The sequence below is a fragment of the Amblyomma mixtum genome, chromosome 2, assembly GCF_055824585.1.
Source record: "Amblyomma mixtum isolate Tamu chromosome 2, ASM5582458v1, whole genome shotgun sequence".
Classification (NCBI taxonomy): domain Eukaryota; kingdom Metazoa; phylum Arthropoda; class Arachnida; order Ixodida; family Ixodidae; genus Amblyomma; species Amblyomma mixtum.
This window is the reverse complement of record NC_143013.1, coordinates 193,291,453-193,435,561: the sequence shown is the minus strand read 5'-3', so window position 1 is coordinate 193,435,561 and position 144,109 is coordinate 193,291,453. Positions and strand designations below refer to the sequence as shown.

Below are 144,109 nucleotides of genomic sequence, written 5' to 3'. Positions count from 1 at the left end.
CAGCCATTTTAAATGAAGCTCCCCTTTGCCGCTACCGCCAGGTGCGAAATTCGCGCAGTTATTCAATTTTTGAACGCAAAAGGCGTTCAACCAATCGAAATTTATCGCCCGTTGACGGAAGTGTACGGAGGGTCGTGCATGGATGTCAAAAACGTCCGCAAGTAGTGTAGGGAGTTCGCGGCTGGTCGCACTGGAATTCACGACGAAGGAAGAAGCGGGAGACTTAATTTCTGATGAGACAGTCGCGAAGGCCGAAGAAATGATGCGGCAAGATCGGAGGATCACACTCGACGAACTCTGCATTTTGGTCCCTGGCGTTTATAGAAGCATTATTCATGGAATTTTGACAGCAAAGTTGAAATATCGGAAGGTGTGCGCAAGAAGGGTTCCGCGAATATTCACAGACGACCATCAACGGCAACACCTTGACTCCTCCCGCGAATTTCTTCGGCGTTATGGAGATAAAAAGGCGACCTTTTCGGATTCCGTTTTCACGGGTGACGAAACCTGGACATTCCACTTCACACCTTAGACCGAACAAGAATCACGTGAGTGGCGGTACTCCTCTTCCCCCATGCCGCGAAAATTCAACCGCACGCAGTCTGCCGGCAATGTCATGGCAATGTGTTTTGGGATCGTAACTTGGTATTGTTGGTATACTTCATGGCTCCTGGCACCAAAGTAAACGGAGACAGATATTGTGAGGCCCTTAAGAAACTCAGACGGGCGATTCGAAATCGCAGAAGGGGAATGCTGAGCAAGGGCGTGAATCTTCTCCACGAAAACGCTCCCCCCCCCCCCACGTTGCCTGCCAAACCGTCGCTCTCCTGCAACAGTCTGGCTGGGACGCCATCAGCCTCCCACCCTACAGTCCGGACTTGGCATCAAGTGACTACCACTGGTTTCCAAAGCTAAAAGAACATCTCGCTGGAAGGCGCTTCACCAATGGTGACGAAGTGAAAGATGCGGTCAAACGCTTCCTCAACGGCATGGCGGCGAGCTGGTATGATATGGGCATACAAAAACTGGCCCAGCGTCTACAAAAATGCATAGACTGCAACGGAGATTATGCGAAAAAGTAGAAGAGTGGTCTGCCTTTTAAGTGATTTGTAAATTACTTCAAATAACTATTTCTTTCGATATATAAAAGAACTGCAGGCCTTACTTTTGGGATGACCCTCGTATATACTTTTCTCTTAAGGGTTATTGGTAAGCTGCCATTCATGACCTGAGAGAAACTGCCATATGCGTTCATCCCCATTCTTACTCTTCGACTTTTTTCCCATTCGTGATCCGGATCAGCAGCGGTCATTGCCTGCTATAAGCAGGCCTATTCTCTTACCACATCCAGCACCTCGCAATCTGCAGATTCTGCGAAAAGCTTCTAAAAAAGCTTCTAAGAACAGGTTTGATTGGACTGAGCATTTCCTAAGCTATTTGTAAACTCGGCTATGGTACAATTACGGCAGGTTGTTTGCTAGCCGGAAATATTACCAAAAAATTTATGGCGTCTGTTGCCTACGGTGATGATGAGGGAAATCCATCTCTGCTCGGCTTCCGTCATCATGCAGTTCTTGAAGGTGAGCTGGTGATATATATATATGGGTAGCATCATCCACTGCGGCCACCATTGCTGTATGGTTTGGTTTGGTTTATTCGGGTTTAAAGCGACTGAGGCTATGACGGACGCCGTAGTCAAGGGCTCCGGAAACTTCGGCCACCTGGGGCTCTTTAACGTGCACTGACAAATCAGAGCGCACGGGCCTCTAGAATTTCGTCTCCATCGAAATTCAGCCACTGCGGCGGGGATCGAACCCGTGTTGTTCGGGTAAGCAGCCGAGCGCCGTAACTACTGAACCACCGCGGCGGGGGACCATTGCTGTATGGTAAAATGGCTGGCTACGTCCGCATGTATGTAGTCTGCATCCCCTGCACTATGGTTTTGATCGCTTTGCGTAGGGCTGCCCTCCTGGATTATGGGTGTTATAACACACCGAAATACCGACCAGAATGCAGGCATACATAGCTCCTAGGAAACGCGGCTCAAGGTGCTCATCCTTTGAGCGAGAAATACACGTGGCATATAACTGTTGATGCATACTTAATGAAGTATTATTCCTCCTAAATTGTTATTTCACTTACGCCTACTATCTGCAAGCTTTATGAACACAATCTAGCAGCTCGCTTGTCGTGGTGGCTGGAACCGAATGATGGTTATCAATAATCTCGAATTGGGTTCCGCCCTGACATTGGAACAGAAGACGGTCTGGCTGTTGGCTGTGTTGGCTGCGGGCGTTCTAAACCATTCTCCCCATAGTCATCTTGTTCGTACGGTGATCGCTACTGATATCACAAAGGCATATGACAACGTCCTACACTGTTCTATTCTTGGTACCCTTCAAGATCTCGGTCTCCCGCATCGCTTTCTACTTTCAGTTCACTCATTTTTAACAAACAGAACCTTCAGTGTACGTGTCCATGGGAAGCCTTTTGGTCACTTTACCTCCAACCGCGGTGTACCCCAGGGCTCCGTCCTCACCCCCACATTATTTAATGTAACTTTTATACCTCTTGTCCGAGCCCTAGAGAAAATTCCTTCTGTACGCGTCCTTGCGTATGTCGATGACATAACCTTGTGGTCTTGACATCCAGATGCGTCTGTGCAGCAGTCGGCGCTCCAGCAAGCGCTGGATGCCTTAACATCACGACTACCCCCTTTGGGTCTGACCCTCTCGTGTAATAAATCTTGTTTCATTCGCATCGGAAACAGAAGTGGCTTACGGAAAGCAGCACCGTTTACCTTCACGGTAGATAATTCTCCAATTCATCAAGTAGAAAGTGTGCGTGTTCTAGGTCTTCTACTTCATACATCTGGGACTAGGACTCCGTGGCTAAACGCGACCCGTAAATCTGCTCACGCTACTCTCGGTCTGATTCGACGCATAGCTATGCGCTTTGGCGGAGCGCGTTTTGATACGGCCGTCAGCGTCAGCTCGTGCGCTCCATCCTTCATCCGCGGATAGTGTACCAGGCGCCATTTCATCGCCTCACCCGCCGACAGTGGGACTCCCTTGAATCAATCAATCAATCGGGAGGCTATGCGCGTCATAACTTATCTTCCTTGTATCACACCCATACCCATTCTGCAAGAGTACGCTCAACTTAATACATTGAGAGAACTTATCGACCAGCGTGAGGCAAACAGAGCGCGCAAGATGACGTTTCAGCTTCATCGTTTACAGACTCTTCCTCCATGGTCATACTGTCAACTCACAGACAATCGCCCCTCTGCTTCGACGCCGATATCAGCCGCCCATCTTCCTTCAGGGTGCATAATATACACCGAAGCATCACACACACCACAGCAGGGAGTTACTGCAGTTTACAGTCCCTCCCATCCTCATCTTAACTACCACGCTACATACAGCGCGGGTACTTGCTCCCCCCTTGCCTTGGAGCTTCAGGCGATACACAATGCCATTGCTTCTCTTCCACTCGCACCCATTTTCGATATTGTTCACATTTACACCGACTCCCTTGCCGCCCTTAAGCAGCTTAAGGCTGTCCGGCGCACATTCCAAGTTACACAATCCATTCACCAACTTTGCACAAAATACCCCTGTCCTGTGCGTATACATTGGATTCGCGGGCATGCCCAGGGTCCGCATATAATTCATGTGGATGCAATGACACACCTTGACACATCCGATATCCCGCCACCTTCCCCTCTTCCCTCAGATCCGTTCCTGTCCCATGTTTCCGAGAAACAGGCTTTGCGTCACAGAACACGCGCTCTAATTCCTCCGCGTTCGAACCCTCTCCCCCGGAGTCTCACTCGGGAAGAGGAGGTATCTGTGCGTCGGATTCGGGCAGGAGCGGCTCTGACTCCTTCTGTGCGTCATCGGTGGCGTGACAAACGTTACGAAGTGACTGACATGTGTCCCCATTGTGGTGCTGCGCCCGACCAGTGTGACGAAAAACACTTGCTGTGGACTTGCCCGGCTACAGCTTCCGTGAGACGACGCTTCCTAAGAACGGTTGGCCTGCGATGGGACGTTGCAGACGACTATCGCAAGTGGACTCAAGATAATCGCTTTATCGCGAACTTTTGCCGCTTTTTAAGCGAGGCTTGTTTGCAGTCCTTTCTATAACTTTTTTTCCCTTTTTCATTATGCCTAATGGAAAACAACTCGAATAAAAAATATATATATATACTAACTTATTGTAAATTTACAACAGCAGTAAGCAAAAGTCCGGAGTGCACGCCCGACTCCGTAATGACCGCGGACCCATCACCCGGAAGGCTGATGGTAACGGCCGTTCCCTCATATAATCTGTAGAAGTACCAGGTTTGGACCTCGGCTGTACATGTCGCGTGGTGTGGTTTACAGGTCGTGGCGCGTTGTTCTAACGGAAAGCCTATAGGGCGAAGTCGAGGCGCACCCATTCGAAACAAAGCAGAAATGATTTAATGATAACATAGCCCTACCTGGCTTTAGCCTTAACCGGCTTTATGGTGCCACTAAGCTATTGAAAGTTGCGCTAAGGTGGCGCTAAGGTGGTATCGCAGTAAGGTCGGCGTGTTGTGGGGCCCATGTAATGTACGTTGCACAACCTCAGGTTTGATTCTTCATCATTATAAACCTGCCGATGCCCACGGCAGGGCAATTGCCTCTCCCATGTCTCTTTAATTAACCCTGTCCTTTGCCACCTGCAGCTGCCGTATCCCCGCAAACCTCTTAATCTCATCCGCACACCTTAATTTCGGTGCTCACTTTTACGCTTGGCTTCTACTGGAATCCACTTCGTTACCCTCAAGGACCAGCGGTTTTCTTTCCTTCGCATTACATCTCCTGCCAGAGCCCATTTATTTCTTTTCATTTCGATTCGGATGTCATTAACTCGCGTTCGTTCGCTCACTCACTCTGCCTGCTTTCGGGGCTCTTAACATTACACCTATCATTTTTCTTTCCATAGGTCGCTGCGTTGTCCTTATCTTCAGCTGTACGATTTCGTTAGCCTCTGCGATCGTGCGCCATAGGTGAGTACCGGTAAGATACAGCTGTTGCATACTTTTCCCTTCAGGGATATTGGTAAGCTACCATTCATGACCTGAGAGAAACTGCCATATGCGTTCATCCCCATTCTTACTCTTCGACTTTTTTCCCCTTCGTGATCCGGATCAGCAGCGGTCATTGCCTGCCATAAGCAGGCCTATTCTCTTACCACATCCAGCACCTCGCAATCTGCAGATTCTGCGAAAAGCTTCTAAAAAAGCTTCTAAGAACAGGTTTGATTGGACTGAGCATTTCCTAAGCTATTTGTAAACTCGGCTATGGTACAATTACGGCAGGTTGTTTGCTGGCTGGAAATATTACCAAACAAGCTATGCCGTCTGTTGCCTTCGGTGATGATGAGGGAAATCGATCTCTGCTCGGCTTCCGTCATCATGCAGTTCTTGAAGGTGAGCTCGTAATATATATATATGGGTAGCATCATCCACTGCGGCCACCATTGCTGTATGGTTTGGTTTGGTTTATTCGGGTTTAAAGCGACTGAGGCTATGACGGACGCCGTAGTCAAGGGCTCCGGAAACATCGGCCACCTGGGGCTCTTTAACGTGCACTGACAAATCAGAGCGCACGGGCCTCTAGAATTTCGTCTCCATCGAAATTCAGCCACTGCGGCGGGGATCGAACCCGTGTTGTTCGGGTAAGCAGCCGAGCGCCGTAACTACTGAACCACCGCGGCGGGGGACCATTGCTGTATGGTAAAATGGCTGGCTACGTCCGCATGTATGTAGTCTGCATCCCCTGCACTATGGTTTTGATCGCTTTGCGTAGGGCTGCCCTCCTGGATTATGGGTGTTATAACACACCGAAATACCGACCAGAATGCAGGCATACATAGCTCCTAGGAAACGCGGCTCAAGGTGCTCATCCTTTGAGCGAGAAATACACGTGGCATATAACTGTTGATGCATACTTAATGAAGTATTATTCCTCCTAAATTGTTATTTCACTTACGCCTACTATCTGCAAGCTTTATGAACACAATCTAGCAGCTCGCTTGTCGTGGTGGCTGGAACCGAATGATGGTTATCAATAATCTCGAATTGGGTTCCGCCCTGACATTGGAACAGAAGACGGTCTGGCTGTTGGCTGTGTTGGCTGCGGGCGTTCTAAACCATTCTCCCCATAGTCATCTTGTTCGTACGGTGATCGCTACTGATATCACAAAGGCATATGACAACGTCCTACACTGTTCTATTCTTGGTACCCTTCAAGATCTCGGTCTCCCGCATCGCTTTCTACTTTCAGTTCACTCATTTTTAACAAACAGAACCTTCAGTGTACGTGTCCATGGGAAGCCTTTTGGTCACTTTACCTCCAACCGCGGTGTACCCCAGGGCTCCGTCCTCACCCCCACATTATTTAATGTAACTTTTATACCTCTTGTCCGAGCCCTAGAGAAAATTCCTTCTGTACGCGTCCTTGCGTATGTCGATGACATAACCTTGTGGTCTTGACATCCAGATGCGTCTGTGCAGCAGTCGGCGCTCCAGCAAGCGCTGGATGCCTTAACATCACGACTACCCCCTTTGGGTCTGACCCTCTCGTGTAATAAATCTTGTTTCATTCGCATCGGAAACAGAAGTGGCTTACGGAAAGCAGCACCGTTTACCTTCACGGTAGATAATTCTCCAATTCATCAAGTAGAAAGTGTGCGTGTTCTAGGTCTTCTACTTCATACATCTGGGACTAGGACTCCGTGGCTAAACGCGACCCGTAAATCTGCTCACGCTACTCTCGGTCTGATTCGACGCATAGCTATGCGCTTTGGCGGAGCGCGTTTTGATACGGCCGTCAGCGTCAGCTCGTGCGCTCCATCCTTCATCCGCGGATAGTGTACCAGGCGCCATTTCATCGCCTCACCCGCCGACAGTGGGACTCCCTTGAATCAATCAATCAATCGGGAGGCTATGCGCGTCATAACTTATCTTCCTTGTATCACACCCATACCCATTCTGCAAGAGTACGCTCAACTTAATACATTGAGAGAACTTATCGACCAGCGTGAGGCAAACAGAGCGCGCAAGATGACGTTTCAGCTTCATCGTTTACAGACTCTTCCTCCATGGTCATACTGTCAACTCACAGACAATCGCCCCTCTGCTTCGACGCCGATATCAGCCGCCCATCTTCCTTCAGGGTGCATAATATACACCGAAGCATCACACACACCACAGCAGGGAGTTACTGCAGTTTACAGTCCCTCCCATCCTCATCTTAACTACCACGCTACATACAGCGCGGGTACTTGCTCCCCCCTTGCCTTGGAGCTTCAGGCGATACACAATGCCATTGCTTCTCTTCCACTCGCACCCATTTTCGATATTGTTCACATTTACACCGACTCCCTTGCCGCCCTTAAGCAGCTTAAGGCTGTCCGGCGCACATTCCAAGTTACACAATCCATTCACCAACTTTGCACAAAATACCCCTGTCCTGTGCGTATACATTGGATTCGCGGGCATGCCCAGGGTCCGCATATAATTCATGTGGATGCAATGACACACCTTGACACATCCGATATCCCGCCACCTTCCCCTCTTCCCTCAGATCCGTTCCTGTCCCATGTTTCCGAGAAACAGGCTTTGCGTCACAGAACACGCGCTCTAATTCCTCCGCGTTCGAACCCTCTCCCCCGGAGTCTCACTCGGGAAGAGGAGGTATCTGTGCGTCGGATTCGGGCAGGAGCGGCTCTGACTCCTTCTGTGCGTCATCGGTGGCGTGACAAACGTTACGAAGTGACTGACATGTGTCCCCATTGTGGTGCTGCGCCCGACCAGTGTGACGAAAAACACTTGCTGTGGACTTGCCCGGCTACAGCTTCCGTGAGACGACGCTTCCTAAGAACGGTTGGCCTGCGATGGGACGTTGCAGACGACTATCGCAAGTGGACTCAAGATAATCGCTTTATCGCGAACTTTTGCCGCTTTTTAAGCGAGGCTTGTTTGCAGTCCTTTCTATAACTTTTTTTCCCTTTTTCATTATGCCTAATGGAAAACAACTCGAATAAAAAATATATATATATACTAACTTATTGTAAATTTACAACAGCAGTAAGCAAAAGTCCGGAGTGCACGCCCGACTCCGTAATGACCGCGGACCCATCACCCGGAAGGCTGATGGTAACGGCCGTTCCCTCATATAATCTGTAGAAGTACCAGGTTTGGACCTCGGCTGTACATGTCGCGTGGTGTGGTTTACAGGTCGTGGCGCGTTGTTCTAACGGAAAGCCTATAGGGCGAAGTCGAGGCGCACCCATTCGAAACAAAGCAGAAATGATTTAATGATAACATAGCCCTACCTGGCTTTAGCCTTAACCGGCTTTATGGTGCCACTAAGCTATTGAAAGTTGCGCTAAGGTGGCGCTAAGGTGGTATCGCAGTAAGGTCGGCGTGTTGTGGGGCCCATGTAATGTACGTTGCACAACCTCAGGTTTGATTCTTCATCATTATAAACCTGCCGATGCCCACGGCAGGGCAATTGCCTCTCCCATGTCTCTTTAATTAACCCTGTCCTTTGCCACCTGCAGCTGCCGTATCCCCGCAAACCTCTTAATCTCATCCGCACACCTTAATTTCGGTGCTCACTTTTACGCTTGGCTTCTACTGGAATCCACTTCGTTACCCTCAAGGACCAGCGGTTTTCTTTCCTTCGCATTACATCTCCTGCCAGAGCCCATTTATTTCTTTTCATTTCGATTCGGATGTCATTAACTCGCGTTCGTTCGCTCACTCACTCTGCCTGCTTTCGGGGCTCTTAACATTACACCTATCATTTTTCTTTCCATAGGTCGCTGCGTTGTCCTTATCTTCAGCTGTACGATTTCGTTAGCCTCTGCGATCGTGCGCCATAGGTGAGTACCGGTAAGATACAGCTGTTGCATACTTTTCCCTTCAGGGATATTGGTAAGCTACCATTCATGACCTGAGAGAAACTGCCATATGCGTTCATCCCCATTCTTACTCTTCGACTTTTTTCCCCTTCGTGATCCGGATCAGCAGCGGTCATTGCCTGCCATAAGCAGGCCTATTCTCTTACCACATCCAGCACCTCGCAATCTGCAGATTCTGCGAAAAGCTTCTAAAAAAGCTTCTAAGAACAGGTTTGATTGGACTGAGCATTTCCTAAGCTATTTGTAAACTCGGCTATGGTACAATTACGGCAGGTTGTTTGCTGGCTGGAAATATTACCAAACAAGCTATGCCGTCTGTTGCCTTCGGTGATGATGAGGGAAATCGATCTCTGCTCGGCTTCCGTCATCATGCAGTTCTTGAAGGTGAGCTCGTAATATATATATATGGGTAGCATCATCCACTGCGGCCACCATTGCTGTATGGTTTGGTTTGGTTTATTCGGGTTTAAAGCGACTGAGGCTATGACGGACGCCGTAGTCAAGGGCTCCGGAAACATCGGCCACCTGGGGCTCTTTAACGTGCACTGACAACGCAGAGCGCACGGGCCTCTAGAATTTCGCCTCCATCGAAATTCAGCCGCCGCGGCGGGGATCGAACCCGTGTCGTTCGGGTAAGCAGCCGAGCGCCGTAACTACTGAGCCACCGCGGCGGGGGACCATTGCTGTATGGTAAAATGGCTGGGTACGTCCGCATGTATGTAGTCTGCATCGCCTGCACTATGGTTTTGATCGCTTTGCGTCGGGCTGCCCTCCTGCCTTATGGGTGTTATAGCACAGCCAAAACACCGACCAGAATGCAGGCATACATAGCTCCTAAGGAACACGGTTCAAGGTGCTCATCCTTTGAACGAGAAATACACGTGGTGTATAACTGTTGATGCATACTTAATGAAGTATTATTCCTCCTAAATTGTTGTATATTATTATTCTTTAGTAATTATTTTTAATGCTCTATCTTCATTTATACTAACTTATTACAAATCTACAAGAGCAGTAAGCAAAAGTCCGGAGTGCATGCCCGACTCCCTGATGACCGTGGACCCATCGCCTGGAAGGCTGATAGTAACGGCCGTTTCCTCATCTAATCTGTAGAAGTACCAGGTTTGGACCTCAGCTATCCATGTCGCGTTGTGTGGTTTAGAGGTCGTGGCGCGTTGGTCTAGCGAAAGCCTGTAGGGCGAAGTCGAGGCGCACCCATTCCAAACAAAGCACAAATGATTTATTCATAACATAAAATGGTAAAATGGCTGGGTACGTCCGCATGTATGTAGTCTGCATCGCCTGCACTAAGATGTGTCCCATCTTAGTTCTTGCCGCAATTGCGCACCGCGACTTGACGAGACAGTGATACTGGGAAAAAGCAAAAATGAACAAGCGCGGCTGGCTTTGGAAGCTTTCCACATAAAGGAAAACGCTGTAGACTGTAGCAGTGACACGTCCGTGGCTCTGTACGTTTCCGAAATCAACTTTTTGCGTTCGCGTCTGCGTCAACAGCCCTTGACATGACTATTGTGGTTAAAGATTGCTTTTGAGCATGCGTGGCCAGGTGTATGAGTAATCGTTCCAAGGAAGAAATAAACAGTTGTTAGTGCGCTTATGTGTGTCTCTGTGTCTTTCTTCGTGGTTCGTCCTTTGATTGCGCATCCTATACCTTCACAATATTCATAACATAGCCCTACCCGGCTTTAGCCCTACCCGGCTTTATGGTGCCACTTAGCTATTGAAAGTTACGCTAAGGTGGTGACTCACGCATGAGGAATACACTCTTGCGGCGTATGTTGCATCCGCCCCTCACTATATGCCGCGCTGGCGATCTCGTCGCGAACGTCATCATTGTTCCTAGCGCGAATACATGCGCTGCAGCGCAAATAATGCATTTCCAATTACTCCTGACTAATGCTGTCAGAGGACACTATATCTCTGGGTCTTCCTAATCTCATCCGTCCACCTCTCTGCCTACCTTCCTGTTGAGCTCGCCTTCTGGAATTCACCCGTTCGCCCAAAGAGACCTATAAGCCTGTCTACATGACCTGCATTATGTGGCTGTCTGTTCACATTTCCTGTTCGTAATATGCGCTAGGTAGGTAGGAAAGACTTTTATTGCTCTAGAAAGGTGCTAGTAGCAGACGAGAAAGAAGAGGTCCATCTTCCTTCTTCTCACAGGGTCGGTGCCCCTATTCCAAGGCACCGCTGAGCTGCGCTGCTCGTTGGGCATGCTGGATGAGACCTTGTTGGCAACCCAGATCGCCTCTGGAGAGCCGGCTCTCCCACTGTTCTGCACTCGGGTCTTTGCGAAAGCTGTCGTTTTTACTTCATTCCCACGTGATGTGGTACAACGATGGTTTGCTGCCACACCACGGGCAAGTGTCCCGATATTGCGTCGGGTAAATCTTGCTAAGGATATGCAGGTTTGGGAATGTTCCTGTCTGCAATCTTCGCCAATACACTGCCTCTAGTTGATAATATGCCTTAGATATCACTAACTTTCGATCGCTGCCTCACTGACTGTAATTTCTTCCTATATCAGTACTCGTTACCTATCATTACTGTTTTGCACAGCTTGCTACGTTGTGCTCAAGTTCATACCAAATTTCTTGTTACCTTCCAAGCTTCAATACCAGACGCGAGTGCCGGCGTACGTGGCTGTGCAATAGTTTGTAGAAAGAGGCTTTAATGAACACTAGAGCTATTGCTTCTGTACGATGCGTTTGTTTATTCCATCACGCTTCGCGAACGGTTTTTCAAAGCTCGATCTGTCTCGTGTAAACCTTTTGACAAGACAGGAAAATGCGCTGTAGACCCTACTAGGGGCTGACTTTGACAGGCCTTGGAACGGTGAAACGCTGTAGAAAACCTACGCAAAACAATGATGGTAAAGCACGTTTCTCAGGCTAGAGCCGCTTGCTCTGAAAACTACTTCTCTTTTTGAAACCGAGCTTAAAACATTACACTGCTTTACAGAAGTGGTCAAGCTCCGCATTTATTATTGCTCGCGGTCTGTGAATGTAATACATGGCACGCCTGAATATGAACGCAAGTGAACGCAATGCTCTGAAGTGTAAATAATTAACGGTATCAAAGGTCAAAAGCACTCCCTTAATGCCACGGAAAGAAAAGGAAGATATCCTATAACTTTCATCAGAAGCCCTCGCAGCGTTCATTGCGTCCTCCACTGGCTGAGGAAGCATTGTCATTAATACTGCAACGAGTGGCCTTTGTATTGAAGATGCCGTGACGACTATTTCCCGTGTGGCTGAAAAATTCTGCTCTCTGCTTTATTCTGCACATTACCCTTAAAGGGATACTGAACCGAAGTTTTGGAGTTGCTCTTTTACATGTTAACAAGAGCTTGACTGCTAAAATTGGAAAATGCGGCAAGATTTTCGGCGAAAAAAGGCGGATAGCGCGTTTTTTTTTCGCGATTTATTGCCGTATCGTTGCACCTAGCGCCCGCCTGTGGAAGCTGCGAATAGACGGCATAGCACCCTCGCGGCCACTGCTCCCGCAGGAACACGATTGCCATCCCTACTCGCGGTTTTTCCAGTTTTGCGTTTGTGTGTCTCCTGCTCATAGCGTACACTGATGTGGCAAGATGTTAATCGCTGCTGTCTACATACCATACCCGTATGTACGCTTACCTGCGCTAAATGCAGCTATTTTTTTTGCGAATCTTACGCCATTTCTAACACTCTCTTTTAAAAAGATGCGCCACGATGTTTGGACTAGTGGTGCCATTTGGTGGTTAGGAGGGGAACCACTGGTGTCAAGAAACCAACGCCCCTCGTAAGCCTAAAGGGGGCAGAATTGTCACTTTAAATAAATAATAAAGCCAATTTATGACTCGTACGTTTTCTTATGGGCGACAGGAGACGACACGAAAGACCGGTGGCCCATTTATGGCTATTGAACGCGCTGCAGAAGACAATAAGAACGACGAATCCAGTCCGAAGCGAGGCGTCACGCATCGAAGGGCGCCGCCATATTTGTCGCCGTGGGAATGCAACTGCGTTCTCGCGGCCGATGAGAATCGGCGCAATTTTTTCCGGCGGTAGAAATCTCTCCTTGACCGATCGGGCTTTACGCTGGATATTTGGGCCGAATCTCTGCCGCGGTGGCGGATTTCGCTCGCTCTTGCCGTGGAATGTCCAAGTGTGAACGCGCCCTTATCGCTTGGTCTACCCAAACTGCAGTGCGACATCGCGCTTCAAGTGACGCGAGCGGTTGCGTGTCGGACGAGGGTATCATGACGTCACGCTCTTCACCTCGCGCGGGCCGGGAGGGCTTGGCGCGCGCTCATAAAACATCGAAAACCGAACCATCCGCTGAAAAATATTCGAAGTGACGACTAGATTTCAGTGTAATCACATTCCGAGAATCTATTTTCAGCATTTTTGTTGAATTTTAAGATTTCGCTTCAGTTTCCCTTCAAAGAAGACAGGCTGTGGTAAAAGTGCATTTCTAATGTTTTGTATGAAGTCTACTACAAATACGTTTACGGGGACGGCCCATTTGTTAGATTTGTAGTATACTTTGGACGAATGATGTTCATGTTTACGAAAGTACTTTAGATACAGTGACAAGATGCTAAAACGACATAACATATTTTTTCCTGCATTCGAAACGTGCTCGAAGCATGCTTTAAAGGGTCGCTAAAAAGTTTGTTCGAGATTGCCTATAATACGCTTGCATTATGTAGAGTATAGGCCACCGAGTGTTCATGCCGCGTACCGGACATGAAAAGCGAAGCAGTAATTTACAATATAATTTTAACAATTTGCGCTTCCGCGCGTCCCGGCGACCTGCAGTGCCGAGCTTCCGCCCGAATCTGCGCGCACCGTGTCATGCCGCGCTCTTTACGACACCAACGAACGGCTTCCATTGGTTCGTCGTGATGCCTTTTTTGACGTCACGCAGCTGCCATACCCGCGGCCTGCTCCTTCCGTGCCTGTCAGCAGCCGGCGGAGGGACCGAGCGGGTGGAGCCGGCGGATTCGGCGACACGTCAGCGTGCAAAAAGTGACGAGAAGAGAAAGGCGCGAAGACGCGTAAATTCAAATTTTTACGGAAAATAACTCAGATTCCGCAAAACGTTTAAGAAAATTCTGGCTTGAGGATATTTGTGAAGCGGCGTCCTTTAATATTGCCACGTATCATTGTAGTGTTTGTTCGTTCACGCTCAAGGCTGCAGGAAAGGGTTGTTATCTCTTTTGTTCGTGACGCGAGAAGCGACCAGACTAATCTCGATTGATCGCAGCCATGAAAGGCTGCATCTAGCTTTTTCCAGATTACTGTAGATGATCTTGTCCTGCTATCTGGAAGTTTCCTTGCCGGCTTTAAATTGAGCGATGCCGCGAGCAGCGGACATTCGTAGTTCGACGACCGAAGAGCATGTTTGTTGCTTACGCCGCCGCCGAGTGATTTAGTTCTGACATGCTCAGTGCTGCGTTACTGCGCATGTGCTTGAATGATCAGAGAATTAAGTTCATCTGTTTTGTTGTATTTTCTATGCTATGACAGATAAAATAAACTTCTCTTTCTACGCCGCCGCCGAGTGATTCAGTTCTTTTGAGGGCGCAAGTCAGCCCAAATAAAGAGCTTCGTTTCCAAGACTGGCTGGTGTCTTCCGGACCACTGGACTGCCGTCACTACAATGTGAAATCTGGTGGAGGTGCTGGGTAGCCTTCCAGGTACCGGACAACCCCTGCAAGTCGTGATGCCAGCCCTTTGAGTTATTCACCGGAGGAACTGACTCCAGTCTACCACGCAGCCTCTGGAGCCTCCAGCCATGACTTACGCCGCAGCAGTGCGCCGTCCTGCACCTCGACGACGGGACCCAAGCCCCTATCGCCCTTAGCCGGCTGCGGTGAAGCGCCGCCTTTTCGCCCCAACTCGCCCGTCCTACGAGCGTCGCACACGGCCGGGGAAATGCGACGAGTGGAGAACACCCGACCAGTGCCGCCCGCTATGCTTCCACTGCGGCGAAGCCGGTCACATTCTCCGGTACTGCCCATACAGGAGAATGGGCATCCGAGGGTTCTCTTACGGCGCCCCACGACCCCGACCCGGCCAGCGACCAGCCGAAACGGAAGAATTTTTGCGTCGGGAAGAAAGCTCATCGCCGAGCCGCCTGAGCGCAAGAACTAAGGTCCTCCATCGACGAAAACACAAGACTATGCCTCAACTACGACGAGAACTACGACGAGAATTACGACGACCCTACGACGACGACCCTACGACGACAACTACGACGACAACTACGACGACAACTACGACGACAACTACGACGACGACGACGACGACAACTACGACGACAACTACGACGACGACGACAACTACGACGACGAAAACTACGATGACACCGACGACGACGACACGGCCAGACTTGAAGCTTTTACCGCTGCCCTTACACCTTACTAGGAACGCTAAAGGACTCTAAGTTCTTGAAGCATTCTCCGTGTTTATTTTCATTTCAAAGCATCGAGACGATGCTTCTTTGGAAGGGGGGTAATGCCAGTATCATTGTAGTGTTTGTTCGTTCACGCTCAAGGCTGCAGGAAAGGGTTGTTATCTCTTTTGTTCGTGACGCGAGAAACGACCAGACTAATCTCGATTGATCGCAGCCATGAAAGGCTGCATCTAGCTTTTTCCAGATTACTGTAGATGATCTTGTCCTGCTATCTGGAAGTTACCTTGCCGGCTTTAAATTGAGCGATGCCGCGAGCAGCGGACATTCGTAGTTCGACGACCGAAGAGCATGTTTGTTGCTTACGCCGCCGCCGAGTGATTTAGTTCTTTTGCGGGCGCAAGTCAGCCCAAATAAAGAGCTTCGTTTCCAAGACTGGCTGGTGTCTTCCGGACCACTGGACTGCCGTCACTACAACGTGACAGTATCCTAGGCGTACCGCAACTTTATTAGGAGCCCCTTCAGAGCCCCTTAACTAAGGTATTTTTCACAAATTTATAGAATATATTGAAATTCCTGAGCATGACATTTCAGGAATCTACTTTCGGAATAAATTTTACTGCTTCACATTTCACTTCCCTTTTTAAGGCGGAAGCCTTTAATGTCTCATCGTTGTAAGCAGCAGTTGTCGACAGAAAATGTCACGCTTTTCAATTGGTGGAAACGGTCGTGACGTCACAGTGTGGGAATTTCAAACGGGGCCAATTATACTTTGGCTAGTAACCATGAACCAATTGAAGGAATCGTATAGTGATGCTCCAAGTAAGTGGAACTGAGCTTAGTTAATTGCTTAATTGCCCAATTAGCCTAATTAGTTTTACTAGTCAGGCCATATAAATAAATAACACCGATTACGAAATTGGTCGAGCTCAGGAATCGAACCCCGGTCTTCGGCGTGAGAGACGAGCATGCTATCCACTCCGCCATGCCAGCTCGATGGTTTGGAATGAACAAAGGCGCGTCTAGTGAATACGGTGTCTTCACTCACTCTCATCCTCCTCCATTCCCTTCCGGCGAGGTTTAGGTGTCCACCGACAAATGAGAGACAGATACATTTCCTTTCCTCAAAAACCAATTTACCGACGAGCGAGGCGTAGAACCGAATGGGCGATGGCGTTCTATGGACTCCTTCGCAGCGTTGCAAGACGCTGTCGCGTTCCACTCTTAGAGGCGAAGCTTACCATCTTAACCACACATCAGTGACCACACTTTAGGTCAAAAAAGTGCTCCCCTGAATTTTGTGAGACAGTTACTGCGTAATTTCCTTTCCTGAAATACAATTTTCATTTTCTTCATTACGGGCCATCTTTGTCTATCTTCTTTCACTCCCACTTCCTCCCTTCCTCTACGGTGCGGTTCAGGTGTCCACCGAGATGACAGAGAATTACTGCGCCATTTCCTTTCCTCAAAAAGCGTTGCGTTCAAAGGGCAAGGCATCCGCCGAAACGGGTGGTGGGGTTCCGTGGACTCCCTGGCAGCGCTACAACGCGCTGTCGCGTTCCACTCCTAAAGGCGAAGCTTAAGCGTCATTAATTAGCAGTTAATGAGTATTCAGGCATTAATCAGTAATTAACCATTAATTAGTGATTTGTCATCACTTAGTAATTAGTACTCAATTATATATGACGCCACCAGTGCCACAGAAACAGCGAAGGTGATGCGGAAAACGCTTCCGCCTCTACCCACTTTAGACAGTCAAAGTGCCCCCTGATTTTTTCCAGGCTACCACGATGTGATGATCATTTTACAAATTCCTATCTTCGTTTATCGCTTTCGTTTATCGATAAGATATCCACCCTTTGTATCGTCTTCTATGCACGGTCTCATGCTTTACAAATACTCTCTCTCACACACACATATACATACGAGCATGCATACATACATACATACATACATACATACATACATACATACATACATACATACATACATACATACATACATACATACATACATACATACATACATACATACATACATACATACATGCATACATACATGCATACATGCATACATACATACATACATACATACATACATACATACATACATACATACATACATACATACATACATACATACATACATACATACATACATACATACATGCATACATGCATACATACATACATACATACATACATACATACATACATACATACATACATACATACATACATACATACATACATACATACATACATACATACATACATACATACATACATACATACATACATACATACATACATACATACATACATACATACATACATACGTACGTACGTACGTACGTACGTACGTACATACATACATACATACACACGAATGCACGGACACCTGCTGTGGCACAAGCTGGCACAGCTGCGCACATAGGGCTGCACAAATTGTTAGCGCGCTCTATAGTATGCGCGTTCGAGAAACAAGGGCGCCGTGAGAAATTGCGCTCACGAAATAGAAGCCCGCTTGTGAACGCATTTGCTCCGAAACAATAACATTCATCTGCGGTAAATTTTTTGTGAGCTTTCTTCGCTACTAAACTTGAACACATTTACCCCTTAGTTATGATATCGCTGTAGCAGTTTAATCACCGTTCCGTTGTAATAATCGGAGCGTCTCTTTTTTGGACAGCGGTCCAAATGTTCTTGTATGCATCTCAGAGAACTAATAGAGTTACGTTTAGTAGATGGCCCGGACGTTTTTCCACAAAGGGAAATCGCTGTACACAACAGTTGCAAACCTATGATAGCTAATTCATGTGTATTTCTGGATGTAACATCAGCTGAGCCGCCGGCAAGTAGGAAATCAGTTCAATTACAGATACCCGAGGAGAAAAATTCATGAATGGCTACGCGACAGCAAGAGTAGACAAGGCAACAACGAACATCTGGTTAAGCTTTCCGCTGCTGACTTTCAGGAGTGGCTTCAATAAGCACCAAACATTGTGTCTGTGTGCTGCCTTTCGCGAGGACGTTTTAATCTTAGAGCGTTAGTGGCCATCGTTAGCGGCAGGATTTTTTTCGCTCCGGAAGCACACGTGGAATGCATGACAAGCGTAAGCGAGTTGCGGAAACAATGCGCGCGCTGTATTTTGCGTTGAGTGCTCCTAGAAATTTTGGAACGCCTGCATATTCCAGCGGTGGTCCCAGGTTCGAACCCCGGACCAGGACGAATTTTTCTTTAACTACGAAGTTTGTGAGAAAGCTGTATAGCTTTCCTTTGTAGCCATATGGCTGCGCTTGGGTGTTTGCCAATGAGTAATTACTCCCTTATTATATATTCCAAACGATTTTGCGGAAACTACGCTGTGCAGTTATTTTCTAACGTAGCCACCCACAAACATATGCAAGTTCCCAGTGGTTCAATCACCCCTATAGGCCATTTCTTTATTGAAGACAGCCATAGCTCAAATAGCTGAAATAACGCTGTGGAATTCTCTAGCTAGATTGGATTGTGCAGTGCCGATTGCAATGGCTGGTTTGACCGCGCCTATAAAGGTATCGCGGCAAACAGGCTGAAATATGACGCAGAGAAATGTATTTGTGTAAAGCAAGAATATTAGGCCATATAAAAGCGAAGCAAATTTTCTTGTCTTCAAAGGTTTTTGAACAGTTACCGGAAACAAAAGTCTAATTTCATTTGTTTGTTTGTTTGTTTATGGGGTTTAACGTCCCAAAGCGACTAAGGCTATGAGAGACGCCGTAGTGGAGGGCTCCGGAAATTTCGACCACCTGGGGTTCTTTAACGTGCACTGACCTCGCACAGTACACGGGCCTCGAATTTCTCCTGCAAAGAAATTCAGCCGCCGCGGCCGGGATCGAACCCGCGTCTTTCGGGCCAGCAGCCGAGCACCATAGCCACTGAGCCACCGCGGCGGCTAATTTCATTTCACTTTGTAGCGCTGTTTAAAACTGAAATTCTCACTTACTGGTACGGCAGTCAAAAAGAGAGCGGAGGGGATTTCTAAAATAGACTGTTGTACGTACAGGCGCGGCCATAAGTAAACGGAGCACGCTATTGCGCTCGAAGTGCAATCATGCTTTCTCTATTGGTAATGAAGAAGCGTTGTTTGTCAACAAGAAAGCCCACCAACCTCCCCTACCAGCATGCGCGTACCACTGCTGGAAATTTCAGTCAGGTGATGCGTGAAAAATATTCGAAGACAGTTGCGTGCTCCGTTTACTTTTGTCCGCGCCTGTACCTGCACGCGAAAAGAACTGAATGGTTTGGTTTATGGGGTTTAACGTCCCAAAGCGACTAAGGCTATGAGAGACGCCGTAGTGGAGGGCTCCGGAAATTTCGACCACCTGGGGTTCTTTAACGTGCACTGACATCGCACAGTACACGGGCCTCTAGAATTTCTCCTCCAAAGAAATTCTAGCCGCCGCGGCCGGGATCGAACCCGCGTCTTTCGGGACAGCAGCCGAGCACCATAACCGCTGTGCCACCGCGGCGGCGAAAAAGAACTGAATGACTCTGTGGCCGTGTAGCAGCAAACCTGCTCGGCGGTCATCGAACAGCCTGGCTGAAGTTTTTGGCCGCACTCAATTTAAAGCTGGCAAGGAAGCATTCAGCTCAGTGACCATAAAAAAAATCTAGAAGCTGTTGCGCGCGGCCCCGAACAATCAAGATAAGTCTGGTAGCGTCTCGCGTCACAAACAAAATGAGACAGCAGTATGCCGGCGGCATTGAGCGTGGACGATGAAGCAGTACTATGATGCTCGCCAGTATGATGGCAGAAGCTTTTTTCAAACGCTGTGTATGAAAAATGCGTCTATAAATGTAGGTTTGTTTCAGCGCACAAAGTTCTTGGATTGATTACTTTTACGAGACGAATGAAATGGCAAAGCTTCCTTTGAGTAAAAAATCTAATATAGGGAACTCACAATAGATCCTTCGTAATAAAATAATTCGTGATTTTCTCATAGCGCGTAATAGGTCTATATACAGCGTCATGAAGGTTGAGAGTTAATGCACTCTTTTCTTCCTGTAAGCGCTGAGGCTTCACACTTTCTCACTTTGCCCCAAGATAGCACGCGCTACCTAAAGGACGCAATAAAGAAAATCTTGAAGTGTAAAAACAGGCTGCCTCCAATTACTAAGTTTTTAATTGCAAATTTGCAATCTTAATAAGGGCGAAGTTTTGCGGATAAATCGAGTGGTGCACAATAGGAGGCAAATGCAGAAAACTGTCATTGTCCTCAAGCTGGAGGGCGGTCACGAACATGCGGACGATCTCACTTTCACAGTACCGTAAATGAGAGGCGACTGCCAGTGACAGATCACATCGCGCTGACGACGAATACAGCGAATGCAAATTTTTTTATCCGAAGAACACTTGTGGGCCCTTACGCCATCTCCAGACGCCGACCAACGGAAAGAATACAGAAGAGCTGTCTTTTAGGAACACTAAGGACAAAGCACTCAAGTATAGCTTCCAGTGAAAATTGATTCCGTGCCTTTTTATAGAGATGTTGACATTTTCCCTACAAGTAAATGCTTGGTTTGGTTTGGTTTATTGGGGGTATAGCCTCCCGAAGCAACTCAGGCTATGAGGGACGGCGTAGTGAAGGGCTCCGGAAATTTCGACCACCTGGAGTTCTTTAACGTGCACTGACAACGCACAGTACACGGGCCTCTAGAATTTCGCCTTCATCGAAATTCAGCCGCCGCGGCCGGGATCTAACCCGCGTCTTTCGGGTCAGCAGCCGAGCGCCGTAACCACTGAGCCACCGCGGCGGGGCACAAGTAAATGCAGATTTATCGCCAGAACATCTTGATCTAAAAAAGCGGTAGTGTTTTAACGCAGTTCCACCGAGTAGGCGTGCGAAAGCACATGTTTAGCGTTGTTGGCACATGGTATTGCTTTGCTGGCACGTCTGGCGGCGAAATGACTCAGGCTAAGCTATGATCGAGGTTAAATTTTTCTGACCTGTCCACGCCGAAGATGCAAATTGATAAAGACGACGACGTGCAATGCACAGCGCGAGATTGCTACAGTTTACCGCGAGGCGTGGTCGGCTGCTGCGATAGCACAGTGCTCTCGTTCAGTGGCCAGCAAGGGTGGCTAGTCGCGCCGCCGCGTATTCGAAACCAAGGCGCGGCAATATTTACTTTATTTGTGCGCCCTCAAGCTAACGAATGCCAGAATATTCTTGCTTGGGTTTGACCCACTGAGTTTGTGATTCCGCACTGAACAATCAAGACAGCCGGTTTAAGTTTGTTACATCCTCACTGAAAGAAGCGATTTGCTGCCATTTCGAAGTGAATGGTGCTTTAACATCGATTCTCTTGCCCTAGTGTAGCGCGCAGGTACTTTAAGGTAGCTTAAGCCCAGCGCGCATTTTGTTTGCAAAATCAGCGGGTGATGGAGACACAGTGTATTTTGTTTTTGGGCGTATTCTCTGGCAAAAATACTCTCTTTTCATTTAGAGTGGTTTCTTTGTCAGTAGAATTTTATAATTCGTTGTTTCAGGTGAACTTGAAATCGTCCTCAGATTACCTTCAACGCTCTCACCTGTCGAAGAAAGTGGCGCTGTGTACGCGCAACTAGAGTACCACACGGCAGGTTTGCTAAACCGCAATGAAAATCCGCACGTGGAGTTAAACAGCTTGAAGGATTTGGTATGATTTAGTTTAACATGAAACGAGACAGACATTTATCGCATATGAGATCTTTGCAGCAACTACCATGCGGAATTTGTAGACGATGGCTTCAAAATTGCATTGAAAATGGAATTCCTACATTGCAAGATAACTAGCAGTGGGTAGATTTTGCAGGAGCCTTAGGCTGTCAGAGAGCGATCTATAACTGTTACCTGATAATATTCTCGAGCCAAAGTTGTTGCTCAATATTTCGAATCCATCTGATAAAATAGTTCACACTGAAGGGATATAATAGCATTTTCTGTGTTTCAAGTTTTAATTAATGCCTATTATAGTATATAAAATTTACAGGTGTCCAGGGTGCAGGTTGGACCTTGCTGGAGACAATTTATGAAGGTTTTCAGGGAAGTGCATTTTGTTTATACACGCAGTGGGCCAGAAAGGGCATATAACTGGCCCAGCGTATTGCTCCTGCTAAGTGAGGAGGACTACGCTATCCAGTAAGCATTGCGTCCTGCATGGTGGGCATCATTGTAAAGCTGCGGTTAAGTGAAGAGCACGCATGAGTGCACAGACACAAAGACAGAGAAGGGTGCAGGCTATACAAGCGCTCTGCACGGTCGCTGTGCTGTTTTCGTCTGCAATAAGGCTATATATAAGAAAATTCTGAAGCAGTAGACTTGACTGGTAGGTGGAATAATGTTAAGACGACAATTAGAAAAAATTGCGCTATTTCAGTTAACGCACACAGTGATGAGCGAGTTGGTGTTGCATTGCAGATCACGTGTCAGCGCACACGAAAAAAGACAAGGAGGAACGCAGACAAGACAAGCGCTCGAGGAGCTGTCATGTATAATATGCTTTAGCGGAAACCTTCCTCTTAACAGCTGGCTAATAAAAATTTCTTCCAGAGGAACGGAACAATGGACAACTTTAGAAATACGCCACCTGTGGCCATGTGATTTACGTAAGCCTCAACAAAGCTGCGCATGGAGCTGCAGTTAGCATTGATTGTGGTAGGCAATACATTTTTTGCTGTTGCTTCTTTGTATAGAAGTAAGAAAAGAAAATATAGTAGGTTAGTGATTTTTTCCCAGGTTCGCACTTAAAATACCTACCTAAAAATAAGATGCGAAAGGTGGGCTCTAGCTCCCGCTAACAAACACTTCAGAAGCTGTGCTATCTGAGCAATACATCATGTCCTAAAAGACAGAAATCTTTTGAAGTTCAGGCCACTTACAAAACACCAGCAGTCAGTGATTGCGGAAACCTAGAAGCCCCAGCAGCTTAAGAACACCATTCTTCATCCGATAAATATAAAAGTTAAAGAAGCTTGCTGAAACTGTACTTTGGAAAATGTTAAGACCTAGATCCTTCTTGCTTGAAGTAATCCAACACATATGCATTACAAATGCAAGATTATTTATTCACGCATCGAAGGCACCGTTTGAGAGGTTTTCCCGAGAATTTCAGATGGAATAGGAAGAGATGCCTTGGTAGTTCAGAGAAATTAATTAGATATTTCCTTGAATATCCGACTCCACCTCGAGCAATGAATGAATGAAAAAAAAATAGCGAGGACACTTTGGCTACTACAGTTTTGAGAGGAGAAAGCCCAGGACACTATGCCACGGCGACTTCCGGTAGAGGTGACGTCACACCGTTCTCGTGGCTATATCGATACCCAAATTTTACATCTTTCGGGAACTTTAAGTGTTAATTACGCTTAATTACACATTTCTCTATGAAATTTGACACAAATCTCATGTTTGTCCGACCATTCTGTGACAGTTTTCACTATGCCGTGACGACATCCGGTGGATGTCACGCCACACCATTCCAGTGGCTATATCGGCGTCTGCTCTATTGATACACAATTTTGTCATTTTTGCCTATAATAAATAACTAAATAATCTGCAGTCATCAAACTTGGCTTCTAGGTTCATTTTTTCCTCTGTCTGACGCAACCATTGGTTTTCTTCTACCTTTTTTAGTTCCCGAGTTAAAGGCATGTGAGTTCCTTTGCTAACGGACGACAGTATGATCCATTAAAGGCTTTCGCCTTAAAAATTGCCGAAGATTACTTTACTTCCTCATGCGAAATTTGAGCGTAGGTCATCAGCTGTTTCAGCTTTTTGATAAATTGAAGCAAAGAATTCGATCAAGGCATGTATGTATAATTACGTAATACTTGTAATATTTCACTCATATTCCTTCTTCACGAAACACTCCACTAAGAGTTCCTGACTGTCCTGAAGGAAGCTTTGTGGTCGGAAAAATAGATGGATATATATGCTCGACTTGCTGTTTCAGTTGACGTACCAGAAACCAGTTGATGTTGCCTGTAAAAGCAGTTAAGCCCATCCATGTTGAGAAACAAGAGGAAATTCATAGTCGGGAAGCTAGTGTTTGTGAGCGGAAGACACCTGAGTTGAGCTGAAGCCGTGTGCGCCGCGAATCGTTTTAATGCTGTGGCTACACCCACGCGTTCTCTAATAGATTACGTTGGTGTAGTATGCTTTGACTGAAACTTCCCTCTTTAAAACTGCGTCATCAAAATGTCATCCAGAGGGACGGGACAAAGGACAACCTTGGAAATAGGCCAGCTGTGGCCATGTGATATACGCCGGCCTCAAAGCTGCTGCGCATGGAGCTGGAGTTCGCATGGGCTGTGGCAGGCAAAGCATTTCTGTCTGTTACTTCTTTGTCTAGAAGTAAGAAGAGAAAAGCTAGTAGGGTCGTGATTTTTTCCATGTTTGCCTTTAGAATACGTATCTAAGAAAATAAGATGCGAAAGTTGCCGTCTGGCTCCTGTTAACAAACATTTCGGAAGCTGTGCTACCAGAGCATTACATCATGTCGAGAACGACAGAAGTCCTTCAAGTTCACCCAGATACAGAACACCGCCAATCACTTACTCCTAAAGACTAGATACCCCATAAGCATACTCACACTATTCTTCGTCTGATAGATATAAAAGTTAAAGTAGCTTGGTGAAATTTCAGTTTTAACAGTGTTAAAACTAGATCCCTCTTGCTTGTCATACAACACATGTGCATTCCTGTCGCTTTGGGACGTTAAACCCCATAAACAAAACCAAACCTAATGTCAGAATACTGATACGCGCATGGAAGACAGCGTTTGAGAAGTTTTCCCCTGCATTTCTCATGCAATAAGAAGAGATACCTGGGAAGTTCTGAAAAAAATGTTATATATTGCCCTGAATATGCGACTGCACATCGAAGAATGAATAAATAAACAACAATTATTCTGAATGCAGGCCTTGTGGAGCTTAGAAGTGATAGCCTATACTTCAGGGATCATGCAGCTGTTGCGGCGATATAGTTCCAGTTGACTAGTCTATGATGACGTTCTAGCTGATTTCCTGACAGAGCTGCCCCGCACTGCTCCGTTGTGGTGTCTAGTTTGTGAGGAACTGTAATTATGTGTTCGCGACCCCATGTTAAGTGACCAAAAATGAAATGATGGTGGATCGCCGCACCAAGGAAGGCGTCCTGGTGTCCTCTTGAAGCAATACAGGAACCGTTGACCAGCATACGTCGTCTTCTAGATGATGGCTAGACCAAGCCCCTTCCCACTCCGTTGTGGTGTCTGGTATCTGAGGGACCGTCGTTATGTGGTGGCGGCCCCATGTTATGCGATAAAAGAATTATCGATCCCCGCACAAGGGACGTACAGGTACAGAGCAGCTGATTTAAGTTTAAAATATAGAGCTTTGCAAATCTGTTTGTTTGGAACTGTCTGCAGTGGACAGACTGCTCCCTGCTAAGTTTTGGAGAAGGTGTTGAGTAGCATTTGCAGTCCGAAGCTCCTATATAGCACCTTACTTCTGCAAGGCCGTGGTGAATTCCCATTCGCGCCATTTATTCGATTGGTAGTTGGCGAGATATGGCGTCGGCCACTTTGTTGCCAGTCAGGCCGGCGTGTATTGGTCCGATGCGTTGTAAGGTGCACCTCTTCAGGCTCGATTTGGCTCAGTATGGCCTGCGTTATATTTGGACGTGTGCTGCCGGTGTAATTACTGCAGGCAATTTGTTAGTACAAAATATTCCTAAACGATCTATGCCGTCTGTTGCTTTCTGCGTTTTTGAGAGCAACCGTTGTCTCCTCGGCTTCCGTCAAGACGCAGTTCTGAAAAGTGGCGCTGGTGATATCTAGATAGCTAAAACCAACCATGAGGTTGCAATTGCTTTACGGTAGGGATATTTCCCTACGCCCACATATGTGTACTCTGCAATATTGCAAGTTGTCCATTGCTCTGCTCTACTGACTGTCTCGTTAACATCCTGATTACGTTGATACTGTATAGATTTGTGTATAACTCTTCGGCTACTTTAACTATCTTATCCATATTGCTGATGACATTGTTGTCTTCCCGCCTTAGCGCGTACATTTGATTTTTGGCTATGTCAAGTTTTATATTCACAGCTTTTAGACTACCTGCGAAAACATGCTCGATTTTCACCGTAATGAAATTTCTTAACTCGGCTACGTTGAGCTTATTTATTAGTTTCGATATCTGTGCCACTTGTATTCTGTCTGTAAGGTTAAAGACTTTGATGTTTTGGCGTTTCTACAAAACAAATAAGTTACGCAGCGAAGTTATTCTTCTTTCGCAAGTGCCGTCCTATCAGACGATGTAATGGGAGATTTATTTTTTCCGAAGTACGTCCCAAAGACTTAGTGTTGCTGTTTTCATGACAGAAATTATACCTTCCTTCGCCCCACTGTTCATGAGGTTATCTTTTGCACACAGAAGTAGGCTGTGTTCACCATAAATTTTCTTCCGAGGATATCACTTAGCTTGAAGTGGCCATGTATTGCACACAGCCACACTGGAGCATTGCGCCTTGCATATTGCGGGAGGTGGTGGTGGTTCATAAACATGGCCGATGCATATCCTAAGGCTTGAATCACTGAAGCCTGTATGAACAACCTATGTGCAATCCGCTAGGTTCTAGGTCAACTGGAAAACAAGGACAAACCGTTTAAAATGGAGCGTGTGCATCATACACGGCCGCGCATATCGCGCCAACCATTTGGGGCGGCGTTGTGCGAAGAATAGATTATTCGTGTTATACAGGTGATCTTGAAAGAGCAAATTAGAGAACACAGTGAGGGGAGGCGTATACTCTGCAATAAATTCAAATTCACTTTATTGTCATCAAAATTAACAGAGAGGACTCAAACAAAACTTGAGGCAGGTTCACTGAATTGGGTTCAAGCCACCCTTGTCTGGCATGCAGCGACGACAGAATTACATTTTAACAATATATACAATTACAGTTTACAGAACAACTCAAGACATATAAATTGTGCAGGAAGAACCAAGAAAAATACGTTACATATTGTCATTTTTCCAGTTATTCAACTCTAGTACGCTATGAAAGTAAAAAAAAGTGTAGCTATACGACTTCAAACAGATACACACCTACATCTTCATCATTTTTAGCTGGTAAAACGTTCGTATCTTTCAACAAAAGCCGCAATATACACCTTGTTGCTGCTTCTTAAGGATTTCAAATCATTACAAACTCTGATAAGCTCGCTAATTTTAAGTAAAAAAACCCAAGGCAGTAGATTTGACGAACTCTGCTGTCGAAACCTTCATGTTAATTTCGACTAACTCGGGTTCATGCCGAGAGTCGGTGTGAATGGACTTCCGCAACAGCTTCTCCCCGTTTTTTCGATTATTATCCGCATTTTTCTGCAATACAGGAATCGCATCTATCCCTCTGAGATGCGAAACAAGGAAGACTAGCTAAACAGACAAAGTCCTAGTTGTAGCATTCAGCGAAAGTCATAAGATGCCTTCATCTCCTCTCCATTTTTCTTGTCTTCTTTCTCTACTTCAATCTCTAGAATTTCGCCTTCAAGAAATTCAGCCGCCGCGGCCGGGATCGAACCCGCGTCTTTCGGGCCAGCAGCCGAGCGCCGTAACCACTGAGCCACCGCAGCGGGGTGCGACCAATAGGTCTAGAGCGGGTGCAAAGTCTAATGGACTACAGAATAAGGGGTCCGATCATGGATTTTAGTCCCAGTTAAAAAGTTATCGTCATTATCATCATCATCTATTTCTTCTCTTCTTTTTGCTCTTCTCCTCCTTTTATCCGCTCTTCTCTCTCGGCCGCGCGCGGTGGCTCAGTGGTTATGGTGCTCGGCTGCTGACCTGAAAGACGCGGGTTCGATCCCGGCCGCGGCGGTTGAATTTTTTTGGAGGGGAAATTCTAGAGGCCCGTGTACTGTGCGATGTCAGTGCACGTTAAAAAACCCCAGGTGGTCTAAATTTCCGGAGCCCTTCACTACGGCGTCTCTCATAGCCTTAGTCGCTTTGGGAGGTTAAACCCCATGAACCAACCAACCAACCAAGCTCTTCTCTCTCGCGTCTGCTGCCTTCTTCCTTATTGCCTATCTTAGCTTGGCTTGCGTATTTCTAGGACCACCATAAAAAACTCTAACGCGCTTCAGTTACACCAGAATTCAGGGTGGAATCCAAGTAAAATCTCGCGACGTAAAATAGGCTACGATTACTTTAGGCGCTCTGATATTGGTCCATCGTGCTAACCGTTCTCATAAAATAAGGGCACATTCCTCTTAACCGCAGCTAATCAAAATTATCTGGAACCCTCCACTACAGCGTCCCTCATAGTCCGAGTAGTTTGGGCTGTTAAACCCATAAACCATAAACCCTTCCTCATTTGCATATATTTGGTTACGCAGGTACACCCATGTAGATAGCCCCATCAGATCGTTTACGCAGCTTGGAAACTACAGAAGGACGAATATTCCATGTTTTCGCCTAGCTTTTTCCTCGACTAAACGCGGACGACTTTAGTTAAGGCACCGATGCAAGAGTAACGGCCGCATTGAACACGGCCCCCTAGGCGACATGAGCAGCGCCGAGTAGCGCAAGCACCACTATGAACCTGAACTGTTGAGAACAATATGCGTCTCGTGCGCCCTAAAATAGGTCTTTTTGGCCTACGTCACCTTTTGTTGCGGTGGCGATGTCATCGGTGTCGACGTACTGACGTTGATACGCGCTGTAACCGTTACCAGCCCTCTTCTGTTTTCGCGCTTGTTCACGCCTTAGGTTACGGCACGTTTCCAGTGGCTCTTCCAAATTCCATGTTAGTTATTCCCTTTGCTTGCAGACCGGCTGCGGAGTCTCAGAGGCTAGCGCGTTGTGAGGAGTGCGAAGAAACTTGTAGGGTCAAAACCGGTTGCGGCTGTAGCATTTCGATGGAGCCCGAAGGTTCTGCTGATTTTGAAGCGATATATTCACTAGGCCACATAAAGCCAAGGTCACCGTGCCATCAATTATGATCTTGAAGGGAAATAAAATGAGAAAAGAAATGCTCCCCGTCAGGGAACCGAACCCCCCATATCCCGCTGGACAGGCACCTATATTATCGACCACTATATTATCGTGAACGGCTACGATGTCGACTAAAACCCGGAATATTCATCACGGCACATTGTGTGCTTAGTTTCTTGACCACTTTTACGTATTTTGATGCGATAGCTTCACTAGGCCATGTAAAGCCAAGGTCGCCATGCTTTCAGTTTCATATTTCAGTTTTACTGTCTTACTAGGTTTAACTGGAGCTAAACCACCAGCAATACTTTAAAACCCAGTCATTCGAAATTAACAAGGAGTCTTCAACGGCAGTGGGCCTCAAGTCTACTCCCTTGGATTCTTTACATAACTAAAATTAGCTTTCACATCCACGTTTCAAGCGATTGAATATCGTAAGAACTTCGTTATTGGGACTCTTTTTGAAAAGCATCTAACTTTCCCTGGCTCCAAGTGGTCAAAATGTAGGCCTGCATACGTATAATGTCGGGGAGATTCTAAGTTTTGAGACGTTTATAATTCCTGAAGTAACACGTAAACCTCAATAAGTAATGTGCATTGAATAATGCCTAAAAAATGCCATATGATAAGCAGAAATGTTTGCTCTCCGGATAAAAGCTCCTGGTTTAAACCCCTTTAGACATAAGACACTGGGAAGACACTACTAGAGAGGTTTTTCCGGAGTGCTGCGGGGTAATGCGCGTAGGTCTGCAGTAACACCTGTCATCAGCCGCCCCTATGAGGCCTGCTGATCAGCATCAGATTAATGGAACTGCATTTTTGGCAATGCCGCGTGGTTCTGTGTAGTCAGGACTGGGTCCCGGATGTGGAGAGAAGAAAACGTTGACATCGCCACTTCGCACCGAGAGAGGACAAAGTACGCAAGACTTTTATTAGAGCTGCTTACTGTTGCTCTTGGTTTACTTTCCTCCCTGAGCGAAAGAAGGGAAAGAGAACCACGCATGAAACCTACAGATCACGTATTGACAATCAGGGCGAATGAAAACATCTGCTAGCAAGAATAATTAAGGGTTCTTAGGCCTGCTCTAATCTTCCAGCGCACTTACCTAATAGATCAAGAAAGAAAGCGGCGAAAGAGACGTACAGGTAAGTAATGAGGAAAAAAAAGAAATACGACAACAGTCTGCGCAAACCAATTGCTGCAGAGGTTTGTGCAGTCTATGTAAAAGTGAAAAATTGATGCGTATACGTCATAAAGGGATAACTTAATTTAAAATATGAATGCACACTTTCAGCTATATGTGCAGAGACCCATTTGAGTGTGTTGTGTCACTCAAAGACCTTCCACACATCGCAGCGAGGCAGCTCTGCTTTCCTTGGGGAGCAAGAGAACGTTTTCAAGAAGGGCGAGAAGTTCATCAAGGGCACGTTGACGCGTAACTTGCTGGGTGTGATTCCGAAGCTCTGCTGTAGCCTCCATGACGCGTTGTTGCCACCGTCGCAGTAGGCCGACGCGTAATTGTAAAAGAAAAGCTGCCGGGCCGTCACGCGTGCCTCGGGCAGCTGGTAGAAGAGCATCGTGGCGTTGTACTTGTTGAGCGCCCGCTCGTAGATCTCGTAAAGAGGAAGAAGCACGGCGTGGTCCAAGAAGTCACCGTCACGACTTGCCATGCTGGTTCTTCTGGGAGACGTCGAGTTGGCGGCTTCCTCATTGTTCATTGCAGCATCGTACAGGAGTCGCAAGCATTCCGTTACATTCTCATACGCCCTTTTAGACTCGGAATTCCACCACTTTCGGGGCTCCATGCGGTCGTCAAAGAGCGAGTTGCTATGAATAAGTGCCTCAAGCACTGCCCTGATGACGTGGGCGAGGACGACGGGATAAAGCTGGAATGGAATCTTGTTCGAGACGACGCTTAGGAAGCCCACCACCCCGTTGGGGACAAACACGAGGTTGTTGGTGGGCTGATACTCCCCGGTCCAGTCAAAGGCGGATGCGGCGTAGGCATTGTCGTACGCTGCCGTCGCCTTCCCACCGCTGCTTATAGCATCCCAGTAGACAGACGACGCGTAGGAGAAGATAGCGTACACAGTGCCAAGTATGCTGTTGTTTGAATCGAGGGCAAGCGCCGAAGTCTGACGGTAGCTCTCGTACTGAATGAAGTTGTCCTGCGTCCCGAAGACGATCTTCATGTCGTTCACTTTCCGCTGCGCCGGCTTAACATCGTCCAGCGTAAACCAGGAGCGCCCCGAATGAAGCATATTGGTCATCACTGCCTGCGTCTCGTTGAACAAGGCGGCGAACTGCTCGTCGAGGTGCGTGCGGTACACGTTCGCGAACTCCTTGCCCAACGTCAGCTTAGCGGCTATTCCCACTCCGTAGCGGTACATCTTTTCAAGCAGCAGGCTGCAAGCTAAGAGCTGCGTATCCACTTCGCTGGTCTGGAAGCCATGGGCGAATTCATACAAAAATTTGTAGTCGGATGGAAGGAACGGCGATAACGTGACCATGGCCTTGAAGCCGACGTAGTTCGCTATTGCGGTTGCGTAATCGTCTGCGTTGAAGACGGAGCCAAGTCGCGAGAAAAAGGCGGGATCTTCCACGAACATGAAGGTGGCCGCAGTTATCTCCTTCTCAGTTGTGAATAGAAGTTGAAAATATCTCAACCAGTCCCAATGGTCGCTCTTCGGCAGCATGCCGATAGACCACAAATCCTTAATCGCATAGTCAGTGCCCACGTTTTCCAGGTACGTCAGGTTTTCCAGAGCAGCTTCGAGCGTAGATATATGGTTGCCTGCTATCTTCCCGATTGTGCTGTTGCGGTACATAGTCAAAGCTCGGGTTATCATGTCTTGGTAGTGTTTGGTTCCGTTGGACTTCGTAAGAGAAACGTAGCGTTTCAAGTAGGTCACAGGTGGTTTGAGCAAGACCTGAGACTTGCCTTCTCTCGCTGTACTTCGCAGGACGTTGACTCGGAACAAAGTCTGGAGCATCAGGTGCCTATCTGCGGTGGACACAATCTTCACCGCGTCACCCGGAAATTGGATGTAGGGCCACTCACTCAACTGCAGGGCGTTGAGGATCTTCTTCCACGCCGACAGGTCCTCGCCATTGGAGTGGGCCGCCTTGCATTTCTCGTGGACCCACATTGCTTGAACGAGAAAGTCACTGTCGATTGGCCGGGGGAACTTTCCCTTGATGGAGAGATATCGCTTGAAGAAGAAGTCTAGGTCCAAGATCAGTTGTTCGGGGCTCAACTGGGAATACGGGAGCAGCTTCAGGATTCGTGGGTTAAACCTACAAAGACATGGAATGCAAAAGCAAGGGTTCAGGTCATCTGCGCCGATGCGCTTTAAAAAAATGGTGTTAAATTCGGCCTACAGTTGTCAAGTTATACATTGCGCATGTGAGGAACGGGGATCTAGATATTGCTTTTAAGTGAAGAAACCAGCATTGTGTCAAGTACACGATCAGCAGAAGTTTCCTTTCAAATTATTTTTGCAATGGGGAAGCGAATATTTGATTTCCACCTTCGAGAGCGCACCACTATTAACTCTCCTGAAAACGCTACAACTGATTTCTACTAACGTGGGCGAGTTCTTGAGTCGGCTTGCGTTCTTGGCAAAATGGACATCGCAAGAAGTCTCGCTACACTAACAAGGTGGAAAATTTGGGTGGTTGGTGCATGATCTTGTGGCGAAAAACAGCGCTTGCACGACGCAGAGGAGAGACAAGACACGGCGCTGTCCCCTCTCTCCTCTGTCTCGTGTAAGCGCTGTTTTTCGCCAGAAGATCATGCATCAACCAGCCCAACTTTTCACCCTCTTAATGTACCTTTCTATTTTAAACGGGCACTTTCCAATATTCTCCAGTGTTTCACTCTTCGTCCGTTTATGTGAAAAATAAACACCGTCGTGTTCCGCCTCTCTCTCTCGTGTAAGCACTGTTTTTCGCCGCAAGATGTCGGTACACATACACGCTACGCGGTTAATTTGCTAGAAAGGATAGATGAGAAAACGAAGCGTTCGTAAACACAATGCGCTGACCGGTATAGGTGACGACAATTATCCCGTGCATAGCGGACATTTTCTGGTCGTAGACATTTGTTACTGGTGTGGCAACAGTGAGAACGACAGCTGTGCAAGGGATTTTTTTTCTAGACTATGGAGTATTGGTGTCAAGCGTAGGAGAAAATAAGTTGCCGCACACCTGAAACTAAGCATGTCTTTTTTCTCGTTGGATTAAAGGCAGCAATTATGCCAGTGAGCGTAGCAACACCAGCCTGCATGATGCAGCAGTATTACACAAGCAAAATGTTTCCAGCTGTACTTCACCCAGCTGCCAAAGTTTACTTGTTATTCCTCGCCTAGCTAAGTGAAGTAGGGCAACGTGTCCAGAAAATCATCCGAACTTAGCCCGTTCAGTCCTTCGTGAAGGAACGAAATTATATCGAGTGGGCATTCTACTTAAAAAGCTTTAAAAAAACATGGCTGGAGTGGTCCAGAAGAAATCCAAACCGGTGCGCACCGGCAACTCCTCCGTAAATCGTAGAGAACAAGCGTAGACATTTCCCAGATATGTATCAGGTAACGTAGCTCATGTATTCCTCAAGCTTTGGCCAAAGTCAACAACCATCAGAACTGATGCGTGGAGGCTGGCTACGTGTGGGTGACCGAAATAATCTCTCACTAACCCGAATCCTTCGCATACGTGCTCGTAGAAGTCGTCGCATGGGTGCCTGGAGCCATGGCCGACGCGAAACAGGTAGTCGCGGTTCCAGAGGCACACCGGCGTCTCGCACTCGTTCGAGTTAGTGGGCAAGAAGTACATAGGCGCTGGGTCACCCTGCCACCGGTGGTAGCCCTGCACCAAGGCAGAAAGTGGTACTGGAGGGCGGAAGCATTGTCCCACGGTGCACCCATTCTAACAACGGCCTCTTGGGCTTGGCCATACGGCAAAAGGCGGAGTTGATTAAAGCGCTAGAGTTAAAGTCCTCGTGTAGCAGAAAAAACCGATGTCGGCGTTGATCAGCGCCGTGGGCGATAACTTAGCACTAATCGAGCGGTTCGTGACGTCAGTACCTTATGACGTACGTGGGTAATTCAGACAGCCTTGCGATAAGACTCTTGCTTCTCGTATATAGAGGGTGTTCCACCTAAAATATTAAACAACTTTTAAGATAGGGTTTTAGTTAGAAGAGCGCTTTGTTCGGCACAGTATTGCCGGTGGTGTACTACAACAGAATACAGCTAAGGCGTGCTAGCAAGATTGTGAACAAGGGAGCCGTAGCGCTTCCGAAACTTCATTTGTGTTTGACCATGGTCGCTAACCAGTGAATCTCATCAAGCGTGCTAGCTAGCAGAACGATTAACTAATATTGAGTAATCTTTTTGAACTATTAATATTAGACTCCTTAAGTACTGATAGGCATGTCGGAGCTGTAGCCCAACAAATTTTTGGTACTTCGATAATCTACGGGCACTGGAGAGGTTGGTTTGCCTGTTACCTTCTCGAAAGCGCATGCATATTGGCGCAATGTAGCAAAAATTTGGTGGGCAACAGCGCCGACGGTAACTGCATTTTCTGAATTCTAAAAACTGATATGGATATTTTTTGCGGTGGGCTGCATGCCTGTGAATAATTAAGGAACGTAACGATAATAGTCTAAAAGTTGACAATTCAATGTTAGCTAACCAGCCTGCTAGTTAGCACGACTTTGCCGAATTACCATGTATTACATCGCTCAAAATGCTATGAAGAAATGAGCGGTCTTCCGACTCAAAAAGCGTATCATTAAAAATTGTGCGAAGTTTTATGTGAAGCCCCCACTATATGCTGCTCCGACACCGCGCGGAATCGACACGCGAAAACAAACTGGTGCTAGACTGGTGGGAGTATCGCAAATGTCTTGAGTATATAAATGCAAAGTAGTTGTGGTGAAAAGCAAATTAGGGTGAATCAGGTGGGATTCGAACCCGCGAACCTTTGAATGCGAGAAGGGAACGCCAACCATAAGCCACAATTGCTTTTTTTTCTTTATTTCCTGGCTCTGGAAAAGAACATTTCATGAAAAAAACAAACTAATCCCAAAAGAATAGCACAAGACAATGTATGTATTGGAATGTCACACTAAGCCAGCGTCATGGCTGGCTTCATCACATTAAAACTCCCGCATAGACAACAATGATTCTAGTCTTGAGAGTCAGTGGAGAGCTTACGGAACTGCTTTTTGTATTGCGAAAAAACAATGCATACTTTCTCGGAAATAAATTCACGCGGGTCGTGCATACCTGTCACAAGTATAGCCAGCCATTCTGGAGCGTCATATAAAGTGGAGACCCATGAGCGTAATTAAATCAAATGGAACCCTGTTCTCGTTATCAGTGCTTAAATATCGAATGCCATGCAAATCTAGGGGACATCCTTCGTTATTGTCCGTTGCAAAACATCGCAAATATAAGCCCCTCCCCAACAGTGTAAAAGAACATGGTCTATTGTTTCCGGCTGCTTTCAGACTAACAATGTGATTCCCAAAGTAAAAAGTCCTTTCCGTCCGAAGCCTGCTTTACTGTCAACATTCAAGTGTGTAATTAAAGAAAAAGTGTTAGCTCTTGGCGGCACCTGCATTTTCTTTACTCTCTTTAAGACGCCTGAGCATGGGCTGCACTGTATAAGGCACTATACAAAAGTTGTGGCAAAAGAATGTCACATAAATCGCGGTACAGCTTTTTCCGTTTTACACACGACAACTGTTCAATAAAAAAAGCATGAATGAAATCTAACAGTTGCGACTACCTCTCTGTAATCGCCGAAAATACCACCGGTAACATCTTCGGTGGAGAGGACAAACTCCGGCAGTAGGCGCCGCAGCCTAACTTGGCAGACGGTGCGCAAGAGAGGGTCGGAAACGTCACGAAAAAACAAAGCCGGTTGACCGCTTGCCGCAAAAAGGTGTCCGAGTCCCAAACCACCGTCTTTTATCCGACAGAATAAGTTCGTTCTGCTGCAGCGTTCCCATTCCGCAGGCCAAACAAAGACGGCGAAAATCCTGTGGAGCTTCTGTTATTTACTCGCGAGCAATGCAAAACTTGCATTATAAACCAAACCAAAGGTTACTGTTAAAAAAAAGGTTACATACAGTAGCCCTAAAATCGATAAGTTGGCACGTTTCTACTTCTATGCTTTCTCCCGCAGCTTCTTCGTCTGCCCTTGACAATATTGCTCGCTTTGGCGGTAAATATTCAGCTCGACGCCTAAGTACTTGGTCGGTGTTCGCCCACATCATATTTTCAATGTGGTCAGGCTTCGATGGCCACCGTTCATGGCAGAGCCCAGGGCACTTGGACCAGTTCACTCCGGTTGCAGTAACTTGAGAGAACTCACGGACACATTTGGCAGCCTCGGTTATACTCTGATGGTCAACCGTAAAAACTGCAACATCGTCTGCGTATGCGAGCAGTTTCACCTAGGCTGCATGTAACCTAAACCCATTAATGGTATAATTATTATGTATTTTAATACACAATGTCTCAATATATATGCAAAACAAGACAGGGCGCAGAGGGCAGCCCTGTAGCACCGAACGCTGCACGCTAAAGGGGGCCCCCAGACTCTTATTTATGATCAATCTCGTCCTGCAGTTTTCGTACGCCAGGGCCACGCTCGTACGGATAACTGACCCTACATTCGTATGGTCCAAAATAGAAAACAAAATTTCGTGGTCGACGCAGTGAAATGCTTTCTCAAGGTCGATCTGGAGAGTAGCAATGCGACCATTAGAGTCATCACAACACTCACCAACACTTCGTACCTTTTGAATATTGACCATTATTGACCCTCCCTTTTATCCCATACGTCTGGTGGGGGCCTAGTATATCCTTAATCACCGTCGGCGATCTCCGAGTCAAAACCTTCATAAAAATTTTATATTCAACGTTTGTAAGTGCTGTGGGTCCGTATGCTGTGATCAGTTGTAATTTATTTATTTGATCCTTTTTTTGAATGAGCACCGTGTGGGATGGCCTATATGACGGAGGCAGTGCATTTAATGTTAAGGCTTCGTTAAAGATCACGTTCAAGGTAGGGGCAATTTCGTTCTTGAATTCTTTGTAAAAACCCGAGCTGAGCCCATCTGGTCCCGGCGAGTTACCGGGGTTTAAACAGCCAACTGCACGCTCCACTTCTCCTAGCGTTATATAAGTTTATGATCTTTTTTACGTCATTATCGAGATGCGGCATCACCGCCTGAAGCTTATCTTTAAATATTATAGTGCCGATCATGTGAGATGCGAAGAGTGCTTGGTAATGCTGGTTGAAAGCTGCTTTGACGTGGTCGTTGTCCGCCGACAAGACACCGCTCCGTTCTACTTTGTTGCGGTTCCTTTCAGCGTTTGCTTTTTCCAACCCTACCGCTCTTTTTGATGGCGTCACCCCTGCAGCTATGTCTTCTGCCCTTGCCCTCACTAACGCTCCCCTATACCGTTTAATGTATAGGGGAGCGTCAATTCTCCATCAATCCATCCATCCATCGAGATGGAAAAACGAGAATTCCATTAATTCTCGTTTTTGCTTTGTTTTCCTCAGATCTTCAGTCCATTTCCCCGGCGCTCGACATTCCTGTTGAAGCAGCCTATGGAGCAGCTTCTTTAACTCTGCCTCATTATGTTTTCCAAGAAACCATATACAGGCAGCCCAGTCTATTGTTTTAATTTTTATAGTTTCGTTACAAAGCACCCAGTGTTGCCATGTTTGAATATTTTTAGCAAGGCCTTTTTGCAATTTCATCTTTTACAACACGGGTATGAACTTCATCCCGCAGGAGTTTATTATTGAAATTGCGCATTTCCCACGGAAAACAATTCCCTCTCTTTAGAATCCCAAAACAACAGTTAACTAAACAATGCTTTGCAATCGACACCAGCACAACTTCTTAACTACTGCATTTAGGTATGACATCAACGGATGCATAAATGCGGTACAGCCGTGCATGTCCAGAGCCCCTGAAAGTATGTAAGTTTTACGGCATGCGTTCCCTCAAGATGGTCTGCCCCGCCTTCGATGTTCCACTTCTCAACCATTCGCGATAACACTTGAGTGCTTGTATCTCTACAAGGCCGAGGGCTCGTCTTATCTCACGCACTAAGGACGCAATTAAAATCGCCTACGGCGATCAGCTGTCTGTCACTACGAAGGCGCTCTTGAATGCTGTAGAAAAACTGGGCCCTTTCTTCTGCTTCATTAGGCGCGTACAGACAAATAATCCGCCACTCGGTATTATTAAGTAGAAAGTCAAGAAAGATACACCGGCCCGACACACAAGAATAATGCGCTTGCATGCATTTCTAGTGACGGCAACTTCAGAAAAACAACATAACCAGCCGATGTGCCTAAGCGTGGCTAACGATGGCAAAAAACCTAGACGTGAATCGTTGCGCCATGTTCCCGGTCTCTTCCTCGCCGTCGACTTTCGTCTCCTGCGCAGCCAGTATATCTATGTTGTGCACCGTAAAAAATCAATAGGGCTGGCCTTGCTTTCTCTTTCCTGCCAGACCACCAACATTTAGGGAGGCGACTTTCAACGCAGATGCGGGACACATTTTTACATAATAAGAAGAGACCGAAATCATGGTGCGTACCTCTTGAGTCTAGCACATGGCTAGACGCCACCGTCGCCGTCGCCGTCGGCGTCATTCTGAGCGACCACCTGGCCCTGCTCGGAAAGCGGCATGTCGCCGGCATGCTTCTCGCTCGAAAGGTTTGGGCGAGGCCGCCTTGTTTGAAGCGTGGCCTTGCGGTAGAGCTTCGCATTCGGGAGGTGCTGGGTGCGATCCCCAGTGCCACCGGGTAGCCACCGGTTTATTTAATGGGTACAAGAATTTCCCTGGCCTTGTGCGTGGCCCTTCTAGAGTGAGATGGTTGGGAAAAGGGTCTAGACCACAGTTGCCTCGATGGATCAGAGATAAGCTCCGCCGTCAAGCGACCCTAAATCCGCCTCGTGCGGTAGAAGCCGAGTTGTGGCCTTTTCTTTTTTCTTGCAAGTCAGACAGCCGGAAAAACCGGAATGTCTGGCCAGCAGTGATACTCTGAAGCTTTCTCTTCGGAAAGAAGCATCGCTTGCAGTAGTGTTTGAACCTGCACGTCTTGAGACACGCTTGTTACGGCGTACGACACTCGAGTCGAACTCTTCACATTGCAGTAAAACACGAATCACCTTTTGCAGGCTGAGTGCTCGAAACTGCGTTTCCCCCGAAAGGGCGTAGAGGGGTTTGCGGAGCCTCCTCCGAGCGCACACCCCTAGGAAGCCGGGCGCCGGGCCGGCCGTGGCTTGTAATTAATTTTACCGGTGGGTGTCCGATGGTAGGTTTCGAACGATCCATTTCCTGCAGCCGAAGCGGACGCCCAGACCCTTAGGTCACCTCTTCTAGGCCACCTGGATTACTAGACCTAGTTTCTTCTACCCCGGGTGCAGCCGCCTTGTCGCTGTTGGGGCTGATGTCTCCATGGGGACACTTCGCAGGCGCAGCCATAGTGGTCATACGGCCACTATGGTTCTGCCGGTGACCCTCGGTCGGCTCCTTTGCTTAAAAGTCCTTTGGCGCTGGTAGGCTTTTTGCGTCCGTTGAAGTCGCCTCCCTTCACTGAGGCGAGTCTCCCGTTGTGGCAAGAAAGGCGTCGCCTCTTGAAGTCGCCGACGTGCCCAGCGACACGGGAAGCTTGCCAGACTCGTCGGTACCCCTCGCCGCGTCCTCAGCTTCAGCGACGTCTAGCAGCTCTCCGCTGTCACCTTTCGCTCGGAGCCCGGTCGCAGACGCGTAGGTACGGATGCAGTCCTTGTCCGCATGTCCGTAGTGCCTGCACTTGCAGCACCTGGGATCCTGGCAGTCGCGACGAACGTGCCCCGCGCGTGGCAACGCAGGCACTGCATCGGCCGCCCAGGCACCACCACTAGAGCCAGCTCGCCGGCGACTCGAGCCTGGTGGGGCAGGTCGTCCACCTTCATGACTTAACGTAGCAGCATAGTTCGCGAGGTGGAACCTTTCTCCTCCATTCCTTGAATGCGTCAACGCTCCCGCGTCACCTCGGTCACGTTTATGAACGTCGCGAAAGCAGTCCGGATGTCGTCGCCAGCGACGCCGTACGGCATTAAATACAGGTGCAGTTTTACCTCCTGATCCTCCGGGTCCAAAATAATGCACTGGCGTCATTTCACTTCAAGCTCCTTCAAGACGGCTAATTTCTTTGCGGCTTCTGGGCTGTTGACGGTTACCGGCCATACGTGGTTTATCTGGTATGCCCCTAACGCCACGACGTCGGAGAGCGAAGCAACGCTGGCGAGTGCGTCCCTAAAGACTTCGACCCTGTAGTGTCTCACACGGACATCTCCGTGCAACCGTGCAAAAAAAAAACAATGTTTAAAACAACACGTCCAGTGGGCAGGGTAGGCAGAAAGGTCTCGTAATCCTTGTCTTCGGCGTTGAACCTGCTTCCGCGGCCATCGACGGCCACTATAGCCGCTCCGTGAAAACTCCTGATCCTGCGTTCATACAGGCCAGTGGCCGGAAGTGGAATACGCCACAAATGCGTAAGGTGTGATTCATGCATAATAATCGGGGAAAGACAGAGGGGTATAAACGTGCCGGGAGGCCGCTGATTGTGCCGCCTCGTGGTGATGGGACCAACTTTGACAGTCGGTCCCGCCGGTCTGCGGAAAGCATCCATCTGTCGCGGAGACTGGCGAGGGATGGTGCTATACCGTTCATGTGCGGTTTAAGCGGAGCCATGAGCCCCTCCCCCTAACTCGCCACTCCCCCTCCCAGAAGCACTGCTGCGAGATGAGGGTGCCGATTAGCGGGGGCGGTCCGATAACGCTGCCACGTTCTATTCCTAAATGGGAAGGTGAAGGGACCTGCAAGTTTTTTTGTGACTGGATGCCATTACTGAATTCTTGCTCATTAACTGAAATAGTTGCCCGTACAGAAAGTTACCCTAAACAGATGCGCAAAAACCTAAGCGATGTGAAAAATAGGGTGTGCTAATGTGCTGAAACCTCTTTGCTTAAAATCTTGGAGTGGTTGAAACCGGCCACGACACCTTCAGTCCACCGTGTCTTTAAAGGTGTAGATGAAGGTGCAGTTAGAGGTGAAAACGAACTAATCATTGCTGTTGAAACTGTGGGCGTTTTCCACAAAGACACAATTTTCACCACCACAAACTGTGCTCCCCTATCTCTTCATTCTGTGTTGCATTTCCTTCCTTCGCAAAACAAAAGGTGAAAACAGGCCACGGTAGATGAAACAAATCCGTTACTTTTAGCTCTGTTCGTGCTGTAGACGTTTCTAATTATAACTAACCGCTCATGTTTAGGGCGTAACGAATTATTAAACTTGGTGCAAAGCAAAATGTGGGCTGCCGACAGAACTACTACTTCAGCGTCATTCTCGCAACGCGTGCTCTTTCTCTCTTTTAAGCACGTGTTTTACTTTGCGCAAAGTGCTTGATGAAAATATCGCATCATATGTGGCAACATTAAAGTTATACAGAAAGCAAAAAGCAGGCAAACCTCTGCGCTAAATTTTCGTAACTTCTCCGCAAACATTGGACACATAAGAAACGACTATGGTGCTAATAAGGGAGTAATTACTCATTGGCATCCACCCAAGCGCAGCCATACGGCTACAAAGGAAAGCTATACAGCTTTCTCAGAAAATTCGTAGTTAAAGAAAAATTCGTCCTGGTCCGGGGTTCGAACCCGGGACCACCGCTACACCGGAGCAGTCGCTCTACCAACTGAGTTAACCGAGACGGCAAGCTTATGGTAGGGCGAGAGCGAATTGATCAATAACTCCAAGTGGGAACAGTGTTGTCAAATGTTTAGGGGAATCCCCCAAGGTGGAGTAAATTTGTAATAAGGGAGTAAATACTCATTGGCATCCACCCAAGCGCAGCCATACGGCTACAAAGGAAAGCTATACAGCTTTGTCAGAAACTTCGTAGTTAAAGAAAAATTCGTCCTGGTCCGGGGTTCGAACCCGGGACCACCGCTCCACCGGAGCAGTCGCTCTACCAACTGAGTTGACCGGGACGGCAAGCTTATGGTAGGGCGAGAGCGAATTGATCAATAACTCGAAGTGGGAACAGTGTTCGTCCCGCCCTACCATAAGCTTGCCGTCCCGGTTAGCTCAGTTCGTAGAGCGACTGCTCCGGTGAAGCGGTGGTCCCGGGTTCGAACCCCGGACTAGGACGCATTTTTCTTTAACTACGAAGTTTCTGAGAAAGCTGTATAGATTTCCTTTGTAGCCGGCTGCGCTTGGGTGGATGCCAATGAGTAATTACTCCCTTATTACAAATTTACTCCACCTTAGGGGATTCCCCTAAACATTTGACCGACTATGGTGCTGAAGACTCGCATAAAAAGGGTGTTTTTTTTTAGAAACCCAATTCTGTCCGACGATTTAACCCTGATGGAGCCGTATGTTTACCACTGAGGGCTATAACAAGTTCAGGCTCGCCGGCGTATTCCTTGAAATTACTAGAAAGCAAAAATACCACAATGAGCCAATTTTTAACACAAGAATTGCAGCATTTGTGCGCGAAAGTTTACCTCAGCCGCCTAATTTCAAATGAAGGGAGCCGGCGTATTCCTTGAAATTACTACAAAGCAACAATACCACAATGAGCCAGGTTTTAACACAAGAATTGCTGCATTTGTGCGCAAAAGTTTACCGCAGCCGCCTAATTTAAAATGAAGGGAAATCTAGGAAATAAAAGAAATTAATGTCTGCATGGCTAGAGCAAAGCCGCATCAAAGAGCCCAGTCATCTTAGGAGCTCACAGCTCCTCTCCGGTGCCGCATAAGTGGTTGGATGACTCACCTTAATAGCTCGGTGTATCATTCGTTGGCAGGAGACGGTGACAAACGAGTCAGAAGAATGAATATAGTTGGCACGAAAGTAAAGGTGCATTGACTCTTCTCACGAGGGATACATCAGCCGCGTCGAAGATAGGGAGAGGGGTGAAAGAAGTAAGAGTGAAGGAGCCGCCGCAACTGGGGCCTCAGGACTAATAAAGGAAGCCCACAACTCGAGGTTAATGGACTTTGCCCTAGTACCGCGGGCACAGAAGCAAGGATTCAATTCAGTGGCCTCGTCGTCAGCAGCCGCACACATGAGGCACTTAGCCACTACGAAGCTAGCAACGAACGCTGGTGTCTCCACTCACGGCTCCAGCTTTCGCAGCACTGAGGTTTAGGCCGGCGGTTGAGCGCAGAACTGTGCCGCCGGTCACCACGATCACCAGCACGAGCACCCCAACGGCCACGACCACTGCCACGGGTAGCGAAATGCGACGCCACTCGAAGCAGTCTTGGACGGTGGTTGGCGGCTCAGCGTTTCTCATGACGGACAGCAGGGTCGTGTCGTCGACTTGTTCGGCGGTGGCCCTGCAGGACTATGGGCGGCGCGTGTTCCTCTTCGGCCTCTTCTTCGTCCTCTTGGCCGACCGAAACCAGCCGACTGGCAGCCGGTTAGTTTTGCAAAACGTCGTTGGCACCGAGTTACGAGCGTTGACTGTGCAGTCGAGGTTTAGGGGGAAGATTAATGGACGAAGGTAGCATAAATAAATTTAAGGAAGGAACTGAAACTCTTGTCCCCTCACCTCCCCAAAGAAAAAAAATTGGTTGATCATTGCCGTAAATATGGCATGAAAAACAAAAAAATGGCCGAGGCTTAACTTGGTTAAGCCTGGAGAATGCGAAGCATCATCGTGTCGCGTAATTTGGAGGCGCACAACCACAGCGACGGCGCGAGGTGGGCCCCCGTTTCTCCACTGTCGTGACGTCATCGTGTCACGTGGTGTGACGTCATGTATCACGTGATTTGGAGGCGCACAACCACAGCGACGGCGCGAGGTGGGCCCCCGTTTCTCCACTGTCGTGACGTCATCGTGTCACGTGGTGTGACGTCATGTATCACGTGTTTGGAGGCGCACAACCACAGCGACGGCGCGAGGTGGGCCCCCGTTTCTCTACTGTCGTGACGTCATCGTGTCACGTGGTGTGACGTCATGTATCACGTGATTTGGAGGCGCATAACCACGGTGAAGGGCTGAAGTGGTAGCTAAAGTAGTATGCTTGGCATAAAAAAAATGCTCATTATTTAGCCTCGTTAGGCTAAATGTGAATTAGTTGCGCTGGCATTTCTGTTCCGGTTCGAGACTTGGTTTTCAAGGACAAACAGGCTTCAAGCAAAGAACGGCGAAATCGTACTTAAGGTCCGTTAAAAGGGTATGACGCGCCTGCGTCAACGGTATATGCCCATATATGCGGAATGTTGTCCTAGAGTGCACTGCATTCATAGGGCTTTGAAGCACGGAAATGATTTTAACTGCTGGTTCGTAAAAACTGCTGTGGCACATCCGATGCCCCATATTCATAGTGTGCACGCCGTGTTGCATAAAACTCTGGGAACCGTAGCAAGATGCGTAAGGCAGACATATAAGCGCACGTTTCGCGCGCTTTTGAATTTTGTGCATTCCAACCATAACAATTAGCGATCGAAGCACCTGACATTTGTTTAATGCCCCAGTGAAATGTTTCGGGAAGAAGTACAAAGGTCTGTTGTTTTTTTTTATTCGTGGAGTGTGCCATGAGGCATAAGTTGAGAAAGGGGGGATGGGATGCAGGAGATAGAAAGTTTAAAGAGGGTGTGAACATCAGCGGCGCTGAGGTAGTCGCAAAGGTTGCCGGTGCAGTGATTGTATGTTGTCCACTTCTTATAGTCACATTCGCGGTTGCAAACGCCGCCCTACCTCACTGAGGAGCCGTGTTCGAAGAGGAGCAGTTGAAGGGAACATCCAGAAGTGTCTCAAATCACATATGTATGGCACAGCGCCGCAATGAAGGCAGCTGTCAGTTGCTGGCAGATCTTTTTCACGTAACCGATGGCGGACAAATGTGGTTAGAGCCGTCCTTGCCCGAACCCGGTGCACTGATACCTGCTCCTGCCGAGTAAGACTACCGGGGAGAGGGTGCGAACACGGAGCAATTACACTATGTTTTCTCTAGCGCAGAACTGAGGCATCGGCGACATGGGGCACAAAGGGATCTGGGGGAAGAGAGAAAGGTGGCTGGTCATATGACGTGCCAAGGTGTGTCATAGCTTCCGATTCAATATTATGCGGATCGTAAGCATGGCCGCGAATCAAGAGTATGGGCAAAGGGCATTCATACTTTGTGCAGAGCAGATGAATAGATTGTGCAGTGGGTAATGTGTGCCGAATGGCCTTAAGCTCTATAAGAGCTGCGAGGGGGTCGGTGTAAAGTATATGGAATGAGGGAACAAGCGGAAGGATAGTAATGGCATTTAAATGGCTGAAGTTTCATTGCCAGGGGGTTGCACATAAACACGGTATATGAGGCAGGAGAAATAAGCTGCGGATGATAAGGACTATAAATAGCTGCAACTCCCCGTTCTGCAGTGTATGACGCATCGGGATACAATATGCACCCTTCAGGCAGATGGGCACGTGATGCTGTCAGGGAAACAGTGGTGCCATTGTCTGTGAGCTGACAGTATGACCACGGCGGGAGCGTTTTTAAACTTAGAAGTTTTAGAGACTGTTGGCGAGCTCTGTTTGCTACCCGCTGTTCGATTAGTTCACTCAGTATATTTAGTTGGCCGCACTCCTGAAGCATGGATATGAGTGTTAGACGGGGCAGATTTGTTATGGCGTGTTTAGCCTCAGGATTGATAGCCACAAGGAAGTTTCAGTGTCTGCGGGCGAGACGCTCAGATTGTGCCTCGTATACTATCTATCCAAGGCTGGAGGATGGAGCGCACAAGCTGGCAGCCCGTATGAGCACGCGTGGCACCACAGCGCGCAGCTATGCGATGAATCAGGCCTATGGTAGCGTTAGCCGACTTATGGGTGGCTGTCAGCCACGGAGGGGCTGTTCCAGATGTATGAAGGAGAAGGCCAAGAATACGAGCAGTATCTACTTGAGGAATCCGAGAACTATCTATCGTAAAATTTAGAAGGGGAGCTTTACGTAAGTCAGCCTTGGTAAGAATGAGAATGACACATGATTGAGTACACGACAGGGTTGGACCGAGAGGTTTGAGGCGAAATGTCAAGACACCCAGCGCGGGCTGGAGGACGGACTGGTGGATAGACGCATCTGGGTGACAGCACCAGAAGGTTATATCATCGGCGTACGCAAGCACACGGATAGAAGGGATGCTCTCTAGTGCTGCAACAAGACGAATGAAGGCCAAATTAAATAATGTCCAGGCGAGATCGTAGAGAAGAACGGGCAATCCTCTGTAGGTGGTGAAGTTACCAAAGGGCTGTCTGTGTACACGTACACTGATGGTTGGGTTTGTTAGCAGGCGTGAATGCAGAGGAGAAAGCGGTAAGGGAGACCAAGATTTTGAAGGGAGGCATGAATGGCAGAGTGAAGGTTGGATTATTGGTTTATTGGGGTTTAACGTCCCAAAGCAACTCAGGCTATGAGGGACGCCGTAGTGAAGGGCTCCGGAAATTTCGACCACCTGGGGTCTTTAACGTGCACTGACATTGCACAGCACACGGGCCTCTAGAATTTTGCCTTCATCGAAATTCAGCCGCCACGGCCGGGATCGAACCCGCGTCTTTTGGGTCAGGAGCCGAGCACCGTAACTACTGAGCCACCACGGCGGAGCAGAGTGCATGATGTTATCATATGCCTTTGTTATGTCTGTAGCGATAAAGTTCGAACGAGGTGCCTCTGGTGAGAATGGTGAAGCACGTGAGCAGCCAAAATATCAAAACCGTCTTCCCTTCGGATTTTATAGTAGAAACCGGTTTGTAGTTCTTGGTAACTATCATGGGATTCAAACCACCACGATAAGCGAGCGGCCAGAATGTTTTCGAAAAGCTTGCAGATTGTATGCGTGACAGAAATTGGACTAAGGGCCGAGAAAGATGCTGGAGGATGACGTGACTTGGGTATTGGAACCACAATAGAATGCTTCCACTCTCCCAGCACAGCGTCAGAATGCCACACATTTTTTTCAGAGAGAAATGAACCACCATAAAGAGATAAATATTATGATCAGATCGAACAGGGCAGCCCATCTTGTTTGATGAGGGCGCGGAGGTACTGAATGTAACAATTACATCTGCTTTCGTTAATTAGCAAGAAAATAATATCACGTCTCTCCCTCCATACAAGCATCTGGTTACGCGCGAGATCATCTTTTCCCCTCATGGAATTTGTAAAATCATTGAAGCGTTAAAACTGCAATCATCGCAATGCGTCGGTGGCGTCAATTCTAAAGTTGTGGAATGTACCAAAGACATTATTAGCGCTATCTTGTCATTCATTTTCTAGCAGTTACGTTTTTCTGACATCGTACCGGAAGACAGCAATGTGGGCAAGATTGTTGGGGTCCCTAAAGAAACTTCTATTAAGGTCTGTTTGAAAATTATCTAACTTACTATTCTTTCGTGCGCCGTCTTAAAGGGACATTGAGAAGAAATTGAATTTGGATTGTATCGATAGAATACCAGTTCCTAAACGCAAACTACCAATCTTTCTGAAAGAATGTAGAAAACAGCAGGTACTAAAACGCAGGTTTCGCCGTCACAGGCCAATCTCGCAAGTCCCCCCATGTAATACCCTCAAATGAGGGCCTTTGGGGGTATTTTGAATAAATAAATAAATAAACATGCGTGATGATGAATTAGGAGAAAATAAGCCACACATATATGAGGTTGACAAAGGTGCATGAATTTTACGTGTTTGATCGATATTGAAGCACATAAGTTTCATTTCGAAACCACTAGTGCACGTTTATCACACGAAAAAGACGGAGAAAAGACAACCTGAATGTTGGAAGGCAAAGCCAACCTGCAATTGCCGGCGCAACAGTCGGCGGGCTGAGTTCCGCTATACATTGGGGTGCTTCGCGGCTATGCGTTCTGCGTGCCCACGTGGTTTCGTTATGCGCCTCAATATGCGCCTCGATAGCAACAGAGTACATCCAAGTGCCTCACCAAGTGCTGCGCGGAAGAAGTTCTTGCAAAAGCATGCAACTGCGGCAAGGAAAATGATCTCTGTAGAGCCATTGTTCTACATGCCTACACGTTAGCAAGCGCACCGCTCGGCATGTTCGCATCCTCAACGTACCAAGACTCTGGGCTGCATAACCAGCCCTACGAGGACTGTTACGACAGAATTTAATTATGTCCGCACGTACCAGTCTCTACAGATCAGTCGTAACGGTGGCTCGGCAGGGACAGGGACGCTGCCGACTCCTCGGAGCTAGGACCTTTTTGCGAGACCCGCCGCCTCAGCCCTCTAAAGCATATCACGCTGTTTGGAATTGAGGTCTTTAAATGCAGGTAGCAGTTCTTCGCGAGAACTTCGTAGTCGGAATCGGGAACGACATCCACAGTAACTTGGTGGGAACGTAAACAAGGCGACGACGGCTGATAGAGGCCTTCAACGTCTGGCCGGAAGTAGTTTTCATTTCGACTGGGGCTAGGCAGGAGCGCAGCGCTCGCTGCCAGCAGTCACGTAGTCCACGTTTCTGTTTCCGCCCCTTACATCACCGTTGTCCTATTTCAGCGGCAGTGAGTCCCAAGTTCCAATCGTAACAGCGGAAAAAAGGTTTTCAACTTCGAATCCAAATCCGTTGGCAACAAATGCACCTTTCGCTGCAGGACAAGCGGCAACAAAGCAACAAAACGCCGAACTCTCGGGTTTTACTAAAAAAGAACTGATAGCGTTATCCTCAGTGTCCCTTTAATTAGATAAAGTTCTTCTACCCTAACAAACATAAATTTTAAAAAGGCCTTTCACGGGATGCGGAGCTTGCATTATTTCCTCATTACCCTGGCACTAGTGCTGTCTTTAACGCACCTGTTACGGCCTCTTCAAAGACTTCGAAAAAGCTTTTGGCAAAGTCCCTACTTTGAAATTTTCTGCAACGGACCTTAATACACTTATTTTAAAACGGCTAAACGTTTTTCTTGCTAACCGAGAGCTGATTCTAGAAGTTGACGCTCAGTCTGTCTCTTTCTAATGTACTGGTTTGCGTGTCACAGATGCACAGTGCTCGGTCTCCTCCTCTTTCTGATTAATATCAACGACTTACCAGAGATTATTTTATCGTACATTTGATTATACGCCGATAATTGCGTAATTTAAAAGTGCAAGGATAAAGCAGCGGGTAGAAGTCTATTCGAACCGAATTGTTAAAGTTAGAAGAGTGATGCTCCGAACCGGTGACGATCCTAAATGCTAGCAAGCCAACGCTGGTTCCCCTCCACAGGCGACATAATTCAATTATCTTCTCCAACTCCAAATTATCTTCTAAATAGATCCATTCTCACATTCTTCAGTTGCGTGAAGTATGTAGGTACTAACATCTCGCATAGTGTTACTTGGTTAATTCATGTTATGCGGAGAGTTGACAACACTAACCGAGTTCATGGCTACCTTCACCGTTATTCAAATTTAGCTGCTTCCTCAGTTAAATTACTAGCTTATAAAGCACTAATCCGACGGAAGGTAGGAGAAAACTGTGAAACATGGGGTCCCGCTTAACTTAACCTAACTAATTCATTAAACGCATAAAACTATGTAGTTTGTTTCAGTCGCTGGAACTACTCATACACTGGTGCTCCTTACATGAAGAATAAAACTGGATTGTCGAACCCGCAGAAGTGCCGCAAGGTCGCAGAGCTTTCTCTATCTTATTATGTACTTCCTGTATTACTTCACAGCTCTCCTATTTAACGCGCTCTTCATTTTTCAGGCCAGAGTGAAACTCGAACAACACTTGTGAGCAATACAAGCTTTTTTATCTGTGTACTTTCAGTTGCAGTATGATTCATGTAAGTTTCTACTGCAACGCCTACCTTCACTCCTATTTTGCCAAAACAGCCAAGGATTGGAACAGTCTGCACACAAGTGCCATCGTCCACAGGAATTCGGTCCAAGGTAGCCACCGAGTCGGTTCTTTATTAACAGCATGATTTAAGACCATAGTGATGCAAAGCCTTCAAATAAAGAGTCCCTGGTTACATAAATATTAAGTAAATAAGTAAAGGATGAGCTATTGCATGTACACGTAAGACGGTTTTAGCGTGTCGACCCGTTATTCTGAACAGCTTTCCTTAGGGAACTGTCGCCTGTGCGAGGAAAGCACAAGGAACTTAGGCCGCATAGCATCAGTGTGTAGAAAAGTACATACCTTTACGCACAACCTAGTTCCGTCTGACAGCAGCCCGAAAGGGTTGAGTCTGCAGCTCGGAGCGACGTCGTTATTGCCCAACACGTCGGCGATGTGGGTAACGAGGGGCGGCAAAAGTGTTTGGCGCAGTGGAGCCGATAGAAGCGACGCCGTTCTCGAAGCAGCAAGGTACCCCTTTTGCCAAAAGTAACCGAGCAACAGGTTCTTGCTTCTCAAACGTATAACGCCGCATTTACAGCAGCCTAAAGACCGAATGGTGCCATAATGTAAGGACAAGGTCTCACATGTCTTTACACAGAATCAGAGTTTAAGGGCTGTCACGAGTGCTTCGCTACACGGCTAAGAAAGAAACCACCTGTGCCGGGTTACATTGGAAAAGACTGTACGTGCGAGGGTAAGGCGGATACAGCCTCTGTGTGCGCCGTGAGTAAATCTAATAATCTCTCTTGTCCGGAGCAGCTAACCAGCAACAAAAGAAATATATGTTTTTACTTTCTGGAATAGTCATCCGTTTCAATCTGTCCGTTAACATCTGTTGTAAGATAAGGACTTTTATATTTCATATAAAATCAGCGATGCACCACTGCCGTGTGATGGACGGGGCTCCCATCGGTGGGGCTTGTGTAGCCTAGGTTGATCTTCCGGAGCGGCCAATCGTTAATTTAACTGCCATTTTCCATGGCGGGCAATTCGCTCACTATTCGGTGGGCAGGTTGTGATGATACCGCATGGTCACGTGACCTAGGTGGCCAACCTGACTCCTAGGTTGGTCTTTGGACACAACCTGCCAGTCATGTTGCACACACGGCGATACCTGGCTTTACCTAGCAGAGGGCAGCTGTCGCTTCAAAAGTGTAGGCAACTGCAGTCTGCTGCACTGGAGAGATGCGAAAGCGTTTGCGCTTGAACGTTAGAAAATTTTTTTTGAATCATCGTTGTGAGTTGGCATTTGTCACATTCGCCCTTGGATCACGTCGACAACTTTTTCGCGACATTGTTGTCACGTGACGCTTACCACATAATCCTTGGATGACGTCAGCAGCTTCTTCTTGCAAGTCATTGTTGTCTAACATTAGTAGGCATCTCCAGCACATTTTACTATCGTACACCCCACAACAAGTTCACTCCGTGCCCCTCGCCTTTCAACCAACGACCCTTCGTATATAGCACTTTCTGTACACTGATATCATTGTATAGCAAATTATATGTTGGAAATAATTTAAAAATTCATTCTTAGCGTATGCGTTGCGTGCGCGCCTGGCACAACGAGGGCGTGGGCTCGAACAGCAGTGCAGGCCAATTTCTTTTTTCGAATGGCCCTTTTCGTGCCGGCACGCCTGATGGCATGCTCTGCTGACATTACTGCACACGCCACTCATGAGATGAGGATCCGCTGTTTTTTTTTTCAAGAGACGAACTGATCGACCACCTGAGCATGCTGACGACAAAAATGAATCATACATGAGCTTTACCATGAAGGCGGGCTTTCTGAAGCAAGATCACTTATCTTAATCTCTTTGTAAAAGATCGGAGAAGCTGCTAATGGCATCTATACATAGCCAAGCAATGGCGTTTAGCGTGCGATCACGGAAAGACGAGATGTGTACCTTGCTGCGGTGTTGTAAAAGGAAACAATTTTTGGCCTACCACCCCATTTGTTTTCTTATGCACTTTAAGTTATCGCCAACCATTTAAACTGCTTTAGCAATGACGTAAAATATTGGAAATGAAAAGATTAAATGATGGGCTAGTTATCAGAACAGGAGAGGTTCCGCAACTCTCAATTTGGGCGGGCACTTGAACGGCTCTGCGAGGGAAGCTAAGGATTAGCAGGCCAGAAAAAAGATCGCCATAGTGAACACCTGAAGGAAACATTGAACGCCAAGAACTGAACTTTGCGTTTCGACTTTATCGAAATGTAGCAATGAAAGCCAAAATTTGACCGCACTGGCATGGAAGTAGTAGTTACTCAGCTTGCGTTGCCGCTAATAACCAACAGTGATCGAATGCGTGCTGATATCATCTTTGCCAATCTAATAATACGAAGTACCTTTATGAACCGGCATACTGTCAGGATCGTCCATTGCTGGCGTGTGGAAGGAAAATGTCGACACAGCCTCAGGTGTTTTTTGTTATCAATCTAATCTAGCGGATGTGCTGGTATATTAGGATAAATTATGTTTTCTGTGAATTTCTGCCCTAGTAACGCTGAGTCACAATATGATAACACTCACTAGCAAGTCTCTGCCTACATTAAGTGTATATAAGCTTTTTGTTCTCTTTTGGTAGCCTATTCCGCTATCGGTCGTTCTTTAATGTTTTTGTTACTCCACCTTTTTAGTGAAATCTTCATATATGTGAAATCTAAAAAATCCACAGCGGATTGACAGTCATCAGGATCATCATAATCAGCACCAGCAGCCTAACTACGCCCAGTGCAGGCAAACTACCTTTCCCATATCTCTCCAATTAACCCCGCCCCGTGCCAGCTACGGGCCCCTCATCTTCGGAAACTTCGTAATATCATCTGCCGATCTAAGTTTTTCACGCCCTTGCTAGGTTTGCTTTCTTTGGAACCGAGTCCGCTACCTTTAGTGACCTTCGGTTATCTTGCCTTCTCATAGCGTGCCGAGAACGTGAACAATTAATCTTCTTCAACTCGGCTAGAATATGATTAATTTAAGCTTGTTTTCTGTCCCGCTGTGCTCTCTTCTTATGTCTTCGCATTAATCTATCATTTTTTTCCGTAGCTCGATTGAATGCGGTCGGTTTAGGTTCAACCATTTTCATCAGCCGCCACATTTCAGCCCCATTGATAAGTGGCAGTAATATACAGCTACTAGATACTTCTCCCTCGAGGAATGTTCGTAAATGTTCATTGATGATCCGAGACTGCTTTCATGAACTTATGCACTCCACCCCATTCCAATGCTTCTAGTTATTTCACTCTTGTGGTGCGGAACTGTGGTCACTACTTTCTTTAAGTAGATGCTTTTCCAGATAACATGTAACGCTTCCTCGCTTATTGTACACTACTGCTCCCTTCCGGGTCAGTTCAGCGTTATTTTTGCTCCATATGAATGTTTGTGCCTTCTTATCTGCCCTTTTTAGGTCAAGTATGATGCCTTGAGCACGTCCCCTGACTTACCTAATAAGACAATATGAGATGTCAATCGCGCATTACATTATTAATGTATTAATGTAATGTATTAATATAACACATTATTAATGTATTCGCCGTCACCTTTCATTCCCAGCTGTTCTCAAACCGGGCCATTGAGTGCCTCATACAAATACAAGGTGAACAGGGACGCAGCCAGGGGGGTGTTTCGGTGCGAGAACACCCTGCGAAATTTTATGAGCACTACATCCTTACCCCCTCGGCTCCTTTCGGCCTTCTTTCGCGCTTGCTATTTACACACCACATCGATATAATAAAGTTTAGAAACGAAAATAAGAGTGTCGGCTTATTCTCAAAAAGACTGATGCCCGTTGTCGCGGCTGTATATTAGTAACCTGAAGGCATTGCAGAAAGGAGTCCCTCTTATTCGCCATCGCACGACGTATGGCACTCCTTTAAATTCTAGGCACGGTTCACCAAATTAACTTGTTTTTGAATGAATTTAAGCGCACAAGAACACGCACACAAGAGGAGGAAACACACAGGACAGGCCCAATTATCACCCAATTAAATACACTTTTCTCGTCAGCCTACTTTTTCATCCCTTGCATTGTCCTAAATAACGTACGCTATCACGAAAATAAAAAGTTCTTTTTTTTTTAAAGCGCCTCTGCGACCGGGCGCAGGTTTGCATGCGTGGGATAAAAGTTTTGACACGTTGCATTCGCGCGCAGTTGCTGACTTTATTGGAGATCACAAGCTTTTGTGTTGTCGTATATGACGGGAAAAGACTGTAAATTGCCGTGATTTTGCGTACGAGTATTTTTTTTTTCGTAAGAAAATCAATGTTATTTACAAATTAAATGCTCAGGATCCTGTGCGCTCTCGTATATTTATGTAGATATTATAGTGAACGAAACTAACCCTTCTGCTTTTTATCAAATAAAAAAAAAACTCACTAAGACATTGTTAAAGCGTTGGTTCTCATTTTATTTTTTTCTAACCGACAGTTATCTTTATTTCTCTTTATTTTTTTAATCTTTATTTTTTGCGTGCTATTGGAACTGAAGCTAAGCCGGAACGATTTGCAAAAACCGTTCGAAACCGGTTCGAAAAAGGGCTCAGCCCCACTTTTGTTGCAGCGCGGTACCATTTGTTCAAACAAATTGAAACATTGTGACCTGTAGATCGATCCGCCAGGAGCTTTGCTAGGACTTGCAGAAGTCACACCCAATTCAGGATATAACGAAAATTTCGCCGCACAGTTGCGATACTCCATAATTACGGTGTTATAGCGCAGCTCGTGTGGGTGGTTTCTATATATAAACGGAAAACTTGTTTTTTTTTGCATTTTTAAAGCCAGCGGAAGTGTTAAAGCAGCTTACAATAGCTTTTCGACGGCGGAGCTCCGTTTGTGTTTCGGCAGCTTTTACTGCAGCCGCGGAGGCCGCCACCCATCTCTCCTCACAGATTGGATCACCATAGGTGGGTAACTACACAGACTTCGTTTCTACATCCGCCGCGGTTAGCTGTCTCACTAGTTATGGCTCGGTGTTATGGCGCTCGGCTGCTGACCCGGAACGCGCGGCTTCGGTCCATACAGCGGCGGTCGAATATCGCGGAGGCAAAATTCTAGAGGCCGGTGTAATGTTTCTTTCTCTTCATTTCGGCTAGGATGTCATTTAACCCGCGTTTGTTCCCTCACCCTATCTGCCAGCTTCTGGTCTCAACATTACACCTACAAGGGCGTGCGCAGAACTTTTTGCAGGGGCAGGGGGGGGAGGGGGGTTCAGGGAGTACTAGATGGCCAGGCATGAGGGAGGCGCTGGCTTAGCACCAAGAAAGGCATTATTTGACATCTAAACAACGCACATGAAACAAAAATTAGCAACAGGAAATTAGTGCTACATTTGGAGAACATACATTGGATTTTATTAATGGACAATGAATTAAACTTAACTTAATAAGCAAAATGCTAAAAGTTATCAACACTTCGTTAAGAAGAATGGTCAATCTCGCTACATGAGGGGTCTCGACTCACGTGAACTGATCACCACCACAATATGTTCACCAGCATTAACTGCAGTCCGTCAGTCTTCCTTGAATATCAGCTGCATACGTCTCGGTTTTTTTCAGGCCAAATTGTGTGATGGCAGGGATGGTAAAGCCATCCTTGTGCTTCATTATACGCTCTCGATGAACACTCATCATACAAAGGCCGTTCAACCCGTCAGTTTTCATTTTTGAGTGTAGCCAGGTTTCCACTCGCCTCATTGCAGGGGTGGAGCGTTCGACAGTGGAAATGGCAACTGGCAAGGCAAGAGCCACCCTAATAACTTTTACAACTGCGGCGAAGAAGTTCATACTACGTTATCTCTGACGACTGTCCAGTCTGGTTCTCCACATCTCGTACCACGAGATAGGTACCCTCTTCCCTGATGTTTTCGATACAGTACAAGCCTTGAAGTACTTCACTGAGGGCAACAAACTCAGCTATGCTTAAATACTTCCTTTTTTCTGGATACAGCTGGAGAAGTTTGAATCTCTTCGCACCGCTTTCACAAAAGTGGCGAGCCAAAAGGACAAGGAGAGAGTTCAAGTAGGGCACATATATTGTCACGCTTTAGTACGACTTCAGCGACTGAATCGCGCAGTTGTCTCGGTGGGCCTGACGAGAGTCAGGTCTTGGCGCAGATATCAGCACGTTTAAGCGATCGCATGTTTTACTCGATGTGTTCATGATGCCAGAGAACTGCTCTTCAGCGTCAGTCCGGTGTCTACGAAAAATATTCTGTAACTGAGTGATGTGGTCGTGTACAGAGTGAAAGACCATGGATACATTTAGCAGAAAGTACGTAACTGATTTCTGTCGTGCGCTGTACTTAGCTACAATGCGCAAGCAAACGACGAAAGATGAGCTTGTTGTTGCACAATATAGGACATGAGCCCGTTGCCTAGTTGAGAGTGTTCGAGCTCGATTCCACTGACGGGATCTCCCCGAGTGCTTCGCCTATATCCACGTAATGCTGAGAGAAGCTCCCAATTGACTTGCATTTTGCGAACCATTCTGTTTCTCAGAGCATCGCAATGTTGGGCACCAATTTCCCTCCAAGCACGCTCTCTTGGAAGAACTTTATGGTTTGTTTCAGGTTTCCTGCTGTGTTTCGAATTTAACAGACCTCGTTCGAATCGTCGATCACAGGATTAAGTTTGCAACATGCGCAGGGGATGAACAGCGCCTTTGGAAGCTCTTTCTGTATTATTCCCTTCACTGCAGCTTCTTTTCCAGCCATTGTAGAGCCTCCCTCGCACCGCTGTCAAACGAGGTTTGAAAGAATCAGCCCGGCATCCGTTAAAAATTTTAAGACTACAGCGGCGCTGAAAGCAGGCATCAGTTGCTCCGGCTCTACAAATCCCCAAAACTGCTCTCGAGCGCTAACCTCGGTTACAGCCTGTCACAGTGGCGATGAAAGGAGAGTTCAGTTGCTGCAGCTTTACAAGATACAAAAACTGCTCTCGAACTCAAACTTCGGTTACGGCCTCGTGAATAAAGCGAATGCCTATGTACATCTGCTCTGTTCTTGCAATATCTGCAGTTTCAGTCGCAAGGGAGGAAAGAGCAAACGCCGTGTTAGCTTCAGCTACTATTACGTCTCTCAGGATGTCGCAACAGATTTTGATGATCTCTTTCTGAACGCGGACGGGAATGTACTGTTAAGGACGAGGTAGCATGGTCGTGCGCCGGAGAGGGAATGAAGGAGGTCGGAGACGAGGATGCGGGAAAAGACAAGGAGGGAAGACTTTATACAACAAAATGTACACTATTTACATGTGACCTCGGTAATCACACGCTCACTGCTGGAACGCTGCCTGAGCACATGAGGAGACCATCAGATGAAAAACCCTTGGTGAAAAAGCCCCTCGGCCGTGCCGCTGCCGAGGTTTTAAAGAGTTCCCTTTCCCTAGGGTCCCTTGATGGGGAACGGGACTGCCGACGACGGTATTTCTCAGTGGCACCAATCACAAACACACACTCACTCCCGAGGGATCACACCGCCGTCACGCGCTGAGAGAGGGGGCACGATGCCATCCACGTAGCACAGACGCCGGAATGTCCATGAGCGGCGTTCCCGCGCATTTCGAACGCGCGTTCACATTCGGTGTAGGGGAAACGCTCGCTCAACCGGGCAGACGGACGCGGCTTCCGTGGCAATCCAGGCGCTCACCCAACGCGCGTCTCGGGGTTAGTCGGCGTTCTGCTGCAGCCATGCCGTTTTCTTCCCAACGACGAAGGCGAGACGTAACAGACTGCCCCGCAGGGGGAAGGAGATCCCGATGGACAGGGGACAGCATCCGCAGTCCGGAGGGATGTCGCTTGAGGCTGGTCTTAACCGGAGTCGGATGTCTCTCGGTGGTTCTGGAGCTCAGCGCACCCCGATGGCTTCCTTTGCACGTGCAGGTTCACAAAGGGCACTGCAAAGTGACTCGTGCTCCGCTAGCGTTAGAACCTTGCCGAAAACCCAACCGCTCAGTCAGCAAGCACGACACAATCCCCACTAAGCAATGCCGGGCTCTTTCTCTCTTACAAAGCCAATTAATCCCTGGGAGTGGTCCAGCACCACTCAGAAAATTCCCACAAATCGGCACATTACACCACAAAGCGTATCTCAATTTAAAACAATAAACAAAACCAATAGCTTCAAAATCCTGTATCAGGAAAAAAACCACCAGCAAACTGTAACTATGATGCTGATTCTTGCGCTAGGGACCTCGATTTAAGCTATCCGCATTACCTTTGAGACTCCCCTTTTAGTGATATATTCCGATTCGTAATGACCACGACAATTACGAAAGCGCTTGTTTTCCCTTCATTCTGCATGGCAGGATACTGCCGTCACCTTGCATAACCGTGCAAAGCTTAGCTCAACATCGGAGCCAAAGTCACATTAATTTTCCTAATGCCATAAAATCAAGAGACTCGAGGCGCTTATGCTAGTGGCCTACAATGGCCCGTCTGGCTAGCACTTCGCGTTTTAGCGGACGCTGCTACACATGGACACCACTAGTGCATGTTGCATAACAATTTTTATCAAAAGAAACGCTTCCGATGCAAACAACGCGTCCGAAACCTAGTCCTGCTCAAAACTTCTTTTCTGCACTTTTTTTTTGGAAAACTTTTTTCTGCAGGTATGGCTTAAAACAGCGGGGACATCCTCGGAGTCCGCTGCTAACGAGCCGCGCCGCGGCTCAAAGGGGTCGCCAATTCTTCAACTGCGCCCTGCGCGGTCGCACACCAACGGTGGCTTTAGCAGCCGACAATTCACAAAAATCGAATGGCTCAACTCCGCTTTGACACCTGCGAGCCCCAGACGCTACGCGACATTGATTTGTTCCACACCCCGGCCGCGCGTCTCCAAGACCTGAGCAGCGTCTGAACAGTTGAAAGCGAGGGGTTGACGGTCGCGCATGAAAGAAACGCCTGCGTGTACTCTCTCGATTCATGAGTACCCTTGGCTCCTTTTTTGTGCGAAGCATATTACTAGAGGTACACTACAGCCCTTCGCCGTCGTTACGCGCCGTGCACACCACGTGGTACAGTGACGTAACACCACGTGACATACCACGTGACACATGACGTCACGACAGAGGAAGACGGAGGTACACTACAGTCCTTTGCCGTGGTTATGCGCCGTGCAAACCACGTGGTACAGTGACGTCACACAACGTGACATACCACGTGACACATGACGTCACGACAGAGGAAGACGGAGGTACACTACAGCCCTTCGTCGTGGTTATGCGCCGTGCACACCACGTGGTACAGTGACGTCACACCACGTGACATACCACGTGACACATGACGTCACGACAGAGGAAGACGGAGGTACACTACAGCCCTTCGCCGTGGTTACACGCCGTGCACACCACGTGGCACAGTGACATCCCACCACGTGACATACCACGTGACACATGACGTCACGACAGAGGAAGACGGAGGTACACTACAGCCCTTCGCCGTGGTTACACGCCGTGCACACCACGTGGTACAGTAATGTCACACCACGTGACATACCACGTGACACATGACGTCACGACAGAGGAAGATGAGGGTCCACCTCGCGCCGTCGCTGTGGTTGCACGCCGTGCAGACCACGTGGTACAGTGACGACACACCACGTGACATTCCACGTGACACATGACGTCATGACAAATCGCCGTCACGCGCAGGGAGAGGGAGAACGATGCTATCGCACAGACACCGGAATGTCCGCGAGCGGCATTCCCGCGCATTTCGAAGGCGCGTTCACACTTGGTGTAGGTGAAACGCTCGCTCCACCGGGCAGGTGGACGCGGCTTCCGTGGCAATCCAGGCGCCCACCCAACGCGCGTCTCGGGGTTAGTCGGCGTTCCGCTGTAGCCATGCCGTTGTCTTCCCCCACGACGAAGGCTTCTAGTGGTTGTATTAAAATGACGAAGTATTTAACCAAGGAAAGCCATGCATTACCAAGCCTAGCCATCAATATGCTTCGCATCTGACCAGGGTTTACCAAGTTAAGCCTCAGCCATTTTTTGACTGGAGCGCGCTCTGCTGCGTTCCCTCGTGAGGTAGCAGTGCGGGCTTCTCTGTGGCCCGCTGCGAGTTTTACGCGTCATGTTACCGCAGCGTCGCCACAATGGGTCAGGTGGCTTCCGCGCTGTCTGTACACGCCTAGCCAGTCTGGCCCTAGTACGGCGCTTATCGCATCTGGCGTGCCGCGGTGACAGTCTTGGACCATTACATTGTTGACCGGCCTTCACCCGTACGATGCTTTGGGCCCGTGCTTTGTCCTTTCTGTCCAGACTGCCCTTTCGCATGGCTCTCCTTGAGCGCGGTCGCCTTCCGGAAACTTTCCAAGTTGTTCCGTCCTGCGCGTCTCCCTTTCTCGCGGCGCACTCAGCCTTCTCATCAGCTTTTTGACTCAGCAGCCAGCCACCTTTTCTACTAGAATTCGAACTATCGGCTCGCTCTTTCTATGAGCCACTGCGGGTCGCAGCACGTAAGTGTCCCGACTGCCCTTTACTTTCTGCTGGGCATAACAACTTGCTCTCCTGAAGCTTGCTAATCGATCCTACTACCCTAAAGCTCTTGCCCGGAACTTTAACTATGCGACGCTGTTCCGCTAACGTAGCGTTACTGTCCTGGGTACTACCTTCTCGATCGCAGCAATCAGCCTCCTTCCTGGAAAGTGCATGCTTCTCTGGACTCAAAACCAACGCATTGCCCCTTTCCTGATTTCTAGCAGTGCCTACATTATCCCCCGAGCCCTCAAGACTGGCGGATCTGCACTCTTCCTCATTGCTAGCCTTAGTGCCTACATTATTCCCCGAGCCCTCACGGCTTGTGGATCTGCACTGTTCGCTAGCTCATTGACCGAAATCATCGGCCCTCGCTGCCGAAGTGGCCTTTTTTTCCTGGACCAAGCCTGTCCTATGCCGGCACTTCTGAACAGCACTCGTGTCATCCGGCGACTGAGCGGAGCTCCTAACTCGCTCCCTGACACTCTCGCGGTGTAGCTTACCACCGTCAATTTGGCTTTCGAAATCTGCCTCCGCGGCAATTAGAAAGTATCGGAAAAGCGCACTTTTGGCTATCGTATAGTTGTGGGCATCCTCGTCGGACAACCGCGCTAATACATTGGCGGCTTCACACGGTAAAAGTTCCCATCAATATAATTGTCCAATCACCCTGGTCTAGCTGCTCCTCCATGCAAATTCTCTCAAAATTTTCTAGAAAATTCCTGAAATTTTCGCCTTTTCTGAAAAAACTTAAGCGAGATCGCGCTCTCATTCCTCTGATCGCGTTAAGTTCACGCGTGAGTTCCCGCATCTCTCTTTCGTATTCCTGTTCCAGCAGCTTTCTTTCGCGTTCCTGTTGCCGCTGCAATCTTTCGCGTTCCTGTTCTCGCAGCTCCCTCTCCTCAGTGGTCTCGAGGCATTCCAAAAGCTCGTCATCGTCAGCATCCAATGCAAGAATAGCCTTTAGCAGTTCTGGTTTTCGGAGTTTGTCTGAGACATCCAGACCCAACTCTTTCGCAAGTTCCAGTAACTTCGGTTTGCGCAGCGTCTTCAAATCCATGGCTGCTCCGAGTGCTGCTTTCTCTACTGCCCGCTATTGTCTTGCCGCACTAACCCGGCAGCAACGACAACCCCAATTACCAGCTCTGTTTGTGACCCTAACAAAGCCTGGCAAAACTCAGCAGAGGAAAGTACCGCACTCACCAAACCTCGCAGCCAAGAATCCAGCGCAGTCATTCCGCTGCAGGCAACCAGTCAACACACAGGGCTCGTTGCACTGCCCCCGACTCGCCGTTCTGCTCCTCAGCGTTGCTTTGACCGCAACTCTCCGTTGGCGTTCGTTGTTTCGCATCCCACCGCTGCCAACCAGTTTGTTAAGGATGAGCTAGCATGGTCGTGCGCCGGAGAGGGAATGAAGGAGGTCGGAGACGAGGATGCGGGAAAAGACAAGGAGGGAAGACTTTATACAACAAAATGTACACTATTTACAAGTGAGCTCGGTAATGAGACGCTCACTGCTGGAACGCTGCCTGAGCACATGAGGAGACCATCAGATGAAAAACCCTTGGTGAAAAAGCCCCTCGGCCGTGCCGCTGCCGAGGTTTTAAAGAGTTCCCTTTCCCTAGGGTCCCTTGATGGGGGCCGGGCCTGCCGACGACGGTATTTCTCAGTGGCACCAATCACAAACACACACTCACTCCCGAGGGATCACACCGCCGTCACGCGCTGAGAGAGGGGGAACGATGCCATCCACGTAGCACAGACGCCGGAATGTCCACGAGCGGCGTTCCCGCGCATTTCGAACGCGCGTTCACACTCGGTGTAGGGGAAACGCTCGCTCAACCGGGCAGACGGACGCGGCTTCCGTGGCAATCCAGGCGCTCACCCAACGCGCGTCTCGGGGTTAGTCGGCGTTCCGCTGCAGCCATCACGTTTTCTTCCCCACGACGAAGGCGAGACGTAACAGTACTTAGCATTTCCAGCAGAAGAAGCGAAGTGTTCCAGAAGTCGAGCACCTCCATCTTCTGTCCGAAAATCAGCGAGATCATTGAAGACTCCGCTGTTAGGCTGCTTCCCTCAAATTGGCAAGTCATGCGTTGCGCAAAAGGTAATGGTGGAAACTATAGGAGATATTTTCTCGTGGTTCCTTTGAACTTGCTCATGTACAGCTCTGCTCAGCTGCCGTACAATAGGCCAGTCATCACATCGATAAAGTTCTGCGCTGCAACCATTGACTGCTGGTGCAATTGGGATTTTAAGTGATCCCGGCACGCCTCGTGCGTTTTTTTTTGTAGTTACTGAAAGCGCGCATATGAAACTGGCTTGAGTACCCAGGTGAACATTCGCAGGAAAAGTAACGCAAAAACGACAAAAGGCGCCTTTCGTTGTCGCTGAGTACGCAAGCCAAGGAGCGCAATCTGCCAGGCATTGGTAGCGAAAAGTTCCCTTGTCAGGTGTCACACCTTTCTTAAACTCGTAAGTAATATTTGGCGAGAATGGGTTAGTAAGAAGGTGTAACTTCAAACAGTCCAGGATGTCTGTCACCTTAGCTTTGCCTACAAACCCGCCGAAGTCACATTTTTGAGACAGGTTATTTCCTTTCTCTCTGTTCTCACCGCAATTTAGCCCCAACCAAGGAGAAAGGGAATCCTCATGGCTTACTACTTATTGGGAGCTCACTGTAGGTGGATTTCCTTCCATGGAGTTGAGGACCTCAACTGCCCTCCGCCGATGAAAGCTTGCATCATTTTGGTCAAATGGTGCTGCGTTGTCTTCTAACACACTAGAATCTTCGGCCGGCCAGCTAGATAAAACTGTCAGACACCCGCTGGCGCTTGAATAAGCGTGGGCTGCCCATCCTCTCGAGGCAAAGCTCTAAGGGAATTCCTCGAGGTTGACCGCACAGCCGAGCAACCGCACACACACTGCTTGCCGCAATGGTGGTGGTGGTGGAAAACGTTTATTTGCTTTATTTTACAATATTTTTTTTTCCGGCTTCAGATGGAGTCTTCTATGTTATCATAAGGGCCGGTTCTCCTAGTCCAGGGCTCCGCTGAGGGTAGCTGCCCTGCGTGCATGCCTTTTGCCGCAACCGGGTGATAGGGTATAGAGAGCCTCTATGTAGCGCAGGCCGTCAGCGGAGCTGGCATCGAGAAACAGGAAAATGAGCATGGGCCAGCGCTTGAGTTATTGCGGCCAGTCTCCGTACAGCAGCAAAACAAATTTGCGCAAACGCTTTTTATATGAGTGGCGCACCCCAATGTAATGGACTGCTCCACTGAAAGAGACTGGCCAGTTTCTGCTCTCGCTTGGCAGAGCAGAAAGTCTTTTCTCTTCCTTTACATCGCCGTGGAAGGCAAGCTTTCCCTGCGCACCCCCTGTCTCCATGTGCATGGTCAGGTGCTCGTCGCACGCACGTTGTTGGAGCCACAGCCCGCTGTGGTGTCCCATAATTGAACTGAAGAGCAGACTGGGAGGGAGACCCTGGGAAAGCAAGACATTTCTTTCTACACTTATTTACACTCTGGAGCGAATGAAAGACTCTAAAAGGTGAGTAATGATGAGGGAAGTCCTCCCGATGAGGCAGACGGGCGCTGATCTACAGCGTTGTCGCCTCCAGTTCCCGCCCTTTCCCTCCAGGTAGCACGTTTCGTGGGCGCGGCAATTGGGCAGAGTCGTCGACGCATATTCCAATGCTAAAGCTGGGAGTCTTCCTTTTTTCGGAACTTTTTCCTGTAGGTTCCTGGAACCGGCTCGATCTTCCAGAAGCGGCAGTAGCACGATGTACAGCGAAGGGAGAAAGGGGAGCCGGTGAGGTGCCGTCCCCGAATCGGACAGACTTTGTTCATCACGGCGTGCGCTGCTAATTGAATGGGCTGTACGTCTGAGATGGGCTCTCTTGGGTGTTTTGGTGGAATTCCGCGGACGTAGGAATCCCGAACATTGGTCAAAGCAAGAAAGCTTTTTTTCGTAGAAGTGGTCCCCCGTGACTACCCAGTCGACGTTGAAGTGGCTAGTTAGCCACTGCGGGCACCATCACAACCCTTATGAAAGCAGGAAGACTCCGCTGGTTAATTTCTAAAACTGGAGCTCTACGCTCATTCACAACAACGTGCACATTTGCGTTCAGCGTGATTCGGCTTCCTTCATTCTAGCGTTTCCATGGTTTTGTATCTTTTAAGGTCAGCTCTTAGTGACTACATGAAGTTGTTGTAACCGATAGGTGTTATGACAGAACTGTTATAAGCAATTTATTTGACCATAGAACACATGGTGACGCTATGGTGCTGGGGTGTTTCATTGTTATATCCGACATAATGTTCTAAATGCTATAGTTGTAAGTGGATTTGACTGTATATGTGACACGAATAACAAACTTGGTTCCCACGATGTGACGACTCTTCTATGGACCAAACTTGACTCCATCGTCAGCAACAGTGTCTCAATTAGTGTGAAACATGCAAAGTTCGTTCTCAATCCTGAAGGGCGTTTCGTGCGGATATGCGGCACCTAAGCGTGCTTATCAAGCTGTGTAGATGTTTTCCGCTGGTGCATAAAATATGTCTGAAATTTCAGGGGGGGGGGGGGAGCAGCTGCCCTGCCTTGCCCCCCCCCCCCCATTCCAGGTACCCATGGACACCTGTCATTTCACTTTCAATAGCTTCCTTCGTTGTCCTTAACTTAAGCTTAACCCTTTTCGTTAGCCTCCACGTTTCATCCTCATAGGTGGCCCGCGACGGTGGGTCAGCGGTTACCGTGCTCGGCTGCTGACCCGAAAGACGTGGGTTCTATCCCGGCCGCGGCAACCAAATTTTCATGAAGGCGAAATTCTAGAGGCCCGTGTACTATGCGATGTCAGTGCACGTTAATGAACCCCCGGTGGTCGAAATTTCCGGAGCCCCTCGCTACGGCGCCTCTCACAGCCTTAGTCCCTTTGGGACGTTAAACCCCAATAGACCAAATCTTCCCCATAGGTGACTAAAGACAAGATACAGCTGTTGTTTACTGTTCTCTTGAGGGATATTGGTAAATTGCCACTTATGGTAAACTGCCAATTGTGAACTGAGGGAGTCTCTAACGTGCACTCTGTGCCATCCTTATTCTAGTTATTTCCCTCTCATGATCAGGATCAGCGGCCACTACCTGTCGTAAGCACCTCGCTACCAGTGGTGAGCAGCTGTTTCCTTGCGGGGCTGTTGAACATTACTTTGGTTTTCTGCTTGTTAATTTTAAGACTATACCGCCCTACTCAACCTGTCTGACTCATCGAACAAGCTTTTGAGCTTATCTACTGAGTGACTTATCAAAGCAATGTTATCAGCGAATCGCAAATTACTTAGGTATTCTCCATTAACTCATATCCCCAACTGTTCTCAATTCAGGCTTCCGAACATCTCCTGCAAACGGGCGGTGACTAGAATTGGCGAGATGACGGCCATTTTCGGAACCCTTCGCTACGGCGTCCCTCATAACCTGAGTCGCTTGGGGACGGTAAACCACCTTAGACTAAACCTAAACTAAACTTCGCTTCTGCTTTAGCTGTATGCTGTCTACTATATGCTGTCTCTTCCTTTCTGCTTCGGCGGCTTCTTCTAGCGGCGCTGACGTTGACCTTCTCCTCAGGCGGCGCACTTGGCCGCAGCTGCAAAGAGACTCGAACGTGCGCGTGGGTCCACGGAGCTGGCAGCAGTGGACTGATTAGGCAGAGGCTAACGCCGGCTAGGCACCCCAGAAGATGACGCCATGAATTCGAGAACTGATGAGAGGCGTCGGTGAGGGCACACGAGCTTTGACATTATGACGCTGAGAACCTATTAACTACATGTATGAGTCACATAGATGATTACGACATGATTTTGAGAGCCTTCAGAAATGTTGTAGAGTAATGTGAGTGGTCCGTGGTCATGTGACGTCCGAATAGTCGCATGATCTTGTTCCACCACCACTGTCTTTGACGCCGATGACTTGCAAACGAGATATCTGATAGTTTTAGCATAGCGGTTATGTAATATTGCAGATATATACTGAATTTACGTACGTCTGCTCCTCACGCACGGTGGCACGGTGTCCAGCCTGCTTGGGAGCGCACCTGCAATTTTTTGCGCGCTGTAGGCTTAAGCTGAGACGTTATACGTTGATGCTAATGCGTTTTCATTATGCTAAAATTCTTTTTAATAGCTTCGTTTTAAAACGGGACAACAGTTGTGTCAAGGAAAGAAACTTCACGCTTTCGTAACGGCATTCGACAGTAATAAAATATTTTACAGCAGGCCGTTGATTGGTTTACTAAAATTTCCCTTCTTAGCTATATGTAGAAAGTTGTAATGGAAGTGTATCAACTGCGGCGACTGAAAAAACATCTTCTGGTAATCACTTTTTTATTTCTACGTTATATACCACCAGTGAATAAAGCATAGATGCTGCGACCGAACTATGTTGTTGAAGATTTTTATTCAAACGCATTCATTATCTCATGCATTAGTTACAAAAAGTTTATGTTGGCCGTATGAATCACAGCAATTCATTGCACAATGCGTACATTTCTATTTGCAGGCGACATAATTAAGGCCGTCCCGCCATGTTGGCTCACTTGTCGAGGGTGCGACCCTGGCTATGGTGGCGGTACTTTGACGGAGGTGAAATACATAAACACCCGTGAACTGTGTGATAATGCTGCATTTCAATGACCCACCAGGAAGTCTTAAATATTGCGGAGCGCCTCTAATTTGGCTTCCCTCCAAACCATGTGTGCAAAATCGCACACATTTGCACATTTTATGAATAAGCAATAAAAGGTGGGCTGGGGAAAGTAGAGGCAGTAAGTAAAAAAAAAAGAAAAAAAGGCCAATTTTGTTGGGAGGAAGCATGGAAGTAGAGGATCCTTACCAATGGGCTGCAGCCGACAGGCAGGATATTGCAATTATGCCAAAGTGGAGGGATATATTGTAATTACTAGTACGTCTACGTTATTAAATAGTAGTAAAAACAGGTAAGTAGAAACGCAAAAAAGAAAAAAAGAAATTCAAGGTGAACCAAAGGAGGAAGGCACCATAGTGAACGTAATGACATGACATTTCCGTATTTAGAATTTCATTTTTTTTAACCCCCTACAAGTGGAGCGTGACCTTGATGGGAAGACAATGTCAGACTCTTTACACCATATGCGGCAATTTTCACCAACGTATCAAGCAGTAATTTGTCCTAAACGTCAAATCATTAAAGAATTGCTTTTTGCACTTCATGAAGGTATCGAAGACAATATGAATTTTTATTTCAAAATAGGGCACCGATTTCATTTTTTTTTTCAAAATAAGAAACTTGTCCTGCACGTGTTATGCACGTGAATCTTTTACGTCTGATACGGCTTAACACCGCCAAGGCATGGAGTGCAGGAAGCTGTCACTGAACGTGTAGTCTATGTTAGCCCAATCTTGGATCACCTGGTCGAGTTTCTCTTTGGCGCTACTGGCTTTTTTGTCCTCAGATGACGCGAGAAACCTGCGAGGTGTTCAACTGCGAAAGTCTCTGCAGCCCCGCTTAGTCACTCGACAAAGTCCACCATTCTTGAAAGAACGAAACAGCGCAACTAAAATGAGGGACAAGGGAAAGGAAAGACACGCAGAAGCACTGAGTCCTTTCCCTAGTCCTTCGCTTTAGTGGCGCTTTTTCGTACTTTTAAGATGCAGCACTAACTTTCCCACTAAGCTATGTTCCGATCCTCATCTTCAACTAATTTTTCAGAATCGTAAAGAGTGCTTCCACAAAGGCGATATATATAAACATAGCCGCACCAGTTGACGACATATTTTTACTGGGGTACCTACCGATTCTGAAGGTAGACTGCTAGTCTGCGCGTCTATCAAAACCAGACGTGACTGCCGAGAAATCAGCCGCAGCCCTAGTCATCGAGGCACATCGTGAGGCAGTCGTGATCTTAGGCTCTACAACCGCTAATAGAAATTACATCAAGGACCAGGTCGGTGAGCAGGCCCCTTGGAACCTCAAGGTTGCGAACATTCAAACAGCACTCATAATGTGCTCCCCTGGCCAACAAGGAGTACGGGGTAACAAATTTTCTCACGACTTCATCCATGAATTACTATCCCGGGCCCCATCGCAAAAGGATCATAACTATGGTGTGCCACTCAACACGTTTGATAAAATTCTACAGAACTACAGAACTACAATGAGAATTACCTACTTCCTTGAAAAAATTAAGCAAGAACGAAGAAATAAAATTTAGGATGATGGAAACCATCACCTTTCACATCCCAAAATCACTACACACACGTTATGCAGAACTTAAAGGGCGAAATACCTGCGCTGGGAAAGCAGTGGGGATATCTACTTCTTGTAATGGGCCTGCGCGAAAAGCAATGCCATATTCTCTTTCCCGTTCGCAAACTCTAACCAATGGAAGGCCCCCCTTCTCAATGCACGCTCTCAGGATCAGAAATGGCTCGTAAACAGACACTGTAGAAGCATGGACGAATGGAATACTGAAATAGGAACTGCAACCACGAGGTTAATGCCCTTCATACTTGAAAGAACTGCCAGTTGTACATGTATACATGTTATGTGCAGACTTGGCTTTCAAAGGGACACAGACCCCGTCAAGCTGCGTCTGCAGCTTTTTATCTCTGCTACTGACCTCTGTAACGATGTCGAATAAGGAGCATGCCATGTAACGAAATGCTAAATTTTGTCAGTAAACATTTCGAACAAATACGGTGGCCGTTCTGTTCAAGGATAATATCCGAGGTCTCTGTTATTGCGTGCCTAAGAAGAGAAAACGTTTCCCAAAATTCCCTGGTATACCACTTTCATCAACCAACCTTGAATACAAGGAGGCCAACGCCTGGAGTGGAGAATCCCTCCCGTGCGATTGCACTCCCGCCTCCATCGTCGTGCCTCCATCGTTCTGTACCTCTCTACACGCATGCTCGCCATTCCCTTCCTATACTGGGTTTTTTTTTTAGAAGGTCCAAAATTTTTCAATAAAGATAATTCCTTTCGATTTATTTTCACCCTGGGGCCATACTGAGGGCTACGGCGGACGCCAGGTAAGCGGCAAACTACTTTAATTAGTTCGCTGATTAACGGAATACGTTCATTAACTTTTATAATTTTTATTTTAGGGGATATGTTGTAATAGCAGAATTGGAGATCGTCTTCCAAACAGTCCAGCCAAGAAAAAAAATTTTCATAAAAAAATTTTTTGCGCGCGTTACGAAGCGACAAAAAGTCACCCTGGTAGGCAGCTTCACACTAACACAGCGTCTGTGAGCGCCTGGGACGCAGCTCGCTCCGCCCTGCGCTTTGTGTCAGTGCGTTTTTGTTCCAACGCGGCATTCCGTAAGGCCGCGGAGCGAATCGAAACAAGCAGCGATAGCGCAGGCCGCCCGTTCGGGCTTCAGGTGATATCAGCCGTGTGACGCAAAGCGCAGGGCGGAGCTAACTACGTCAGAGGCGCTCACCGCCGCTGAGTTACGGTGTGAAGATGCCTACCAGGGTGACTTTTTCGCGCCTCGTAACGTGCGTGAAAAATTTTTAATTAAAATTGTTTTTTTCTCGGTTGGACTGTTTGGAGGATGATCTCCAATTCTGCGAATACAACATAACCCCTAAAATAAAAATTAGAAAAGGTCATTAACATATTTAGTTAATCAGCGAACTCATTAAAGCAGTTTTCCTCTTGCCTGGCGCCCGCCGTAGCCTCCAGTATAGCCCCAGTGCTAAAATAAATCTAAAGCAATTTACCTTTTTTTTTTTTAAATTTTGGACCTTCTAACAATAAACACCCGGTATATCCACTGTACTTCAGCTTGAATAAACAGTTGGTAGTTAGCACTCGTGAACGTCTCTGTGTCTATTTATTTCGCCCCTTGTCCGTTTTTTTGCGCTTAATTCTATATAACATCCACCGTTCAAAGTGGGATGTTGATAACAATGTCTCTATAGTGCGCTTGGGGCAACGTGTGCAACGAATCCCACAAATTCTGCAGCACAAGAACTTTAATCGCTCTTACAAAATCTACCTTCCACGGTGGTCAGCTAAACATGCCAGGCGCCCCTTTTCTTATATCGTCCAGGAAACACTATTTTCCAGAGGAGCGGGTTCTGAGTAAGGCTGCATTCATTTACCGCAGCAAATTTCGAATGATGTCTGAAAAGTCCATGGAGCCACTGCACAGCCTGATAGAAGCTCCAATGTGTGTGCTGATTACAGACAGTGAAGAGCTTTCTGCTTGTGCAGTCATGAGTCAATTTTGACTTTTATATTGAAAAACATGCTGATTCGTTTGTTTTTTGGGCTCTAATGTCAAAGTTGTCAGGTTCACTTTCCAATGCCAGCCTGTCTGGAGCCGCAGACTCTAAGCACCCTCCACTGCGTGACAGTCTTGACCACCGCATTGGTCATTTGATCCACAGCTGCTGGAGACTGAGGGCCAGCGGTTAATCAGTGTGTTCATACAATCGGCGGGTGCCAATAAAGCTATTGACCAAATCCTAGTGTGTTATCGGCTTTGGTCGCCGATATCAGACCGCACCCCAGTCCTGGTGAATAAATTCCATCGTCACTAGATTTTGTTTCCAGTAGGTAGTTGCGGGGGGACCGAGATTCTTACCGGAGTCCTCTTGGGACCGAGTCAGAGGTTCTAGCATTCTCCCATTGCTGGCCCTGCCGTATCTAAATTGCCACGAAAATAGGGCGAGAGGTCACTAACCAGGATACGGCAGCTAGCCAGCTCGAGGCACTTCAACGCCGTCTCTTTTCATGCGCCACCTTAGAACACTAGGTTGTATTACTCCCCCTTGCAAAACAAATACAAAAATATAAACGGGGCAGGAGCAGGAGCGATAGAATGAAAAAAAAAAAAAGAACAGCACAACCGCAGAAAAATGGACAAGAGAGGTGGGCGAAGGTGTCCCACGCGACCACTAGACGAGCGCAGAGCGTACTGCCCATTACCGCGTGAAGTATGGTTTCATGCGGACTACGTGCACGACCTCAGAGCGGGTTGGGCGGCGCTGACGCTGCACTGTCTTGTCCGGAAGAACTTCGTAGGTCACTTTTGGGAAATGGCGCAAAAACCTGCAAGGTCTAAAGTAAGGAAACAGCCATTTTTCAGAAAAGCCTGAGCGGCGTACAGGGGAGGGGGTCCTCACCCAAACTTGGTCACCGGGATGGCATTGGACCTGCCGATGACGATATATAGAAAAAAGATTCTTTTTTCACACATTGTACAAGGACGCATAAAATACACTAAAAATTACATTTACTCACAAACTTACGTGTATTCTGCGACAGCCATGAACTAGCTGCACGTCTAGTCAATAAGCTGAACTCTAGGAAATCGTCCACATATTTAGAGGTAGCCCTAGCCATTACGGCTGGCTCACCGCATCAGTAGAAACAAAGCACACACATGCTGTCTTCGAGTATCGTAACCTCAAGAGAAGCTTGCTTCACAAGTGTCCCAACGTCAAGCACAAAAAATGCTGCAGTATGGTAAATGACGTCAGGAAACAGTCAGCATGTGCTACAAGCCGGTATTACATTGGTGGTCCCCGGCAGTGACGTGAAGACGAATTTAAAGCACTGAATATTAAGAAAGACGAACGCAGAAACGTCTAGGTTGGTCTTGCGTCCAACAGTCCACATATTAGAACAAAGTGTAGCTAGTCTAACAAAATTCGTTTTCGCGTGAGAACCCGTCCACTAAGAAAAAAAAGTACATACGAACTGATTCGATATCACGAACTGGATGGCGCACCTTCAGCAATTTTGCGCCGTTTTGACGCCTTATTTTTCCGCTTAGAAGGGACTTCTGAAGGTGATCCAATGTGTAGAGAACGTGAATCGGCCTTTTGGAGAGGTGATCCAACTTCTTCCAAAGTTGGCACAGTCTTTTGCTGGGGTTGTCCATTGCTATGGGAAGATAATCTAGTCGCCTGCTGGGGAGAAACGGGAGACCCACCGCTATCAAAACTGGATCCAACATTTTTTGGAGGTGAAGTAAGCTCTTGTAACGGTGATGTAGTCGTTGGCTGCGGGGAACTGCTTGAAGCAGGCGAAGTCACTCCAGACGTAACTGCGCTTGGAGCTACAGATGCACCAGAGCTTGTCGGCCCCCGCTTAGATTTCCGATGTTCTTGGGAATGGCTTTGCTTTGCCGCCTTCGCAGATGCTTGCAGCGGATGAAGGCGTTCCTTTAGGGCTTGCTTTCGTTGGTGTTCGTCTAAGGTGCCGGGATCCGTGCCTTTCTTCTGATGGACGAATATCTCGGGAAGCCACTGGACCGCCAGCCCGCTGACAAAACTAAGCACTGTCATGACGATATTGAGGGCTAATAAGCGCTGGGCTTCAGCGTAGGTGTCAATCGATGTGGCCAGAAGAGCTCCCGCATGGCCGATGGAATAGGATATGCAAAACCCAATGCTTCGTATCGCAGTGGGAAACACCTCTGCGGTATAGACGTAGTTTACACACATAGCGGCAGTAGTGGCGCTGAAGATCATTAGTGTAGACACCGACATCCCTGTTCTGAACCTCCACTCGTACGATACTGTCTGAAATGCACTGCACACAAACAGGAAAGCCAGCGTGGTGGATAACGTGACCCTTACGCCTCGTTTCCGTACGATGTAGTAGACGGCGAAGAGGGACAGGATTTTGAACAGGTGGGCAGGCACTATCCAGTGGCTTTCCAAATTAAAGCGGCCCATGCGTGCGCCGTAGTAGGCGAATGTCACTCCGAACCATGACAGAAATACTGACAAGGCGCGCCGGCGAAAGGAGGCTGCTAAGAAGGTGCGCGCCGAGCCACCTGTGTCTCCTTCGGAGGCTGTCTCCCGCTTCGGCAGCTGTCGTCTGAGCGCTCTGAAGGTGTGTCTGGCCTTGGCCATATCAATGCCGTTGGACTTTGCTGCCTGCAGAATAGTGCTCTCAGCCTGAGGAATTCTCCACATGCACAGCAGCCAGACGGGAGACTCTTCGAGGGAATAGCCCCAGGCTAGCACAGCTGCCGTGGCCACGACGAGCAGCGCATGCGACAGCGTCCAGCTGGGACGGAGCGTCCGCAGGTAGGTATACAGCGCAGGCGTAATCGTGGTGGCGACACTGTTGGCCAGCAGGATGTACAGGGCACGGTGTTCATTCCCGGTCACTTCATAGAGGACGATGAAGTTTAACACGCTGGTCGAGCTGGCGGCACCCGAAACGACGAACCGGGCCGTGAGGAAGACACCGAAGGTCGGCGTCGCACCGGCCGCCATGCTGGCGAACAGCATGATGGCTGCGCTCACCAGTATGATCGGCCTGCGGCCCATGCGGTCAGCCATTATGCCGGCCACGGGCACGAGGCACAGCGTGCCCAGCATGTACACGACGGAGGACATGGAGTACAGCCAACTGCGTTCGCAAACGAGGTTCCACATGCTCACGATGCTCTCACCAACGTCCGTCGTGTCGTAGTCCCATCGGTCGCAGGGAACCTCTTGGCGCGTCTCCTCGCCGTCCTCCTTCGGAACCAAACAAGAAATTAACGTGTTAGCTGGATCAGGCCACGTGAGCGGATTGGCTTTCAGTAAAAACATGCAATTATAATGAAATATAATGAACTTAGCATAGAGGGTTAGCCCGGATAATGAACCTGACCTGAAGAAAGAATTTAAAAAGTGAAAATTTTGCGAAGAAAAACCAGCATTATATCGCTCGTCACCGCGCAGTGTGGAAAGGGATAATTTGTAATTCATGTAATGTCATACCTAGTCAAAATAGTTAATCGTATGGAAATGAAGACACAAAACAAATAGCATTCACAGACTTGCAGCGTGTGAAATGAAGTGTGGTTCATTTGACACGCTGCATATCTGTGGATACATCTGATACATCGGATGCACCTGAAACATCTGAACCCCAGGTGGCCGAAGCTTCCGGAGCCCTTCACTACGGTGTTCCTCAAAGCCTGTGTCGCCTTTGGACGTTGAACCCCATAAAGAAAACCTTCATGGTAATTGCCTTTCGGGTAAAGGCCTTTAGGTCAAATGCCTTTAGCACGTAAGGAACTTAAGTGCCCAGCGTACTACAAAATATTCCGCACTCCCATGCTGAACCGTCTGCAATTTTTTTCTTTTTAGAAAAGGCTCCATTTACCGGTTCGGGAGCGAGAGCCGACACTGATGTTTCGGCTTCATTCCACAAATCCGTACGAATTTTCGTTTGCTTAGATGGGACACCGGCTGCTTACATGGGACACTAGGTGCGCTCGCATGTACCATCGGGGACAAAAGTGGTATACTTCACGCCGCTGGAGCCGGAGCAACTGAGAAGTGCGGCATTTTGGCCAGCTGAAGCACGAAACATTGAAACAAGCCAAGCGACATGCCTGCTGATAATAAGGTAACGCATTGGCTGTCTCGGTCCCAGATGCCGCCTGTAGATGGCGTTGCAACGCAGTTTTTGTTAGAGTCACTGGAAAAATTTCAGAGTACCGCATTTCTTTTCCCCGCGCCGCCGACGCGGTCATTGGCCCAACCGCACCACGTGGTCTTGGGATGCCATATACCTTCCAAGCGCCGGTCGGGCCGACTAAGAAGAGCGCAGGTTCCCCGCGTTTCTCGTGTTGCAAATGTCGCTCCCGTGTTTGATACTGAAGAAATCATGCCTGGCTGCTGCGCCTCCGCGGATGCAGCAACCGAACCGAGTCCGAAAAGACATTTTTCTCGATTCCGACCGAGAAAAATGACCGAGAGCGTCGTTCTGCGTGGTTGCACAGAATCGGCCGGGAGAACTTCAAGCCTTCAAAAAACACCCGCTTGTGCGAGGTAAGTGCATCTTGCTTGTGCTTTTTGGTGCTGTTTTAGAAGGTATGTAAGCGCAGTGCACGCGGTGTTAGCGATAGGATGCTAAGAAAATAGGAGTTCACAGCAAGACCGTCGCGCATGTCGCGCAGGGATCGTTCGCGGCTTGCCCCCTTGACGCGGGTACACGTGCACGCGCTTATTGCTCAACACACGCGGCTATTCCGTGCTTGTGGCACGCGAAGGCACATTTGTAGCCCGAGGATTCCGCGTCCTAACGTGCCCCAAGCACCTTCCGTGCCTCGAGTCATTCGACCCATATGGCACTTGTTTTTCGCGGATCATGACGATCGCAGTCAATAAAAGCATGGTCGGGCATGTCTTACGTTCACATAACGACCGCTTTCTGTTCAGTTGTGTTGGGACTGGTAAAAAAATTGAAATGGGTCAAATATTAGCAATCCTTGAAGCTGTGTGTTTGCGGCGACATGCGTGTTTACATCCCAAATGAGCTATTTTAAGTGTCACTGCGTAAACTTAGAAACTTTTGTAACGTATTCTTTTTCTTTGCCTCTTTATTTGGGTGTCTCAGCTTATTATTACAGCTATCTTCCATGTTTTTCTTCTTCCACATATTTGAAACAGGGCTTCACTCGGAAAACCCCTGGGAGCCTCCTTGGGCAGCCCAGCATTCGGGTGGCTAGCATCACTCTTCTAACTGTACAACAAACATTTGCAGGACCACTTTTGTGCTGAAGACTTCGAGAAGCCTAGAGTGGATGGGAAGAAGAAGCTAATGTCAAGTAGTTTCGTCCTGCTTGAACGAGACGGCGGTCCCATGGCGGTCCACGATGCTCACTGCCCAAAAGCGTGGCGAAATGCGTGGAGTGGCGAAAAGCGTGGCGTGGAGTGGCGAAATGTTTCCTTCGTAACTTGCTCCGCGGAAGGGGAAAGAAGGCGTGCACAAGCTCCCGATAGCAGCGCTAAGATGCTTCTCACAATCCTAGCACACTTTCTGCAGTAAACGCAACCGCGGAGCAAAACAACCGCCGGCTGCCTTACTTCGCACAAAATAACAATATTTTTTTCTCTTCTGAGTAACCATTCTCTCCGAGCACGAAGTATTTGCGCTTCAGTGAACACTCAACCCGATATGTCACCGAATATCAAGGTCTTCCAACACGGCGACCTTCCTGCGACGCAGTTGGCTTGGAAGGTAGATGGAAGTGGCCGCTCAGTGTTGCCAGTCAAATTCCGACCTTTGCGGTACTCTGAAATTTTTTCCAGTGACTCTAGTTTTTGTTGTTCCGGCTCCTGCCGCGTTGAGTATACCACTTTTGTCCCCGATAGTACTAATGAACATTACGAACCAAATGAAATGGCAGAGGGCATTAGTTTTCGATGCCATGATTATTTTGGCAACAAACTGTTTTTTTTTCTGCTTCTATGAATTCAGGACGCCTGGACGTGACGACCGTCGTCCTGTGAGGGCGTGCCGGACTAGCAACGTGGTTAAGATGACACAGCCTCCATCCCGGCATAGCTTCGACATTGACTAGCGACGACTGCCGAGCAGTTTTTGTAAACAGCTCGTAGCATTCTTGCTTGTTATCCTAGGCACTTGAACCTTTGGATTCGGCACACGTGGAATAAAATATCAGCGCCGTTTTTAGTGCGCTTGCATTTATACTGACCCTTTGGAGCATTTAGCCGTTCTGTGTTTGTTTGGGGTCTCCTTTGTGGCAACCTGCCACCGGCTAACCGAGTTGTGGGCAACCTGCCCAGGTGTGTGTGTCTCTGTGTGTACAGCGCGTGTCACGTAACCTCAACGAAGGATTGCAAAAAGTGGGGTATAGGAGTAGGGTGAAACTAACGACATATTGTTGCCCCTCATAAGGCGCTCCCCACGGTAGAATTTTAATACCGATTATCGAGTTAATTACGAAGATTATTTATGCAAAATTTGAAATATTGATTTTAGGATAATGTGCACTGGTTAAGCTTTTGTGGGCGTTAAATAAAGAACCGATCCAGATTTTGGGGGCATTTTTTTCCGTCATGTAAACAATGCCCGCGAAATATGGAACAAAAAATTGCCGATGATTACGCTACTTCCCAATGCGAAATTTGAGCGCAGCTCATCAGCTGTTTCTGCTTTTCGATAGATTGTGGCAAGGAAATCGAGCAAGACGTATATACAATTACAGGCGACTCGTTATTTTTCGCACGTTTTCCATCTTCAAGAAACACTCCACTAACAATTCTTGATTGCCATGAAGGAAGCTTTGTGGTCGGAGAAATGCATATATGGTCGACTTGCTGCACAAATACGTGCTTCTCAAAGACGAGGCAAGTATTTCTCGAGGTAGTGGTGGTGGTGAAACCTTTTACTTGGTGAAAGAGTTTGGTAGCCACAGAGTGGCCCCGCTACATGGTCGGCGTCCCTATTCCGGGACACCGCATGACGAGGCCCCATCTTTCGTCCGTTTCACGAGAGCCCTTTGGGACTCAAGCGAGGAGCAGTTGAAGAGAGCAGTCTCCCATGCCTCTCTGGAAGGGGTATGGGAAGGAGGGAGGTGGGGATTTTGTTTACATGCCCACACCATGTGGAATATATCACAGGTCTTCCCGCAGTGCGGGCATCGCCCATCCGTGTTAGGATCGTAATGTTTTATGATTGCAGGACAGAGTAGAGTACCTGTCTGCAGGCGCCTTAAAGTTCGCTCCTCCGTCTTACTCAGCCTCTTTGCAGGGGCCTGGAAAAGGCGGTGGTTGTCGCTATAATTCGATATTATTTCCCTGACTCGCAGCAGCGGCTGGTAAGTCTCCGAGCCATAAGAGCTGGGATGAGGAGCCCGGTGAGTAAGCGCTCGGGCAGCCGCGTCAGCGGCCTCATTACCTCGTAAGCCCTGGTGGCCAGGAGCCCAAATGATTCTTTTCGGTGTTGGATCAGTGGCAGTCCGTCTTAGAATGCAAGCAGCTAAGGGGAACAGAGTACATCCTGCCAAGTAATGATCACATGCTATTAGGGAGTCCGTAATGATGATTCTCGAATTGGCGTGGGCGGCAGCAAGCGCTATCGCTACTAGTGCACTGCACGGGCTCGGCCCGCGGGGCAGGCCGGGCCGGGACAAGATTTGTTTTGCTGGGCCTGGGCCGGGCCCGGGCCTGAAGTTGCGGGCCCGGGCCGGGCTCGGGCTTAAAGCTGTGGACCCGAGCCAGGCTTGGGTCCGTACAGAAACGTCTGGTGTCCAACTTTTCATTCTCTATTGCAGAGTGAAGTACAAAACTGCGGCATTGGAGCAGCGACACGGATGAGCTATGGGTTACAGTACGCGCTGAGAAAAAAACTAAGCTTTATTCATTGAATTATTTATTTCCTTATGTCTACGCCGCGCTCGCTTAGTGTGATTATGAGCCGGGGAACCAGGGTTTGCTCCTAGCCTCGGCGGCCGGATTTCTGTTTAGGCGGCAAGCATGACAGCCATGTACTTTGTAGTATCATTACTCGTTGAAGAAACCCAGGTGGCCGAAATGATCCGGAGCCCTCTGCTTCAGTATCTCTCACAGCGTTACTACCCTTGGGCCCTTAAGCCCCCAAAACGTAGCTTTTATTCTATAGCTATATTTTCCTCATCTGAGAAAATTCCCAAACTAAAGCGCGGTTGGTTTTCTTTTTGATCAGCTGACCGGAACGTCTCCTAAATCAAATAGCCACAAAAGCGCGCGACAGTTAGTGAATCTCATCTCATAACCACATCTATCCCTCCTCGCTTCTTCAGCCTGGTTGTCATGACAAGTGCTTTGCCCTGTACGTTATCGCGTGGTTCTCGCGTTATCTTCTTCTCCACCAGTAAGAGAAAAAATTCAACCGGTCCTAATTGGTCATGATCGTTCGTAATCCCAAAACATACCTATACAGAAATGAATGTTTGGGAAGCTAAATGTCTTCAAACACCGTGAAATACTCAAGCCTTTTAGCTTTTCGTTTGTGCTGAAAGGCGGCCAGTTCGGCTATGAGTTCAACCTGTGAGATCGCGTTCACTAAAAAAATGTCATCCCACTGCTTGCTAGGCAGCTTTAATGTTTATACTTCGCGGGCGGCAAAATATAACTGATTAAAATCATGGGGGAATGCAAAGTAGTCTATTACGCGCGTATTCCGCCCTTTTTGTTTGGCTCTCAGGACTTCTGAGTTTATTTTTGCGCACCTACACGAGATCACTGTCCAAAAGACGAGACTGGCGAGCACTACTCTTAATCACTTCCTTCTGGGTGAAAAAGAACCAACTTTCTGCAAGCCACACTGTGGTTTCAGAACCTTTGTCGGCCGGTTTCTTATCGGTCTAGTAGCAGTCTACTTGCTCAGAGTGAGCAGTGTACCTCAAGCGTTACTGTGAAACGGGCCGGGCCCGGACTGTGCTTCACTCCGGGATTCACGGGCCGGGCCGGGCTCGCTAGAGCGATAATTTAGCGGGCCTGGGCCGGGCCCGGGCTTGAAGCCGCGGGCCTGGGCCGGGCTCGGGCTTCAGGTCTCGGGCCCGGGCCGGGCTTGGGCTGAGGCCCGTGCAGTGCTCTAATCGCTACTTCCTCCGCTCGCATTGAATTCGGGACTCGAAAATAGAGCCCATCAATGTGCATTTCCTGGTGAACGACCGTGGCCGTGTAAAATCACGTGGGCGATGGCCCTGCTACGTCTACATAATATACACCGGTTCGGGAGCCGTGTTGTCTCTCAAGAGCCCAAGCCCGGGCTTGTCGTCTGTTTTCGTGCACGTCGGTGTCCACGTTACGGGGGAGCGGGGAGACCCAGAGCATATGGCGCCACAGTACTGGGATACGCTCCGCCTCCTATGGAGTGCAGTCGTGTTGGATGTGTAAGCGGTTTAGCAGGCAGCGCCAAGGGGCGTCTGCATAAGCCGCGTGTATTGGCTCACGGGGTGCGCCTCCCGCAGCTTCTGGTAGGAGTTTAGGACCCTCAATGCCTTGAGTTTGGCATTAGAGGTAACCACCGGGAAGATCCAGGGCTCGCTTAGTTGCCTTGTGGATGATGGCGTCTATTCTCGCCTCGTCTTGCTTAGTAGTGCGGAGATATGGCACGGCGTAGAGGATTCGGCTAGTCACGAAGGCATAGACGAGGCGAAGCGCGTTCCTGCCCCGCAGACCGCCCCGCTTGTTGAAAACGCGGCAGATCATGCGCCCTACCTGCTCGCCTACTCTCTTGAGTTGCACAATAGTGGAGTCCGGTCTGAGTCTGTGGTGAATGAAAAGGCCCAGAATACGGAGCTGCTCAACCTCTCTAATAGGACCTCCTGACAGAGAGGTGTGCGTTGCTGTCCTATCCTTTGGGTTCGCTCTGACATGAAGAAGCTCTGATTTCGCTGGAGCACATTGGAGCCCACACTCAATAGCATACACATCGACTATGGAAGCGGCATTCTGAAGGCGGTCCAACATGTCTCCAAGGCTCCACTCGGTGGTCAAAATTGCAATATCATCTGCATATAACACGTGTTGAATGACTTCCACCCGCGCTTGGCTTGGGCTTGGCTTGGGAGGCGCATCATAGCTATTTTGAACAGGAGCGGTGATAGCACCGCTCCCTGAAGGGTACCCCGTTTTCCCATCATGTAAGGGCCGTATTCCTCGTCCTCAATCCGAAGAAAGGCCTGGAGATTAGTCAAGAAATCTCTTAGATATGCGTAGGCCCTAGCCCCACAATCGGTAGAACTCAAGTTGGCCAGGATGCTTCCGTGTTTAACATTGTCGAGAGCTCTTTTCTCGAAGTTGTCACAGAAGTTGTCACAGGGTGGGAGGCGTTACGAGCGAGAGGACGGAATGTTCTCAAGCATAAGTGGTAAGCAATTCCTGTTTGTCTTAATAGTTACATTAAAGTCACCAACCACCCTGCCAGCGTGGCAGGTGGCAGTTAACGGTTGATCGCGAGAGTTCGCTCACTGTTGTCAGGGCTAACGAATGCAGCCGACATCTCTCTCCCATCACCGCAAATACCTATAAGCGCGATGCAGACGTGCGCTGATCCAGAGAGCCAGTTATGCGCACTTCCTTTCCTTAAAATGATCGGAGTGGAAAACGTTGTCAACGCCACCGCCAATGAACACAATGAACGCCGACGGCCAATGGCTTCAGCGCCATGTTTCTGGCACAACGTTGTCAATGCTTGCAGACCATATCTCTCTCTCGTCACCCCACCTACCTATAAGTGCGATTCAGGCGTTCACTGACCCAGGGAGCAAGGTATACGCACTTCCTTTCCTTAAAATGGCACAAGGTTGTCAATGGCAACGCATGCAGCGCACATCTGTCACTACCGCCACCAGCACGATTGAGGTGCCCACTGTTCCAAGAGGGCAGTTATGGCCCTTTCCTTTGCTTTCCACGCTCCCGCTCCATTGGTTTCGCGGCTTAAAGCGCTACAAGGTGTCCACTGCAGGTTACAGCGGACAATGGCGACGGCGACGCCGCGCAACCCAGAAACGGGCGCCAATGAGCTGCCCTCTAAAAATGCAGGACTGCGCTTGCGCGCTGCCGTATTCCAGCACAGCCAAATGGCTGTTGAGCGAACGAAGCATGCTCGCTGATAGTGCACGAGTGAGCGGCCGCCACTCAGTTCGACGAACTAAAAGATGATAACAAGAAAAATGGAGACTACCTTGAAATACGGGGCTTCGCTGCTTGCCCTTCAATTTTTTTTTGTTTGAGTGATGTCTCAATAAAAAAAATGGCTGTGGCTTAGTTGGTAAGCCCGGTAATTGCGAAAGCAATATCCGTAGCTACGCCATGGTTCAGCTGGTAGTGTAGCTGGTGGTGGTGCTTGTGGTTAGACTTGTGGTGATGCATCTGTTATACAATCCAATCCAATCCAATATGCCTATTTGGTAGCTACCGGCCTCGCTAGGCGACGGGCGGAAAGTGCAACTAGTATTGCTTTCGAAATAAAGCCACTTCTTAGTTGGCTGTCAGCGACCTGCCTATCAGTGGCGCCGCATGGTTTCCATGTTCAGGAATAATGGGCTGACGCAGTTTCAAGACTGCGCTGAGAGCGGCGTTGGTGCCACACTTAGAGACGGTGAGCAAGCAGGCTCCGTTCATTCATAACGCGCTTGACGGCGCTGCATTACGGTAGCTTACAGGCGCAATCTGCGTTTTTTAAATCTTAGCTAATTAACAGATTAGTCGCAATTTTAAAAACTCTAAGGACTTTGAACCGACGGAAACCGTTATGTTGTTGGTTTCACCCATCTACGGTGCGCCATTTTTTGAAATGCTTGGTTCAAGTTACGTGAAACACCATGTATGTTTATATGAACCTAGCAATCCACCCACCAAACTGTGATCTAATTCTCACCAAGGCAGGCGGCATTTCCATGAAGGACTGGATTTTAGAGTTTCCTCGGGAAGAGCAGCCTGGGTCTCAAAAGCCCCATCGATGACATACCCTGCCATCAGAGAGCAGTGGCGCATCGCTTAAAGGGACGCTGAAACCGTTTCAAAATTGCATGACATGCAGTGTTTGGGAAGAAGAGACCTTCTAAATCATGCGTTTAAATTTTTTCTCGATCGCGTCCGAAAAAAAGCCACAAGCTCGTTTTAAAAACGCTCCACCGACATGCCAACGTCGTTTCCGGGATAGTCGAAGAACGGGGGGGGGGGGGGGGGGGCGGCAAAAGAGTAGAACTGGTGGAAGTGAGGTCATCCTGGGAGAGTAGGCCGGGTCTCTAGGTTTGTTCGCTTGCAGCTCTCGATCCCTCCCTTTGGCGAACGTCGGATGAACGCAAAGCTCTGCTGGTATCGCTTGTTTTCTCCAGTTTGTTCGTTCTCTGAGGCAAACTGTAGACTGATACAACTTAAGAACACAGCGGGTTTTTGCTGTCAAAAGACCCGCTTCCAGCCAGTTGCATTGACCGGTTCTCATGGCATTGCTTGTGTGACAAAGAAGGCAGTGGTTGATGACAGGGTATAATCCCTTCCCTCTATGGTCGTGGATAGACGCCTCTCTCTTTTGTGGGCCCCTTCCCTGGATTGTCACGCAGGCAGTGTTTTGACAATCAGACGACACCATTAGCTGCAAGCGGGCTCTTCGACGGGGAAAAGCCGCTGCGTTGTTAAGTTTTATTCGACTATAGCTATTTCTAGCATACCTGAACTGCCTATGCAGAATATATTAGTTCACAGATATTTCTCTTTCGGGTTATTTTTTCATAATCTATCTATAAACTTTTTTCCGGCGAATATCGCAGGCAGGCAACAGCGGCGTTGTGGCTGGCCACTCTGAAGTGCTGCTCGGCGTTTTCTTGCAAGAATACAACGGTTGGCATTTGTTTCCGCTGTTTGTAAACGAAATATTTGTGTTCAGCGCAGAAAAAAACTAGAAAATGACGCAGGAAACTCAGTTTCTTCGCAAAGATTTTCCGCTTCCTTTTAACCGCAGTACCACTGCGCCAGTAGTGGTAAGTGGACTCAAAGAGATCTATGAAAGTAGAAAGAAGAGTACTCAATTCCGCATATATGGGCATTAACACATTATCGGTATCCGAATAGCTTTCATCATTGAAGGTTGAATCCGAGAGCAGGAACCGCACTGTAAAACAGAAGTGCTAGCACACCTATGTTTCGCAGTTGGCCTAACTACGCACATCGACCGTCATTGTATTGTTATGATATATTGCGGGAGACCTCCAACCGTGATGCCGTCTACAAATGAGAGCTGTCCTTATGTTACTTATAAGGAAAATTATCTATCGAAATTTGTGTCACTATGAGCAAGGAAAGCAGGCTACACAATGATGGCAGCAGGGCGGCTCCAGTTCGATTTCATGTTCGGCGAGACAGATGGAAGGAGCTATGAAAAAAATTGGCAGAGGCTTAGCTTGGTTAAGCCCGGAAGGTTGCGAAAGCAAATTACGAGCAAGTTTAGCGACTAGAGTAGTGAAAGGCGAAAGCCTGAGTGCTGCACGGAACGCCGGAATAAGTTTAAAGTGCTATTGAGGTGCCCACTATACCACAGAGTTGGTAAGGCGCCTTTCCTTTCCTCCAAATCAACGCAGTCTACAACGTTTTCTATGTCAGAGCGCATCAATGAACGCCACAACAGAGGTCAAGCTAAAGGTCAAACGTGGAACCGCCGGAACGATGCTGAAGGCCCAAAACCTAGCGCAGTGCTGCTTTCGAAATAAAATATGAAGCTCACCGGGAATGGAGGGTCGTACATGGTGCACTTGCTGAAGCCTCCGTCGTTCAGAACAGGAATCGCCACGTTCTTCCACTCCTGGACGGGCAAGTTGCGCCAATTCGGAGGCGGCTGACACCAGTGGTCCACAGGGCCGCCGATGAGTAAATAGGCGAACGCGTGCATCAAGAGAACGGTCATGCTAAGGATCGTTCCCAGCAACACCCACTGCTGGAATAGTCCGTGGCCCAAGATGACGTAGACGTTCTCCTGAATGAGGGCTCGCGAACCAGTGCCCACGAAGCCCTCCAGGAGGCTAGGAGGTCCTGATTTGGGACCCAAGTCGGAGCTGTCTTCAGGATTTGGCGGCATTGTCTTGTTAGGAATAGGCAAATGCCGTCGAAAATGTTGAACTCGTGCTGGTGCTTTCTGCCGCTTCGGTAACCAGCGCAGCAGTGGTAGTGGCACGAGTAGAAGCTTCGACCAGCGTGGGTTCAATACCTGGAGACCGCATCCGCTATAGAAACTCCACAGTGGCTGATGACCTAGAATGGCGAGGTCAGTCGGCAAGGTGACACTTAACGCTTGGGTTGAGAAGGGACTCAGTAGAAGCAAGACTTCCGCTGAAGAGTCGCCGCGAAGCAGAGCATAACCAACGTCGTCAGCTTCTTTTGTGCTCGAAACATTACGCGCGCGGTATATGCATTCGTTGATTCCAAAAGCTTTCTTCTTTTTTGCGGTCCGTGAGAACTCTACCCTGGTGGCAGCTCTATGTACATGCGGCATTTTAATTGCTTTAGGCATGTATGTCTAGTTTAAGTAAGAACGTACCTTCAATAGAATAATACAACTTTTAAATCGGACATATGCGAATGCAGGAAGATGCGAAGGGCGATTCGTGAAAAAAATAATGAGAAGCTTTTCTCACTTAAGGACCGTTCTAAGGGGCCTCTGTGTCATGTTTTATATTGAAGCTTTCAAGTATCTAAATGCACCTTTAGTCGCGGCTTTCACTGACCACTTTCCATTTCTTTGCAGATTTATTCATATTTTTGCACATTAAATATGTGGTGAAGGCCTCGCCTTCCAGAGAACGCAGTCTGCAAGGCGTGGTTTCGCCCTACAAGTGACACAGGGACAGTCAGCGTAAACGATACCGGCTTATTCGGGACCAAACCAGCGCTTCTATTGGGGCATGTTATACAACATAGCAGCCGAAGAGTGCATACGGTCAAGCAAAAATGTTGAGAGCGCATGTGTAAAGCTACAAGAAAACGAGCGCTAACACTAGACTTGAGAACGGCAGAACAAAAGTACAGTGACAGCGAATGGAACGAAGCGCGAAGGATAAAGGCTCGAAACAGTGCATGAAACCTGGCTGCTCGCGTAGCAGCCATTCACACAATGCAGCTATTCCACCCTAGCAGGTGCCACTTCCTTCTTGTCTATTTATGCTCGAGTGGTGCCGTCCTGGCCTCCGTGTACTACACCCTGATCACCCATGCTCTGCCGACCGAGTACGTGACCGCGCCCCAGCAGCGCTGCCGCAAGAATCCCCCGAGCGCCGATTTTGATGCCTTTATGAAATCATCACCGCCGTGATCACATGCCTTACTTACCTCGCGAGCAGCTGCTCAGTCATGCAAATTTATACAGCACTCTTACCGACGTAGATGACTAGAAGAGAGCACGAGCAGTTTAAGTGGCTAAAGTGATACTGCCCCACCGTCCTTATGAGGAATTGTTTTTCAAAATAAACTTAACTGATATATAGGCCCCGACCCGTGACTTACTGTTCCCGGTTTTTGTCGACGCGCCACTTTTGCTTCAAGGTGATCATTAAGGAAGGTCCGTGAACTTCACGCTTGAGCCTTCAGAGTGGGCGTGTGAACAGCATCGTGGCACGGTTGCTTGACAGCATGCGTTTGTTCATGCATGTAGCGGGATATCTTCCGATCTACGTGGCATCTACCGCTCCAACAGACATCGCTTGGATTGCATTTGCACCTTATTGCTGCTATGCTGACCTGGCTTTATACGACCCGTCCTGGTAACCCTCTTAGGCCGTGGCTCCTTCGCAGAAGTTCAGCTCATCGCCTACGACATCACCATTTTCTCTGTGTATAAACGAACCCCAGGGGCTCGCGCCTTCCAGTGGGCGTGTGAACAGCATCATGGCACGGTTGCTTGACAGCACGCTTTCTTCAGGTAGGTTAGTAATGACGTTCCTATGTTTGCAAAGAAATCTAGCAATGTTTGTCTTGTGCTGTTCCCACACCGACAAGTGCTATTAGGTTTGCTTGTGCAGTCATTTGATGTGTGTGCTCAGCTGGTTCGGGAGTCGGGTGATATTGAACTGAACCATGGCCCTGGTACGCATTCTAAGGACAGTGAAACGGATGACTCTCTACAGAAAAAGCTTAATGACGTGTTAATTTTGCCACAGAAAGTTAATTCACGCACCGCTAGAATGGAAACCTAGCAGTCCCGCTTAATTGCTTCCATATCTGAAATAAAAGAAAACCAGGAATTTATGAAGAAGAATATCTCCGATATCGGCGCAAGGCTGTCGGCAGTTGAACTTCAAGCTTCTGCTTCTGACGAGGCCCAACAAGAGCTGCTGACCCTGCGTGAACTCGCTGATAACCTGATTAGCAAGAGTGCCAAATTGCGGCTTAGTCAGTCTCAGCTTGAAGACAGGACGCGAAGAGACAATCTATTGTTTTTTGGCTTACGTTACAGTCCAACAGAAACATGGGAAGGAACGGAAGACAAGCTTTTGAACGTGATCTCTAACTGCTTCAGTCCAGCGCTTACGAAGGATGCGTATGAACGTACTCACAGGATTGGTACATTTTGGGATGATAAATGTCGCCCGGATATCGTGAGGTTCTGCTCCTTTAAAACAAAGCAACACATTCTATCCCAGGCAGCCAAACTTAAAGATAAAGGTAGCACCGTAAGTGAAGATTACTCGTTAGAAATACATCAGGCCAGGAAAAAGCTGCTTCAATTCGCTAAGGGTGTGGGTTTCTACGTGGACAAAGGCCACCACCCACCGCGGGTTCGAGCTTCGCGCGAGCCAAGGGCCCCGATCAGCCGTCACCACACACACACTGGGACACCGATGCGGTGCACTCAACCTCCGCTGGGAGGAGAGCGATTCGCCGCAAAGAAATAGGCCTCCAAGTTCACCAAGGAGACGTTTATTCACGGCGTCCTCTAGCTGATACACACACGCTCAATAGTCACCCCGTCCCGGGGGCGCGCGAGGAGCAAGGCTCCGCTGCGCGCACGAAGCGACTCGAGTAATGCGCGCCGCTAGCACGCCGCTGCAGGAGAATGTCCCCGCGGCAGTGCTGTGATCTCTCTCTCGGGTCGACCGTTGGGCCGGTTGCGAGAGAGAGTGGGCAAACAACGCAATGTACGCCTGTCGGAGGTCGCTGGACCCGGCTGGACAGGCTCTAGCCGCTGCAGGTCAGAGGACACGTGCGGGCGAGCTCGAGTATGCACTGGTCCGAACGGCAAAGGACGGCACGGACAAACCAGTAGCGTACGCACCTTACGCTGTCTCCGAGGGATATCTCTCTGGGCCCCGCTAGGACAGCCGCGTGGTGCGCGGCCGCCAAAGCGGGTCCCGAAATCCCGCCAAAAGGCACCAATGGCAAAGGCCGTTTGGGAGCCGGGGCGCAGCTGTGGCCAAATGACCGTGATTAGTCACTTAGCCGCCTCTCCACCGCCTGAGGCGGGAGCAAGAGAAAAAGGAGAAGCAACGCGGGAAGCCGGCACAGCCGCGCAAAGGCAACGGCGGAAAGCCAGGATTCCCACATCACCCTCTCCTTAAATGCCCTCCTACCCATCGGCAAAGCACGCGGCCAAAATAAAGAAGTCAATACAGAAAAAAAGCTACACTTCAGTTCCAAAATAAAGAAATGAATACACAAAAAAAAACTAGCTACACTTCAGTTCCAGCCACAACAACGTAAAAGACAACACACGAACAAAGGAAAAGAAGGCAAACAGACAAACACTGGCATACGCTTCAGTATATCAAAACAGCATGCACGCTATATACACGGTACACAAGGAGATGTGAATACAACTGTACAGCTATGTGAGAGGTGGATGCCAGCCTCAAAGTTCGATGGCGCGGCGCAGTGGGCCTGTCGGCGATCACTGCTCGCAGACTTCAAGTTGAACGGGTTGGGAGGGACGACGACTGATGGTGGTCTTCTTTCCGTTGATGACGACGGGGCTGCGGCAGAGCACTAACCTCGCGCCCTCGGGCACGGCGTCACGTTCGGGCACAATTCAGTTAGTGCACCCCTTTCACGCCGGCTGAAACGGGCGAGGACGTTCGGCGGCGTCCTGATGTGTAAACATGGCAGCAGCGAGGGGTCCTTCTCATCCCCGCGCTCACGCAGGAGCACACAACAGCACAACTCACAGGCGTCGCCTTGGCTCATGGTTACGCGCGCACACAGCCACAGCCACAAACATACACCGGCACGTGCGCGGACGCCGGTCGGCGACAACGATCCCCTCATCAGAAGCGTCCAGAGGCGCCGCTGCGAGGGTCAAAGGGTGCACTCCCCCCCCCCCCCATCGCCCCAAGCGCCCCGCCAACTTCCCCTCCATACGGGCCGCACAAAACTCGCACCGCGACACACGGCTCCTTAACGAGCCAACCACCCACAGTCGGGCCGGAAATGAGAAAAGGCGCGCCGTACAACCGACACCCACCTTTTGGTTCTAGAAGATAACATCAAGCACGAGCGGGCTGAAGTTTTCCTGTGTACAAGTCGGGTAAAAAAACTAAAGGCCAACACAAACGCATGTTACCTCTGTACATATCGGTACGTTAGAACGAAAACAGACGAACAAGCAGGAAACGAAAGAGGCTAAAAACTGACTAAAACAAAACAAATAAATAAATAGATAAACACGCAAGGCTGGAACTGAGCATGCTGCAAAAACAACACAACAACAAAAAAAAGTAACACACCGTGCTTCGCCTGGGTAGGGCCTGACGAGAAAGCTCGCCAGCTAGCTGAGGCTGCGTGCCTTCGGTTGCGGAAAAGTCCGTCGTCCGGCATCAATCACACCGGTGACCGTCGCCTCAGATTGTACCGGTGCTCCGTACCCTTGCGTTCCGCAGCACCAGTTGTGCCTTTGCGCTTGCCTTTGATACGAATGGGCACCGGCGCAAGCTCGTCAGACCGTGACGCGTAGGCCTTCAGGTCTGCGATGTGGGCACGGCTGGTTTTTCCCCGTAAGGGGATCCTCCAGCAGGTACGCGAGTGGCGACGAGACTCTGACCACTCGGTACGGACCAAGCCACTTCGGAGCGAGCGAGGCTGAGAACCCCTTGCTCGCATCGCTAAGAACGTGGTTGCGCTTCAGGACAAGATCACCCACCTGAAAAGTCAGACGGCGGTGCTTGCGGTCATATTGAGCCTTCTGTTGGACTCTGGCTGCCGCCAAACTCTGCCTTGCTCTGTTAAGAGCCCGACCAAGCCGGTCCCGAAGCGTCGACGCATAAGCAGAGCAGTCTGCCCGCGTCTGCTCATCCCCGAGCTGGCTCTGCACGACGTTTGACATCGGATTCGACAGCTCCCTCCCGAAATTGAGGAAGGCGGGAGAGAAACCAGTTGAGCGATTCTCAGCTGTTCGGATGGCGAACGCAAACTCGCTCAAATGGTCTGCCCAATCCTTTTGACACTCGGCAAAGGCCGCAAGCATTGGCTTGAGCGTTCGTTGATTCGCTCGGTCAAATTGGACTGGGGGTGGTAGGGTGAAGTGGTGTAGTGCTCGATTCCGAGGGAACGGCACGTGTTACCGAACACCCGAGCGGTGAAATAGGACGCATTGTGCGTGATCAGTCTTTCCGGAAAGCCGAACCGACAGAACACTTCCTGGAGTTTATCCAGCACCGCTCGTGCTGACACTTTCCGAAGGGGGTACAACTCAACACATTTGGAAAAGTGGTGAGCGACTACCATCAGGTAAATGAACCCCTGCTTGCTCCTGGGGAAAGGCCCCATCAAATCGCAGGTGGCCATCTGCCACGGACGCACACTGTCAATTGGTTTCATCATTCCAGGCGGCTTGCCGCCCCGTGACTTCACAGCTTGACAGACATGGCAGGAACGGCAATAGCGGAAAATGTCACGCTTCATGCCGGGCCACGTCACCGATTGACTCAGTTTTTCAAAAACTTTGGAGCCACTCAGATGACCGGCCAGTGGTTCGTCATGAGAGAATCTCAACAGTGCGCCTCTCAGACTTTTGGGGATAACCACCTTGAACGGGTCGATGGACTCGTCGTCGGTGGCTATGTACTTCAGCACGAGCCCGTCATTGTCCAGCAAATATCAATCCCCGGGTTTCGCCGCGACACACGCTGGCTTCTGCCCCCCTGCGCCCGCTACAATACCAGTAGCGTCACGGCGCTCCGTCTCCCTGAGACCGTCGCTCACCTCGCGACAAAAGGGGTCATTTTGCTGGGCTTTCAGTAGCTCTTTACGGCTGAAAACGATTCCAGTCATTCCAGAGGAGAGCCTGGTCTCGTCCCCACTCAGGTTTGCAGCCAAAATTGCCTCTCGTCCGCTTTGCGAAGCGCTGCTTGCCTGGTTAGTGGAATGGGTTAACCCGTTTGCGGGTTCTCCCTCCTTGCCGCCCGGCGGCTCGTCCGCTGTTTCGCCCCCTCCGCTTACCGGCGTCAAGGCGCCGCTGGCGAGTGGGGCACGGTATAGCGCGTCAGCTACCACGTTCGCGCTCCCCTTTCGATACTGCACGGAAAAGTCGTAATGCTGTATCAGGAGAGCCCAGCGCGCCAGCCGACCCGCAGGCTCGCGGAGCCGCATCAGCCAACTGAGCGCACTGTGGTCTGTCTGCACCACGAATTGCGTTCCATCAAGGTAGACGTCAAATTTGCGCAGTGCAAACACGATGGCGAGGCACTCCTTCTCGGTCACGGAGTAATTCCTCTCCGAGGGCAGCAAGGAGCGGCTGGCAAAGGCCAGCAGTTGCAGCACGCCATTGAATTACTGTAGGAGAACTGCTCCTAAACCCAGATCGCTCGCGTCAGTCTGGACTACGAACTGTCTGGTCAGGTCGGGTAGCCTGAGCTGCGCTGTCTCGGCAATGGCACTAGACAGGAGGCGAAAGGATCGATCTTGCTCGGGTCCCCATCGCCACGCTGCAGTCTTTCCCAAGAGCTTGGTCAAGGGTGCCTGCACACGGGCACAGGACGGGATGAACGACCGATAAAAATTAGCCATTCCCAGAAAACGGCGGAGGCCGCGTACGTCCTTGGGCGCGGGAAATTCGAGTATGGCTCGAAGTTTCTCCGCAATAGGCTCAATGGAGCCCTCGCCCAGCGTGAACCCTAGTAACTGAACCCGGGTCCGCGCTATTTGGGCTTTCGCAGGATTCAAAGTCATCCCAGCAGCCCGTACCCTCTCGAGCACGTCGGCAATGTGGCTTAAGTGCTCATCGAAGGTTCGTGAATAAATCACGATATCGTCCAGGTAGCACATGGCGTGGGACCATTTCGCTTCCCCCAGGACGCGGTCCATGAGCCTCTGAAAAGTCGCAGGACCATTGAAGAGACCAAAGGGCATACGAGTGAACTCAAACAGCCCTCTGTGGCACGTGATCGCGGTCTTAGACCGGTCAGTGTCAGCCATCTGGACCTGTAGGTAACCTTTGGAGGCATCTAGCGTGGAAAAGTACCGCGCGCTGGCCAGGTTTCCTACGATTGAGCTGATCGTCGGGAGCGGATAGGCATCCTTGCGAGTCAGCGCATTCAGACGGCGATAATCCACACACAAACGGTGGCTGCCATCTTTCTTAGGCACCAACACCACCGGAGACACCCAGGCGCTGGACGAGCGACGGATAATGTCCGCCGACAGCATCTAATCCAGCAACCCATCAATCGCCTGCCTTTTCGCCAGACTGACGGGTCTAGGGTTGCACTTCAAAGGAAGCGCGTCTCCAGTGTGGATCTTGTGGCTCACTAAAGTGGTACAGCCAGGTTGATCCGTGTAGAGCTCATCGCACTGACGCAATAGCGCTGTCAAACGAGCCTTCTGTGTGTCATCCAATGTTACCACACAGGCGGCCAGCGGATGTGGTGCCTGGTCGTGCCGTGCCGCTCGGTCCCAAAGGGGAGGCTGAACGACGGAACGCTCGACACAAGGGCGTGGCTTTGTCCGCTGAGCGTGGCACTCTCCGAACGCCTTCAGTACGCAGGCAGATACTGACGCCGGTGGGCTAATGAACGGCTTAAGCTGGGAAAATGGTCCGTCGCGATAGCCGCCATTCGCAATGTCCACCACGATCCCGGTTTTCAGGACAAAGTCCCTTCCGAGAATCATGGGCACACTGAGCCCTGGGAGATGGATGAAGCGCGTGCGTCTCGTCCGCTTCCCCCACCTGACAGTCAGCCTCGCGGCGTCAGCCGAATGGGCCACGCCTTTCGCAAGGTTGAATGCCGTACGGTAGTCCCGCAAGCGCACAGAGTGCTTTTGCAAGTGGGACAACACCTCTTCACTGAACAAGGAAGCGCTGGCTCCCGTATCCAGTAACGCCGAACATTCGCGGCCAGCAATGGTGACCGGAATAAACGGCGCGTGCGCATTAGCAAGGCAGCTTGTTCTGTACGCAGAGGAAATTAGCAGAGATTTGGCCGATGGACCCTTTACGACGGACCCCCGCCGCCGGTTCCCTGCCTCGCAGGAGGCCTGGCTACGATGGATTCTCTTGCTAGTGGCCCCTCTCTTGACAGCGGAAACAGCGCACACCGCCGCGAGCTTGGTCGCGGGACAATGACACCTCTCCTTGCCTGGGTCCGCCCGCTGTACGACCAAAGGGTCGGCCGAGTCGGGTTTCCCCCTCCGCTGTGCGTTGGAGCGCTTGGCGCCCCGCAGCACGCGCTGCAGAAAACGGTGCAGCGCAGGCTGCCAGTCTCCCGTACGAGTAGGGATCGAGAGCTCTGTCGCTCAACTCCCATGCATCGTTTTGCCCGCTGACAGCTGCAAAGGCAGGTTGTGCGGGTGGTCGCCGGTTGGGTAAGGGCAAGGCCCCTCTCCATGCACAGCGTGGCTCAAGGGCCTCGCTTGCCGGCGGTGGCGGACGATAGGCGCGCGCGGCGAGAATGTCGCCTTGAATGCGCCTTGCCTCGGCAGACAGCTCCTCCAAATCTCGGAATCGGCCGCCTCGCAGGTAAGCCGAAAAGGTCGGATGTGCCTGCCTGATCGTCCTTTCGACACGCTCCTCGTTCGAGGCTCTGGGCTCGGCGATTGAGAAAAGGTCTTCCATCGCACGAACACACTCTTGCAGCGACTCATCCGGAGCCTGAGTACGGAGCTCCAGCTCTCGCCGCATCCTACGCTCGTAGTCAGCGGGCAGGAATTCGCGCAGGAATGCTGCATGGAACTCCTCAAGAGTCGCTGCCCCGTGGCCGGAAAGCCGATGCCACCGAGCTGCCGTGTCAGTCAGCGCTGCGGGGATGATGTGTGCAAGCACCACCTGCTCAGTGAGACCCATAGTTATCTGATAATGGGGGAGGGACTCAAGGAAATCCCGGGCACTGAGTAGGTCATCATAACCGCGGTATGTTGGTATGGGCAACTTGACCGCGGGGTGAGACAACTTCGGCGTTGCCAAAAGTGTCCCAACAGCTCCTGACAGAGACTGGATCATCTGGGCAGCACTGGCTAGCTTCGCCTGCGCCCCGGCCTTAGTAAAGGTTTCGGCGGGCTGCACGAACGAGGGAGGCAAGGCTCCTAGTTCGATGAGCGGCGTGGTTTCCAGAGGGAACCGGGCCAGCGCCTCGCCGTTCCCAGAGCAGAATTGACTGCTCGCGGGGCACGGCTGCTGCTGTTCGAAACTGCCGGTTGCGGCAGGGTGACACGAACTGCTTTCGCACCGAGCGGAAAGCGTGCACAGCTGAGGCATGTGACCAGCGGATGCACCGCAGGGTGCTTCCGATACAGCTCCAATGGGAGCCGCGTGGTCGACATTTTGGGTTGTGTCGCCGTAAACCCCAATGGGGGCCGCGGCCAACCACGGTGTCTGGCTATTCGAAGGAACAGCAGCCAGCGGATCAAACGACGCTACAACTCCGTAGGGAGCCGACATGTAGCTGCCGAGTGCCCCGCTGGGGGTGGTAGACATGGTGCGCAAGCGTGATCGGCAAGGCGACCTGCTCGGCTAATGTTCCATCAAAGGCGTAAGCGCCAATGACTGAGCACGTTGGGCGCCAGTTGTGGGTTTCTACGTGGACACAGGCCACCACCCATCGCGGGTTCGAGCTTCGCGCGAGCCAAGGGCCCCGATCAGCGGTCAGCACACACACACTGGGACACCGATGCGGTGCACTCAGCCTCCGCTGGGAGGAGAGCGATTCGCCGCAAAGAAATAGGCCTCCAAGATCACGAAGGAGACGTTTATTCACGACGTCCTCTAGCTGATACACACACACACTCAATAGTCACCCCGTCCCGGGGGCGCGCGAGGAGCAAGGCTCCGCTGCGCGCACGAAGCGACTCGAGTAATGCGCGGCGCTAGCACGCCGCTGCAGGAGAATGTCCCCGCGGCAGTGCTGTGATCTCTCTCTCGTGTCGACCGTTGGGCCGGTTGCGAGAGAGAGTGGGCAAAAAACGCAATGTACGCCTGTCGGAGGTCGCTGGAGCCCGCTGGACAGGCTCGAGCCGCTGCAGGTCAGAGGACACGTGCGGGCGAGCTCGAGTATGCACTGGTCCGAATGACAAAGGCCGGCACGGACAAAACAGGAGCGTACGCACCTTACGCTGTCTCCGAGGGATCTCTCTGTACACGACAGGCTGCCGGCCTGCCTTGGTCAGCGATGCACAGGCTGTGTGTTAAGGTGGGGGTAGGCTGCAAAGGGGAAGGAGGAAAGAACTTTTATTTAATGCAAAGTGTTGGCGCCTTCCTGCCTGAGTGAAGCCCTCTGCGCAGGGCCTCATTTGCCACCGCGATCCTGCAGGCCCGCCGTCACATGTTCATGGGCTTTAAAGAAAATCAGGAGGAGAATCTCTTTAGAAAAAGCAAAAACCTCACATTTGTAAACTGATATTTCTAAAAAATACAGGGGCACTTTGACTGTCTAAAGTGCATAGAGGCGAAAGCGTTTTCCGCACCACTATGACTGCTTCTGTGGCACTGGTGGCGTCACATGTAATTGAGTACTAATTACTAAGTGATGACAGATCATTAATTAATGGTTAATTACTGATTAATGCCTGAAGACTAATTAAATGCTAATTAATGACGCTTAAGCTTCGCCTTTAGGAGTGGAACGCGACAGCGTGGTGTAGCGCTGCCAGGGAGTCCATGGAAAGCCACCACCCGTTTGGCGCGATACCGTGCCGTTTGAACGCAACGCTTTTTGAGGAAAGGAATTGGCGCAGTAATTATCTGTCATCTCGGTGGACACCTGAACCGCACCGTATAGGAAGGGAGGAAGTGGGAGTGAAAGAAGAAAGACAAAGATGGCCCATAATGAAGAAAATGAGAATTGTATTTGAGGAAAGGAAATTACGCAGTAACTGTCTCACATATATCGGTGAGCACCCGTCAAAATTCAGGGGGGGGGGTGCACTTTTTTGACCTATAGTGCGGTCACAGATTTGTGGTTCAGATGTTAAGCTTCGCCTCTAAGAGTGGAACGCGACAGCGTCCTGCAGCGCTGCCAGGGAGTCCATAGAACACCATTGCCCATTCGGTTCTAGGCCTCGCTCGTCGGGAAATTGTTTTTTGAGGAAAGGAAATGTATCTGTCTCTCATATCTCGGTGGACACCTAAACCTCGCCGGAAGGGAAGGGAGGAGGAGAGCAGTGAGCGAAGACACCGTATTCACTAGACGCGCCTTTGTTTATTCCAAACCATCGAGATGATCTTCGTGATATTGTTTTCCCAGAGCCCATGTACAGGGCCTTGTACAGTGGAGGCCCGGGAGGGGATGTTTTAAAAAGGGTGAAGAAAATGCAGGTGCGACCAGGAGTAAAGACTTTCTTTTTTAAGTTACACACCGGGACTACCAGTTAAAAAGTTTCTAGAGGGAAAGGATTTCTTTTTACCGTGGGGATCGAACTGCTTAATTTGTAAACAGCCTGAAACAATAGACCATGTTTTTTTGCATTGCTGGGAAGGAGTTTATTTTTGGGACGTGTTACAAAGGTCCATAAAGAAAGAGCTACCACTTGACGCGCACGGAATTCGCTATTTAAGCACTGATAATGAGGATGGGACACCTTTTGATCTCATAATGCTCTTGGGCCTCCACTGTATATGGCGTTCCAGAATGGCAGGCTACCATTGTGACAAAGACGCACGACCGGCCCGAATTTATTTTCGGGAAAGCATGGACTGGTTTCTTGCAATCCAAAAAGCAGCTGCGGAGCCTCCCGAGTGGCTCTCAAGACTAGAGCCGTTGTGTATGTTGCGGGAATTTTAAGCTGACGAAATCAGTCTCGTGCTGGCTGACCGCGACAGTGCTGTATGTATATAGCGTTATGTGTATTTTTGTTGTGCAATGTCATGAGCCAAAGCCAGGCAATAAAGAAAAAAAAGAGCTGGCATGGCGGAGTGGTTAGCATCCTCGTGTCGCACTCTGGAGACCGGGGTTCGATTCCCGAACTCGACCAATTTCCTACTAGGTTTTATTTATTTATCTGGCCTGACTATAAAAGCTAATTAGGCTAATTGAGTAATTAAGCAATTAACTAATCTCAGTCCCACTTATTTGGAGCATCAATATATGATCCCTTCAATTGGTTGCATGGTTACTAGCCAAAGTACAATTGGCCCCGTTTGAAATTGGCGCGCTGTGACGTCACGACCGTTGCGACCAACTGAAAAGCGTGAGATTTCTGTCGACAACTAGTGCTTACAACGATGAGACATTAAAGGCTTTCGCTTTAATATAAGGTTAGAAAGCTTCTTATAGGAGATTGTGGGTTTCTACGTGGACACAGGCCACCACCCACCGCGGGTTCGAGCTTCGCGCGAGCCAAGGGCCCCGATCAGCCGTCACCACACACACACTTTGACACCGATGCGGTGCACTCAACCTCCGCTAGGAGGACAGCGATTCGCCCCAAAGAAATAGGCCTCCAAGTTCACCAAGGAGACGTTTATTCACGACGTCCTCTAGCTGATACACACACACTCAATAGTGACCCCGTCCCGGGGGCGCGCGAGGAGCAAGGCTCCGCTGCGCGCACGAAGCGACTCGAGTAATGCGCGCCGCTAGCACGCCGCTGCAGGAGAATGTCCCCGCGGCAGTGCTGTGATCTCTCTCTCGTGTCGACCATTGGGCCAGTTGCGAGAGAGAGTGGGCAAACAACGCAATGTAAGCCTGTCGGAGGTCGCTGGACCCCGCTGGACAGGCTCGAGCCGCTGCAGTTGAGAGGACACGTGCGGGCGAGCTCGAGTATGCACTGGTCCGAACGGCAAAGACCGGCAGGGAAAAACAGTAGCGTACGCACCTTACGCTGTCTCCGAGGGATCTCTCTCTGGGCCCCGCTCGGACGGTCGCGCGGTGCGCGGCCGCCAAAGCGGGTCCCGAAATCCCGCCAAAAGGCACCAATGGCAAAGGCCGTTTGGGAGCCGGGGAGGAGCTGTGGCCAAATGACAGTGATTAGTCACTTAGCCGCCTCCCCACCGCCTGAGGCGGGAGGAAGGGAAAGAGGAGAAACAACGCGGGAAGCCGGCACAGCCGCGCAAAGACAACGGCGTAAAGCCAGGATTCCCAGAAGGGTCTGGACTCATTTTACAAGATAAGGTAAAACAAACTGTGCATTAAGAACAAATGCTACAGTTATAACCCTGCTAGTGACTGCGTTTTCATGGAGTCTACTCTTCGGGCATCAGCAACTTTTCTTGACAGTAACTCAAGTCACGTTATCACTGATTCGTCATGCGCTGAGCAGACTGATCGATTGTCTCCTTCGCTACTCCACAATCTGCAGTCTAATCACAGCCTCTGGCTTGACCTACGCGCCGTAGGGCTGCGCGAGGGACAGTGGACCGGTGTCCGATGCTGGCAACTCGCTTTCTTTTCTTTTTTCCAACATAAGAAGCCTACTACCCTAGCGCGATGAGCTTAATCCTGTCATTGATTCGTGTGAGGCTGAAGTCTTACTAACCGAAACGTGCCTTTCTTCCAAGATAGCGGACATTGAACTATCTGACTGTAGAAAACGCTATAACATGTTCAGATATGACAGAATTGAGAGATCTGGTGGAGGTGTTTTAATAGCCGTCGCAGATAACTTTGTAGCATCGACTATTAATATTCCAACAAGCCTGGAACTGGTTTGGGTGCAACTTAGTGTACGTTTTAAGAGAATGATTTTGGGTATATGTTACCGTCCCCCGTCCTCGAGCCCAACATTCCTTGGCGAATTGCATAATGCCCTAACCGTGATTGTACAAATTGTACAATTTCTGAATACACCTATTGTCTTAGCTGGCGACTTTAACTACCCTAGTATCGTGTGGACTAATACATCACCTTATCTCAGCTCTTTCTCTAGAGTGTAAATTTTTTTTATCGATTGGTATGGATTTCAACCGTTCCCAGTTAGTCTCTAAACCTACTTTAGCTACTTTATCCGCATCGAATGTTTTAGATCTTGTTCTAACTGACGTCCCTCACCTGATCTCTTCGATTTTTTTAGCTACCTGGTCTCAGTGATCATTCTTTGCTGCCTTTTGATGTACAAATTCCTGTGCGTATCCGAGTTAGTTAGACTAAACACATTAGAGGTTACAAACGGGATGACTTTAAAGCTATTATCAGCCAACTAGCTTGTTTTTTGAAAGATTACTTACCAGGCTTTTCACAGCGTTCTCCTTGCACAAACTGGGATTTGTTTCAGGATATTGTTGAACATCTCATTGACGCTTTTGTGCCATTGAGATCTTTGATGTGCGACATGGAATCACCCTGGTGTAATAATGTTTTAAAAAGACGCTCCAATAAAAAGAAGTGCTTGTTCCGCTCTGCGAAGTTGTTGAATATTAAACAACGATGGGATGCCTACTTTTCCGCAGCTGCAGAGTACAAAGCTGCGCTAAAAAACGCAAAAGACACATTTTTTAACCACCGTCTGCCTGGTGTGATGGTAAATAATCCTAAACAATTTTGAAATGTAGTTAACAAGAAAGACCCTTCCACAATACTACTTACTACTTCTGATGGTGGTGCCTTTCCTCCATACGAATGTGCTTCTGTTCTAAACAATATATTTGCTGCGGCATTTTCTAGTAATGTTTCTCTTGTTCATCGCGTGTGCCCTCTTTTTGATAGTCTTCCTATGGATCCAGTTATTTTCGACGCGTCAGGCATCCAGTGCATCATAGAAAATCTTAAGGGTTCCTCTTCCTGCGGTGCTGACAACATTAATTCGAAGTTTTTAATTAATACAAGGCATTATCGTTCCATAATTCTTACTGAATTGTTTGAACAGTGTCTTGGAACAGGCTGTATTCCCAATTATTGGAAAATTGCGAAGGTCATTCCACTGCATAAGTCCAGAAATAAACATTCTCCCGATAACTTTCGACCTATATCGGACACTAGTATTGCGTGCAAGATCATGGAGCACATTATATATTCTCATATGATCTCTTTTTTATAATCTAACTCCTTTTTCAGCATTTCCGAGCAAGGTTTTCGTAAATCTTTTTCATGCCAAACTCAGCTAATAAGTTTCACACATGACCTTCATTGTATCCTTGACCACGGGTCCCAGGCAGACTGCATATTTTTGGGCTTCTCGAAAGCGTTTGACACAGTTTCGCATGAGCTTCTCTTCCCTAAATTAAGCAATCTTAATATAGGCCCTAATGTCCTTGTATGGCTACAATGCTTTGTCTCTAACCGTTCACAATTCGTAACAGCGAACAATATAAACTCGCCTTCTTTGCCTGTGTATTCCGGCGGGGCTCAGGGGTCTGTTCTTGGGCCCTTCCTCTTTCTCATCTATATGTATGACTTACCGGCTAACAATTCTTCTTCAATTAATCTTTTTGGCGATGATTGTGTTGTTTACCGCGAAATTAAAGATGGTAATGATGTCTCTTGTCTTCAATCCGACATTAACAGGGTCCTTAAATAGTGTTTTATTTGGAGCATGCAACATTTAAGTGTTGGTCAAATGTTTAGGGGAATCCCCCAATGTGGAGTAAATTTCTATTAAGGGAGTAATTAGTCATTGGCATCCACCCAAGCACAGCCATACGGCTACAAAGGAAAGCTTTCCTTTGTAGCCGTATGGCTGCGCTTGGGTGGACGCCAATGAGTAATTACTCCCTTATTACAAACATTTAAGTGTAAACACGTACGCATTTCTCGTCTCTCTAATGCCCCTTCTACTTATCGCATTAACAATGTGTCTCTCTAAACCGTGTCATCTTGTAAATAACTGGGTGTTTACATTTCTTGTAACCTGTCTTGCAAAACTCACGTTGAATACACAATAAATAACGCTGATCGCATGCTTCGGTACCTCCGCAGAAATTTCTCACGTTCACCTAGTTCAATAAAATTATTACCTTATAAAACATTGGTACGGTTCAACTTAGATTATGCTGAGTCTGTCTGGAGCCCTGGCATCAAGTCACTCGGTTCAGGTTTTGAAGCTGTGCAGAACCGCGCATGCAGTTTTATTCTAATTATCACCGAAAAAGCAGTGTAACTGCCATGAAATCAGGTTTGTCCCTACCACTTCTTTCCCACCGCAGATCAGTAGCTTCACTGTGTCTTTTTCGCAAAATTTACCACAACAGCTTTCTCAAACATAAGTTACTGTCAAGAACATGTTACATATAAGCACGCGTTGATCACCGTCACAAAGATGGAATCCCATCTTGCCACACCAAATATTTTCATGACTCATTCATACCCCGAACTTTTGACAGCTGGAATCCCCTTCCCCAAGACATCGTAGGTATTTCTGATAATATTGCATTTCATAAAGTCCTTAATGTTTCTTTCTGAGTATGTGTGTGTTTATTACTGTATAAAAATTGCCGTTCACTGTCTACACACTCTTTTAATGTATCCTCACTGCATTTCTAATCTCATTGCCTTCCTGTGTCTCCACTTTGTTATGTATTCCTGGTTTGGTTTTGTTTTCTCTCCTCCTTGTTATTGCTGTTAGGCTGATTTTTTTATGTACCCCCACCCCTCTCTGTAATGCCTTCGGGCCCTGAGGGTACAATAAATAAATAAATATATATGACAACGGCTTCGACGATGCCCCATTTGACGGCAAACGATGCTAAATACAAATTACTACTTTATTGACATTTCTGTTCTCGTAATAGAACCAATAAACAGAAAGAATATAAAGAAAATTTCAGAAAGATTTCCGAACGGTTTTTTACATTATGAATAAAAATTCTCTTCTAAGTTGACACAAAAGAAGTCACATTACGTATACGATGATCACCTAAAAGGCTGCGATAAATGCTCTCTAACGGCTTCCGACACTTAATGATCAAGCCACTTGCCTTAAACATCCTTAAACAGGCCTTTTAAGAAAAAGAAAAGGGAGTTGGAAGAACAAACAGTTTGCCATGGTCTCAGAAGAGCTCTCCTGCTCTGTCCTGCATGTTACCACCACCGTCCTAGTATCCACACTTGGTGGCTGCCATCTGGTGTCCAAGACTACAACCAACAACAAGATGGGTAAAATGCCTGCGGTTCTTCTATTTTTCTCAGACAAGTGCAGCTGCCTCAGGTATAAGGCAAAGCTGCGCATATGCAATGAGAGAAGACATAGTTGAGAGGTCCGCGTTAATTTAAGTAAAGGTAGGGACCACACAGGGGCAAAAGTGGCAGAGGGGCTGGTTGCCTATATAGTGTTAGCTAGTAATGCGTTCCAGGGCGTCTGCTCTTCTGCAGGCCCCTTGCAGAAAGCGTCTTCTGCAGAGAGTCATTGGAAGTAGATTCCGGGGAAGAAAATGTTTTGAACGTGCTGCAATAACGGCCATGGCCATCAGTTGGTCAAGCTTCTGGCTTGCAATAAACATGGCGTTTGTGGCTGCTTGTTGTAGATGGACTGGCTTTGGAGGTTTGAAGATTAGGTGAGCTTGTGCTGATAGAAACCAATCTTCACCTAGTATAAGGGGAAGCACGTTGTTCTCAAAAGCAGCAGTCTTCAAAACACCTAAAAGAGGATCGTTGGTTATCTTTAGAGGGGCTGCTCCAATGGCAACCACAGTACTGCCTCCAACAACAGCTACGGGAGGCCAAGCCCAAGAGGCCATCATGCCTGTTGGAAGGAGAGCATTTTCTGAAAGCGACAGAGGACACGCTGACAGCTCTGCTGAAACGCCGTTCTGTCTTGCATATGTTAGAAAAGAAGCTAATTCTACAGTTACTGAGACGTTTACGCGAATTACAATTTGGAAGCGCCTGCATGTTCATAAGATGTCGCGTGTGTAAATGCGGCGCCGCCCCTAAGCAACCCAGCTAAGAGAATAAGCAGCAGCGGTTAAGGGAACGTGAGTCGAATGATGCTTTCACAGTAGCTAAACGGAAGAAGTTGAGGTAGCAATTAGGTGGCAGTATGGTAGCACCTAGTAGATCGTAGCTCTAACAATTGACGCGATTTGGTCATTAGGAAGAATGTGTTCAAACACACCAGTAACCATGTTATCATAGCAGAGCAGGGCAGCATGAAAAACACATCATGCTAGCGCACATAAGCGCGTTTAGCCTATTTACCCAAATTTACTGGCATATTTTTGTTTTCAATTTTGGAGCCTACAGGTACTGGCGACGTGTTGGTGATAGGCTTAAGGCAATGATACAGATTATTCTAAAGCAGATCGTAATCAAGCACTTCATAATTATCATCAGCCTGACTCTGCCTACTGGAGGGCAAACGCTTCTCCCATATCTTTCCAATTAACCCGGTCCAGTGACAACTACGGCCATCTTAGCCTCGCAAACTTCTTAAACTTGCAGGCCCAACTTTCTGCCGCCACCTGCTATGCTTGCCTTCTCTTAGAATCTGACCTGTTACCTTAAGGTACCATCCTTTATCTTGCCTTTGCGCGTTTTTGCTTCATGACTCCGACCGGTCGCGTTTGTTCCAGGATCCATTGATCATGTCATTATCGTTTTAGATCTTTCACTGACTTGCGTGAATTTAAGTTGAATCTTATTCGCTACCCTCCATGTTTCTTCGCCATAGTTGAGTGCCGGAACTTACGAAGCCAACTCCATTAAAACCGTTTATTTGAAAGCGCTGCTATCTTATCGCAGTTGCTATTCGCCTTAAACCGCGAGCAATTACTTACCAGTCTCGTAGATTCACAGGTATCCGGGCTTCCCTCTAGCTGAATAAACATTTTGATCCGCTCTTCTTGCTTCAAAATGTTTATTCAGCTAGAGGGAAGTCGTACCTCAAACAAGTAGGACTCAATTGTTCTGCAGAGAAATCGGAAGCGCTCTTCCTCGGCCCACAAAAGAGACAAAGAAAGCCCCATGAACATGGGATAACGCTAACGGTAAACGGGGACAAAATACCCTCAGTGGAGATGATTAGAGTACTGGGTCTTAGGACACAGACAAACGGTAAGAACACCGAAACTATACGAAAACTCGAATCGAGTGTAGGCCAGACGTGTAGGCTACTCAAAAGAATAGCAAATAAACACGCGGGAATGAAGGAGACGAACCTCTTAAGACTTGTTCAATCATTTGTAATCAGCAGAATCACATACGTGGCACCATACCTACGGCTAGCCAAAGCAGAAAAAAACAAGATTGAAATCCTAATTAGGAAAGGCGTCCAAACCGCCCTTGGCCTACCCCCGTACACATCCACCCAGAAAATTCTGAACATGGGGATTTCAAACACACTAGACGAGCTCATTGAGGCTACCAGAGTAGCGCAACAACATCGACTCCTACGCAGCCATTCGGGGCTAAAAATACTAGAAAAGCTAGGCTTCGAACCTCGAGCGCGGCTCAAACACACGGAGAATATCCCAACAGACATAAGGAATAAAATCAGAATCCCACCACACCCAAGGAATATGCATCCGGTACACCATGAGGGTAGGCGAAAGGACAGAGCGAAAGCTCTGCAGAAAAAAATTAGCCAATGGACAGGACGTGGTTTTAGACGGACGCGGCGGAATATGAAGGCAGAACGGGTTTCGTAGCCCTAGCGACCAGGGAGGGCGGAGACCGAGTCTCCTGCTGCAGGACCCAACAGAGAGATGCAACAGCGGCTGAGGAGGTAGCCATTGCGCCGGCTTTAACTCAACGCAATGTCAGGGTGATTATAACAGATTCAAGATCGGCTATCCGTAACTACAACGCAGGCAGGGTATCTGTCGAAGCAGTCAAAATTCTGACTGCCGGCCCGACACCGGCAGAACCAATTAACCTTGTTTGGACTCCGGCCCACGAGGGCCTCAGGGGAAACGAGACAGCGCACGCATTGGCCCGAGGACTCACACACCGGGACCCCAATGCGGTCTCGTCGAGCAGAGAGCCCCTTCAGAGGGACGAGGAGCTGAACACGTACCAAGATATTCTAAGCCATTACAGATTAGGAAGACAGACACTACCTGGAGGATGCAAGGGCCTCAGCAAAAAGGTAGAGGTCTTATGGAGAAAGTTACAGGCGGGAGTTTTTCCGAACCCACTCGCACTAAGCAGATGGCATCCGGCGATCCAAGACCCAAGGTGTAAACAGTGTAATGAAATAGCAGACATGATCCACATGGTGTGGACATGCCCTAGCCACAACGAACCAGACAGGAATATAGAGTCCTGGGAGGTTTTAATGGCCAGCCAAAAAGAAGAAGATCAAAAAGAAGTCACCCGTCTGGCCCTGGACACCGCTGAATCCCAAGGGATCCCAGCCTGCTGAAAGGGGAGGAAGATGACGGCGGTCAAGACTCGTCTTTTTCGCCCTCTGATTCCAACGTTACTAGATTACCTCTTTCAATTTGCAAACTCCGCCGGGATGCGGCGGCGAAACGCGACCCCCTTCGGTTCCCACTCGCGAGGTGGCGCTTCCGACGCCATTGGCCCGGTCGCGTCGTAACGGAGCCAGCGCCCGGCGTTAACCAACGGCGTTAACAGCAATAAATTCCGCTTAAGGGGAGCTCTTTCGACGATAGCGAGCAAACACTATTTCGATTGTGCAAATAGAATATCGTTTGAGCCACTAGAGCGATGCCACATGGACGAGATTTCGCTGAGATGCCCGCTCGCGTCGTCACGGAGCCAGCGCGCGGCGTTAACCAGCGGCGTTAACAGCTATCAATTCCGCTTAAGGGGAGATATTTCCGAGATAGCGAGTAAACACTATTTCGGTTGTGCAAATAGAATATCGTTTGAGCCACTAGAGCGATGCCACATGGACGAGATTTCGCTGAGATGCCCGCTCGCGTCGTCACGGAGCCAGCGCGCGGCGTTAACCAAAGGCGTTAACAGCAATCAATTCCGTTTAAGGGGAGCTATTTACGAGATAGCGAGCAATCAATGCTTCGAATGTGCAAATATAATATCGTTTGCGCCACTAGAGCGATGCCACATGGACGAGATTTCGCTGAGATGCCCACATAGTGCTACGCGGGACAACTAAACATTCACTTGTGTAGATTAATCGCGTTCCTGTTCTTTACGTCTTTGCGGTTTCGTTTGTTCCAGAGCACTCAAGGCTAAGATGCGCGTTATTTAAATGCAAGGTACCGAACTACTTCAGTGAAAGCTGGCCGTTTTTAAGGCTATAAAACGAGAAAAACGACGATGACAAAAGTCAAACTAAAAACGATTTATTGAATCGATACACCAAACATGAACTGAGAATCTCTTTTCAAAAGACAGTTACAGTCAAACTGAAAACAATTTATTGAATCAATGCACCAAACATGAACTGGGAGCCAGTTTTCAAGAGCCAGAATTACAAGAGACGCGCTTTTTTGTTTGCTACAGCCACCTTTTCCTTGCATTCTAATTTATGGTTAAAATATCGCGAGAAAAAGTGCATTCTTGTCACAATGTCAAAGCTAGCGTTTTCGCGCTGGCTTTGACAAGTACTTGGGGCAATTAGGAAAAATTCGCGGCACAGCATCTTCCTTAAGAGCCCACTTCTCACGCGGTATGAAAATTACATCACCATGAACTTTATGCGCGAAGTCTTTCACGATATCCTCCCCGTGAAAGTGCAGGTCGCAAACTGCGCAAGAGCTGGTCAGCTCCTTATCCAACATGGGTATAGCCCGTCGCCGCCGTTTAAGCCGCACATCGTCAGCGGCCGGCTTAAAAAAATGCCTTTTTTCGGCCTAGGATTTCGTAGAATCGTAGCCACTTCGGCAACCAGTCACAAAGCAACGAGGCACGTTTTCTCACATTTAGGAACCGTCACAAGCTGACACGACATACACACACTTACGATGATCAACGATGATGAAATACAGTCGGTCAATATTTGGAAAACATGTTCCTGCCTTGAATTTGAAGCGGACAAGTCAAGCTGCGTCGCACGATCCGCAAAGCACGCAGGTCGATCGAGCGCACGGACGCTACACGTTGGACGCTCCTGTGATAAGTTGCAGCGGAAGCACACATCGGGGCACAAGCTGCGTCGACAGATATCGCTGAGACTCACAGGGAAAGCGATCACTACGCAACACAGTTCAAGGCAACAAGGAAACAGCCAGCAGCCTGCGTTGACTTCGCACTGACCGGCACCGCCGTCCCGCCGTCAGACCGGTCAAATGGCGACGAGCGCGCCCCCGCTCGGCGGTACAGCGAAGGGTGACACCCGCGGCGTCGGAGTTTGCAAACTGAAAGAGGTAATCTAGTAACGTTGCTCTGATTCCTTGACGGGTGCAAATAAAGTTATTTCATCATCTAGCTGAATGTCAAATTATAATTTTTGTGTACTGACGATGTCGACCTCTCTATTAGAAAATAAATAAGGGTATTCGATTGGACTGATGCGGAAAAAATGCAATGGCGCCCATCTTTCGTTCTCCAGTTCATTCCAGTTTTGATTCCATTCCATTTATTATTCAACTCAAATTCTGAGTCCATTGACTCTCTCTCCCCAACCTATTCCAATTCTAAATCTAATTCAGTTATGATTACGAAACTAGGCAAAGTGAGACACATTAATAGATCGCGGCGAGTCCTACTACAACCGACGCAAAGGGGCAACGTTTAAGCAAAGCCACACAGCAAAGGCCGGTGGGCATTTCAACCAGCATCACCGTTGGCAACTGCGAGACCGAGTTTGCTCTTCCCGAGCGATGAAAGAGGAAGCACCTCTCGCAAGCCTCATTTTTGCAGAGATTGTCCTTCAGCAGGCTGCATATTTTGTATGTACACCTGGCGTTGTCCTGGTAATTATCGTTTTTATTGAGTGATTCTTCTTCAGACGTCTCCCTCCTCTACTCCCAAAGTAACGAGGGGGAAAGAGTACGGTTGACAGGTGGCAGGTACAGAGAGGCACATTCCCCTAAACACCACCTCACAAGGCCTCGTAGAGACTTCGGCGCCTGTGGACATTTTTCGCCTTCATGACTCTCTTAATGCTGCCGCATTTAAAGGGAGTTCGCGCGGGGCATTTCAGTAACTGGTCCGTTCTGAGTGTTCAGGCTGGGCTATTTGATAAATAAAAGGCGTCTTGGTTAGGCCTCTTGGATAAAAAGCCAAGTTAATTCGGTTGCGTGGCTGGAACTCCGAACTCGGTGTTCCCAAAGTTATGGTTCGTAATAGAGGTTCTAAATGAGATTCTGAAATCTTGATTTGAAGTGACAGGTGCTGGCTGGATTGGTCGGAAGAACTGCGTACTTGCACACGCAAATGCTTACAACATATGAACCCGGCAGCGCGAAGGGCCAGGTGCGCCCTGGAGTTCCCTGTTCGTCTGTGTCGTTAGCCGTGACCAAAAAATCCACGAAGAATCTCCATCGGAGCAACCTAGGCGGGAGGAGGGCCACGTAGATCACTTGACGCTAGGACGCCCTCAGCCCACGCCCAGAGTTTTGAGAAAACTGTCACCGCGGCAGCTGGTAGTTAAATTAAATGTTGGTCGCGAGAGGTACCTAGCGACGAGTAACCTGTGTCTCTCAAGCCCCCCAGGTGGCAGCACCCGTCATCGCATGGGAGTGGCATGTGCCTTAGCTGCTGCACTCCCGAGCCAGAAGTAGTATGATGACTTCCATTCATCTATAAATTCCTCAGTAATGAATATTATTCCACCTAGGCTATCACGCCATACCCTTAAGGCGCAGCTTAAGTGCCCTCTCCTGTTTTGTTCTTGGTCGCGTAACCTATATACGGACTGACAGTGCTGCATTGCGAGAGGAAGGAGGCACAAGTACCGTATAGCAGTTTTGCGACCTTTGTGTGGTGCTCTTAATAGGAGCCGCTTACTGCAAAAAGTTGGTTTCAATCTATAGCTTCTGATATAAAGGCCTTGAGCACTTGTTTGTCCAGTACCTTCTCTCATAATTTTTCACTTTTAAAGATGACAAGTTCGCCTTTAGCGGGAGCTGCGCTTATTAAGTAGCTAAGTTTTCATACGCAATTCCTGTTTGCCCGAATTAATCTTGGTCGTGAGGGTGCTATGCTTTGTTGTCTTAATTAATGTTGTTGCTAACATAGTCTATTTCTTGAATGGTCCTTGACCCAACGACACCTGTAGAGCCTTTTCAGAGGGCAGATGACAAAGAGATTGATTGAGCCATTACTTTCTGCCACCAAGGATCAGGAGCTTTAACAAGGTCCTCTTAAAACCGGTGCAATAAAGCGCCTTCAGCATAATTTGCTTCGCGCACAAAGAAGGAATAGAAAGCTTGGCACAACTATGAACACCATACAACAAAAGAAGCTAGGCAGGTGACAGCGCGGATGGTCTAATTCTTCGTATTTTCAACGACAGCTACAAAAGCCTAAGAACTTAATGGTCACAATACCTGAAATCAATTTTGATTTACGTCTCTGCTGTTTGATTGTCATCCACTCTAGGGGGTTGCTTTTTAGTCTCTTTAAAGACATATTCCCTGATAACGTGACCTTCCGCATGTACAGAGGCAATTTGAGAGCAGAGTCTAGTATAACAGGAAGCAAGCAACAGTGAAATACTGCAGTGGTAAGTAACATGGAGCTAAGCGGAAGGATGAGAAACAACAAATTATGAGACCATGAACATTAGTGAGCAACTTCTGTTTTTATGCTTTAATGGCAGCGAACTAATGATTTCATATCTTTTCCATGGGGATGACCATCGCTTAGTTTGGTTTGTTGCGGTATTGGGGTTTAACGTCCCAAAGCGACTCAAGCTATGAGCGACGCCGTAGTGAAGACTCCAGAAATTTCCACCACCTGGGGTTCTTTGACGTGCACTGTCATCGCACAGTACTCGGGACTCTAGAATTTCGCCTCCATCGATATTCAGCTGCTGCCGGAATCGAACCCGCGTCTTTCGGGCCAGCAGCCGAGCGGCGTAACCACTGAGCCACCGCGGCGGGCGGGGATGAGCACTGCCATGTTCCTACAGACGGGCAATCGTTACGGTCCTTGTCCGCTTGCCTATTTGTGAATTTCGGCCGACAGTTATCCCTACACATTACTTCAGCTTTTTCTGAGAGCATAAAGCAAGCTCACTGACTTTGTGTGGTGTGCTGAAAGCTGCATTTATAGAGAATATCAGAGACCTTGTTAAATTAGCAAATAAAGCTTGGCTATATTAATAAAGTGCCTGTTGCACAAGTTTTTTTATCGTTTCTATAACCAGCAGCACACCAGCAGTCAGCTCTTCAAACATCATGTAGTTAGTGCCTTTGAACTTTTTTTAGATCTAAAAAAGTGATGGTTTTGTCGTCACGAACAAAAACATATTTATTGAACGCAGGGAATATCACATAATACTCCCCAACCTCGAGAAAAATAAGCTGCCTTGCTTTCGCTTTCTCATCGCCTTCACTTTTTTAAAGTTTTGACTGGATGACTTTAACGGATACTGTCATAGTTGCACCACCGTTCTCAGGCATCATTTACCAACTCGTCCCACAACCTGTTATCGTGATTATTTAAATGATCCCCTTGAAAATTATCATCTATCTGTACTCATCAAGATATTCTTCCTAACACCTTCCATGGAAACGGAGCCATACATCTGTAAGATAGAGCTCACTGATTGGTCGCTATTTAGAGAAAAGCACGAATAAATGGACAAGTAGGAGCAAGCGAAGTTATGTGAAACGAAGGGTTTATTATGTATATAATATTTGCAACAATGGAACATATCTCTGAAATATCTGTCTATTTTTTTCACTGGAGAAACGCAAGCTATGACGGACAACAAATGTGACTTGGCGAATAAACAGTGAGCCTAAGCATACGACTTCTTCCGAGGTTCTTCGGGCTTCTTCGGGCACAGCACAGAAGGCGCTGACTTTTAAAAGGCCTATAGCTGTGGTACAATACATGAACCGAAACGATCAGAAATTCGCACGGTAAAAGCACGTTTCCTAAGTAAAATATTTGACGTCGTCAAAGAAAATGTTCCCACAGATACGAAAATTAAAAGAAGCGTATTCTCTTAATTTTTGAATTCTTGTCAGCACCCAGCCTTATAAGAGCACGCCATCTCATCAAATGTCCATTTCGCTTCAGATTCTTGTTGTGCCAACTATACAGGTTCTGTTGCACCGAAAAAAGCGTTGAAGGCTCCCAAGACTTCCCTCAGGAGCAGGTAATAATGACGACTAAAACGGGAAAATCACTATAGGAGAACTACACAAAGCTCTGCCTGCCGCTGAAAAGACACCACCAGAATCATATAAATGCATTTTGCAATGATTGCGCACCTCTCCACGGCAGCCGTAGAGCCACTCCTGAAATTCATTATCAAAATTTGGGTGGCAGGAAAAATGTCTGAAGCACGGAAAAAATTCATAATAGTGCCCTTCCTAAAAATTGGAAAGCGACAATGAAGTCCTAATAGCTACAGACCAAGAGCGCGTACTGCTGCTGTGTAAAATTATTTCAAATATTTTAAGTGCCCACCTAATGACTTTATGCCGCCGGAATCAGTGTGGTTTTTAAAAAGCATTAATGACATGCCGCCGCGGTGGCTCAGCGGTTATGGTGCTCGGCTGCTGACCCAAAAGACGCGGGTTCGATCCCGGCCGCGGCGGCTAGAATTTCTTTGGAGGAGAAATTCTAGAGGCCCGTGTACTGTGCGATGTCAGTGCACGTTAAAGAACCCCAGGTGGTCAAAAATTTCCGGAGCCCTCCACTACGGCGTCTCTCATAGCCTTAGTCGCTTTGGGACGTTAAACCCCATAAACCAAACCAAACCATTAATGACATAGGATGTCTAGTTTACGTTGAAATTATGGTCCGGGAGGAATACTAAGCCGCCTGGAGTTTCGCGTTACTCGGTAGCCTAGGAGACCTAAACGTTGCGGGCTGGTACTTTAAAACGCTTAAAGGGCTTTCTGACCGGGAATTCAGAGTACGCCCCGTAGCAAAACAACTTTCCATACTCATTATGCATTTAATCTCTGCGGAATACATCGAATTTGTATTCACGTCTTGTAGCGCATGAATTTTCGGCACGACCATAAATAAATTGGCTAATTCAACTTATGCAATCGGATTCCAGATGTTTATTTTTTTCATAAAGATAAGAAGCTCTTCTGATCTGGCTCGCAAGAGGACGGCAGAGAGTCTGCACATAGCAGGTCAGTGAAACTGTAACCACTGAGCCGCCGTGGTGGCTCAGTGTTTATGGCACTCGGATGCATACCCGAAAGACGGGTGTTCAAACCCGCCCGCGGTGTCGGATTTCGACGGAAGTGAAATTCTAAAGGCGCGTGTACTGTGCAATGTCACTCTACGTTAGAGAACCCCAGGGGATCGAAAATTTACAGAGCCCTCCAATATGGCTTCCCCTATTATTCTGAGTCGCTCTGCGACGTTAAAGCCACATAAACCACATACCAACCCTGTAATGCGAGTGAAAGGAGAACGCAGGTTTTTAAGCGTAAGCATTCAAAGAAAATTTACAATCCTCCGTCGCATATGAGTTGCTGGCACTGGCTCTACGTTATTGCTGTTATGGTTATTGTTGAGAGAACAGCCCTATTCTTCTGAATTACAGGATTCCCTGACCGAAAGGAAATGGTACTCGCAAGATAATTTTTAAATGTCCCAGTTTGGCAGTGCACTATAAATTTTCTTGGTAAAGCCACCTTGAGAACTGCAAACATAAGTGCCATTGTGTAAGTTATACTTCCAAAATAATAATGTTTAAGTCAGTAAAATGAGATAAAATAATTTGACACTATTGGAACGTTTTGGATATAAAAAGAACGTTACCAGCACAATAATGGTAACGTGGAAAGAATCGATGCGTACATATAATATTTTTTACAATGCAATCTTACGTTACATGAAAAAAATTGCGTCATAAGCAACTCCTCGTTGAAATATGCGCTTTTACTGATTTCCTGGTTATGGGACACGATTGCGTTCAAGTGGCTTCACGCGCTTCCCATGATGGTTTAACGGCGCTGTGTGGTGCTTGCCAGTGGGTCTCCACAGAAGCGCATGGCTTAAAGAGCACCTATGATGTGCGCTGAGCCCGGTAGCCCTTCGTGCAAGCCTTACATGAAAGTATTGCTTTTGTGTCGCTGCTCCGAACGGGCCCGTGTCTATCAATCACACCACTTGAATAGACTTAGCGTTCTGTAATAAATATGTGATCAACGAAATAAATACGTCAACAATGTTAGCGGCGGCTTCACTGTTCACAAAGCTATGGTATTTGCATGACCAGCCACTTCCAGAACAGTTTCGAAGGATACTGGAGATCAGACATAGAACAGGAGACCAAGTGTGCAAAGGAGTGAAGTAGAAAAGTCTGCAAGCGGGATACAAGTAGACGTTTGCAAGTGTAAATAAATACAAAGACTGAACGTGAAACGAACGTGGATACAAAGAAATGTATATGATGTGTTTTGTCTTGTAAACGGGATTAGAAGGGATTATGCACTTCTGCCAGATCAGCGTACCGATCGCCTCTCAATTTCTTTTCCTGCTATAAATGTTTGGCAGGCAAGTTGAACATCAACGGAGTCACTGAATATCCTATAATAATAGCAGTTATGCTCGTAGTTTTCGACACCTTAAGCTGAAAAAATTGCCATGTTTTCCTGGTTTGTTCTTGAATTCGTCCGTAAACTCGCACAGATTCCCTTTTTCACTGAGGCCCACTTGTAGATCGATATCTCTCTGAAAAGAAGAACGGAACATCACTGCATATGTCGGTGCTAAGGACAAGCCAAAGGGTTTTTTTTTTACAAAAAAAGCCTCAAATTAAAAAAATTAATACAGTGATGGAATGATTTAATGTTGCTATTCAATTCTGTTTTTCAGTTATGCATTTTCAGTTAGTTGGCAAAGTAGTAAAAAAGGCTTAACGGCTGTTGCGACGAAGCTTGGCTCCAAAGGGTCCTAGACCCATCTCCGCGCATATTGTAAGCGCATTACGAACAGAAATCATGGGTTTCGAAGAAACAAGTATAAAATGACCTTGTCACACTCTCTGCGGCCACTGTGGCATTGTCTATTCTTGCTTGCTGCATGTGGACCTCTTGCCATTTCCGAGAGATATATATTTTAATGTTTTGTGGATTAAAAAATGCTTTTTGCATTTTTTTGCTTTGACCGTGACTCGATGTAATCACAAAACACGACCGTATAGCGCAGGCACCTGCCTGCAGTTTTCTTTTACATCATAGCACTATGAACCCTTTTATCATGTGGCTCCTGTTTTGCTTCAGCCGGCCGCTGCATATGCCAGGTCTACAGCGTACTTGAGTAAGGACCAGCGCAAACCTAACTAATTCGTCTGTTGCGCACAAGGAGTGATTCTGAAGCACATTTCACCCCTGCCGTATTTTTGCGGTGAAAATAAGGAACGAAGTCTCTGTTAAGAAAACGCTTCGAGCTGAAAGACAGAGAAAAGCTGCACATTTTGATCTCGGGCATTCGTTGATGAGAGCAACTCAGACAACATAGCTTCGGTTATTAGAAATCATAATGGCGGCTGTGCAGGCCTACCCATCCAGGTTCTAGTTCGAGTACACTACTTTTATTGATTTCAACCACGCCATTGGTGCTGTTAATCTTTACACATTAAGTGAATCCTTTGAAAAATATGCAGTAACCACTGAGCAGTGATATTAATGGTGTTATGGGGCATTTCAAACAAATTAAAAAATTATATATTAACTGCTTTGGTCGTCTTAAATATATAAAAAAACAGACTTTTCTTGGATGACAAAAGAATAACTGCATTTATCCCGTCGTGTTTCGCGATTGTCGAATTTGAAATGGTAATCCTCTGAAAATTGCCGAGTTCAATGATGCCAAGGAGGCAACTGTCTTGAAGTTGACGCTGCCAAGGAATATTACTATGCTGTTACTGATGAAAACTGATGAAAACAATCCCTCAAAAGTTCTGGAAGTCGACAACACCAGGTAACAGCACTTTCAATAGCTTTGTAGCTAATGATCTTACTTTTTCTAATGACTGACAATTTGCTACTACTTTTAATACCTGTTTTCACTCTGTGTTCGCAGTGGTTAACTCCACAGTTCCTCATTTAAGTTCTGTCTCGTACCGTACCCTTTGAAGAGGTCATCGCCTCATGTGCAGGTGTTCTGAACACGATCCTCCAATTAGATACTGCCACGAATCTTTGTAGTGTTTGTTCATTCTTCGATGGTACCAGCACCCCGTCTTAACACTTCGTGATACAAGACGCGATCAGATTTACCTTGATTGATCACATCCAGGCGGAGCTTACTGTACGTTGTTCCAGAATGGTGTAGTAACTTTGCACGCTTTATCTCGAAAGTTCGCTATCAGCTTTAAATTTAGCATGGCCGAAAGCAGCGCACATTCTGTTCGACGAGAGCCGAGTACGCTGTTGCTCCGCCGTAGCCGACTAATTCAGTTCTTTGCGGGCGCAAGTCAGCCCAAATAAAGAATTGGATAAAACAGCTGAACGGAAGACGAGACAAGAAAAAGGCAAACAAAAGCGCTGACTAACAACCAAATGATTTATTGCTACAGGTGACTCACCATATAAATGAAATGGCGCAAGTAAAAACGCAAGAAAAGCATCAGGAAAAGTTACCACACCACCACACAACCTGACTGAAAAAAGACACCTTACTGATTAAGAAACGCATGTTCTTTAGGAAATAGATTTATCGATCAGGTGGTGATACAGGTGCTACCTAGATTTTTATTATGGCAGGCCAACGAAATGAACCTCGTGGTCTCATCTTAATTACGGGTGATGATAGTGGTCCCATTGAGATGCGCCTCGCAGTCTTTACACTCTTCAATGCAAAGCAAGATGGTTTCTGTGTGAACTGTGCTCTATATCTTTTGCGTGTTCACGTAGTCGGTCGTATGTGCAGCGTCCCGTCTGACCGATGTAGTAACAGCCACAAGAGGTCGTGATCTTGTAAACGACACCAACACGACAGTGGACAAACTTGCGCTACTGCTTCTTCTGGCAGCCTTTTTTTGCTTCCATCTTCGTTTCCACGTTTCCACAATCCGCTAAGTTTATTCCTGCCTGGAAAAACCACCCTAATGCGCCCTTTGCTCACTATTTTCTTTAGATTGTGCGAAACGTTGTGCACGTACAAGATGCACGCTGTTTTCTTTCTTTCTGCCTGACCCGCATCGGTGCGCTTGATCTTTCGCATACTACGTTCAGCAAGCAGGGACGGCAACATTTGACACAATCTTCTTGGGGCATCCCGCTGCAGGTAGCCAGTCTATTCACCTATGCGTAGAAACTGCCTTTTGTCTGGTGCACACATGATCTTTGCAGTGCGGCTCTTAGGCATGCCTTGGCGATACCACGCTTAACAATCTTGGAGTGAGCCGACCGGAAAGCGAGCAAGCTCTTCCTGCACTGCGGCGAGTATGCCCAACAAATATGGTTGTTAGAATTGTCAGTTCTATGCCTAAAAATGTGAGCCTATTATTAGAGGGGAGCTCTGAAGTCAATTGGAGGTCATTAAAGTACGTCAAAAATCTCAGGCAGAAATAAAGAAAACAGTGCGCATACCGCATGTGCACAAAGTTACACACAATGTAAAGAAAAAAGTGAGCAAAGGAGGCATTAGGCTGTTTCTTTTCAGCCTGGAATAAACTTAGAGCATTGTGCAAACGTGTAAACGAGGATGGAAGCAGAAACGTCTGCTAGAAGAAGCATCAGCGGAAGTTTTCCTACTGCCGTGTTGGTGTCGTTTATAGGATCGCGACCTCTAGTGGCAATTTCTACATCGGTGAGGCGGGTAGCTGCATATACGACCGACTACGTGCACACGCAAAAGATATAGAGCACAATTCACAGAGAAACCATCTTGCTTTGCATTGTGCAGAGTGTAAAGATTGCGAAGCGCATCTCAATCGAACCACTATCATCGCTCTTTATAAAGATGATACCACGAGGCTTATTTCTGAGGCTTATTTTAGTTATTATTAAATAACTAAATAGCTTGGTTTATTGGTTTCGTTTTTTGCGGTTTAACGTCCCAAAGCGATTAAGGCTATGACGGACGCCGTAGTGAAGAGGGCCGGAAAGTTAGACCACCTGGGGTTCTTTAACGTGCACTGACATCGCACAGTACACGGACCTCTAGAACTTCGCCCCATCGAAATAAATAAATAAATCATTCATAGACATCAAGGCAAAATGTTCTGATGTGGGCTCAGGTTCATTTCCTTATACACCAGTTTTAGGAACAGTTCTTTCTTTCCTTCTTTCTTTCCTTCTTTCTTCCTTTCTTTCTTTCTTTCTTTTTTTCTTCCTTTCTTTTTTTCTTTCTTTCTTTTTTCTATCCTTCTTTCTTTCCTTCTTTCTTTCTTTCTTTCTTTCTTTCTTTCCTTCTTTCTTTCTTTCTTTCTTTCTTTCTTCGTTTCTTTCTTTCTTCCTTCCTTTCTTTCTTCCCTTCTTTCTTTCTACCTTTCTTTCTTCCTTTCTTTCTTTATTTCCTTCTTTCTTCCTTTCATTCCTTCTTTCTTTCCTTCTTTCTTCCTTTCTTTCTTACCTTCCTTCTTCCTTTCTTTTTTCGGAAATGAGTAGTTTTCTGCGTCAAGGACAAATGTGAGTTCTCTGCGAGAGATTACACCTAAAAATATGTGTTATTGTTTTACTGGTGTACAGATGCATTTAAGCACAATGTGTAACTGCAGTGTATTCTTCTATTTTGAGCGAACAGAACACCTACTGTCTTTTGAGCAGAAAAGTTCAATTAGTTTGCCTGCCCTTCCCAGTTTCTCATGGTTCTGTGTACTTGTCCCTCGCAAATTGATGCTCTCAATGAAGGGCATGTAATTTGGATCTTATTGACAGAGAAAACATAAATAACAAACTTGGTAAATAGTTTTGCATTGTGATTAATTTTCGTTTTCATGAGTGCAGTACTTAGCATTCCACACCTGGGTGCAACGTTCTTCCAGATCAAATTTGTAGGGCCACACCTTGCCGCACTTGGCATGAACAAGCTATGAGAGTGTCATTTAGGCGGTTCATAATTTGTGCCACTAACACTGTAGCCTCCTACGTCACCTAGTACGATGAACCCTTTAGCTGTTTCGTGCGCCCTCAACAGATCGAAATCAAGACAGTGCACTTTATGTATGAACGCCTGCCGGACAATGCATTGAACAGAAATTAGATGAACTCTTCTCTTGTGTTCTTTTTAAAACGTCAGTGACGTATATCGAGGAGCTCTTATGATTAAAAAACTTAAGCTAGTATTTAAAACAATTTCAAGCAACTTCGCTGCGTAGCTGAAATGCACTCCGGTCCTGTAGCTATTAAGAAATTACGGCAGTTTGCAAGTTTAGAAAATGTGCTATTACGACCTTTCTCCGTGATTCAGGTAATTTTTCTCGCAACCCAACTCTTAAAAAATTACTTTAGGAGTGCCTCTACGGCTGTCTTGGAGAATAGCTCTAATATGGCGTGATGATCAATAGCTGCTTCAGGTGCTGTTTGTCTACTGGCAGACGCAACTTTGTGCAGTTCTCGTAGTGGAATTAGCTCGCTATTTCCTGCTCCTTACTGAAGCGTTTGTAGATCAGCTAAGCTTTCTGTGTTGAATAACATCTGGGTAGTTGATAGACCTGCAAACTGAAGCTCAATGCTCTCATAATGTTTTTTTTCATTCTTATACCGCTTGTTTCAGATCGCTTGTTTCAGTTCCTGGTGTTGAAAAATGTGACAAAGTAAAAGCAAATAGGCCACCGCATTTTCGCACCTCCTATCACATTTCTTTTAAGAGGTTTGAACTATTTATTATGAAGTCAAACTTTTGCAAGAATTTTTTACTGTTTCGGCGCAAATATTGTACTCTGAGCAAGGATATTATAAAAGTCAGTACATACGTACTGTGTGGTACCTCCGAAGAATGCACCATGTTTTTTATAGCTTATTCGCCAAGGTAAAATATATATTCCACCATAGGTCGTGTTTTCCTTAAAAAAAACTAACGTTTGAGAAGAGCTGCTATTGCGGCAGATAGCATTGCTAAAAACCCATTAGATTAATGTCTCTCCCTCTTCCTCGCAGTATTCTATATCAAAGTGGCATCGGCTCTAAACAGCGAGCAATCAGCGAGTTGTATTGACGCTAGCGCTACTGAAGACGACGACGTGAGGACATTAAGTGAAAACGACGAAGTTCGCCACCGTCGGACTAGGCACCGGACGTTCTTGGGAGCCTTCCAAACTGCCTTGAGCGTTAGCGCGTCTTAAACCGACGTGACATCTGGTGGAGCTGCTGGGTACATCTTTCATGTACCGGACGCCCCCATCAAGCCGCGATTCCAGCAGAGGTCGACCACCCCCGGTAGACACGCCCGTTCACCAGGGCAGCCGCCGACTACAAGGCCTATCTCCCGAGTTCGGGCTGCTCCCCGAACACAAGTCAACAAGGAGTGCCGGCGCTGCTGCAATGAATCCTCCAGCATCAACTGCGCCAGTCCTTCTCCACCACCAACGGGATCCGCCGCGTTTCCATGGCCTACACCATGAGGACGCCGAGGACTGGCTCGACCAGTTCGACCGGGTGGCCACATTCAATTCTTGGGACGGGGACTCAAAGATGCGTCATGTCTATTTTGCTCTGGAAGACTCTGCAAGGACATGGTACGTAAACCATGAATCTTGCCTCCAAACATGGGAGACATTCAAAGCAGAATTTCTCCAGGCGTTCACCAGTACGTTTCGCAAGGAGAAGGCCGACCTTCTTCTGCAGAATCGCATCCAACTTCCGAACGAAAGTGTAATGCTGTACGTGGAAGAGATGACACGCCTCTTCCGTCGCGCAGACCCGAGCATGCCGGAGGAGAAGAAGGTGCGATTGCTGATGAAGGGTGTAAAGGAGCAGCTTTTCGCAGGCCTGGTTCGGAGTCCACCCGCAACAGTATCTTCCAGCGGCGTAGGGTCGTTTGGATGAAAGGCACTGGAGATTTTGCCTTGAGGAGCACAGGTAGATGATCAATTTCGCTAAGATCAGTTATAACATCGCACTTGAAATATGTAAAAAGCGTTGGTGATGCTAAAGCCAAGTCAAGGAAAAGTGTTCTTACCAAACTTGAAGAGTAGTATGTGGCTTTGGCTCTGTTCATTAAGCCTGAATAAAAAGTTTGAAAATGATCTTTCCGATTTTCAAATATTCGAAAAATTTGAAAGCAAATCATGTATCAGCACTACGTTATCTTATAAGAGCTCTATGAGAGGGTACTGCTGTTTATAGAGATGATGAACAAATTGTGGAACAGGCACTTTTCTAGCATTAGCCAAGCTTTCTTGTTCAATTTCACAGGATCACTGGTGTTCTGTGTAAATGTGACGTTCACAAGACCGCACGAAACAAGTGAATATGCTTTGTACTCTCGAGAGGAAGCTTAGATATTATGTATAGATAATTGCCTTTCTAAATCCACAGTGAGGCAAGCGTACAGGGTCTTTAATGATTCCCCATTGATACCTGTGTGATGATGGTCATCCACATGTAAGAGATATGAAATCTTTAGTTAGCCGCCATAATAGCATTAGAAGGAAAACGACTCAATAATGGTCATTATCCTCATCATTTCCTATTTCAGTTTCTTCCGCTTAGCTTCATGTTGCTCACCCCATCACTATTTCCTGTCTGCTGGCATCCTGTTATGCTATGTTCTGCTCTGAAATTGTCTCTGAGCATGCTGGCAGGTCGAGTCATCCGGTAATATGGGCTCCTAAATGCCCTTTGAAAAGACTACAGAGTGATTCAGCAGAGTTCAGTTAAAATGAATAGAGGTCAGGAGTCGTAAATCGAGATAGAGTTCAGTGAAAATGAACTGAGGTCAGGAGTCATAAACCGAAATTGATTTAAGGTTTCGGGCCCTGTCAGCACTTTTGTTTCCATAGTTCATACTGAAAGTGGGAAGAAATAAAGGATCGGCCTTGTGAGCTGCCTGGATTTTTTGTTGTACGGTGTTTGTGGTGGCGTCAGACGTTTCATTGCTGGTCTGTTTGTGCTCAATGCAGATGATACTGAAGTTGCTTTATTACAATGGGTTTAAGAAGGCCTGAGTAAGGATTCCCGATACTTGGGAACAGAAAGTGATGACTGATACAGGTGTCGTACGGTAAAAGAGAAGTGAAGAAATAGAATTTGTTAGCAAGTACTTTCAGAAAACAACGCAAAACTGCCTCATGACCAAAGATAATTCGTACAAACAAAAAATTCCGATACGCACCTTTTCTCTTAAGAAGCGAAGCTGCCGGTAAAGGCTGATTACTCCGTTTTAAAAGAGAAATGACAGTGAGAGAAGAAGCTGGACAAAGAAGTGTAAACAGAATGATCATTACATCTTGCAAAGTCGCTTTTAGTTGTTGATTATTGATGTGTAAAATGGGATATGCAATTAAACCCTGATAAAACTGTCCTCTTGCGATTTTCGCATCAAAAACATTTAGGTCCTTTCTGTTACAGCCTGCTAAATCATTTAATCCCTGATGTTACACATTATACATAATCAGGGGTAACGTTAACACGTGACTTAACAAAGTCTTCCCACATTGCAGTTATTTGCTCCTCGCCTGTTTCTAAATTTTGCAACTTAAGCGCAAGCTTAAAGATGCCCCAAGTAAAGTAAAATCCTTGCATACTCAACATTTCTAAGGTCCAAATTACAGTTTGGTTCGGTTTTATGGGATTAATTCATTAAGAAAGACATATAGCGGAAAGCAATGGTGCAATGGAAAGTGGTTAGATTTATTTATAACAAATACAGGATGTTAGACTCACCTACAACACTAATGAAAACCAACCATTTTCCGCTACTTGATGTTCAGAAAAAATTTCCCGTCTATTCTTTATGCATAACCTTCAACACATAAATTAAACACATCCCGCCCCGCAGTTCTCAAACAATAGTCGAGCCGAACACACCATTCACGAATTCATTTGCTCGAACAAGGACTGACTCTTTCAAGCACAGGTTTTTTCTGCGGACTCTTTCCGACAGAAACTCGTTTTCCGAGGCCATTTTCCAGTCGTCCAGTTTCAGTAAAGCTCTCCAGAAGCTTTTTCTTAAGTGCATGAGCGCGGGTTTTGTTGTTTTGCTCATTGATTCCAACCCCAAGTATTTTCTTTGGTATTTGTCATTTTAAATGCCTTGTATAGCCCCTCCTGCATGGGCCAATATACTGGCCTCCAGTATTTTTCATGTCACTTCTATTTCATGTCACAAATTTGCAATATTTTTCCTTAAATCCTTCATTTGTGTCCTTTGGAACAATCGACACACTCTTGGATATGGTCCGAAGCAATATAAATGTGCAGGACACCAGGATCAGGAGGGAGATTTCAGCGGCTATCCGTAGGTTATGGCAATTAGGTATCCCGCGTTGCTAGCAAAATGGTAAACGGTATTCGCATGTACTACATTATAACAGTGGTTGATTTCTGACCACGTCATAACAGAATGCTTGCTGAATTGATCAGTTTCATGAGTTTATGCTGCATAGTAGTGATCACTGCTTTCATTGTAAATAGTCAAGGTTAAGGAGTTCATCTGCAATGTGTAAACCAATTTCACAGTTAAATGAATACCTATGCTTTTTAAGGTGTTTATGTCATTGCGTTTACAGGTTCCAGGCCACAGGTCAAAGCCTAAATGAGCTTTCATATAACTTTTGGTGGGAAGATCCACCGTTTGCTCCCGTGAGGCAACAGTCTGCCAGGCATGACGGGACGTGTTAAATTCACTGTATGTAAGGCATCCACAGGTAGCAGGCGAGTGGATAAAAGTAAGCTTCGTAACATTATGTTATTGCTGCTGTGCTCTGCAGCGAAATGTTTTACTGCACATGGTGTTTATAAAGAATTCGCAGCAACAATGAACGAGTGACCCACGCAATTCTGTTTGATATATGGTAGTATATCGGTTACAATTTATTCTGCAGGTTGCGACAGACTTCGATGAGAAGCGGCAGATGTCACACTGTGTTGGAACGAGCACGTAATGATAGAATGCCCCGCAAACTCGGCAAGTGCCGATCGCAGTTACAAGGCCTCATCAGCAAGTCACTGTTGCTGCTTTTGATGCGCATTAGGGGTAAGGCCCTCTATTTTATGACAATCTTGTTATGTTGAGTTCACTGACACCTTCTTAATAACAATGCCCACCGCAGGCTTGCATGATTGCTGACTTGAATAAGACACATGATCGAATTCGATGCCATGCAGAGGGCAACACATCGTTTAAGCACTTTAGCTTTCAATCTATGCAAAGAATTATTGAGCACTGCACATTGCTAGGCACTGCAACATGGTGTGACTACTAAGCTTAACTTACAGGAGGTACAAACCATTACAGCAGTCTTCAGAAACACACATTTATTGCTAGTCTATTTTCAATGAATTTCAAACTATTTTCCATACGTGTTCCTCTACATTGAGACAGAGAGAGAGAGTGCTCTTTAGTGAAAACCAGGGATTTTAGCCGGCGTGAATATTCGCTGACATGCTACGCTGCGTAGGGGAAGGAATAGGGGAGTAATGATGGAAGAAGGGTGGGAGAAAAAAAGAGTGCGCTCATTAAGAGGCTCGCAACACAATAGTGCTCTTCATGATGGCTTCTTTGGATGAGACCGAAGTGAATTTCTAAGCATGTACAACACGGTCATCAAGTGTTCGGCAATTTATAGTTTGTCTAAAACACCACTAGTGTCTGAATAGGCAAGTAAGGATATCATTTCACGCCGATGCTGTGCAAAAGGACCTAATATAGCCGGCCAAAAGAACCTAATATAGAGTCCACTGTGAGTGGCACTTGCGTGACGGACTGCATGCTTTGTTCATTTGTGCACGTTCGTTGGCGTACGCTGGACATTCGAAAAGCATATGAAGCACTGTCTGAACTGAGCCGCAGTTGTCACAATACGGACTGTATTCTTGCTTGAAGCGGTATCGTAGACTGTTGGTGAACGCAACATTAAGACGAAGGCGATGATAGATTGTTTCTAGATGACACGGAAGCCCGAGTGGTAGTATTGATTTGAGCTCCGAGTCGATTCAATGGAGACATGGGTGATGATGACTTGGTGAGTTCCAGAGACGGCCTAGGTATATCATTTGGCGAGCTGGGACGCATCTTAATTTGTGAAGAAAATGCGCTTGTAGTTACGGTGTTCTTGATCTCTACAGCACCTCCAAATTGAAATGGGACATTTCGGAAGCTGTTCCGATGGTGGAATTCTCGCCTCCTCAACTCTACAAGAAAAAAAAAGCTGGAGGCAAGCCTGGCTTTCCAACAATGGGGACTACGCCTTCCCGCTGAGACAATATATAATGAGGCCTTATCTAATACCTGTGTGTTCATCCTTTCCGTATTGTGATAGCGCTCACCAGTACCTTGAAGAGTGCATTTCTAACTAGCCCCAGTAGTTGTTCTTTCCCATCTGAAGTTTCACTTCACTTAAAATAGAAAGCGCTATATCACTGGTATGATCAGTAGTGAAGTGTGCATCTATAAATATACTAATTTGAATACTTTTTTCCTCTCCAACTGTTGCATGCCTGGTTCCATCAATATTTGTGACATGCTACCATTTCAAGAAAGCTGTAACATAGACTACATATAGGTTTTGTCTTGGATGCCACAAATTCGTCCGTCCCGATTTTATAGCATCCCCTTTTCATCTAACTAGGAGAGAAATCTAAACTGTTCACGGTTCATTAGTTTCATGGTTCATTAGTTTACACCAATGACTATGCTGTTAACAAGCATATCGAAATCACATGAGTGAAATGCCCCTCCAGGTGTGCCTAGCAGGGATACCGGAAAACAATACGCATGTAGTGTAACTTCTCAACAGCTAGCAGCATGAGCCTCCGTGTTCTTCGCGCTTGAAACTTCTCAGTTTCACTGAAGGCCCAATGGTCATGCTTTCCGTGCAACAAATTATAGTGTTTGGTCTTACAGTGGATTTCTTGCGACTAAGAAGTGCATGAAAATGTTCTCTCTACTCAATCTCTCAAGTTATTCTCTTCAGGCCTCCATGAAACTGCGCTACAATCAAACCAGGACAGCCGCACCTTCAATTATCTGCTGAACCGGGCACGACGCACGATCGAAAATGCGTTTGGCATCCTGGCGCAGAAGTAGATTCTGAGGCGAACCTTTAAGGCAAAAGCCATTAACATCAATAGATATGCTGGGGCATGCATAGTGCTCCGCAACTATCTGCTTAAAGAGCCCGCAGAATCGTACTCAGTGTACTACCCGCCATGCTAGGCCGACGCTGAAGATTGGGAGGGGAGCCTCTCCCCTAGAACCTGGAAGGATGACGACTCCATCTTGGAATTCAATAGACTCACAAGCTTGAATGGAACACGGTACGAGGTTTGTTATGCAGCTATTTGAACCGAACCTTGCACTATACCCGCCACCGAAACAGGAGCATACTTCTCAGTGTTCTAACTTAGATGTCCGGCATTGTCAATCAGGCTTGTTCAACTTACTGAAGCTCCTGTAATTTGTTTCGATTTCTTGTATACAGACAACCTCGGAGAAAAAAGTAGCCTAATAAACTAGATGGTTCTGTAGAACTCAGTTTTAGAACCCCTCCTCTATAATGCTACACATAAGAGGCTCGGGACATTTTGCTACTATATGACATGCAGCACCGGAGTTGGCTTATGGATATAATGAAATATAACTTGAAATACACTTGTTGTTGGGCTAGTTGGTTGGACATGCTAGTTGGTTGGAAATGGTGTTCCGCCTTTTTCTTGTCCGTTGTGTTTTTTTGCGCTGGTTTGTTCACAAGCATAACTTGAAAGCAATTTCTTTCCAGGCATTCCAAGCAATTACGTCAAAAGCTGACACAGCACTTTGTCCCGGCAGGGGTGCAGTGCCATGGCAGCATGTAATGATCACCGGTAACCACGAGTAACTGATGGTGGGTTGAACAATGATGAACTTAATTTTATACAAGTACTTGCAAGGCGGTGGCTGGCTTAATAAAAATGTGCACTGTCTGTAGGAAAAGTTTAGATTTCTCTATGTCGTTGCTTCGAATGGCGCAGTGGACTGTAAATATTTGCAATAGACGGTACACTTGCGTGACCGGGAAAAAATGAGGTTATTTCACAAGAAGAATGCATGCAATGAGCTCATCCATAAGTGAAGCGCAAGTAGCATGAGAAGTGACTGGTTGAAGAAAGATTGCACATGTATTCGCATAGAAAGAAAGTCGTTTGTAAGTTTTATCAGTTGCATATTTCAGAAATATCGCATAATCAAACTGATCGCAAAACAACAAACAGTAGCACAAGTAGGCACTTCAGTACTGCTGTGTCAGCTTTGTAAGCACAGAAACCATTTGTAGCTTTCAGGGCCGTCACGTTGCCGCGGTGGCGCATTGGTTATGGTGCCTAACTTTTGACCCCAAAGATGCAGGTTCGGTCCCTGTCTCCACCACGATGTCCCTCCTAGCGTGATTTACTTTGTAACGGTACACCCCGGAAACCTCGACTGTGATATTTAAACAATTTTACAGCCAAACATAGCAGAATGCGTGACTGCTGTGATGGTTTATGGGGTTTAACTTCCAAAACGCGACTCGAGCTACGAGGGACAGGGATCAAAAGGTATCACAGTTAACTAATAGCATGCAAGCCAGGGCTATAGACGCGAACTACTGCGGGCAATACATAAAATCTGGATTAGGATATGATAACCTGAGAATTATAACTTAGAGTACATTTTAGCGCATAAAAAAGGAACCTAGAAAATTGCTCAGTCCAAAATGCACATTCGTTTGTATGTTTTGTTGTTCATGAAAAATAAAAGCACACCGACGCTATTTAAAAGTAGTCAAACCTACTCTGCCCCTCAATGTGGTGCATCAAATCCACAGCAAAGTGACGCGGAGGGCGGCGGAGGCTAGAATCCAAAAGCATGCAGAGCAGCCCGATTTCGTCTTTTCTTTGATTATCCCTCTGCTCTTGAATTTGCACAATGTGATTAAAACAGGCATGCGTCGCGCTTTCGTCACCTGTATTCCTGTAGACCAAGCATTTCAGAGTAATGCAAACTGGTGAGTCAGTTCACCAAACATCACTTGACAAACAAACACCACTCAGTTCACCAAACATCAGTCAGTTCAACAAACATCACCAAACATCAATCTTGAGCAAAGGAGAGGGGAGATAGGAGAGGAACAGAAAAAGCACAGTCTCGCAATTACCCTACTGTAAATGCCTTCAACTTGGGGGACTAAAACATGTATCCTCTCAGTACTGAACCGATTGTAAAACTCACCCAGAATTTTTTTGGTTTTTGTTTTCTGGCACGTGTGTAACCTACAATGAAACCCACAGTTTCCTGCATTAATCGAAAGAGTATCGAGAGAAGCGAGTATCATTACAGAACTTTTCTTGCACGTGTAATTTATAGCGAAACCGAACCTCGTGCAATATAAGAGGTTTTTAAGAACGTGAAATTCTGCCAGTGTATTCAAATTTTCCTTACTCTTTTTCTCACGCTTCTCCCTCGACATCTCTGCAACTGACCTGAGGCCGCGACTATACAAGTCACTGCATTGCTTACGTGGAGGTGCAATACCAGAGATCATTGATCAATATGCAGCAGCATGGGAACAGGCTGTAGAAAAGCACCATGGTTTTTTTCTCAATCGTAGGTGCATTCTTGATTATGAAGAATTATGCTGCATGAGTAACTACAACAGGATATGCTTATTTCAAACACTAGGCACTAAACCCCTCTCTTCTTGCTGTAACTAATGGCAGCAGTTTAACCAAGACCACTTTAAAAAGACCGCTCAGCAGGAACTGAACATTTGTGCCCAAACGGCCAACATTTCCTTCAACCGCTCAATCGTCAGTTAGTTTACCATGTTTACATCCATGTTGTCTTGGCAAGCCCATGTCAAGCGGGACAGTTCAGGGGTTATGCATAAAAAGCCTTCTCTTTGTCGAAAGCCTTTCACCAGCCTCACCAACAACATATACGAAACTGAAAAGAAAACAACGTACAGAGGGCAAAACGCTTTTCTAGAATACGTTCTGGGCGTGTTTTGGGATAAGCACGCGATATCTAGCGATAACAATTGGTTTAGTATGGTCTGGATGTACGCATTTGCAGTTACGCTCAAAGGATTTTATCGCCATTTATCGCCTTCCCTGTCATATCGGCTTTGGGATACGGAATAGATATTTCAGTCGTTCTAGGCATGTGTTCTGCCCTCTGTACATTATTTACGGCAGGATAAGTAGAATGAACTTTTGGAACGATGAACTGCATTTGCTTGTGAAATTTATTTGCACAAAATGCATGTTTTTTTAGTAGCCTATTGTTTGTGGCCTTGTTATCATCGTCCTCTGTACTGCAGATGACACTAGAGAAACAAATTATGTAGTTCAAGTTTTTGTGATCAACTTTGATGAGGGCAAATATAGCTGCTTGATTACACGCATAGATTCGAGGACAACTGGTCATTGCACCGAGGCGCAGAGTAGAATAGGGTGACTTGACAATCCGAACACATGACTTGACGTTATGACTCCATAGGAAAAAAATCCCAGCGTTTACCTCACAGCTGCTAGCAGTGTAGGTATGCAGCAAGAATACTGTTAACATCACTAAGGATATAGTTTTGTCACAGTGTCATAAAATTAGGCGCATTTTTGTGAAAGACAAAAACAAAAAAAACATCACCGCCCGGATGGGATCTCGCCAGTGCGCGTCGTTAGAAAAGGGGTGAAACAAACCCAGCAGAGCGCCTAGCCTTGTGTGTGTTGCTCCCCTCTCCACCATCGCTCGCCGGCGCGACGCCAAGGGGATTGCGTCAGCGCATGTCGTCGATTTTTCTAGAATTTCGGAGCAGTTTATACTCAGTGCTGACGGAGAGGGCGTAGCCTTGAGTACGCTAAATGATGCCCTCTCCCCTCGCGCGGCGGCGGCGGCGCCACGCCAGAAAGATCTCGAAGAACCTCGAAGCCCGCCTCGGCGCCTGACCAATGGGCACGCGTGCCCGACGCTAGGAGGCGGAGATTGCACAGCCGATACTATATGTACACGTGTGCCTGCCTTCGCGCGAAGAACACACGCGGAGCTACACTATATATGAAGGGCATTGACCACTGTCTATCAGCCCGAGCAGCCATTCAAGCTTCAGAGAAGCGCGTCCGCTCGACTCCCTGATCAACACCATTCGCTCTGCTACGGTCCAACCAAGTAGCACGCGCAAGTCTGCGAAACGGCGTCGTCGTGAACCTCTGGTCGTGGCACTGTCGCAGTGCCCGGTCAACAAATTGTGTTTGTCTGTTTGCGTCTCTCTTATATTAGTGCACTTTCGGTGCAATAATTCATTTGTATTGTAATGGCTCTCGAGTGTAACTTTGCCCGAGTTGCATTGTTCTGTTGATCTCTGTATGTGCTCGTACGAGGTATTTTGAAATCCTATGTGTCATCTCTGTGCTTTATAAACTTTGTTTTCTTTGTGAACCTCTGGCTCCGAACCATTCTCTGTCTTGCGACAAGCGAAAGCTGGACACCAAACGACCAACCCCCTTGTCACTTGGTAGCTGGTCTCTGCTGAGCTTGCCAAGCTGAGTATAGGGCATCTCCTTTGTGTCCGAGACCGCTACCCCCGCACGCTGTAAGCGAGTCTGTGAACTCACATTAAAGTACGCGAAGTGGTGACACACACTAAACTAGCCTTTCTGCAGTATTGCTTTCTCTAATCCAGCTGTCAGGGAATCACTTTCGTGCTATGGGGTGCCTGCGTTATTCATTGCAGGGCTATATTGGATGCCCATGTTGTTCAACTAGCACATTTTTGAACTTCTAAGTCACATTCAGGTCACTTGGGTTGGTTCTCCTTTTCACATGTATTTATAAATCAGTTTTTAAAAGCTCTCGTTATTCTAGGAATTAAACACACAGTGCAGGCTGCGGTGAAGCCTCCATCAGCTCCACCGTAACTTCCAAGTGTGGCCATTTGATAGCTGGGATATCTGAATAGTCTATAGTCTACCAAGCCGAATAGTCTACCAATTTCTGCCCATGCGTAGTCCTTTTGAAGCGAAAGCTTCACTGCGGAACCTAGGGCTTCAATCGCGCACAGTACAAGTTTGACCTTCAGTGCAGTTAGAGGTCAAACTATGAAAAAGAATTTGAATTAATATTCACGATCGGGAGCCGAACCCGCGGCTGCTCGAACATGTCTCCTTTAAGGGCTGCTCAGCGAGACCACTAGGCTATCGGCGCAGCCAACATACCTCGGGTTAAACTGCACCACGATCTCGCGCTGTGCATTGGAGAGCGGCGTCTTCATCAACTTCCATCTGCTCCATCCGCCGGCAATGCCTACTCGCCATCGTCTTCAGTTTCAGTTTCAGTTTATTCACTTTGAATGAAGGTTATACAAACAGGGTGATAAAAGCATCTGGGCCCTTAGCAAGCTGCTAGTTCGGGCCCATGGACTAGGTGTACAAAATAGCGTATTTTATATGAATAGAAGATGTTACACAAAACTACAATCAACTGAAGCAAGTTATTTTTATAGATAATGTCTTTTACCAAGCGAGAGAAATTTGAATTTCTTTTAACCATTACTGGAAGAGCGTTCCAGATTTTTGTACCAGTATATGTTAATAATCGCCTGCTGTATGTGTTGTAAACGGCGGGTAAGTTAAAATTGTAATTATCCTCACTTCGTGTGTGCCTTTTTGGGGGTATAAAGATGGTGGAGAGACATGGGTTATTGCTTGACAGAATTTTATGCACAACACAGGCGGTTTTGTAATCCCGTGCGACTGTGAATGGCATAATCTGCAGTTCGGGAAATAGGGCTGCAGTGTGTTCTCTTTAAGATGAAAAGGTTAGAATGCGCAGAGCACGTTTCTGCAGAATGATGATTGACTCTAGATATGAAGGATAGGTATAGCCCCATGATTCAACGCAGTATGTGAGATGAGAGTGAAAAATTGACAAGTATATTGCTCTGAGCGTTTTAAGAGGAAAGTATTGTCGGGCTTGAAAAAGTACAAAACCTGCATGGCTTAGTTTCTTGCAGACGTTACTGATGTTCTCCTTAAAATGCAATGACGAGTCCAGCGTGACAACTAGGTATCGGCATGATTCGACTTCATCAATGTCTTTCTGACCAATCCTTAAGTTAATAGAACCTTTGTTTTTGCTGCCTAAAATGTGAAAATTACGTAATTTGTTTTTGTGGACTTCACCGTTAATTTATTAGCGGTAAACCATTCAGCTATATTATTTAATTCTTTATTTGCAATTACTTCTTGTCTATTATATCTTTACCAGAAATGAGTACAGCTGTATCATCGGCGTATATTACGGCATCACCATCTTTTAAGCAATTGGGAAAATCATTTTTGTATAAGGAAAATGGAATTGGACCTAATAATGATCATTGTGGTACCCAATGGGAGACTGGCAAAAAGTCGGACATGTCTGTTTCTATGTGTACTCTTTGTTGTCGGTTTGTGAGATAGCTTCGAAAGAAGTTTAACGCTACGTCGCGGAACCCATAGCAAGCTAATTTCATCAATAATAATTCATGATCAACCGTATTGAAAGCTTTTTTTAAGTCCAAAAATATGCCAATAACTGTTTCTCTATTTTGTAAAATATTATATATACTATTTACAATGGCTGTAACGGCTGTGCGTGTTGATTTGTTGGGTCGGAAACCGTGCTGATTGGATACAATCAGATTGTACCTTAATAAAAAGTCTAACATTAGTTTTGTTATAAGTTTCTGAAATAATGTATTAATTGCAGAAGGACTGATACAGGCCGGTAGTTTTCTAACAGATCTCGATTCCCACACTTGAACACAGGAGAGACCCTTGCCTTTTTAAGAATATCAGGGTACGTGCCGGAGTGAAAGGCGGAGTTAAATATCTTTTCCAGGAATGGACAACGTATATCGATATTCGATTCGTGGCACAAATCCACGCTTTCGCTGCAGTTCGAATGTAGTAAACATGCACTGCAGTTTTTTTCGTGCTGTTTTTGAAGTCTTGTGAGGTTTGCCGCAAAGAGGTTTATAATCTCTCACTGCATTGATGAGCAGCTCTCACGGACTACTCCATGTAGTTTTTTGTCGATTCCGATCTCGCCGCGAGGAGCGAAAAACCAGGAGCAGCTCACGCTTCCGACAACTCCCGAAGCGCAGCTAATTGCTTCAGGGGTTTGCAACTCGCAGTCTAAAGGCTGGAAAATCGAGCAGCGAGTGAACGGCCTGCAAATGTAGCTTTTCGACCAATGGGACAGTGTGCGACTGTTGCTTTTCGACGAAGGCGATCGAGCTACCACTGCGAGTAGCAAGTGTGTATAGGCCTGACGCCGCATGCCATCGCCGCCGTCTATGACACGAAATTCGGATAATGCAGTACGCCGGAGTACAATGTCAGAACACATGTCAGCGAATACCTACATTAATGAGTGATGAGAAGTCACGTATTATGAACTATCAAGGTCATGACTCAGCACTTTGCGATTAATGTAAAGGAAGTTGTGCAGAGTTTCTAAAAGTTTGCACAGTCATGACATGTAGTCATACTCATGATTCATGACTGCTAATCATTGTTCAATGCAGCATGACTCGGAACTTTAATTCTGCCACCGAGCATGACTGAACACTTTACAGCACGAATGGTGTTTGTAGAAAGTATGCATCGTCATGTCTTGTAGACGCAGTCGCGAGGGAACACACATAGTCATTGTGCGATGTAGCATGACTAAGGATATTATTACTGTGGCATTCTCGCGCGTAAGCGCTCGTAGTGACTCCCAAAATATTTTTCAACAATGCAACGATATTTTATTCTATGCGCCGGGTTCATCTGTTGAACGCGTGCTGGATATTTGCGGTGTATTTCGCTAAATTTGTGAGCAACATCCCACGAGTGCAACGCTCGTATAAAGATCATCGGCTTTTATTGCGGTCCTGCGTGTATGCTTGAATTTATTGCTTTGCGAGCAGTGAACGAAGTTCCTTTTTACTGGGCCGCCATTAGAGGATGTGGTTATTTTTATGCGTATTGCCGTTCGTTCGCATTTTTGAATTTGATTTTTCTTTGCTGCACCGTCATGCAGGATGCAAGTGATATTTCCAAGATCAAATAAATCTCTTGTGACGCATGGAGATTGGCTGTGAAAAACAAAGTGAGGTGTTGTTAGTCACCAGGCTTCCAGCAGGCGCAATAGCACTGGCATTTTGTTGCACTTTGTTATTCAGACAATGCCCGCTACAATGCATCTACACTTTCACGTTTCCATTGAAAGCACTCTTCCGAGTACCTGCCTTTAATATAGTATGGGGACACTTAGGCTTGAAGCTTAGTATTTCTTTCCTCTTCCTGTGATTCCTTCTTCTCCCACAACTATATGCACGGGGTGTTAGGCTGTGTAGCAGCGCAGGGAAAACTGTGCAGCCTCTTGAGTAATACGAAGCTTTTACAACTGTGATTTATATTTTTTCAGAAAACATGAATGGCTGTGCGATCGGGACTCTTTCTGCGACACTGGTCTGTAAGGAGGCAAACAGTAATTCCCAAGACACATGAAATTGAATGTGCTGTCGACTCCATTTTGATGCCTGTTCCTTAGTTCGTGAGGAACGTCTCACACAGCGAACAGTGCTTACAACTTATTTGCCTGGTGTTCTTTTCACTTTTATACTTCAAAGCCTCCTTAAAGAGAGTTAACACATTATGATTCTGATGCGTTGAAGTGCTTGAACACATTGCCTGATGATATTGACGGACACTTAATGCTCCTTTACAGGCACTGCAGTGCCCATCTCTGACATTTGTGTGTGCTTGTGATTGACAAGCAGCCGAGCACATATCCATTTAGCCACTGCGGCGGCCGCGAAGCATTATAGTCAAAATATTCTTTAAAACATGCTTTAATGCTTCCCGACTGTTTTATATTGCGTCCAAAGAGAGGATAATTTTTTGTGAGGACATTTCATAAAGCTCTCCCGCGAATACATAAAAAAACATTTGCTGAAGCCCAACGTCACATTCTTTACTGTGGTTATAGAAAAATTACGACGCAACGTACAAGTCGTGATATTGCCAATTCTGCCCTTTTAGTCTTGTCTCTTACATGTTTACAACTTTAAACGCAGAGCCTGGACGTTGACACTGCTTGCCTGAAGAATAATTGCAAACCGTGGATCCTGCAAGATCATCATTTACAGGTGTCCAAGTGTGTTTCAATGCTACGGGTCAAAATACTGTAACATAAGTTTTGTGGCCTTTTTATGGGTATTGAGGCCTCACATAATATGAGTCATTTTATTTTCTTTATAATTGCAAGAACAAAACCAGGTATCACAGCTAAATAAAAGGAGCCATCAGCAACTGTGGTTTCACAGACATCTTTTGGAGACCTCTACTTTAAGGGTAAGCTCTTATTATTTTGCTTCATTTCATTCGTTTTTGTGGTGGCTATGCATTCATTGCTCGCTCGTTGCTCATCAAACTAGGTGCACACGTATCTGAACGAACGTGCACTCTTATATGAAGAATACGCACGTACTCACGATGCAGAATTGGCCAGAGTTAGACAGAGAAGTACTCATGATGATATTAAAATGAGAACGCATGCGAGTTTATGGAGAGCAGGCGGGGGTCAAGTGGCGTGTTGAAGTACGTCAATAACCTGGAGACATAGAAAACAATAAAGCATCTTAAATTGTAAACCAACTTCAACTATACACTTTGTAGACGAAAACGCAACGCCTCACTAGAACAGCATTTGGCCACCGAGGTTTAGTAGTTAGCCACCACCTCCCGAAGAATACACCACGTAACCGCACGTTCAGCTCGTAATTTTCTGCGTCACAGGAACTGCAATCACCCGACGCTAACTGCAAACAAAGTTATTTAAATTGAGTTTCTTATAAAGCGCAATATGGAGCTCCACACAATGCCCGCAAAGAATAGTAGAATATTTCGGCTTTATCCATGAACAGCGAATACGTATATTTTGAATAACAGATGTACAAATGTAGCTGCTGGCTTTGTTTTCATCTTTCGGTAAAAGCCTCACCTGAATGATTTCGGTTTCCTCACTCAGTGTCGCTTTTCTTATCGTGGTGCATGATATGATGCTGGTAAAACAGTGATGAAAAATTTCAGTTATCTCACCAACATCCCTATGGTGGAATGTTATTAATCGCGGACGACTTGTAGATCTTCCTCAATGTGAAGCGTGCACTAAAAACACGGAAAAACTGCTTCAGTAAATCTTTCTTCAGTTAAACATGAGCCTTGGATCCAAGTGACAGGCTTGATGTAGTTATAGGAAGGATTGCACTGCAGTTAAATCGTTTCATTTTCGCCTGCCTTGAGTACCGTCACAAGTAATCCGGATGCTTGACCATTAGTATTGGGAACTGAGGATTCCAATATTTTTAACATTTCTTATTTTCTTCAGACCCTCTTCCCCAAAACTGTAAAGAATGAGGCCGTGCAATTTTAGAGTTCCCTTAACTTTATATAACTCCTGAATTAACCATTCAAAAACGTAAAGACATCGGCCGACAGGTATGTGTTAGAGCCGAAGATTAATTGCTGAATAGTAAAGCTCATACCCTCACAGCAGATGAGGGCTTCACCTGACTGCACCGTTGGTGCAGCACTCAGTGATTTTTTGAAGCAGCCTAAGGAAGTTTGTTCTGTTCCTGAAACAGCATGAAAACTGCGACGCTCAACTCCTCAACCTTTCAAGAACATTAAAATATTCGTCGACATCTATATTGTGGAGCCAAAGAGTAATTGCTCAATAGTAATGCTCATACCTTCACACCAGATAGGTGCATCGCCTGACTGCATCATTGGTGCAGTACTCAATGATTTTTTTTGAAGCAACGTAAGGAAGTTCATTCTGTTCCTCAAACCGCATTAAAGCTACGACGCTGAATGTCTGAACCACAACATTGTTCCCAGGTGTACTGGTTTAGGTAAAATACGACCTGGGCTTCAGGGAACTGAAACATTTGCAGCGATCATTGGCATGAAGTACATTAGAGTGGCACTAAGTGGTGAGACCAGGAAATTGAGCCCAGGTGGAATACTTTGTGGAAAGGAATGGCTGACGGTTTTTTTTCTTGCAGTTCGGAAGCAATAATGCTGCATATTAAGGGAAATAGGAAGCCATTGATCATGAAACGAATCCACAAAAATTAGTCAAGAAATCTACCGCTATCTTTAGGTACCCGTTAGAATAGTGTTAGACATTGCTGAAGCCTTCAGCAGTGGTCTTCGTTCTCTAGACCGGACATCACTCGTCTCCTTTCGGGTTCTATGAGAAGTGCGATGGCTATAGATACTGTGCTCTACCAGACACACGGCACATCCTCCTTAAACGGCTAAATCCGGCGATGGCTTTTTGTGTTCGTCGCAGAATACCACGCCCTATTGCATGCCTAATACATAGATTACGATTAAATGTCGCCTACACGCACAAATACTTCCATTTAATTGGACAAGCAGACTTCCCGGACGGTTCCACATGTGGCGTGCTAGAGACTGTAGTGCATGTTTTAGTGGCGTGGTCAGCATATGCACGGGAAAAACTAATGTTAGCATCTATTTTGCAGTCTTTTGACACCTGGCACCTCGCCGAGGTCTTTATAGTTGGCGCTTGGCCAGACAGTTAAAAAACTCTAAGCGCTATCAGGCATTTTAAGCGATTCGGGCCTTGTCTCACGTTTGTATTGTCAGCAAGTGTGCCTTGTCTGTTTTCATCTGCCTCCTCTTAACATCATCATCATCATCATCATCATCCATGGAAACCCTCTTTTAAGCTTGAAATGCTTTTAGCTCCCGTTGTCGGCAGTGTCGTGACGTCACGCCGAGACTGAGAGCCAATATCCGAGAACTGAATTCCACTCATCCGAGCACTGAAACGAGAGCATCCGGGCACCGTACGAGATTTAACGAGAGTCTCTAAGAGAGAGGGCCGCTTAGAGCAAGAGGGGAGCTCCAGGGCGAGATGGGCTTTGAGCGGAAAAGCTGCTTCGGCGCCGTCCCCAAGGATGGCGCTGCGGTCCCACACTCACGCATGTAAAAGACCGGCCGCTGGGCCTTCAGCTCATGACGTTTCCCCGTTTGGCAGGCAGATGTATACACTCTCGCAGAGTATTCGAACGCGCTGCATATACATTCTTGCCAAGCCTGCGTCTCTACGTGTCCGCGTACGCTTTTGCATCGTCCTGCATTTCAATGCCGCCACCGTCACAGCTGCGTAAGCCGAGCAATGGAGCCTGACAGAAACCGGATACAGCTGGCGAGGCAGGGCGGAAGAGATTCCCCAGACACTCACAGGAAACGATTGCATCCACGTGGGCCAGTGCACAGTATGTGTGGTGTGGTGTGTTTCAAGATTTTGACTAGTACCATCTACAACCAATGTGTTATGCCAGTAAACATTTTATGCTTACTCTACTCTCGGCTACAGGAGAAGAGATTTTTTCGCCTGTTCTCTTTCCCCAGTGCAGTGCAGCAAGCCAGATAATCATTTTTCAGGCCAACCTCTCTGCCTTTCCCGTCAATAAATGATCTTTCTTAATTATGAGGTTCTTGCGTAAGCCACTGGACGGGCGCAAATATTTTCAGCGCTATTGGCCTCTTTCCCACACAATAAATACTAGGTGGAGCCTAAGTGTTTTGGGCCTGTAGGTTTTGACAGATGAGCAGGACCGCCTCCAACTCCTGTCTGGTAGGATTGGGCGGTAGGGGGGGGGGGGGGGGCAGATGGGACGCCGAAACCATGTGGAAGGTGTCAGCCACCTCCGCACAGAACTGGCGTGCGCCATTCAAGATTATAGTGAAATGCTTTTTTTAATCATCACCGTGCACAGTACAGTGTTGGTGAGAATTTTGATGAGGAAGCGCTCGTCAGCGCGATCCAGACCCTTGCAAGAAGCCGGGTAGCGCTGGGGCTCCTCCTTGTAGTAATCGGTGATGTGTTTCAATGTAAGGGCCAGATTGTCTAACTGGGAGAGGACTTCCAAGGACAGGGAGATAACTGGGAGAGAGAGTGGGCGGGCGGCCTTATCGGCGTGAGCATTTCCCTGCAGCCCCTGGCGACCGGGGGCTCAAACCAGGTTACGCGGAGTTGGAACTTCGGATCGGCAGCTAGACTGTAGTATGCGCCGAGCAAGCAGGGAAGACCATCCCAGCCCATGTTCCAACAGGCCCCTCGCGAGTCGGTGATGATGTGTTTCGACTAGCGATTAGTCAGAGCCAGAGGAATGGGAATCTCTTCCGCGTGTGGTGGGCTGTATACTTTGAAAGTGAGCCCGTTACTTGCGTTTGTGTTGTGTACGACTGCGGCCGTCTACCACCCCCCGTGGTGTGGGCTGGCAACGTCCACGTAGTACACGTCTTGTTGGGGACCATTGCATAGTGGCAACGCTTAAGAGCGTGCCCGGCGTCGACCACTATGGTCATCCCTGGACATGTTGCGGGGAGTGATATCGGACCCGGAGGGTTCGTGTCCAGGTTTCCGGCACCCTTTCTCTTCCCTCAACGTGGTAGTTGTGTTTGGTGTGTGGCAGATCCATGAGGCGGCGTCCGGACGTGGTCTCTGCAAGACGTGTGAATTGGTTTACAAAATAGGCTTCTCGAAGCTCCCGGGGCGTGTTTCCCACACCCAAGGCAAGAGGCCTCTCGTTGAACGTGGCCGGCTTGATAACTTTTCAGCGGATGCCTCTCAGTTGGTCATCATCGTGTTGGCGCACGTGGAAGTACAGGGTCGAGTAGAGGATCCTACTCGTTACGAAAGCATGGGCAAGCCGCAGTGCATCTTTTCTTCGTAATCCACCCCGTTTTTTGGAGACCCAGCGGACCATGCGGCCCACCTAGTCTCCCACCGTGAATAGTTTGGCCAGGGTGATGTCGGCCATGTGTTTACAGTGCAGGAAGCCAAGGACGCGGATCTCCTTGGCCTCCTGGACCGGCCTCGAGGGGAGACTGATCGCGAAGCGGATTTTTGTCTCGCGGGGAGGGGCGTACGTGCACAAATTCAGATTTAGCTGGGCAGCACTAGAGTCCGCAGTAGGTCGCTCAGTAGGTCAGTAGGTTCATCTTCCCTACGACTTGCCTTCTCATCCCGGGATACATCGCGCTCTTTACGCGGATGATATTACAATCTGGGCCACGCACGGTAACCTGGGTCACATGGACTCCTTCCTGCAAGTGGCAGCTAATAGGAGCGGTTGTTGGGTGTAGTGGTATTTCCTTTCGTCGTGCAGGAAACTGTACGAAACAAAGCGTCTCCAGAAAACACTACTGCCAAACTAATGGAGATGGGATTATGTATCTACAGAAACCTAGATATGGAGATGTGAAGAGGTAACTGAAAATAATCCTGGCGTTTTCATAGACTCTGCGTTTTCGAAAGAACAATTTCCAAGCGAAAGCTTCACTGCGCTACGAAAAGCCAAGGTCATGGTGTCTAGATATTTGACCTTCAAATAAAGCAGGGGAATTAAAGGTGCATGACTAGCCCCCTGAGACAGTGGACCCCTTAGTCGCGCTTTAAGCTATGTAAGCGATGGAGAGCGGGAGGTTCGATAGGAATGAAAGTTGCATAACTGGCCTCCTGGGGCAGTGGACACCTCAGTCGTCCTTTAAGCTACTTGGCGGTACTGAGATGTGCGCTGTATGCGTTGGAATTGGGGACATTGCGGAGAAACGCAGCACTGAAGCCATACGCCGTCGGCGTTCATTGGCGCTGGCATTTACAACGTTTCAGATTGCGGTGATTTCAAGGAAAAGAAGGCCGCATAACTGGCTCCTGGGACAGCGGACGCTTGAATCGCGCTTTGAGGTATGTGGGCTGCTTGCGTTAGCGCTGGCAGCACCGTGGCAGACACACGGCATTGCTCCTGTCCCTGCACTTGGGCTTGACCGCAGCGTTCATTGGGTGAACAAACTCTCGCGATCCAATCAACCATTGAGTGCCACCTGCCAGGGTGGCAGGGTGGGTGATGGAGATGAGAAATTGATGCGGTTCAACTACTGCTGAACCTGGTAAGCGAGCGATAGCTATTGCGTATCGGGCAACTATGAGCGACTTTGCGTCTGTAACGTTGAGTGTGTACCGGACACTAGATAGACAGCACACCCACCCTCACACCCTGACAGGTGGCAGTTAATAGTTGACCGCGAGCGTTTCCTCACCCAATGAATGTTGCGGCCTACTGCAGCAGTGCCGCGTGTGTGCCACAACGTTGTCAGCGCAAATACATGCAGCCCACATCTCCCCCTCCTCACCTCACGAACCTATTAGCGCGATTGAGGTGTCCACTGACCCAGGCTGACAATTGCAGTAAAATATTTTCACCAACGCAGGCAGCGCTCATCTATCACTATCGCCATGTAGGTTAAAGCACGACTGAGAAGTACACTTTTCCAAGAGGGAAGTTATGCGCCTTTCCTTTGCTTTCCAAGTTTCCGCTCCATTGGTTTAGTAGCTTAAAGGGCGACTAAGCTGTCCGCTGTACCAGGGGGACAGTTATGCGCTTTTCTCTTGCTTTCGAGGCTTGAGCTAATTTCAAGGTCAAATTTCGCATGGTGCGTGATTGAAGCCCGAGGTCCCGTAGTGAGGCTCTCGCTTCAAAACATTTTAGTACTTAGAGTTTGGGGGTTAGAAGACTATGATACATGATCGTTATACTTAGTCCAGGACACCGCACGACGAGGCCACGCCTCGCGCCCGCTTTACTAGAGCCCCTTCGGAATCTAGTGTGTAGCAGTTAGAAATGGCAGTCTCCCATGCCTCCCGGGTGGGGGTGGAAGAAGGTGAGGATTCTGAGTGCATGCCCACACCATGTGAAAGATATCGAAGATCTCTCCACAGTGCGGGGAGCGCCCATCTACATTCTAAGAAGACGAACGCATTAACGCCATCATTAGGAAGGCAACAAAGCGGCCACTGGACCTCCCTTTGGCTACCTCCAACGCCAAACTGAAGGCGGTGGGGGTGGTTGATCAGGAGTTTCGGGAGGCTCACCTCGTGAGCCAATGCTCTCGCAGATGGCTCCTGGGCGCCGCCTGCTGAGCAGCTTACACATCCAACGAGCATGCATAGCAGAGTGTACGGAGAATAACCCGGTGCTGTGGCGCCATATGCTCTGGGTCGCTACGTTCTGGCGTAACATGGACATGACTTCATATGAAAGCCAACGACACGCGCGGGTTCGCACGCTTCAGAGGCAATTTGGAGTTAAACAGGGTGTCTACTATGTAGATATTACAGGGCCGTCGCCCGCGGGATTCTGCACGGCTGCCGTAGTCCACGGGGGGATCAATGTCGATGGACTATCTTTCAGGGCCCCAAATTCAATGCGAGCGGAGGAAGATGCAATAGCTTTCGCTGCCGTTGATCCAAAATTGTGAACGTTTACCACAGACTCTCGCAGGGCCTGTAAACACTATCTTGCAGGGGAAATATCAGCTCTTGCCCCCCAAATTATAATACGGGCTCCAGCCAATCCAACTCGCACCAACGTGATCTGGCTCCTGGCAACCAGGGCCTACGAGGCAACGAGGCCGCTGATGCGGCCACCCGAGCGCTCACACACCGGGCTCCTCATCCTATCTCTCCTGGCTGAGAAGCTCATAAACCGATTCTGCTGTTCCGAGAAATCCTAATTCATTACTGCGACAGCCATCGCCTCTACCCTGCACCTGCCAAGGGGAGGAGCGACCTCTGCGGTGCCTGCAGACAGAACCCTTCTCTGTCGTGCCACCGCCAAACCCTTTGATCCGAACATAGATGGGCACTGCCCACATTGTGGCGAAATCTGCGATATCTTCCCCAAGCTGTGGGCATGTACTCTGAATCCTCATCTTCGCCCTTCCTTTCCCACCCTACCCGAGAGGCATGGGAGACTTCCCTCCTCAACTGCTCTACACTGGAGTGCCAAAGGGCATTAGTAAAGCGGGCGCGAGACGGGGCCTCGTCGTGCGGTGTCCCGACTAAGGATACCGACCATGTAGCAGGGTATCCTGACCCCCAAACTCTCTTTGAGTATTAAAAAAAGGAGTTCACCACAACCACCACCATCTATGTTCGTATCAAAATATTTGGCTATGGCAGGACAGAGGAGATTTCTTGTCTGCAGGCGCCGCAGAGTTCGCTTCTCCGCCTTACTGAGCTCCTTGGCAGGGCAGGATATAGGCGGTGGGTGTCGCAGTAATAAATTAGGATTTCACGGAACCCCAGAAGCGGTTTATGAGCTTCTGAACCATGAGAGCAAGGGAGCCCGGTGTGTAAGCGCTCGGGCGGCGGCCGTTTCAGCAGCCTCATTACCTCGCTGACTGGTGGTCAGGAAACGAGATTACGTTTACGCTATAATCATATACAACTTAAGAAGGCAGCGGCTTTTCCCCGTCAAGAGACCCCCTTCCAGCCAATGGCGTCAGCCGATTCTCGTGACCTTGCTAGCGTGACAAAGCAGGGAGTGGCAGATAAAAGGCGATAGTCCCCTCTCTACATAGTCGGGGATAGACCCCTCTCTCCATCGTGGCACCGCTCCCTGCATTGTCCCCCTAGCAGGGTCATGAGAATTGGACGACGCCATTGGTTGGGAGGGGGGTCCTTTGAGGGGGAAAAGCCGCTGCCTTCTTAAGTTGTATCCGACTATAGTTGGATCGACGGCAGCCCGTCTGAGAATTTAAGAGGCGAGAGGTGATATTTCCCCGGCAAGATAGTGTTCATAGGTTCGGCGAGATTCTATGATAACCGTTCTCGCTTTTGGATCGGCGGCAACGAGAGCTGTTGGAACGTCCTCTGCTCGCGTTGAATTTGGAGCCCGAAAAGATAGCCCATCGACATTCATTCCCCGGTGAACTACGGCAGCCGTGTAGAATACCGCGGGCAACGGCCCTCTGATGTGCACGTAGTAGGCGCCCTGTTTAGAACCATACTGCCGCTCAAGCATGCGAACAAACCCTTGACGTTGGCCTGCATGTGAAGTCATGTCCATGTTACGCTCGAGCGGACCGCCCAAGAGCATAAGTGTCACATAACCGCGATGTTCTCCGTCCCGTCTGGTATGCATGTGTATCAGATGTGTAAGCGGTTGAGCAGGCCGCGCACAAGAGCCGTCTGCGACAGCCGCGTACATTGGTTCAAGAGGTGGGCCTCCCGCAACTCCTGAGAACAGCTTGCCACCCCCAACGCCTTCAGTTTGGCGTTAGAAGTAGCCACCGGGAGTTCCAGTGCTAGCTTTGTTACCTTCCTGATGATGGTGTCAGTACGCTGGTCTTCTTGTTTGGTACTGCGTAGGTAAGGCACGGTGTAGTCCTGGGCGAAGGCATAGTGTATCAGGCGCGGTGTATCGTGCGCCCTACCTTTTCGCCTACGCACTTGAGTTGTTTCCCTCTAGTAGAGTCCGGCCTAAGTCTGTTATTGATGAATAGAACCAGTATCCGGAGCTCTGCCACTTGTATCATCGGACCGCCTGACAGAGAAATGTGCTGACACGTGTGGTCCTTGTGATTTGCCCTGATATGTAGAAGCTTTGATTTGGCGGCAGCACATTGGAGACCACAGTCGGGAGCAATGCATTGACTATGTAGGCGGCCTACTGCAGGC

At 47.7% G+C, this 144,109-nt stretch overlaps 2 protein-coding genes and 1 pseudogene across 2 annotated transcripts; all 3 read right to left on the bottom strand.

Annotated features, from left to right (window-relative positions):
• Positions 1–30,721: 30,721 nt before the first annotated feature.
• LOC149361957 (neprilysin-2-like) lies at positions 30,722–43,787 on the bottom strand. The gene is made up of 3 exons (XM_089568193.1): positions 43,611–43,787; positions 34,087–34,256; positions 30,722–32,690 (listed from the first exon to the last, which is right to left on the bottom strand). The coding sequence occupies exons 1-3, from the start codon at positions 43,785–43,787 to the stop codon at positions 30,722–30,724; spliced, it is 2,316 nt and encodes a 771-aa protein (XP_089424319.1).
• A 29,005-nt stretch (positions 43,788–72,792) lies between these two features.
• On the bottom strand, positions 72,793–85,173 carry LOC149361956 (solute carrier family 22 member 7-like). Its single transcript, XM_089568192.1, has 3 exons — positions 84,748–85,173; positions 73,033–74,330; positions 72,793–72,913 (listed from the first exon to the last, which is right to left on the bottom strand). The coding sequence occupies exons 1-3, from the start codon at positions 85,171–85,173 to the stop codon at positions 72,793–72,795; spliced, it is 1,845 nt and encodes a 614-aa protein (XP_089424318.1).
• Positions 85,174–93,508: 8,335 nt separating this feature from the next.
• LOC149361955 (uncharacterized) lies at positions 93,509–139,614 on the bottom strand (annotated as a pseudogene).
• Positions 139,615–144,109: the final 4,495 nt, after the last annotated feature.

Excerpts from the sequence above, each read along its gene's own strand:
- LOC149361957 (XM_089568193.1), bottom strand. The coding sequence starts at position 43,787 with ATGAGAAACGCTGAGCCGCCAACCACCGTCCAAGACTGCTTCGAGTGG. Across the intron at positions 34,257-43,610 it reads GTGCTGCGAAAGCTGGAGCC|GGCTACCACCGGTGGCAGGG; the intron begins GTGAGTGGAGAC and ends GCCTTGGTGCAG. Across the intron at positions 32,691-34,086 it reads CACGTATGCGAAGGATTCGG|GTTTAACCCACGAATCCTGA; the intron begins GTTAGTGAGAGA and ends ATGTCTTTGTAG.
- LOC149361956 (XM_089568192.1), bottom strand. The coding sequence starts at position 85,173 with ATGCCGCCAAATCCTGAAGACAGCTCCGACTTGGGTCCCAAATCAGGA. Across the intron at positions 74,331-84,747 it reads CATCGTTCCGGCGGTTCCAC|GAGGACGGCGAGGAGACGCG; the intron begins GTTTGACCTTTA and ends TTGGTTCCGAAG. Across the intron at positions 72,914-73,032 it reads TTAGACGAACACCAACGAAA|CTCCAAGCGCAGTTACGTCT; the intron begins GCAAGCCCTAAA and ends GTGCATCTGTAG.